At 45.4% G+C, this 144,179-nt stretch overlaps 3 long non-coding RNA genes across 4 annotated transcripts; all 3 read left to right on the top strand.

Moving 5' to 3' along the window:
• Positions 1-27,212: 27,212 nt before the first annotated feature.
• On the top strand, positions 27,213-76,269 carry LOC142591232 (uncharacterized). 2 transcript variants are annotated; one of them, XR_012830403.1, is made up of 5 exons: positions 27,213-27,350; positions 37,594-37,680; positions 46,100-46,155; positions 51,628-51,768; positions 76,241-76,269. It is a non-coding gene; the product is annotated as an uncharacterized LOC142591232 (long non-coding RNA). The 2 variants fall into 2 exon arrangements; XR_012830404.1 differs by lacking the exon at positions 76,241-76,269 and having other exon boundaries at positions 51,628-51,769.
• Positions 76,270-85,402: 9,133 nt separating this feature from the next.
• On the top strand, positions 85,403-138,853 carry LOC142591231 (uncharacterized). The gene is made up of 3 exons (XR_012830402.1): positions 85,403-85,472; positions 97,874-97,966; positions 138,485-138,853. It is a non-coding gene; the product is annotated as an uncharacterized LOC142591231 (long non-coding RNA).
• Positions 116,179-120,816, top strand: LOC142590539 (uncharacterized). Its single transcript, XR_012830172.1, has 2 exons — positions 116,179-116,208; positions 117,292-120,816. It is a non-coding gene; the product is annotated as an uncharacterized LOC142590539 (long non-coding RNA).
• Positions 138,854-144,179: the final 5,326 nt, after the last annotated feature.

The raw sequence follows: 144,179 nt of genomic DNA, 5'->3' as shown, positions 1-144,179 counted from the left end.
GGTTTTCCAGTTTCAGTGTTTGTCCCCCCCTCACCTAGTCGCGCTTCAATCGTGCAACGTTTACTGATATCCTTGGCGATAGGTTTTGGCAAGCATTTCGTTCTAAGTTTCACGACCTATTTAGATGGACCTTGCAAATTAGATGTAGATTTTCCAAGACGCAAATAAAAAGAAACGGCTATCAGAATCGGCCGTAACAGCCCATACAGCGTCCCTGGTCCGCGCTGTCCTTAGCATTTCTTCTTCAAAGTTAAAATACCAATAGTAAAAAATTATTTATGTACCACTCACGACATACTATTTGATAAGGGAAACATATATTTAGGTTTGATAGACATGTTAGTTTTTATAGTGCATAGAAAGCGCCTCTACCATCAATGTGTGCGATATGTAAGCACGAATTTAAATTGCATCTGTGTATTGATATGGTAAATAACTTGTAGTTCCCCTACTTGTGGCGCGGCATAGTGGTAAGGTATTTTAATCTGCAAGTTGGAGAATCGAATTGCAGTGGCAGTATTCCGTGTGTTTTCTTTTTTATTGTACTAAAACCGTCGCTATCGCTCTCTATTATCAAAGAAATACATATCGTAGGCAGGCACCTTGTTTTTTACTATTTCAAAGATGATTTTCGCACTAGTAGCCACCGTCCCCCGATATGCCGCGACAGTCTAGCGCTTCATCACCCAGTGTGACACTGGACCTGTCATCCGGTATGACACTCATCAGTGCGTACTGGGTTTTGTAATCAGGGCCAAACGTTTTGTATTGCTAAGTTCCAGCTTTATCTTTTGTTTCTTTTATCTAAGGGTGCCTATAGTGGTCGAAAGTTTCCAACCCGATATTGCATTTCCTAAGAAATCCATCGACTTAACCGTTTGAAACCCGGCCTATTAGATATGAGTTACAGTGGCCTGGCACTGATATCGAATGGGCGTTTTTCAGCTTCTATACAGTATCAATGTCGCCTAATACGCCGCTGCGCTGCGCTTGATACCCAATGCGGAGAAGTTTTCTCCAATTAAAAAGTAGGTTTTTCGGAAATCTATTCATAAGGAACCGTGGTGCAGCATCCTGTTATTATTACTTTTCTTTCTATTTCTATTCTCCAGAAATGTGGTATATTTGGTACACAGCACACCTTAGATATACAATTATTAAAGTGCTGCAAGACATGACGAATATTATATATCTAGAAGCTGGACTAAATAAAAAAAAGCTCTTTTCGTGCAAATTTTCGCGACAGATAGATTTGACAGTGTAACTGCATTCATAATGTGACAAAAAATTAGTAGGAGGTCTTACGTTTACGTTTACATCGACACGGCAAAAGGGTGTGCTGCGATAGTCCGGTGAAAGGTCAGTGATGGTGATGCAGTTGTTTTGTTTTCGCGTAACCGAAAAATGTGCGTAAGTCGGGGAACGAAAGAAAGGAGGTTCACAAGATCGGCGGGGGTACGATAAAATCCTTAAAGTGGTTGGAACTACCTTTACGAGCAGCATGACAACGATGAAACAAAACACCACCACGGTACTTATGTGCCATGATTTCTTTGGAGCTCGCTCACGTTTGTATAAAACTGGTCGATCCTTTCCAGTGCCCGGTAGGTTACTTGTGCCGGGGCCCCTTGATTTATTTGCTCCAATCTTTTTTTATACAACTGACAGTGTATTCGCAGTTGAGAAATAAGCTCGGTGTTGCTGTCATTAGGAAAGTATATTGCGTGTTTACAGCCAAACAAAAAAAGCGTTGCAAATGCTAACTTGTGTAGTGTGGTGGAAATGTTTTTGGCTTTGCCTTATAAATATTTTATAAAAGTCGATAACGGTGGGGCGTTTGATTGATGTTCTTATACTTCTTTGTGTTCCATGCCACTTCTTGTTTCAATGAAATGTCCAACCTCCGACACTGTATGCAGTACTTGTCGAAAGTACCACCAATGATGCTCGCAGCACCACTTTCATAACGCGCTATTGAAATGAAACTTGTATGGAGCATATCATTTTTCCATTGTTGAAGCCCATGAAGTAATTTGACGTCTTCATCAACTGCTCTGTGTCAAATCTCCAATAGACACGTGCTCTGAAATACAGTTTCTTCAACACGCTTTAGGCTCTTGCTCTCTTGGTACAGCGGTTTAAATAGCAACATATCGGAAATGTGCACGATTATGCATCCACCTATAAAGGAATCGACTGTTGTGGACATTCACTGGTGCCAAAGCAAAGGGGAAATCATTGAGAAAATGAACAATCACCAAAAATGGTCTGAGTCAAGAGCAATCGCATGGGAAAACATGTGCGAAAGCCTGCAGTTTTCGAGTAAAAGTATAAATTTCCTCGGACTAATTGGTGCCCCTTGGACAAGAACCTTCACTTACGTGGCGCATATGGTTCGACATAAAATATGGTATCGGCCACATAAGACGTATTTTGTGCGTCTGCGTAAGATTTACATGCAAATAATGGCACAACCATGGTGAACCCTACGAGTAGGTTTCACCATGGTTGGTGAGACCATGGTTAGACCATGATACGAGTAGATGACGACTCGACCAGGAGCTTGTGATTGGTTCGGAAGCGCTGCTCTATACTAGACATCATTTTATGCCCCATCTAGTTTATGTAACTCCCCTCTTTGACCATGCGCCTTGTCTTATATCATTCACCTCGCACACGGTAAAGGTTTCGTTGCACGTGGTGAAAATCGAGCAACAGCTTTCGTCGCCTCCTTCTGCCCAGTTGCTAGAAAAAACATGGCGACGTAAACACTTATCTGTGTGCCTGGCGAAGCTTCAGAAATTCTCTTCGCCGGATTTTTTGAAGAATCCAAAGAATGAGTAGTGATTGCCATATATTTCCCGGTGTGCGGAATCCGTACTAAAGTCAACGGCAGTGACATGGAGGGCGGCGAATTCTTGTGAAGCTTGTTCTTCGGTGTTTTGGTGTACCGTAGATCAGAGTCAATTTACCTAAGGTATAGGTGCCACGAGCGCGTTCGCGCGATTACGCCGAGGGACGTCGATGTGCCAGCTGTGGCAGAAGATGACAATCAGGTTAGCAGTGCCACGAGCGCGTTCGCGCGGTTACTCCGTGGGACATCGCCGAGCCGGCAGTGGGAGAACACGACAAAGGAACACGGGGGTACTCACATGGTTTGTAATGTGTCGATAGTTCGAGGCTTATCGGCTTGCACGTGACCTGGTTATCTCGTTCAGGAGACATCGTGTGATGGTACAGGATGTATTTCTTCTTGTGAATTCCGTCAGAAGTCTTTCTGTCGGCTGCTTCCTGCAGATAAGTGAACTGTCGTGCGGCTTCTTTTTCGACCTCTGAAAGATTTTCCGATTCCACTTCGTTTCTTGGCAACTTGAACTTGTTCTCTTTACGGCTTGCGATCTGGGGGCTCGCGTCGGCGATAACCTCCTCGTTGTTCACGATAAACTGACGTTGTATCCTCTCCTCGGTCAGAAACTTGTATCCTCTCCTCAGACAGGTTGTTGTACACTCGGTGTCAGTGGTATGGCGTTCGTGCTGACATTCGCCTGCGTACCGTTACGACAGACTTGATGTACTGTCTGCTGTCCTCGCAAGGGCCTGGCGGCAGTGGATATCGTTCCATGACAGCACGGGAATGAAGACGAAATCGACCCGCCTGATGACGTGGCCTATCTTCACGCGGTAATCAAGCCTCTCGGTGAATTCGTCATTGTCGGCCAGGCGCCTTCTATATTACAGCGAAACTGTTAAGGGCTATTGTCCCCAATATCGTGTCCGGTTGTAGAAAAAAATCCCGAAGACGGGCCGACCCGCGGCGTAGGTGCAGTTCGCCATTAACGGGCCCGCACACGCAGCTTCACTGGTCATCCTTCTTCACAGAGTGGAAGGGCATTAAGTTTTTGGCGTTATTTTCAGAGAAGCAACGGTTCTTGTCATTGAGTTCGCTTAAGAGCGCTTGCAAGTCGGTAAGCGCCGGTTCCCTTTCTTCTAAGGCTTCGATTGCGGCAGCGATGACTCGTGTAGCGGCGCTTCGAATGGCGTCACGCTGACGTAGTTGTCGGTCCAGGGTCGGCTGTGCAGACGGCTGTCTCCTTCCCGGGTTTCACAACACAATAATGTAAAGTAACCTTCAGGTACAGCACTGATTTCACGGATACCCTTGCTCTTGTACATACCAAACTAATAACAAAGACAAAGGCAACACACGGTCTCTGTGGCCGCCCCAGGGGCCCCGCATACAAACATGTGGAATCTGGTTCTACAGAAAAAGTTAAGCCTCAAAGTACCTTCACAAGCAAAATTCTAGTTTCGCCTGCAGGTCAGGCACGGTTGTCTACTGTCTAGAGTGTGCCACTTGTAGCTAACAATACATAAGTGACAGTGACAAGCCACGTCGCAAGTATAAAACACAGATTCGCAGTTACAAAACACAATTTACCTAAAGCACTAGCCAGTCAATTCAATGAGCGCGGTAATATATTCGATGAAGCATGGCTCTGCAGAGAGAGAGAGAGAGAGAGCGAGAAGCTTAATGATACGAAATGCAGAGAGGTCGGCATGGGATATATTCCTCTAGCCAGCTAATCGGCGTTGGGGAACGTAAAGAGGCAAAGAAAGAGGGAAGAAAGAGGCGCATGACGGGTGACGATGACGAGAGAAAGAAGATGTAAAACATATGGCAAGCAATTCGGCATGCTCAAAGCCTACAGCCCCCGGCCCGTATATATTAAAAAGTTCAGTAACGCCTGCATGCGCTTGAAACTCAGTTGAGCGTCTGGCCAAGGGCCTGAAATAACTTCCTCCGACAATGGTGGGCTGTCGACACGCGTAAAGTAATTGTTCAACTTTTGACGCTCTTCCACGTACTTAGGGCAGTCACAAAGCGCACGACCTATATATCACGAATAAAATTCCTTTCATGGCGTGAGAATGAAAAATACGAAGAACACGCTAGCAGTGCCACGAGCGCGTTAGCGCGGCTACGCCAGCGAGGGACGCCGAGGAGCCATCTCTGGTAGAAGACTACGACCAACACGCGATCAGTACCAAAAGGGCTTTCGCTCAGTTACACCGAGGGACGTCGACGAACCAGCTGTGGTAGAAGACTACAACAAACACAGGATCAGTACCACGAGCGCTATAGCGCGGTTAAGCCGAGGTACGTCGACGACCCAACTGTGGCAGAAGACGAAAACGAACACGCGAGCAGTGTCACGAGCGCGTTCGCGCAATTATACTGAGGGACGTCGATGAGCCAGCTGTGGTAGAGGAAGGCGACGAACAGGAGAGCAGTGCCGCGAGCGCGTTCGCGCGATTACGCCGAGGGACGTCGATGTGCCAGCTGTGGCAGAAGATGACAATCAGGTTAGCAGTGCCACGAGCGCGTTCGCGCGGGTACTCCGTGGGACATCGGCGAGCCGGCAGTGGGAGAACACGACAAAGGAACACGGGAGCAGTGACACGAGTGCGATGGCGTTATTAGGTTTAGACACGCCGACGAGCGATCTTTGGTAGAAGACGACGACTAACACGTGAATAGTGCAACGACCGCTTTCGCGTGGTTATGCGGAGGGGCGGTGCCGAGCGAGGTGCGGTTGAAGAGGGTGACGAAGGCGCGAATAGCACCACGAGCACGTTCGTGCGATAATGCGGAGCGGCGTCGACGAGCCACCTTTGGTAGAAGAAGACGAGGAACGCGCGAGCTGTACCACGAGCGCGTTCGCGTGGTGACGCCCAGGGATGTCGACGAGCCAGTTGTGGTAGACGAGGAAGGCGCGGGCAGTGCAACGGGCACGTTAGCGCGATTATGCCCAGGGACGTCGATGAGCCAGCTGTGGTAAAGGAAGACGACGAGCACGCGAGCAGTGCCAAGAACGCGCTCGCGTTTGTTAAGACGAAGGACGTCTATAAGCCGGCTGTGGTAGAAGGCGACGACGCAGGCGCGAGCAGTAACGCGAGCGCGTTCGAGCGATTATTCCGACGGACGTCAACGAGACAGCTGTGGTAGAACACGACGAACAGGCGTGCAGTGCCACCAGCGGTCTCGCACCGTTACGGCGAAGGATGTCGACGAGCTAGCTGTTGTTGAAGACAACGGCGAAGGCGCGAGATGTGTCACGAGCGCATTCGCATGATTACGCGGAGGGACATCGACGAGACAGCTTTGGTAGAAGACGAGGAATGCCCGAGCAGTGCCACGAGTGCGTTCGCGAGGTTGCTCCGAGGGACGTCGACGAGACAGCTGAGATAGAAGACGACGACGAAGGCGCGAAATGCCACGAGTGTGTTCACGCAATTATGCCGAGGGACGCCGACGAGGAAGCTGTGGTAGAAGGCGATGACGAACACCCGACCAGAGACACAGACATGGTTAGGCAGGGGGACGTCGACGAGCTAGCTGTGGCAGAAAACAACGACCAAGGCGCGAGCAGTGCTACGAGCGCGTTTGCGCGGTTATGCGAAGGGATGCCGACAAGCGAGCTGTGGTTGAAGACGAAGGCGCGAAGTGCCACGAGCGCGTTCACGCGATTATCCCAAGGAACATCGCAGAGCCAGCTGTAGTCAGCTGTAGTGTAGGACGGCGAATACGTGATCAGTGCTTTGAGCGCGTTCGCATGGTTACGCCGAAAGACGTTGATGGGACAGGTATGGTTGAGGATGACGACCAAGGTGCGAGCAGTGCCACGAGCGCGTTGGAACGATTATGCCGGAGGACGTCGACGAAGCAACTGTGGTAGAAAACGTCGAATACACGAGTAGTGTCACGTGCACGGTCGCGCGATTACATAGAGCACCTGTAGTAAAAAACTACGACGGATAAGCGAGCAGTGCCACGAGATTGTTCGCGTGGTTACGCCGAGGGACGTCGACGATCAAGCTCTGGTTGAAGACTACGACGGACACGCATGCAGAGCCACGAGCACGTTAACGCGGTTACGCCGAGGCTCCTTGACGAACCGGCGGTGGTAGAAAAGGAAGACGAACACGCGAGCAGTGCCCCGAGCGCGTTAACGCTGCTACGCTGAGGTGACGTCGACGAGCCAGCAAAGGCAGAAGACGACGACCAAGGTGCGAGCATTGCCACGAGCTCGTTTGCGTGGCTACGCCAAGGGAGGTCGACGATGCAGCTCTGGTTGAAGACGCTGCTGAACACGCGAGCCGTGCCAGGAGGGCGTTAATGCGGGTACGCTGAGGGAATTCGACGAGCCAGCTGTGGCAGAAGACGACGACGAACATGCGAGCAGTACCGCGAGCGTGTTAGCGCGGTTACGCCGAGAGCCGTCGACGAGCTTGCTCTACTTGAAGATGACAACGAAGGCACAAGCAGTGCCACGAGCGCGCTCGCGCGATTATGCCGATGGACGAGCGAGCTGTCGTTGAAGAAGATAAAAGCGGGGGCAGTGTCATGAGCGCGTTCGCGCGGTGCCGCCGAGGGACGTCGACGAGCGAGCTGTTGTAGAAGATGACGACGAACACGCGAGCAGTACCACGAGCACGTGCGTGAGGTTACACCCAGGGTCGTCGACGAACCAGCTGTGGCAAAAGACGACGACAAATACGCGACCATTACCGCGAGCGCGTTTGCGCGGCTACGCCTAGGGACATCGACGAGCCGTGCCACGAAGGCCTTAACGCTGTTACGCCGAGGGATTTCGACGAGCCAGCTGTGGCAGGCGACGACGATGATGAACACTCGAGAAGTGCCACGAGAGCATTTGCGTGGTTACGCCAAGAGACATCGATGATCCAGCTCAGGTTGGAGACGACGACGATGCTGTGAGCTGTGCAACAAACGCGTTAACGTGGGTACGGTGAGGGACGTGGACGAGCCAGCTGTGGCAGAAGACAACGACGAATGCACAAGTAGTGCAACGACCACGTTCGCAAGATTATGCCGATGGACGTCGACGAACCAGCTGTGGTATAAGATGACGAACACGGGAGCAGTGCCACGAGCGCGTTCGCGCTGATACGCTGAGGGACGTCGACGAGCAGCTGCTGTAGAAGACGGCGATGAAGGCGGGAAGAGCGCCACGAATGCGTTAGTGCGTATACGCCGACGTAAGTCCACGAGCCAGCTGTGGTAGAAGACGACGACAAAGGCGGGAGCAGTGCCAAGAATGCGTCCATGCGGTTACGCTGAGGGACGTCGAGGAGCCAGCTGTGGTAGAAGACGACGGCGAAGGCGCGAACAGTGCCCCGATCCGGTTACAGTGGTTACGCTGGGGGACGTCGACGACCCAGCTGCTCTAGAAGACGACGATGAAAGCGAGAGGAGTGCCACGAATGCGTTTGTGTGGTTACGCTGAGGGATGTCGACGAGCCAGCTGTGGTAGAACACGAAGGCGAACACAAGATCAGTGCCACGAGCGCGTTCGCATGTTCACGCCGAGGGATGTCGACGAGCCTGCTGTGGTAGAAGACGAGGATGAAGGCGGGAGGAGTGCCACGAATGCGTTCGCCCGTTTATGCCGAGGTACGTCGACAAGCCAACTGTGCTAGAAGATGAAGACGAAGGCGTGAGCAGTGCCCCGATCCGGTTCGGGCGGTTGCGCTGAGGGACGTCGACGAGCGAGCTGCTGTAGAAGACGACGACAAAGGCGAGAGCAGTGCCACGAATGCGTTCGTGCGGTTACACTGAGGGACGTCAACGAGCCAGCTGTGGTAGAACACGACGACGATCACAAGATCAGTGCCACGAGCGCGTTCGCGTGTTTACGCCGAGGGATATCGACGAGCCTGCTGTGGTAGAAGACGACAATGAAGGCGGGAGGAGTGCCCCGATCGTGTTCGGGTGGTTACGCCGAGGGTCGTCGACGAGCCAGCTGCTGTATAAGACGACGATGAAGGCGCGAGCAGTGCCACGAGCACGTTCGCGCGATTATGCCGACAGACGTCCACGTGCAAGCTGTGGTAGAAGACGAACGTGCGAGCAGTGCCCCGAGCGTGTTCGCGTGGCTGCGCATACGGATGCCCGCGCTTAACCCTGGAAAGGGAACAGCGCCTAAGATATCTGGTTGAAAATGATCCTATAAGGCTGAAAAAAACCGACAGAGGTTTACGCGGATCGAGAGACTCACAAAAGAATCTCCAGCGTTGATTTTGCATTGCAGCAAGGCAACGCTGAATTTTCTTTCGAATGCCTCTGGCCTCTCGAAGGCCACAAACCAATTTAGTTAGTCTGTAGCGTCGCTCCGCTCGGCGGTGGATTGCAAGGAGGCTCTTTGCTTCCGCATCAAAATATGTGTATTTCTCCAATGGCCGAAATGAACGCATTGCATCCGGCATAGCCTTGGCGATCTGAATTTCTAGTGTGGACAAAAAGCCTTCGTGGCATGCGTATTCATTAAGGGATCTAAACATTGGCCAAACTATGGTTTGTTTAAAATTTGATTGAACAGATTTGGTTAGGCTTTTGATCTTCATGTAGGCAGGAATGTGGTCGCTTTCGTGGGTTTCTATATCCGCGAACCAATGGACGCAGCGAGGGAGGCATCGTGAGACGAAAGCTAAGTCTAAACAACCACTCACTGTACGTCCGGTAAAGTTCGCGGTCGCAGGCAAAGGAAACGAGGTTTCTTCTTTTGGAATGTACCTTTATGCTTCCCCAAATTGAATAATGTGCGTTAAAGTCCACATCAACAATCCATGGACAGGGAGTCGCCTATATGATGTCATTCAGTCTATGTCTGTCGAAACGACCCGATGGACAAAGGTAAGCGCCCACTAGAGTAAAGACAAGTTTGTGATTTTTCATGGTCACACAGACATATTGATTACTATCATATGGCCGCACTAGATGAACAACGTAAGTCAGTTCATACCGCATCTAGATGATCACCTTGATAACGTCATCACAAGTCGATGGCACATAAGGTTCATAGCCTGAGATCCCGACAGGTTTCTGTAGGTTCCGTTCACAGACGACAGTAATGGGAACTCGATTAGTGAAAACGTAATGGCGCAACTGGGCCATATGGGATTTCAGTTCACGGGCAAGCGCCATTGTACTTGCTACTCGAGGCTCGCAACTACAAGATCCAGACAGTCCAGCACTTGCAGTGCACCCCGACAGATGGCGTCTGCATGTGATTTACGTGGAAAGGTGTATGTCTCCAGGACTTAATTTTGGAAATGCGGTTGTTTGCTTTAAATCAGGGGTACAATCAGGACTCGATGGGAACCAAAGGCCAGTGGGACGCCTCGCATTGGGCGCTCACGGGAAGACTACAAATGAAGCTGGGCAGGGTGATATGGGCTGGACTAGTTTTGAAGTGAGGCAGCTCACAATAAAATTTGTTATGAAGAACGCCTGAGGAGTATGGAAGAAAGTAAATGGGCTGGGAGAGTGTTGAAGTATCTGTGCAGGAAAAACGTTGATTCACAGTGGAAGAAAAGAACTAGCAAGCTTAACAGCATGTATGCGGCCTGTAGGATTGGCTACACAACAACAAAGAACATCAAGCGGAAAGTCCGAGTGGCTGAAATAATGTAATGGGTGGCGTCAATGAAAAAGAAACCTGCCATTAGTAAATACTTAAGAAGACAAAACGAACTCAGGAAAGAAACAATTTATGATAACTCAAAGGGAAGCTCTTTACTTTTCGAAGCGAAATCTGGATGCCTTAGAACAGGCACATATAAAGCGAGATATAAGAAGGAAGAAGAAGCATGGGCCAGCTGCGGTAAGGCTAGCGAAACGATGGAGCATGTTTAATGAGAAGGTGAAAGGGTCTGCCGAGCAGTCGATTTACTCACCACTGGCCTCCTTGAAGCCCTTGGGTTTTAGCGAGAGCAGTGAAAAAGTAACATGTCCGAAATAGAGATTAGTAAGAGGCAATTGGAAGATTGGTGGAAGAAAAGTATGGAAACGGCAAAAAACGGCGACGTACAAAAGCATAGTTCGCAATAAGGGGTCAGAAGATTTAGTTGAGGGAGTTCATAGTTTTTTTCTTTTTTTCTTTTTAACCTAGGTAGGACATTAGGCAGTATAATAGCAAGAGCTTGGTTGCGCAACCCGCCACCCTATTCCAAAGGGCACGCTCATAACATCCATTCAGCCACACGCGAATGACTTTCATCAGAAACTGGATTACAGGGATTACTTGCGTGTCTTGACCTAGCACGCAATCTGCGCCGTCATTGCTGCGTTGGTAGTCCACCATCGAACTTCGTTCTGCTCGAGGACTTAATGTTGTAAGTGCAGGCCAGGTGTTTGCAGTAGACAACGTCGCCAGATACCGTGTTGTTAGTGTGGGTGAGCGCCTGGGACCAACAGCTGCAGCAAGTGGCATCTTTCTCACGATGGTCGCAGTATTTCTCGTAGACGAAGGTTGTCTGCAGCGTGCATGAGGCCACTGCACTTTGGTGGCGGCCTCTCTGTGCGTTGAGTTGTCTCTCACCATTTGTAGTAAAACTTTCAGCTCTGTCATGTATCTCAGGCAGTCTTTTGACGATTCTTAATGAGTACCAGGCCAATTGGAACACATGAAATCAGTCGCACGGCAAGCAGCAGCGCTGTGCGGTTCAGAGAATTACGGGCACATGGTCGAATTTTTGCATATGTCACTGACATGTCCGATCTTCAAGCAATTACGGCACTGAAGTGGTCTTGGAACGAGCGGTCGCACTGGATGACAAAAAAATCCAACTTTCACATGTGACGGCTAGCTTCCTCCCTTGAAAGTTATCTTCAGACAACGTGATTCTCCTAGGTGACGTATTTCAATAATAGTTACATCTGCTGCGGCGGGTTGCATCTGCTGTGGCGCTGTCCTGTGTTATCATGGAGCAAACATCTATCTTGCCCTGCCTTTTGACTGTACTTAAGCTATCTAGCGGTGCTCTGTTCTTGACATCGACCGCGAGAATGTTCTTATGAGTTCTATTTTCCCCATCCGTAATCTCATTCTGAACAAGAGCCTTCATACTGAAGTTAAAAATTTGACATGGTTCTTTTTCGGAGTAACGATTTCAATATTCTACAGACGATATATAGTCGCGTGCATTGGAGCAACAGGATACTTCAATACCATTGTCCTGGAAAATCTCATTGTGCGTGAGATCATTGGAATCTAGTTTATGAAAAACAAAACATAAATATTGACTCACGAAAGCCTTCTAAAAACCTCGTTTTGACAATAAATTCTGTTTGTTCTAAAATTATGGCCCTCGCCTTCCTGGCGTCATCAAGCACACCCGAAGCATTTGGGCTGCTTTGACGTCGAATAAATTTCACAAGGTGTGTCGCCCTGAAGCTTTTTTGTCGTTAAGTTTTTATTGAGGATGGATGCTATTGTAGTTAATGATTCTTCGTTCTCCGCTATAGACGCAGGTTCAATGACACAAAAAGTCCACGTCATTTTCATTTGACATTTCACATTTGGCCAGCACATTATGAGGATATTCGGCGCACTCAAGCACTGCCCTTTCGCTTTCCTTTGTTAATGTCACCCCAGCGCCTGCTACTCTTTCTAGCGTCAACGTCCTATGATATCAGATTCCCGGTTGCCTAAGTTCACCAAGTACTTCGCATTCATTTGTGGTTTGGAACAATGTTTCCGTCTCACCTGACCGCGTTGCCCTGAAATCTGGAATTATTTCAATGTGTGGTTGTGATGTTTGAACATTTTCCACCAGCACTCGAACGAGCTGAGGAAATAAAACCAGATACAGCAGAAATCATGTTAAGAGCTCGCCTGTTTCTTTACAATTTGTACTTTTTATCTTGCATTCTGTCAGATCCGTGGTTGTGCTCGTAGCTCTGTCATACTCAACGGACTACAATATAAGGATAGTTTCAGATTATCTGGCTCTACTCAAGCACCTTTAAGTAGTTTTCATTGTTTAGGTGAGCAGATCGACAATGGGAAGAGGGCAGGCATTGCCGCAGCACAGGATGCACACGCGTTTCCTGTTCGGCGGTGGGTGTACCCTGCGGTGGGATCGTGGGCACGTGCAGAACCCCCTTTGTGCGCAGGAAAGGCTAGGCCGCCTATTGTGACCGAACAGTGCAGCCAAGCTGTCTCGAAATAAGTGAACAGATGAGCACGTAACATGCGATGCACTTGGCGGTGCTTCAGCACGTCAGGTAGAACTCGTTAAACTACCAATGCAATGCTGTTCATCCTCCAGTCTAAGGCAAAACAAACCACACTCAATGCGGGCAGAAGACGGCGTATCCGACCTCGGAATGCGACTGCCTGTTAGTCCGACCTCTATGTTATTCAGCGCCCGACGCGCCCCGTTGAGCGCTGCAACAAGCGAGCGAGAGACCTACAAACGAAGCTTGGAAAACACCGACGTGGCGGTACGGAGACGCCACGTGATACGGATAGGGAAGGTGCGCTCGACAGATCGCAGTGGATAACCGCATGCTCAGATGTATCACGAGTGGCATGGTGCGCACGGGACACACGGAGGCGGCCGAAAAGGCCGCCATAGCCCCTGCACTGGTGGCGGTGCCGGACGGTGCGGTCGTGATCAGCGACTGGCAGACGACCATCCACGGCTGCACGTGCGGCCCAGTCTCGAGGAAAGCTGCCCAAATACTTGCAACTCGCTATGGCGGTGGAGACGTGGCGAGCCTCGAGAAACGATGGCGTCGACGTCGTCGTCCTCGCACTCCAAAATTGAAAACGCAATGGTCTTCCTCCTCTGGAATCCGGCCCACACTGGCGTCCCGTTCGCGGGGAAGGAGACAGCCCATCACAAGGCTTGAGCGCTCGTCCGTGGGAGGACGTAATATCAAAAGAACACCAACAACCGGAATGGTCATTGGGTGATTCCCTAACCACGTACGTCACCCAGCATCACAGAGCAAATACCCTGCAGCACACGACAAGTTAATAACAAAGGCCGTAACTTGGAGATCACTGCAAAGGCATAGCTACCCCAGCCCGGCGATCCTACGCCGCTGTTACCCGAGGTTATACCCGATGTAGAGCGTGCATAAGCAGCTACGCTGGGACACCTACTTTGGGAATGTTCCGCAAAAGAAACTATCGCTGCCACCGCTCACTTTGCGGCAGAAGTTAGACAGGGAGAAGCTACTAGTTCCATCATCGCTGCCGCCGCGGATGCCGTCGCTGCTGCGGATCGCCTCCGTCGGCGTCACCGCCGCGGGTAGGCGGCAGTCACCAGGGACCAGCTGTAACTGTAATTGTCAAACAAAGTTATGTGACAGGCGCACAAGTTGCATTCATGAGCTTAAATTGCTCGACGTGAAGGACGGACGCGCACGTACAATGATCGAACGCCAGAGTGCTCCCGCGAGAACACATACAACGTCACAACGTCCACCAATGATTCACTTTTACCCATAGGCCACAGATTTGTGTCGTCTATCCAACCGCTTTACATCGGTGGAGCTGAAACAACGGCGGGATCACGTCATAAAGCGGGAACGCGACTGTGCGCCGTTGCTCAAAAACATTTCTTCACCTATAAAACCTATAATATAATATATAAAACCCTTTATGATATCCATGTGCTAGAATGAGGGGCCAAACGGGGCTAGTGCACTTCTCTGCTTCGACTCCGGCCGAGGCTCTGCGTAGCATTGCTGAACGTGTCATGCGCGTTCTATCTTGGGCGTAATCTGCGGTGGTTTCGAAAGGCAGTCAAACAGATATGGGTGAGGGCATCGGGTGGACTCTGTTCCAGCGAACCATATTCATAGCGAAGCTAGAGGCAGCACGAAGGCCGATTCGCTTGCCGCTGATTCCGATCTTTACCAAGCCAGCGTTGTGACACCGTTCTTTTAGTGGCCATCCAGTAATATGTGTTCATTATTGCTTGTGCGCACGTGACACCACGCTTGTTTATTTAATTAGCAAGCGAACGTTTACAGCATTCTATTGACCTAATAAATCTTTGGGCTTACTGCGTACACCCGTTTATTATTTTCCTAGCGCAAATATTGCTTCGCCTTCGTGTGAATCTGCGAAGGCTTTGTGTGTGAGTGTGTGTGAGCGTGTGCGTGTTTGTGTGTGTGTGTTTGTTTGTTTGTTTGTTTGTTTGTGTGTGTGCGCGCGTGCGTGCGTGCGTGTTTGTTTGTTTGTTTACTTGTGTGTGTGTGTGTGTGTGTGTGTGTGTGTGTGTGTGTGTGTGTGTGTGTGTGTGTGTGTGTGTGTGTGTGTGTGTGTGTGTGTGTGTGTGTGTGTGTGTGTGTGTGTGTGTGTGTGTGTGTGTGTGTATGTGTGTGTGTGTGTGTGTGTGTGTGTGTGTGTGTGTGTGTGTGGGTTCGTGGTTCGTTTTTCATGTGGCGCCATTGCCCCGAAGGGCGTTGGCAACCCAAAACAACACAAGCTACTACACACCTTCTAGCGGCGACTCTCTTATTTTGTACAAAAAACGATGAGAAAGTCGGCAGCTAGGCTAAGGCCCCTGATGGCAGCCGCTTCTAAATGCGGGTGACATGTGACCACAGCTCTCCGCCCCAAAAGCACGCACTTCAAAAGTCATGATATCTCATGTCACATCCGCCACTCTGGTAAGAAATAGGGCAACCAACATCGAATTTGTGTCTTCTTTAGTTTCCTTGAGGATATTCCGAACTGTCGGCTTCCGACATTCTTGCAACCACTCGCTTACCCAGGTAAACGATAATCTCGATGAAACTGTGTAGAGCTGAATTTTCACCTTGTATATAGGTCCGTGCACCTAGGCTTTGTTATGCCTGAAGTTTGCAGACATCAGGGTGGCCAAGGGCTTTGCTAAATTTGGTCTAGAAAATGGACCATATCTGGATGTCAGATTTGTAACTTTTTATACCACAAATTCACTGCGCTGATCAATAGAATACGGTGACCAGCTTTGTCGTATTGCCCCACGGATTGCGCGCAGTATCCTTTTTTTTACATACAAGGCGAGGCTGTCCTCGCTATCTCGTTCAAGCGAAAATCGAAAGATCCTGCTCAAGTTCTTCAGTGAGACAGATGAGAGAAGCGCTGTGGCCACTAATAGCTTCACTGCTTCGTCGAGCACGGTCCGCGTTGAAAGAACAGTGCGGTTTTTAACTCACAGCGTTTACGCCGTCGCCATCCGCACCTACACCAATTGAAGAGGTGTTTATTTGCAATAAGCGAGAGAGGTGAAACCGGATGCTTTGGTATCGTTAACCCTCATCACGAACCAGCGCCCAACAAACACCTTCTTGGCACCTGGCAGACGGACACCTTTTGTTTGTTACAGTAAACATAAAAATTCACTTGTTAATTATTGTACGCATTACTGTCCATGATTATCTTGTAATACGCATGCAGTGATTACCTTTTCATCTACTAATTGCAGGGTGCACATCCGTACATTGTTACGACTGCGTATATTTTTTGTCCGAACTGTTTTTGGTTTTTTGGTAAAAAGTGTGTCTATAACATATAACGTTCTTTTGCTCTCTAGAGGAGCCGTGTAAATTTTTTCTTTGCCTCTTGTAGCCAGCGAGCTCAGCCGAAACATATTTTGTCAATGAAGAACGCAATAAAATCTAAATTCAATCCGCATATGTTGAAAAACCTACGCACAGAGATCGAATTGTGATATGTTGGTAACACCGAAAACTGTCACGTATTTCTGCAGGTGGACGCACCATATCGCGCTTTCAACAAGTTAGAGACAAAAACGAATATTATTTATTCGTTTCAGCAAATATTGTCTTGATTTACTAAAACAATCGAACACAAATGAAGCGCCTTAGAGGCAAACAAGCCTCGTTTTCCTAAAGCTGTGTCTTACATATGTATTATTCCAATGCGAATCTTTGCGTTGTTGAAATTTTATTGTGGAATGGGCGGCTGTCAGATTAAGCCTTCTTTAAATATTATTGTTTCTACTTGTGTGTTGTGCTACCTCAGTGAGAAAATGCAATTCTATTCTTGGCATAACTAGTGAGTGCCACCTGTTATTTTGTGAAAGGGTGTGAAACATACATACTTTAACAGTGCACGAGGTGTAGTTGCCCAGGAAGCAAAAGCTCACGACTATCGAATCGACTCAGGCACTGTGGCAGTCTCAGAGGTTGATAAAATATTGCAAGATGTCTTATTTCCAGCGTTTGCATCTAAAGCATTAAGGAAGCAATGTCAACCTATTACTAGACACAGCCATGCTGAGGTGGTCTGGAAATCAAAAAAGTTTAAAAGGAGCATCGCAGGCTCTACGGCTTCACCTTTGAAGATGGAGCAGGCAGGACTTTCACAGATCAGCTCCTATAGAATGAATTGTTTTAGAGCGTATGCATCTGCGCTGGCTCCCCGTGTCTTTCTTACTCTCTCCTACCAAGTCTTTATTTCTACGTCAAGCTAATATATGCCCCCTAGAGTTGAGCGAACAAATCCAATAACATATTCAATTCAGCTAAAATATTTTATTTGGTGTCTACCTCAGCCTTATCATTCAGTTATTCCCAAGGCGACAGCTCCAATTAAATTGCCTTTAGAGCAGACGCTATACTTCATAGGACGAGACAATATGCCAGACATGTACATCGAGTCTATATATGACGAGGTAGGAATCAAATTGTTACAGAAACAAACAAGGTCTAAAATCAAAGCTCCGGTATAATTTGCGTATCATCTCTAAAATCATGATGATGATGAAGTCTCAGATGACTTTTGCAACGCAGCAGTCTAGCAGAATCAGCATTACCTGAAGTACGCCCTGACCAAATATAATGGTGAGAAAAATTGAAATAGGAAAGAGCCGTTCTGACGGTCTGGTAGTATGTGTCACGTTTAGCTGAGTTTATTACGAAAAACTTCGGCCACTATCATGTGATGTTGTACTACTCTTGTAGTTTTGTCATGTCACTACATTTTACAACCTAATTCGAAAGAAACCCATATTGTGCTTAATGGAGACCTCCACCTTTGTTTAGGAAGACATCTTAAGAGAAAAAAGAACACTTTTCGCATAATAGGAGCCATCTCGTTTCAAATTGTGTTGCGGTGTTCCGACAGCGATCGGTACTGTTGCGCACATATTCATAAAAATAAAATATAAAGAGGTTGAAAACAGGAGTTGGAAGCTTCATGTAAATTGCAAGTTTGTTGTTCCTACATAAACGTGTCAAACAAACGAAAAACATTTAGTATGATACTGTTTTTGCACTCATTCAGAATAAATTCAATGTGCATTGAGTTACCACGAAGACCCAGTGATTCCAATTGAAAGGCATCTGTAAAATTACATTCACGAATATGTATAGCTGCATGAGTGGTATTTTTGCACGTATTTAACTACAAAGTAATTTTTCTGGCACCATGCGCCCATATTTCGGGATTCAAAAAAACTAAAAAGCCAGGGATACGCTCACAGAGGCAAAATAGAAGGGTGGCTAAGACAGCGTGCGCGAAGAACGCAGTTGAAACCTCTTAATATGTTCTAACGTTGTTTTTTCTGGGAAAACGGACAGCCGGGGTAATAATGTCCTTCGAAGAGTTTCTCCTTCACCCTCATCGTTGACATCGATTTCGAAAGTACAATCTTTGGTTTACGAGGTCGCGCCGCTATAAAAATTAGTAATAGTTTGCCAGAAAAGAAACAATTTTATTTATTTTTGTACCCATAACAAAGGCAGTTGAACTGTTTAAACATTATAATGTTAAAATTTGAAATATGCAAATTTGTTTATGTCAACACTTCTTCATCTACAATCTGTCTTTCACAAATATTTGTTATTATAGTAAACTTAATAACTTCACGAGGTTCCTTTTTCGCGTAACAATGCAAAAATTCTACAGCTGATCGTCACTTGAATTGGAGCAACAGGATGATTCAATACCATTGACCTGGAAAATTTCATTTCGCATAAGGTCCGTTGCAACTTACTCTAAGAAAAACCAAACAAGACATTTTATATTTACTCAGGAAAGCCTGCTAAGAACCTTGTTTTGACAAGAAATTTTGTGTGTTCTAACATTTTTGCCCTCGCGTTCCCAGCGTCATGAAGCTCACCAGAAGCATTTGGGCTGCTTTGACGTCGAATAAGTTCCACAAGGCTTGTCGGCCACAAGCTTTTTTGTCGTTAATTTTTTATTGAAGATGAATGTTATCGTAGTTGATGCTTCTTCGTTCGCCAGTATATGAATGGGCGGTTGAATGACACAAAAAAAAAAAACCTACGTCATTTTCATTCGGCATTTCACATCTGGCCAGCGCGCCACGCTGATGGTCGGTGCATTCCAACACTACCTTTGTGCTTTCCTCGTGTTAATGTCACGCCAGCACCTGCTACTCTTTCTACTGGCAACGTCCTGTACGTGATATCTCATTCCCGGTACTCTAAGTTCATCAAAAATTTCGCAGTCATTTATGGTCGGGAACGATGTTTCTATCTCACCTGACCGCGTTGACCTGACGTCTGGAATTATTTTGCTGTCTGATTGGGACGGTTTGAACGTTTTACGCCAGAACTGGCGTGAGTTCAACAAATGAAATCAGACGCAGCAGTAATCATGTTAAAAGCTCGCCTCTTTTCTTACACATTGTACTTTGTATCTTGTATTGTGTTAGACCCTTGGCTGTGCGCGTAGCTCTGTCATACTCAACGGACTATACTACAAGGAGAGTTTCAGATTGTCAGGCTTAGGTATATACCAACTACTCAAGCACATTCAGGTAGTTTGGATTGTGTAGGCGACAAGATCGGGAATGTGAGGAGGGCAGGCATTGCCTCGGCAGAGGATGCACACGCGTTCCCTGTTCGGCAGTGGGTGTCCCCTGCGATGGGATCATGGGCACGTGCACACCTTCCTTTGTGCGCAGGAGACGCTAGGTCTCAAATTGTGACCGAACAGTGCAGCCCAGCTGCGTCGAAATTGGCAAGCAGATGAGCACGCACTTTGCGGTCACGTGGTGGTGCTTTAGCACCTCAGATAGAACTCGTTAAACTGCAAAATGATATTGACAATAGCATTACTTCTTTGAGGGAAGAATGGCTGCGCTGGAACGCTGTAGATTGTATACTCGACTTGGTAATATGCGATGCGGCTCACGCAAAATGCAGTGGTAAATATGCGGCAGAATTCAAGCTGACGTGTGGGAACGCGATCTCGCGCGCAAGTGCTCTAGCTCCCACGATGCGATGTCACGCATGTGCCATTCATCTCGAAATATTTGTGACATGAGCCTCTAAAAGGTGTCTCCCACAAGTGACCACAAGTTCTTTAATTCATTGAATCGCGATTGTTTATACTGAGACCAAGTTGCTATGTGTTCGGAATTGCTTGCGGAATGCGAAGGCAGAATAGGCGTGCAGCCAGAGTAATAGGTGCTGATATGAATAAACGAAAGATATGTTTACACGTATGCATTATTTATTGAACTATGAGTTGAGCATGCTCAAGCAAGTGTTTTTTTAGCATTTAAGAACTCTAACTTCTACGTTCTACCTTATTTGCAGGGAACTTGTAATTGGCTCATCACATTGTTCTCAACTTCGTGATCCGTAAAATGTAAATCGCCATCAAAGTGGCTATCAATATAAGCGATGACTTGTATAGTCGTCATTAGGATACGTTTCTGGAAATCTAATAAACATTTAGTATACGTTTCGTATTTTTCTGTTGTACATCTAGGGCTAATGCGAGAATGGTAGCTTCATTTCCCGTGGCGCTACGTTTTGACGCCACATAAAAAAGCGTTGGTGTTATATGTTCGTAAAACACAGTGACCTACTTTATTTTTGTTGCGTTTTGGCAATTTACTCGTGTGGTTCTTGCAGTAAATAGTATGTCACATCTACTGCATGCCACTGCTGACAAGAGGAAGCAGGAAAATCTCGTTTTGTTTGTGAGTCAACTGTTCCTTGTCTTTAAATTATGTTGAAGTTTTCGTAGACTTTCTATGTTTATAAAATTGCGCGTAACAGCTAATCTACGTCAAAAAATAAAATTTGCTTTCATCTGACCGCGCAACCAGATTGCACTAGTAACTACCACTTGATGTTGGCACAGAATTAGCGAAAAAGAAGCTGCCCCACGCGCTCAATGAAGCCCTGACCTTAGCATCCTTTGTATCTGACACATCAAATTACAGTGATTGCAAAATCAATCCTTTCGCAAGCAGTTCATAAACGTACCTGCCATTTTATTCTGCACATAAAACTAATACTGCATTTTCGTTAGGTTTCTCAAATGAATGAGCAAATTTTATTGTATTTGTTCTCTTCGCACTGCAATCAATGCCAAACTCGATCTCGCAATTTTTTTTCCTCAGTCTATGTGATAACAATCTAGTTGATAGGATAAAAACAGATAGTTTCCACGGTTCCTCTTTCTAGTTCCTAGCAAAAGACTTTCGATAAATATGGCAGTGCGATTGTCTAATCATTGTAAAAGAAAACCCCGTGCAGAACATGTACTTCTCTACTGAAAATTCCTTACATAATATGTACTCCACGCGGGTTTACAACGTATTCTCGAGAGTGAATTTCTAATAATGGACATTATTAGTCACAGTTCAAAGGTCAAGTACAAATTGGGTAATTTGAAGTTCGAAAGCCAGCAACGTTTTTTGCGACCAGGCTGCAGCACTAAATAACAAAAATCCATTCTGGAAATTGATGTCATCACTCTTATATTGGGTTTTTTTCTCTCCTATATAGTTGTTGAACCTCTAGTATCCATTTGACGAGTCCTCCGTTCTACTGAAACAATGGGCGCTATAACGTAATGCTATTACAAGCTTTCTTTCTTACAATTCTGCCTATCTGCCCTACGCGATCGGTCAAAAACTTTTTTCAACCACCCCCAATCGCGTGTCTGTCGCGCGATATCACGAAAACCGTGATAGCTTCCCGTGTTATATGACGCGTACACACAGATTATGCATCATATGGCCGAAAAAAAAGAATAGTTATTTCTGATTCGGCACCTTTTAGCCATTTACCCTCGGCCATCGGTGAAAACATTTTGGGCTGCACCCACTTCACCTGCCTGTCATGCAGCGTCATAAAACTGCAAAAACTCACCGCGTCAAAGCGACGTGTACGCGTTAAAGACGCGATAATACGCCAAAAAAGCAGATTTTTTTTTAATAGCCACAGGCTGCCCCGTTCCAAAAGTAATACAAGATGGCTGCCACCGATCGCTCAGGCACTGGCTACTGGCACGTGCCGGAGAGCATGGGTTTATTGGCATACAATAAACATTTTTGCGTGGCGTATAACGTTTTCAAGCATTTTCGGCACGTGTACAACCTCGTTCTGCCAACTCTTCTTTGCTGAGTATCCACTTTAGGGGCATTCTTAAACTTGCGTACCATGCAGCCGCGGTTTTCGACCAGCCACTTCAAGCCAAGTAAGAGAAAGCGGACAAATCGCAGACGTCGGCACCACCCTCTTCATTCGGTTGTCGATTTTCAGTGCACTGGCTTGGCCCCATAGAATCCCTTTCCACTTGAGCGTGCTTCTCGCCTCTTGTCAGCCAATTAGATAAGAAGAGCCACTGACTGTAGGCAATGTTTTTCGTTTTTAAAGCAAACAAAAGTGACCTCCTATAAACGATGAGCAAAACGAGAACAAGGTGAAAGCAACAGCCTATAAGCCTATCTATAAACAGGAGAGCGTTTGATTGGTCTGTTCATACAACCCTGCGGGTCACCACTCGATGCTTGCGTCGATAGTTACGCAAGTTTAAGGTCATGATATTGGAATAAAAACTTATTCGAATTGTTTTACTTTTTAGGGCCCAATATTTCTGTCCCATAAATAGGCGCAGGTTCAATTAGCTGCTCCTACTGGAAAAGTTATCCTATAAATATTTATCACTGATATGCCGTGCGTTTCGTAAAACATGTTGCACAATCAAAGTACAGTTGGTCATCTGTACGGCATGCTGGGGACTCAGAAGAATCGTATTCTAGACATGTTGATGTTTGACGTTTTTGGAAGGCAGAGAAAAATATTAGACAAAAAAATATACGGAGACTAGGTTAGGAAATGTGTTTACTAAAAAGGCAAGAGGTAAGTGGTCCAATAAAAAGAAGGGGCAATGAAAACACGATATTGCTGCTAACAGGCGTGCAATCATATAATCAGTTTCACATTCGCTCAGTGGCAGAATGCCATGCTTCCCGTGATTTCCGCCTGGTGCATAATGAAGACGCAGGTGAACACACACAACTCCGAGACTTTCCACGTAGGAGGAAATATATTTCTGAAAAATCCGGAACGGAAATAAAACGCACGCAGTCACAATTCTGGCATTACAGAGATAAACTTGGCGATGGCTGGCCGTAACTGGCAGCTTTGTGATAATGTAGACAAATGTTCACGGAGACTTGAATATTCCGAAAGTATTATCTTAAAAGAAAACGGTCAATCTCACAGGTGACTTTCTTCGTAGAGGGCCTACTGTTTCGCTATTAATTAGGCGCACGTTTCACCAACTGTTTGTGCGTACACACTTCATTCTTACTTGTTTTAGGTAGGACGCAGCGTCCGCTAGCCCTTAGACGGAAAAATGAAAGCAGCAGCCACTGGTGGTGCGCTTGCTGTGCGTGGAAATGAAGATCCTCTGGCGACGACGACGACGCTGCAAGATCTATCTCAACGACGTAGCAACGACAGGTCCCCATCCTGACGAAGTCTCGAAGCCAAGAATACGCTGACAAAAAAGGACCTTACGACCTGGCATGCCAGCCACAGATGAACGCGACGCAATCGCGATCTAATGCCAAGACCTGAATGCAACACAAAGTGTACTACTGCTGATATTGAGGTTCTTATCCATTGTCAAAATGCCACGGCCCATGCGACACGGGAGCCGGTAATTCTGTCGTTAGTGGACAGTTCGCCGCCAAGCTCTGAGAAGACTGCAGAGAAGGCCCTGAGATCCAGACAGCTGGAGAACACCTGATAACGCCGCCTGGAATCTTCGCCTCTCTGCGGCAAGAACAATCATTCAGGACTGGACCTACACTATGATATTCGTTATCGTCCAACAGTGCTCGCGAGACAACGTTCTGTGCATGGGCTCCCTAAACCAACACGGGGGACCACCTCGATAACGCTATCCGAAGGCCAAGCAATACCGCCAGAGAGTTACCTGAGTCATCATGTGTTAAACATGCTCCAAGATCAAGTCATCGTTCTGCCTCGCTACAGTACCGTTGTTTCCGCCGGCACCAAACCGACGCAGATCTAGGCTTTGTAGACGGCGACCAACATCTAACTTGCGTCCCATTATCCCAAGATAACGATAGGGATAACGAGAATACCGCCTTCATCACGCCATAAGGCCTCGATTAATTCATGGTCATGCCATTTTGTCCTTACTCGGCACCCGCAACTTTCTAGCGTGTAATGGACATGGTATTGGTTCATTTGAAATGGCTGACCTGTTTAGTCTGCCTTGATGACAGCGTCGTCTTTGCCTCAAACGTCGACGATCCTTTTAAGCGCTTCGCGACAGTACTAGAGGCTGTTAAGTAATCTTGGTTTCCCCCGAAGCCGGAGAAAGAGCGCTGTGCTTACGAATAGCTACTGTTCCTTAGTCAAGTCATCAGCAAGTAAGCAGTATTTCCTGATCCCCAGAAAACAGTTGTCGCTGCAAAGCTTCCGCATTCCGTCGCCAACAGGGCAGTCAGCAGGTTTCTCGGTCTGCGTGCCTACTATAGACGCTTTATGAAGAACATCTCATGCATGCATCTCACGCTTTTCTCGCTAAGTCCGCCGTCCAATTTGAACTGGAACCAACAAATGGCGAGGCATTTGAGGAATTAAAACGACATCTGCAGTCACCACTTGTACTCGCCCACTTCGACGAAGACGCCGATACCGTAATGCACACAGGCGGAAGCAGCGTAAGCCTCGGGGCTGCCATAGTCCAGAAGAAACACGGAATTCTAAGGGTAATGTCTTACGGTAGCAGGCTGCTGCACAAAGCGGAGACCACTTATTGAACCATAGAAAAGGGGTGTCTTGCCATAATTTGGGCTACCACAAAACTTCGCCCTTAGATCAGAAGGTAGGTTGCTCAAAGTCTTAAGCGACCAACACCACTGTGTTGTCTAGCCAATTTACAGGACCCTTCAGGGTGCATTGTATGGTTGAGCCTCCGAATGCAAGAATTTGATATCACCGTGTAATACAAGCGCGGACGAAAACGCTCTGATGCTGACTGCCTGTACCACCTACCGTAGCAAGACAAGCTTGACGACTCTTTCCTAGGGACAATAGGGACTGGCGACTTCGCCGAAAGGCAGCGAGCCGGCGCAGAGCTGTCGAGTTTATGGAAGTGCAGACGGACTTTTTCCCACAAGTTTTTAACCACGGATTGCCCTTGTTTTAATTGCAAAACGAAGTCTATGTGAAGAAAAAACAGCCAGGGCGCGCCAACTACTTTCTGGCTGTGCCTACAGCACTGCGCCCAGAGGTTCTTCACGCCCTTCGTGCTCACCCAGTGGCAAGGCATTTCGAATTTTCCACCATGATCGCAAGGATACAGAAGTATTACTGTCCACGCATGAACACCGACTTCTCCCATTACGTCAAGATATGCCGACACTCTCAGCAATGGAAGATACCACCGACAAGGCCAGCGGGATAGCTACATCCGATCAAGCCTCCTTGCCGGCCATTTAAGCAGATCGGGATGGATTTGCTGGCACTCTTTCCGACGTCAACGTCTACAAACAAGTAGATCGTCATAGCCTGCGACTACCTTACGCACTATGTGGAAACGAGAGCCCTGCCCGAAGGTAGTGCGCCGAAAGTAGTAAATATTTCGTTGTGAACAATCTCATGCGACATGGTGGTCAGAAGTCCTTATAACCGATTTGCCGCGCGCAGGTGAAGTGCCGGAATTAGCGCGTCTGCACATTAAGAGCCAGCAAAGGACGGAAGGCCAACACTACAATTCCCGACGATGCTTCGTGAAATACCAGCTCGTTGACCGTGTTTGGGTTTGGACCGCGATTTACCGACGATTACTCAGTCAGAAACTTTTCCGACGCTATTTTGGACCCTACAAGATCATCCGATCTATTGACACACTTGACTATGAGGCCATGCCAGAGGGTATTTCGGTATAACAGCAGCTTTGCTCCACAGCAGTCACAGCAGTCGTCCACGCGGTGTGCCCATCTTTCTACGCCCGCTGAAGAACTTTGGTTTTACAGCGAAGCTGTTCCCCTAAGCTAGTGCCCTTGCGTAGACACAAAATCCTGAAGATACTGCAATGCCAGGCCGACCCGCGGTGGAGCTGCAGTAGGCGTTAAGCACATTACACAGCTTCTCTGGTCATTTTTCTACACAAAGTGGAAGGACACCGAGTTATTTTTTCGTTATTTCAATGTTGTTTTTCCGGGTGCCATTCTTTCTCGCTTTGGCGTTTGTTGGCAGCATCGACACGATACTTTATAGGAGGGGGGCACAGACACGTGTACTTGTTTAACTTTATTTGCTTGTCCTTTTCCCCAGCTAAATAATGCTCAACTTTATCGCTCGCTACAGGTCGTGCTGGCATTTGTCCGAAGTTTCTTGCATGTTATCGGCAGCTCCATCCGTTGTCTGCTGTTACCGAACCTGGTTTAATGTATATTTATACGAAGCTGGAATTGTGCAGTATTGTTTGGAAAACACGCAGGCATCAGCGATTACACTGAAAACTTCGTCGTGTCATCTATAAAAGATGACACGCTGGTCCAGCTAATGAGATTTCGATTATCAGCAACTGTGCTCGCCGCTATCGCTGCCTTTTGAGGGTGCCTGCTATTGTGGGTAAGGTTCGCCGAATAAAGAGTTAGTTTTGCGATTCGCAGCTTTTCCTACTGTGTTCTCTCCGTCACTACAACATGACAATATCACTGTGATAATACAGATAGTGTGTAATATTCTAGCTTGTTTTTCCTTGCGATGTAAGCAACTTCTTTCCTGTACGAAATAGTAATGCATATTAGGTTGGAGGCTTTGGCGAGTTGGTCTCTGCCCTTCAATTCCTACCTTCGTGCGCTACGGAAACTCCGCCGTTACAGTAATGCCTGCTGTGGCATTCGAACTACGTGCGTACATAGATAAATGGTAATACCTTAAGGCTTTCCTTGTCGACTGTTTGATACTCCATTAGCTAAAGTGCATAGTTTCATGGGACCTTTTACTTGCAGCTGTGTGGCCAGACGCTTATGCTACGTTTTTTTTTTATTTCGTGAACATTCATCGTTCTAGTATATAAATACTTTGGAATAAAATTGTCTTGCTGCACTATGCTGTTTTCTGTGCATGCGTAAAGCAGTTGCATTTTTAGCAGGCATTGCCCACTCGGATCATCTAGAAGCGCCTACTTCCCCCACCTGAGTGTAGAGTGTCATTTCAGATTAACTTCAAAATTGAAGTCTCATTACACAATTTCGTAAGTTCTGCTTTTTGTAAATTAATATGCGCGCGTTGTGGACAGTTGCTGTGTTAAAGTCTTCAAGTTTTTTAGGCTATATGATTCGTTTGAAAGGATGCCCACGCCCCATGGCATTATTCGACTGTCAACTGTGAATGTAACCCAAGTCATGAGCCAAATCATGCAGTGGCCACTACGACATTTCCGCGATTTCATTTCCTCTGCGCATTTTCAGTGGTGCTAGGTAGAATACCTGACAACTGGGAATCCTGTGAGCTCTTTTGGAAACTACGTGGCGTTATCGCTGCCACGATTTATTTAGAACTACATTGCCGATTTTCCCTATGTTGTTTGCCATCAACCACCTTTTTGTCAACGGAACTTGTATTGTAAACATGTGCAGTGTTTGAGGCTCATCGTCATCATTCTTATGTTACGCCTCTTGTATAGTGCCGAAGATGTTTTTTACGAGAAAGGCAACAAACAATCACATTGAATTACTACAGCAAGCTGGACGAGATGATGATGATGTGTGGTGTTTTATGGTGCAAGGGCCAGGTTTGACCAAGAGCGCCATGACAGGTGGTAATGTTTACAATGTATTGTGGATGACACGCACAATGAACTCATCATGGTAGATGTGATATGGCTGTAAAAGGGCCTAAAAACTTATGCTGTAAGTGGAGTGGAATATATAGGTGCTAAAATAATGACGGTGACTAGGATGTGATGTGGGCTATGGCAATGGGCTTTCGTTAAAAGATGATGCAATAAAATCATAACACTGACACCAGAGTTTCAAGAGAGCCCTTGAATGCAAGGCTGTTAGTCGTGTGCTTAAAAGTTGCCTAGCCAGATGATTTTCAGGGTGTCCGTTTCGGCTAAAAATTCTAAGACTGTTTGTAGATTAAAAAGCGGTTCATCGCTAAGAAAAAATGCAGGGTGAAGGGCTAAATTCTCGCGATATGCAGCAGGGAAATACTTTTTCCTCTCTGTTTCTATTGCGGGGCACTGAATAAGAGCATGGAGGACAGTGAGATTATTGCCGCACTTAACACAAGTTGGAGGATCGCCCCCAGTCAAGAGATGAGAGTGGGTGCCGTATGTGTGGCCTATCCTTAATCGGCAAAGACGTACTTCCTTGTACCTTGCTATTTTCCCATTTATCCAGTTCCCCAGTTTTGGTTTTATTATGTGAAGCTTATTCATTGCTTGTTTATCCCATTCGCCTTGCCAATGATTCCGCAATTTACTGCGTAGAAAAGGCTTTAGGTCTGTGGCAGGGATGGGGATATTTGAATTTGCATCGCTAAATGTTATTGACCCAGTGCTTTCGTCAGCAGCTTCGTTGCCTTTTATACCTTTGTGACCAGGTACCCAGCATATCACAATCACTTGATTGCACATATATAGGGAGCACAACAGACTGTACAGCTCACTAAAAACTGAGTTTTTATATTTTCTTGGTTTAAGTAGGGCTCTGACTACACTTAATGAATCTGTAACTACAATAGCCCTAGCAAGTTTTGTGAGCCTTATGTTTTGAATAGCCGAGAGTATAACGTAGGTTTCAGCTGTAAATATACTTGTCTGTGGATTTAGTGCTCCTGATACTGAAAATGAAGGTCCCAGAGCTGCGTAGGAAACACCTTTAGAGGACTTGGAAGCGTCTGTATAATATTCTATACAGGAGTGCTTTTCCTGAAGTTCACGAAAATGGAATTGTATATGTGCTTCTGGTGCCCTCTTAGATATTTCTACGAAAGAGACGTCGCATTCAATGGTCTGCCATTCCCATGGTGGGAGCGGGCGAGTGGGTGCCATTAGGACATTCTCTGGGACTAAGACACCTGTTTCTTCTGCCAGTGTTGTCAAACGAAGGCTCAACGGAGGTCTAATAGCTGGGCGGTTATGAAATAATCTGGCTGTAGACACTTCATGAATAGATGAGTGACATGGATGCTGAACGTCTGAGTTAACCTTGAGGGCATAGGAAAAGGTTAAATATATCCTTTGGAGATGTAATGACCATTCATTACACTCCACATACAGGCTTTCTACGGGACTTGTCCTAAAAGCGCCTGTAGCCAGGCGTATACCCATGTGGTGAATGGGATCTAGCATCTTTAAAGCACTAGGCGCAGCAGAGCTATATACTATTGCTCCATAGTCGAGGCGGGACCATGTAAGGCTTTTGTAGAGGTTCAAAAGGCACCTCCTGTCACTTCCCCAAGATGTGCTGGACAAGAGCTTTAGTAAGTTCATTGTCTTCAGACATCTCGCTCTCATATACTTAAGGTGAGGGACAAATGTTAGTTTAGAGTCTAAGATGATTCCTAAAAAATTATGTTCGTGGCTGACAGATAGCGGTTGTCCATTAAGATGGACAACAGGGTCAGGTAATATACCTGTCTTTTTAGAGAATAGAACGCATGTGCTTTTCTGGGGGTTTAACTTGAATCCATTCTCGTCACCCCACTTAGATATTTTGTTTAGGTCAAGCTGTATATGTCGCTCACAGATAGAAATATTGCATGATTTAAATCCTATCTGTACGTCATCCACATACACTGAATAAAACATTGTTCGTGGTATGACGCTATAGAGGGAATTCATTTTTACGATGAAGAGCGTGCAGCTCAGTACACCACTTTGTGGCACACCTGTTTCCTGCGTAAATTGACGAGATAGTACTTTACCAACCCTCACACGGAACGTACGATTAGAGAGGTAGCTTTGGATCAGGTTCAAGAGATTGCCTCTGACGCCCATACAAGCCAGATCACGAAGAATTCCAAAACGCCAGGTTGTGTCGTATGCCTTTTCCATATCTAAAAATACGGCTAATAAAAACTGCTTGTGTACGAAGGCATCACGGATATTGGCCTCCATGCGGACAAGGTGATCTGTCGTACATCTACCCTCCCTAAAACCACAATGCAAGGGGTCTAGTATTTTGTTGCTCTCAAGATAATGAATTAGGCGTCTGTTTACCATTTTCTCAAAGAGTTTTCATAGGCAGCTTGTCAGGGCTGTAGGCCTGTAGCTGCAGACCGAAGTTGGATCCTTGCCCTCTTTGAGAATAGGAATGACGACTGCTTGATTCCAGGCAGAGGGAATGTAACTGCAGAGAATATGGAATTAAAGTGATAGTAGTGTTTTGTGTGTTTCGGTGTGTAGGTGTTCTATCATCTCATGAACTATTCGATCGCCTCCAGGAGCTGATTTATTGCAACAGTTCAATGCAGCCTGAAATTCCACCATGTTAAATGGGCGGTTGTAAGGTTCATTTTTGTTTCCTTTCCGGTTCAGAGGCTGTCGTTCCGCTTGTCGCTGACATCTTAGAAATGTATCTGAGTAATGGTATGAGCTCGAGATGTACTGGAAATGTGCCCCTAGCGAATCAGCTTGGTCCTCAATAGTGTCTCCTTGTGTGTTGACTAAAGGTAGAGGGTGAGTTTCATGGCCTTTTATTTTGTTGACCCTATTCCAGGCTTTCCGTTCGTGTGTATATGAATTAATGCTACTGATGTATTTTTGCCGACTTTCCCGTTTGGCCCGGCGGCGTGTTCTTCTACCTAGTGATTTTATTTTCTTGAAATTGATGAGATTCTCGGCAGTTGGAGATTCGCGAAGGTGACTCCAAGCCTTATTTTGATTTTTACGAGCTTCTTTCCACTCCGCATTCTACCAGAGAACACGTCGCCTATTGGGCGAACCATTTGATTCAGGGATACACAGTGACGCCACATCAACTATAAATGCGGCCAGATATGCCAGGGCGTCATCAATAGAAAGTGCAGAGATGGCTTCTTAGGTCATCCGGGTTTGTTCTTTATGCTGTTTCCAGTCGGCTGACTCGACTATCCAGTGGGGGACGCATGGGAAGCATTGATCATGTTTTGTTGATTTTATGATAATTGGAAAATGGTCGCTCCCATATGGGTTTTTAAGCACGTTCCACTTTAGATACGGAACGAGTGTACCAGATGCAATGCTGAAATCGATCGATGAAAATGTTTTGTTTGCCACGCTATAGAATGTAGGCTCTTTATTATTTAGCAAACATGCACCTGTAGTGAAGAGGAGGCTTTCTATTAGGCGTCCCCTGGCATCACAACGACAACCTGCCCAAAGGGTGTTGTGTGCATTGAAATCTCCGACGACAATATAAGGTTCGACTAGTTCACTAATAAAGCTTTGGAATTCTGTTTTTGAAAGATGGCAGTTCGGAGGGATGTATACTGAGGAAATTGTTGCTAGTTTATTAAACAGTATAGCACGAACTGCAACTGCCTCTAGGGGTGTTTTAAGTTGTAATTACCGGCAAGCAACACCCTTATCTACAATTATTGCCACACCGCCAGACGAGGCAAGAGCGTCGTTGCGGTCTTTTCGGTATATGGCATACCGCCGGAGAAAGTTCGTGTGTGAAGGATTAAGATGTGTTTCTTGGACACACAGCATCTTTGGATTATACTTATTTAAGAGTTCCTTAATGTCGTCTAGGTTGTGGAGTAAACCCCTGACGTTCCATTGTATTATCTGCGTATCCATAATGTATGTGTTTTGCACTGTGTGTCTAAGAAATATAGATTATATAAGCTCACGAGACTTTTCAGGCCCCTTGATACGAGCTCTCTCTTTCTTCCCGGCGCGCTCGAGGGAGCTGCGCCATTCCTTGGGCGTCTGAGACGCCGGATTTGTGCTTGTATCCATCACCTCGTCTGAGGTGGTGGATACTGCCCGCGGAGCAGGCACTTTCGCGAGAGCGGTGGGCCGATCTGTACGAGCAGTGGCCCTGGGTACAACAGGCCCGGAGACCTGCTGGCCCTCGTTTGCGGGTGACGAAACAGCGCTCGTTGTCCCAGTCAGGGGGGCGGATGGCGTGACCGCCGTCACTCTCCGAGTGACTTGGGCGGCCGCCGAACGATGTGGCGCTGCCCCCCGGCGCGCCACATCGGTGTAGGAAGGACTTTTCTGATTGTTGGAAACGAAACGCTTGCGTGCCTCTGGGAAAGTCAGATTTAGTTTCACTTTGAGTTCTATTATTTGTTTTTCCTTTTTCCACGAAGGGCAGGATCTTGAGTAAGCAGGGTGGTCTCCTTCACAGTTGGCACAGTGAGTTGCTGAACTGCAAACGTCCGAAGAGTGTTCGATGGAGCTACACTTGGCACAAGTCGCACGCCCTCTGCAGGTTTGGGACCCGTGCCCAAAACGCTGACACTTAAAACATCGACGCGGGTTTGGAATGTATGGTCTGACACGTAGCTTGCAGTAACCGGTCTCGATTGAGCGAGGAAGAATGCTGGTTCCAAAAGTTATGATAATGTGCCTAGTTGGTATTTCGTTGTCATCTCGTCTTATTTTGTTCTTTTGCACCTTGACAACGTTCTGTTCCTGCCATCCTACTAGTAATTCACTTTCACTAAGTTCGAGGAGGTCATCTTCTGAGATGACCCCGCGCACTGTATTCATCGTCCTGTGTGGGCCTACTGAGACGGGGATGTCCCCGAACGCTACAAGTTTCGAAATTCTGTCGTACTGTGGCTTGTCGCGAACTTCGAGAAGAAGATCACCGCTTCTCATCTTTGTTACCTTATAACCTGGACCTATTGCTTCTGTGAGGGATTTGGCTACAAGAAAAGGTGGTATCATTCGGACCGTCTTAGTTTCCTTTTGACTGTGAACAACGTGGTATTTCGGAAATGACTGTTTTGGTTGCAATATGAAGCTGAAAGGTTCATCGGTGCGCCGCCTCTTCAGGGAGCGATCAGGTAGGGGGAGGGAAAGCGTTTGCCATACAAAGTTTGGAAATTCGGCGGCGATGGTGGCCACCCACCACCGAGCCCAACAAGGGGACGCTACAAGGTCGGGAAAGTACCTGCAGACGCCAGCCACGCACCGCCGCTATAACCTAATATAAAATACCCAAGTTTGGATAATTACACCAGGTTAACCCTTGCCGCCCAGAATACGGAAGTGAGAAAAGTGATAAGGAGACAGGAAAGAAGAAACAGCGAGAGAGAAAGCAAAAGATTGAAGAGGAGGACAGGAAAAGGCGACTGCCGATTTCCTCCAGGTGGGTCAGTCTGGAGGTGCCGTCTATGTGAAGCCGAGGCCGAAGAGGTGTGTTGCCTCCGCCGGGGGGCCTTAAAGGTCCAAACACCCAGCATCGGCTCAACCCCCAGGATCCCCCTTTCCCCAGACACGGCTAAGCCGCGCACGGCTACACGCGGGAGGGTCCAACACTCAAGTGCTCGGGTACGTGGTGTCGCAACGCACCAAACGCCTGCTGACGCAGACGCCACTGCGGGGAGCTGCACGAGAACAATTAGATGCAAACGCGCCAGAATAAGGTCATCATGTCTAGATCAACTCTTATGCGATGCACGTCACGCAGTTCTTCACTACAGTATTAAGGGCTGTGGCTTCTAGAATACATTCGCTGACGCCACTGCTCCCCACGTGTGCACAGTGCAAAGCATTGCACAAATTACCGAGCTCTGTCGTACAAAAAATACATATTAAAGCAAACAAAAAAAGTTTCACGAAAGCTGAATAGTTAACACGCCTAACACCCAACTACACATTGCTTCAATGACGTATGTTCAAATGCCACTGGAGGCTCTAGTAGAGGAGTTTTCTTTACGCCCTTTTGATGGCGAAGCTTGGGATGACAAGTGGTGCCCAGAGTACGAAGAAATTATTGTGTGTGCAAGCGACGCGAACGGTTATTATCATCGCAACAGACTGGGTGGACGGGAGTGATGGAAACTCACTTTCTAGCAATTGACTGAATAACACATGGAAAGGAAAGGAAGTGTTGTAGGAATGAACAGATTAAGAAAGTAAATTTTCTGTAAGACTGAGTTTTCTTCTGCATTAAAAAGCATAAAGCACTGACAAAATCATTGCCGCCGGTTACTTCCTTTACAGCAGAAGCCTGGATTTTTTTTTCTTCGTATCAAGAAAACGTACAGCATAGCTTCTCAGCCAGCGTCGATACACTTAATTGCACTGCTGAAGCGCGAGAAGACGGAGAGGCACGTTATGATTTCAGGATGACTTTCACTAAACGAACTCGCGAACAAATTTTGGCGTAAGAAAATTTTTACGAAAGAAAGCGAGTTCACCTAGCATGAGTTCAGAAAGCATGCGATGCCCGTCCCAGCAAGCACGAGCACCGCAATCTCAACAAAGCGTGCATCTAATAGTAGCACAGGTGGGAACTTCAGTACTTGCGCCATAAGTAAGGGTAAGTCGATTCACAAAACACGAACAGCCGTCGCAGCTGCCGACGTAAGAAAAAAATTCACGCGGAAATTTCTTTGGGAGTTGTGCAAGTATAGGCAAGGATTATGCCACTTGCTCATCTCCGTGCCGCCCAGTGTAATTCTCAATGTTATGAAACTTTATCCGAGCAATATAAGCCCTTATCAAGTATTATCGATTGTTATTAACCGTATCAGACTCAATCAGAGCGTTTTCAACCCTTTACAATATGCATCAAGCTTATCACAATGAATCCTATCCTTATCTACACTTATTTGTCCTTATCAATCTCTTCGAGCATGATACAACCCTTATCAACTCTTATCGGTTGTTATCAACCCTACTGCACTTGATCCGACCCTTATCGGCACTTATTAACGTTATCATATTTCATCCGGCCATTGTAAGCCCTTACCGCTCTTTAGCACCTTATCCACCTGCGTCGAACCATTATCACCAATGATGAGACCCACATAACCACACGTTGGTCCCATACGTATCAACTCACTGACTGCTTATATGTCTGTACTTTGCGCCGTGAAGCGAATGATGCCTCGATGGGGGCAAAATGCGAAAACACCCGTGTACTTAGATTTAGGTGCACGTTAAAGAACCCCAGGTGGTCGAAATTTCCGGAGTCCCCCACTACGGCGTGCCTCATAATCAGAAAGTGGTTTTGGCACGTAAGACCCCATAATTTTAAGCGAATGATGCCTCATATATCGGTGGAATTTTGGTCGGTGGAGAAACGCCCCAACTGAACGCGCCTCCGGAGGCCATCGCATCGAGCACCGGGGCTGTGGCGTGTTTGACAAGAAATTTTCCCAAAGTCGGAATTTTTCTGATGTCTACAATGCTTCTAGTCGGCTTTAGATGTGGTCCTAGAGATGGATTTCAACAAAGCGTTCACAAACATTCAACGAAGCAATCACATAAACTGTTCTCTTTTGATATTTGTTCTGCACCGTCAGTGTAACACATTCATATAGTTCATTAATATCCCCTTTCTGCAATAGTGGTTGTTTAGCTCCCTTGGTGTGACACTCGGCTTCTGATCGTGCGGTCGTAGGTTCGAAATTCGCCCCGGCTAACGCTCTTTATTTCGAAATATTATTATGAAAGAATTATATGTCCTTTTATAAATTGTTTTAAGCGCAATAAATAAGATACGGACGACAGAACAAATGACACGGACAGGCGCACACTTGCAATTGATTTTTATTTTTCCCAATGATTCACCTAAATACCGTCTGGCATGCCAACAGGAACATACGCAAGTGAGATAAAATGAGATAGAAACCAAACCTAATCATGTCCTATCAGCTAGGAAACTAAACCCATTTTCGTGAAGACACAACGACGGAACGCTGATACACAGGTCACCAAACTTTCTGATATACATCGTGTCTGCTAGTTCCCGTGCCACCGAACCCTTACCTTTTCGTAATATGCATGAGTTTTCCAGCAAAGGTTCACTCGTGCACAGATTGCAATGCTACGGCAAATGCAACCCTGTCCCAATCTTGATTAACAGAGCATGTTTTCGCAGGCGATCATTTATACAACGCCCAGTTTGGCCGTTGTATATCTTGCTGCAGTCTAAAGGGATCATATGGGCGACACCAGCGGAACATATTTTTCCAAGAAACGCTTTAAATGGTTCCTTACACACTTGGCCCTTTCTTACAGAAGACAGGCGCCCACAAAAGCTAGAAAGCTTCCGAGGGGCGAAAACACAGCCGGCGCATCGGACTTAGACGCAACATTCTTTAATAATTAAGCAACTGTGTGTATATATGGAATGACAACAGGAGGTATTTTCCGCCTCTTTTCGCATTCTTTTGAAGCGTTGTAAGGCTCAGGCCAAAATTTCATCGGCTTCGCTCAACGAAACTGACGAAGAAGCAGTGAAGACCACCGAGTGAAGCCTAGAGGCCTGCAATTTAAAGCTTTCCTCCATAGACATGGGGGCGAGACCTAGTTAGAGCAAACAGTCAGCTAATAATGGCAATAGCTCGTTTTACTGTTTCCAAATGGGCGGAATGAAACGGCAAAAATTCTTTCGGTGCACGTAGGCACCGAAAGCACCATCCAACAAACATGGTTTTCCTGAAAGGTGAAATGAAGGTCTGAAAATTGCGGCGTTTCAAAAGTAAGAAGCTCATGGGTAAACTTTATCCCTTGTCCAAGCATTTTAAAAGTGTCTAATACGCCCTTAGCACACTTTGTGTAGGCACACTCTTGCTGTTTGTTCAAAACAATCAAAAAGGCATCTACAAACCTAAAGATCTGCAAAAGGTTGTCCTTTAACAAAGCGGTTTCCAAGTAGTGGTCAACGTTGGCAAGAAAAAGGTTGGATAACACAGGCGCCACACAAGACCCTATACACATACCATCCCTCTGCTCCTTGTCTATACGAACACGTGCCGCCGTGGTTAAGTGGTTTCGAATTACCTCTGTTTTGCTGCCTGAATCTCTTCACGCTGTTTCTTTTCCCGTCGCAACTTCTAATGAGCACAAGTTTCAGTTTTATAATTGATGCATATTATGGCATAGTGAGTTTACTCAAACGCGACAACTCCTGCTAGAATTGACATAGGTATTGATGCGTTATAACAATCTAAACACCATACGAGAGACTTAAGTTAGCTCCGATTGCGCCTTGCGTGGGGTGACATAGCATGGTCTGTGCATGCGACACATGCATGATCGAGTGATCGCTTTTTTTGCTATGCATAGCGATATTATTGTAAGGCGCGCTGATACTTCGGCTGCAACGCTTTAAGCAATTAGAGTGAAACAAGTTTTCATTAGATGCTATATACGCAGGCTTCTACTCTGATTATTTTCAGGACGCTTAAGGTCAACAGGAGCATATTTATACACATGAGCAGTATAAGATGGTGCACAATTGTTGTGAGTAACACGTTCTCATGCTAACATTTTTTTTCATGTACTAAGAGGACTGTTTTTGTTGTCTTTACAGAGTAAAATATGCATCTCAAGCCACCAAATACCAATTATTATTCTGCGATGCTAATTTTGATATTCCTATTCAATTGTGAGTGTCAGTGTAAGTATCAAGCAGGTAGACTGTGGTTTCGCCCTCCAGGATAATATTCCTGTGCTTCAAAATATTACCATGGCGTTGAATCCTACTGTCCATCACAATAATCCCTAAGATGAGCGCCAGTAGAGCCTCATGGGTGCCCTGGTGTTTGGAGGAGATACTGGAGAGTTTTTGCTTGCCCTGTATTCGGGTAAACGCAGGCGGACGGGACGTTGCGACGGAGGTGTAAACGGGAGCGACCTCCATGGTGCAGCCGCCTGGTGGCGCGGAGCGCAAAGAGACAAAAACAGCTATTATTGCAGTAACCAGGTGTATTTTTCTTTGCTGCGGGTGTACATTTTTGGCAGCAACACGATTACGCCAGTGGAAAATTTACACCAGCAGCGAAGTACAATACGTTTAGGTAATGCAATATTAGCTTTTTGTCTCTATGAGCTCTGCGCCACCAAGTGGCTGCACCGTGCAGGCAGCTCACGACTACCCGAATACAGGACAAGCTGAACCTTTCTGCTAAAGCAAATAGGGCGAGACGCACTGCCCATAGGGCCAAACCATGTCGTGTGGAGCTAAATGTATTTATTGGTAACGAGCGCCATCGCAAGTGGCTAGCGCTGCCGTCTGCATGATATTGTTTGAGGGATAACGTAGGCGCGGCTGCATCGCTGACCGCGTCGGTGGCACCGGGAAGGCAGAAGCGAAACAGAATTTGTTTTTTAGGCACCCGGCATTAGCTTTAGCCGCGCGGTGGTTCGTAGCGCAGCTCTTTTTATAAAGATACGTCGAACTACTCCGAGAAATATTGGTTCGTTGCGAAGAGCTATCGCATGTTCTTATGCACAAAAAAGGTTTTGGGCTGCATAACGCATGTGTTTTCGGATCCCTCTTTGAAGCTACTCGTAAGCGATGATTGGTTTGGTTGTTTTAAATCATCATATGCTGTCAAGTAAAGCACACAGCGAGATGGAAATGAAAAGAAAGGGGCTGTACGGAATCGCTGGGCGCAGGCAACGAAATGGCTTAGCCTCCAAAGTACTTATAATGCAGTTCGCGCGATATACATTACGATGCATGAAGTTCCTAGCAGTTCTCAATACAAATTGTGTCAGCAGAGATTTACATGGATGAAAGACAAGGCCTTGTTCAAAGCATTTCTGTATCACGTGGTTTGAGGTGTAAAGTGCACTACCTTCGAAATCGGCTCACATTTGTACACCGCACTATCTCAGTGATCGGTCCATATTGTTTCCTTGAGTAAAACCGCACTTCCGGTATATGGTGCTGGAATGAGGACATCTGGTTTTCATTTCGACCTATTTTGAGGTAATTACACATTATTACTGCTCACTTTGCATACCAGGCACGTAGCCAGGATTTTCTTCCGGGGGGAGGGGGCAACTTAAGGTAAATTTTCAATGCAAATGAGGGAGGGAGCCCTTACTAGTATAAATGGGAATACCGCCCTCCATTAGCCATAAAAACACGTAAACCCACGAAACAGAAATGAAATAAGGTGTATTTTACACGTATGCCTGTACGGTACACCTCTCCTTTACTTGGCAAACAAAGAACCACGTCAAATGGACTCGCATAGAAAAGATGCGCAGAAAGAACACTGCCAAGAACAAGTAAAGAAGCAAAAGTGTAAAATAAAGCTTACTTTAGTAGAATAGAACTTAAAAAAAAACAGTAGTTGGCAACAAAGGCACACGGACCGCGCGGAGTTAGGTTACTCCGCCAGCCAATCACAGAAGGAAACAAAGTCGTCGATATACGACCTTTTAAAAATGGCGTCGTACTTCATATAAAATTATTAAATTAGATTATGAGGTTTTACGTGCCAAAACCACTTTCTGATTATGAGGCACGCCGTATTTGAGGACTCCGGAAATTTTGACCACCTGGGGCTTTTTAACGTGCACCCAAATCTAAGTACACGGGTGTTTTCGTACTTGGATACCTCCGGAGCGTCTGCTCTTCTTGAAGAGTCTTTTCATCGGCAGAATCAATGAGGTGTGCAACACACATGGAAAAAATGTATGGAGTCTTCAAAAGCATGCGGTTCAGTTCTGTTCATTGCTGCACCAGTTTAACTCGGTAAACTTCACTGCCAACTGAAGTGAAACTTCATAACAAATACTTGTAGCGAAGCAATCATGTTATTCCAGTTCAATAAAGAATTAGGCATTCGCCATTCCAGTATACCATACGACGAAAAAGGTATAAAATTACGCGCTAATAATTTTATTTTTGTAGTTACCGCCTTATTTGGGCAACAGAAAAAGTTTGAAGTACGAATTATTTGCAGCCTCGCAGAGGAACAGTGGCTGGCGGTTATGAGGGCATGGGCGGGGCTTCATTACAGACTTAAGTTGTATCCGACTAGAGTAGCGTTTTTTGAATTAGCTCTGTAAGAATTATACAGAAGCATATATTTGCGGAAGAATCACAGTTCTTTTGGATTCCTCGTTTACTGCTCTAACCATTGCCACAAGCGACTCCTATTGTTATTTCGGAAGTTATGTAACGATGCGTGGCTGCCAGTCACGTGCAACCGCGTATGGCGCAGGAAGCTGAGATTCTAGGCGTACTGCGCCCATCGCGGTAGTTAGAAACACCCCTATTAACACAGTAGGGAAGTGGCTACGTTAGGTGGCTCTGAGAATAACTGTAGAAGCGCCATTCAGAACACACGGCATTGTCCTCTACTTCTGGCGGCGTTTTCTGTGTTTCCTTTTTAAATAAAGAGATGTTGATCAATAAATATTTTCATAAACGATGGCTAAATTTGTTCATTTTCGCTTTTCCTTCCTGTTTGGCTGTTGTCTCGGCCCTCTCCCTTAGTAGATTGCTTACTTTCACACTTCTTGAGACTCTTGTTACCAGTAGCCAATTTTGCACGAGAAGTGCTATACAGTTAGCGAAAAACCAGACGAGTTAACGGGTGACACTCATGTTGCCTATGAGTTTAAGAGTTATTGCAGGGTTCGATGATGGACGCTGTCTCGCAGTACTTTATTTTCGAGCTTATCTAACCCATATGACGGGTATATGGTTCCAAGGATCTGTCAGCGTCGCGGCGAGCAGTCAATCGAGGAAATAATGAAACAAAAAGAAACGTTAAACGCAATTGGCATTTTCTCTGGCCGCAACTCGTTCCACGTGCATACAGACCAGCTGACCACCAACTGAATCCCTTTCCTGGCCCCTGGATCAGTCTCGACGAAGAAGGTTGAACTAACGAAGCAACAACGATGCGCGTGACCGTTATATAGACGGTGACAACTGAATGCATCTCGAGTTAATGGCGCGGTCACCGAATTTATGAGGAAACTGGCCTTCACATCCCAGGAGATGCCAATAACTACCGCCATCCAAAAGGAGTTAAAAAGGCAAGAAAATGTTGACCGCCAAATAACTGTCAAGTCTCAACATTGATTTCGCGGCGCTTTAGGAATGTGTGTGAGAAGTGGTGTCGTGGGCGGAGAGGGGGAGGGGCATGCTCCTTAATCGCGGGGGGGGGGGGGCTCTCCGGGCTCCCCCTTGGGTACGTGCCTTATACAGAACCACCGTAACCTGGGGTGCTATAACGTAAAACTATTCCGATGTATTTTCATTCCAAAATCCTTACGTCAAATGTACGTAATGGCCTGCACAAGCATCGGGTGGTCACTAGCAGCGTTGTTTGAACAGCGCACTCAAACTCACTTCTCGCTTACAAGAGGTCCCTTTTCTTTTCTTTCAGGCGAATAGCATTGCCGAACTTGACATGTTCTTACCTGATTGACTAACAAGAGGGGAGAAACACGCAGAAGGGGATAGGGTTTCCATGGGGCCGATCTAGCCTAGTGAAAGTGGATAACCACATGAGGAGGATGGTGCCACCATATGGGGTTGTCCCGCTTCCCCTCCTACCTTTCGGTGATTTGTCGAAAATGGCTGCGCCGTGCAACTGAAAGGATTAAAATAGCGGCTTAAACGGGTCCTCAGCGAAGAGTTGGCAGAGCGATGTCGACGTGTCGAAAGGGCTCGACAATGTTAAACTTGTATTACACGCAATTAAATCAATTCTCCGCCGTAGCTCCGAGCACCCAGTGCCAAAGCGATTGGTGGTCAGCCATCTTCTACTCCTTTCCGAACGGGGCAGCCTTCAGTGATTCCGCAAAAAAAAACCTCTGTTTTGTTCTGTACAATAATGCATCTTTAAGCACACAGGTAACTTGTATGTAGTGAGTTTTCGTTGTTTTGTGACGTCGCCTGACCGGCAGGATAAGTGGGCGCCGTCTGAACCTTTGGGACTGATATCCCAGGGCTACTGGCAAAAAAATGCGCAGAATGCGAAATAATTGTTTTTTTTTGTTCGGTCTAATCATATATGAGTGTAAAAGTCTTAGCAGATGGACAATTCTCGCGGTTTTTGCGAAGTCGCATGACAGACATGCGAAGGGGGGTTGGCCTGAAGTATATTGAACGAATTGTGAGGACTTGTTTGCAGAAATGGAACAGAAATATTAGCAATAGTTTTACGCCCACGCTCCCTGTGCGCTAAGGCGTCCCTAGTACGTCTTACTTGTTTCAAGTTTCATCTTGACGCTTTTGTGGTTCTTCCATGTTCGCTAGAGGGCTTGAAGTTGCCTAGTTTAACGACACGATAGTGGCCAGATACGCTGGTCCCGAAACGCAAATCGATCTGAAGTCTCCAAAGAAGACTTTGCCTTACAAAAAAGAACATAAGTGCCGTTTGCTCATGTCAGTCTTACTTTTTAGTGTACAGTATGCGGGAACGCAGGCTGCCACACCTGTCTGCTCCAATCCCTTGCTTTTCCCGAAGACCTCGCAACACTGCAAGCCCTGATAGCTGGGTCACAGCTACAGCTTACAAGCATAGATCCTGTGTTGCAAAACAGGTATTGTTAACCATAGCAACGCCGTAAATTTAAAAATAAGAACAGACATCTAATTGATTGCGACTAACTAGAAGAGAATAATTGCTTGCGTGTTCCGCCATAATATTCTCTCTCGAGCGCTCAGCCTTGGTATTGCAAGCCTGTATAAGATCTAGATATCGTAGTACGCCTCCGACTTTTGGGATAGCGCTGACCGGGCCCTGTGGCGATCATCAGGAAGCGTGGTTGAAAGGACACGAAAAATTAGGCCCTCATTGGCCTGGCTAGTAACAGTGTTAGCAACAGAATTTATATCTAGCAACGGTATTTTGCATAAAGATGCGCTTATGCGTCTGTTCAAACACTCATCACCAATTGCTCGTCTCATTTTTGTTCGTCTATCAATGTATTAGGGACGATTTTTACAGTAAATTTCCATTAACCTGAACTCGCATTTCATATCTGGCATTTTCATAAACGTAAAGTTTGATTGCCGGAACATTTTCTGGTCTTCAATCACACATCAACTCGATAATATGTCAACAGTGTACAATTGTGTAATTACGTTTCTTGTCACCCTAAGAGTTTTCCTTAAACTAACCCAGAAGTTATTGCTAAGTCTCTGCTCTAAGCTTGTGTTGGTCACGTCATAAATAATGTAAATAATTATATACCTTTATCCATAAAAACAAGTGGTACAAAGCGCCAAGGCAATAGGAAAAAGTTCCTACAAAAGCAACTTGACTGGTCCTAATAACCTGAAGCGCGTTACATCCAAATAAATGCGCAAGCAAGCCGAAGAGCGGTCAGCCAAGCACAGTTATGAAGCCTTGCGTATTGACAACGAATGTTTTTCAAGACTGTAGCTTATCTGAGCATATCTGAGCTTTTCTGAGCCAGAAGGATGCCGATTTCTTGAGTTTTAATTTTATGTAAGGAAACACAAGCAATTGACCGCCCTTCCACTACTGTGAATAGGGGTGCAAGGGGAGCTCGGGTTTCACGGTTGTTCGTTATCTTAACACCTCGGCTTCCCGCTACTTCAAGTTGAGGGCGGCAAGTCGACGACGAGCCCTTTCTCGAGTGAGTTCCATGTGCGGTTCATCAAACGCCACATGTTCTTCGGCTGAACGCACGACGTGCGGCCTGCTCCCGCTGCCTGCCGTTCCTTGAACGCAGCCTGCCTTTCGGCAGAACGAACCAAAACCGGCCTCCCCATCTGACCGCCAGGCCTCAACTTGCGGGAAACGGTGGGCGCGAAGCGAGCGAACACGCGGTTTCACCCTTTCTCTCCTCCGGAAGGATCCGATGCATGTGATTGGCTCGCGCCTTGCTCTACGTCCACTTCTTTATGCGCATAAAACTACGCATTAAAGGGCGCGTATGATGAACCGACAGTGGCTGAATCGGTTAGCGCGGTGGTCTCGCAACCCGACAAGCAATTTTTGTTTTTTAAAGGCTTGAGCTTTTTTGTCCGACAATAAAGCTTCGCTTGAAAAATACTAGTACGGCTCATCTTGCGATGACTGTCGGTGTCAATGTTTTTAACATTCAAGCAAGTTAGCGAAACAGTGTATGGCGATTTCAATGAATGTATCACTGTTTAGTTTGCTGAACGCTCGTAGCCTCTGCGCACAAGGGCGATGAGTCATTGTTTTTTTTTTTTTTGCTTGCTTAGAAGGCTATGAGCCATTGCTTACGATGATAACGGCTGCGCACGGGCAGGCATAAGAAATGCCGACCACAAAGACGCTAACAGCTCAGCTGTAACATGTTTTTATATACTGTCGACCGAGAGTTAGTTCTGCCCTTGACTATGCAAAGGTGATAAAGGCTTTACAGCAAAGGTCTTAGGCTCTAGGTCGCCGGGATTTTCCGAGCCCGCGTGCGCGACCTTTGCTCGCAGAAACGTGTGGGCCGGCCCCGGAGACAGTGCAAAGAAACAGGAAGTGTATAGTGTGCAGCTTCTCCAAGAGGCATCACATGACGTTATCAGCTGACATCGCCACTAGGAAATGACGTCCAATCCCGATGTCACGTTTGACATGACGACGTCATCACATTAGATCACCAGGCAATATCGTGAGAGGACGGGGCCGTTATTACGTAACGTAACGTTTCACGTGATCTCATAACGAGACGTTTGAGATGATGGCGTAATGACGTTTCGTCATCATGTTAAACATGACATCGCCACTTGGTCACATGGGGTTTGGTACCATCCGATGTTAACGCCCGATTTTTCGCTTCATTGGCCGTATAATGATTTGGTATATAAAAAGAACACCCCCTCAGCAGTTGCCGTGACAGTTTTCCCCAGCTTAGTTAAACATCCAATTTTACAGAGGCGGGATGGTGAGTAACCTTTTGGTACTTGGACGATTTTTTAAAAATATTTTGACATCTAAACTTTCTGCAACCAACACTAATACTGTGGAAGAAATTTTAGCGCTATTTGGACAACATAACGAAGGACTTTCTTTACGCATGAAATTCCGTTACATGACAAACTGCAGTTTCTAGACTTAAGTGTAATCTTTTGTGGACTACACATTTGCTGTGCTTACTTCCCGTGCTCACTCAAAGAACTTTTACCGTTCGACTAGGCGCACACTAAGCTTGTTAAAAGCGCGATATCTTTCATGGACTGCACATTTGTTGTGCCTACTGCCCGCGCTTACGAAAAGACATTTTACCGTTCGACTAGGCGCATGCTAAGCTTGGTAAAAGCGCAATATCTTTCATGGTTTACACATTTGTTGCGACTACTGCCCGCGCTCACGCCAAGAGCTTTTACCGTACGACTAGGCGCACACTAAGCTTGTTAAAAGCACAATACCTTTCATGGACTGCACATTTGTTGTGCCTACTGCCCGCACACGCAGAGCGTGTGCGGGTCATGCATCTCAGATCAGCAGAAGCTGACCCTTTGGGGTAAAATGCATGCAAGGCCGTATGTGACCTGCGCGGTTGGTGTGGTGTACGAAATGCCTCTTATTTGCGGCAGGATATATATCGGCCAGACTGGCCATTGCGTCAATGGTAGGGCAAGAGAACATGAGCTGTCTGTCAAGAATAAGATTAGTGCACATTTGCCTATGCAACACGAGTCCTGCATGTGTGGGGTAGATCTGTCCAAGATCCGCATTCATTGCGGTGGCAACGATTATTTGGCACGGGAATTAATGGAGGCCTTTTTCATCAATATAAACGAGACATTTGTGTCACCAATACATCTGTAGGTTTACGCAGCCCAAAATGCCAGTTTTTGCAAGGTATGCTTGGATAACAATTCCATTCATTTCTGAGTAGTGTGGGCAAACCTACGTGCGCACATAGCCGCCTTCTCCTTTAAATGGGATCGCGCCTGCTTCCAATAAACTGGTTAGAAATGACGCTCTTCTCCTGGAGCTTCTTTTAAACCCTTGGTTGCGCCTTAGGTTTGCGTAATAATTACAGACGTATAATGTTGTGTTTTATCTTCTCTGTTAAACACTGCATTCAATATTTTTGGCCTGTTCTATTTTCTTTCTGAAAAGATAACTACGAAAAGAACCCTGAAGGCGAAAATGACATGATTGACACTGTACGAAAGGTAAGCTATATTAAGTTTACAATTACACGTTGAACTCGAGAAATATCGTTCGACTGAGAAAAATGTACAGATCAGTTATTAATTCGTATATAGTGTCATTTATCGCAACATGAGCACGCTCTCACAGCGCACGCGGCTATCTTCATCTTAATGGAGTGCATTCCGACAGTGTTTACCATTTATGAATAGCCACCGTACATGTTAGGTTATGAACGGAACATAACAAAGAAAAAAGAAATTAAAGTTTAATGCAAACCTCTCATACTTCAAACAAAACAATAAGACACGGGGTAGTGATATCCGCAATGGTAAAAGTTGTAGAAGGAGAAAAATTACGAGAAATAAATGTGATAATATGTTGAAGAGGTTTCTACAGTTTGTGGTTTTACAGTTAGTGCGTTTCTGAATGCCTCTTTCATGGCAGCTTCATTTAAGAAATTCAGGAAAGAAATATTTGTCGTGTATAAGATGACAATAAATAGGGAAGATGTTTCATAGCAGTACCGAGAGATGGCTTGGTGAAGGCGCCTTTGAGTGACGCTCTGTGGTGAAGCCTCAACGAAAGGGATTACTGCAAATCTACATAAATTTAAGCGAACCTGCCTGCAAGAAATCTGCCTGCAAAAATGAACAGAATTTTTAGAAGCGAGACTAGCAAGCTAGAGATACAGTACATAAGAAAAACACGCACCCGTTGTGTTTCATTAGTGGTTATGGCGTTGCGCTGCTAAGTTGATGAGCGCGCTATCAGATCCCGGAAGTGCTGATGGCTTTTCTATAGGCCTGAAATGCAAAAATGTCTATTTACCATGCATTCAGTGGACCTTAGAGATCCCCAGGCGGTCAACATTATTCAAGGGGCCAGCATAAGAGCGTGCCTTATAAAGATATTGTGGATTTAGCTGGTAACATCCTAACATTTATTATGGCATTTTAGAAACGAACGCTACTCGGCCTAGCAGGAACGTCCAGAATTAGGGTATTAGGGTGAACCTAAATCGGAATCATTGTGGCCTGCCAGTTTATTTCTATTTTGCAAGTATGCATTGCCCAAGTTTAAGCACTAGTGCTTTTTCGATGAAAGATTGACGAAAATAATTTCTTAGCTTAAGATACGTTGCAGGCCATTCAGAGCCCGAGCAGGAGGCGTAAAAGTACAAAAAGTTAAGATAACCACATTCTACAAGCAGAAATATCATATTCAAATTCCAGTGGTGTGACATTATTTCTTAAGCGAGTCTAAACAGTTAATATCACTTACCAATGGCATGGTAAAGGGTTCCTTTCACATATAGTGCAAGGAAAAGTATTGAAAACGTTAGTTCCTGCTGGATAAAGGCATTATGATTTAAGCTTATGATGTGCGGTTAGCCGTGAAGCAAGTGGACGAACATATGGGCCACGTTGCAATGAGAGTTTATTATTTTTAGGATAAAAAGATACTTAACCCTCGGACCTCTGCGCCGAAGTTGCAATATCTGCATTCTACTTGTTTGCATGAGAGCTGTGCTTGAATCAGTTTTACATTAGTTAAAGGGGAACCTAACATCCCACAGCTTAAGCATTTCAAATGCGTTATTATTGTGTTGAGTATTAGGATCCCAGGCGGAGTATACGTATTCCATTTTAGGTTCAATCAGTTATGCGTACGCATGGGTTCTGCTGCGAGAGTCCCTTGTTTTAGTTTACGTCAAAGAATACAAAACGTATGAAATGAGACCGCACACTGGCTGGAAACCGGAATTGTAGCTTAGTTTTGCGCTATTTTAACACCATATTATTCATTTTCATTATCTTCTACAAGAGGGTGAATAGTAAGAGTATTAAACCACATCTACTTATCTTCTTGGTAACGTTCACTTATATTGCTTGCTTTTCTGAATAAGCCTCAGGTCGCATTTTTCGGCCTCAAAAATAAAGGTTGTGTGATATACATACAAATGGTCTTGACCCTATTGGCAAACAATCTTCTGATACAAAGTGCAGTCATCTGAAACAGTCTAATTTGTGCAGGTCCTTCAATAACTTTAACGATATCATCAATCCCAAGCCAAAGTTACAGCGCTGTTTTTGTGGGAACTCAATCCAAATTTAAAGAAGGGAGGCGAAATTACTTTAGGCTAGTTAATAAATAACTTATGGCGTAAAATAGTTGAAAAGCTTCCGACAGTCTAATGATAATTACGTCCGTTTGTAGAGGTGCTTTGAAAACACTTACAAAACTGTGATTTCCGTTGATAGTTGTGTGGCCATAGAGAAGCCTTCTGTGACACCATGCAGAAATAGGCAACAATTGTTGTCTATCAACAGCTTGGTTTTGTAGTTAGCCACAATACGTTCGAGTAGCTCACAGCAGGATGAATTTGCGACATCGGGCGAGAATTTGCCAGCAGCGCATGATATCCTCTATTTGGTATAGGTACAACACGGGACTCCCGGGCGCCCGACGGTCAGCATATCTGCGGACGATACGAATAATTCAGTGGGAGGTAATGACATTAGTGCAATGGCCATGACAATGTCCCCAAAAGTAACTGAAGTAAATTCATGGTTGGAGTGTGTACACAGAAACATGCAAAGAAGGAAGCGCCCCACTAAAATATGCTCATAGAGGCCCCGTTGACATCAGCACCGCACTTGGCAAGAATAAGCAAGTTTCACTATAGGCTTGTAGCACTGTAGATTATTGCCACGTCGAAACGTGGCGTTGAACAAAAGTGGCCGGGTAGTAAAAGTCGTATCTTGAGTTACCTTCACGGAGCTGCTTAACTCGCCGTGCTTGCTTTTAAAGCGAGGCTTTCTTTACCTCTTCTGCGTGTGACTGGGCTTCTTACTACGCCATGAGAACGCGTTCGCCACCGCGCATTCCTAAAGTCTCTCAACGATTAAACGTAGTGCCATCTCGGACGCCCTCCCTCGCTTCGCAGTAGTTAGTCCTCGCTCACCCTAGCCCCTCGATGGTGGCGCCACCTTGTCCAATGTAGCGTAGCAGACGACGCCACGTGTTAATGCGAGCGGGATGACAAGTTTTTAGTTCGGCGATTTTCTTTTATCTCCTATTAATCACTGTCGCACTGAAATTACATTCCGAAGCCTTATTTTAACACCGAGTACAACAAAGAGCAGTGCAAACAAAATTTTAGGGGAAAGACCATGTAAAAATTGCATGCGTTGCAGTCACAACAAGGATAGCGTGGAAGCATACGTTTGCTTGTCTGTACCGGTTTTCGGTGAGTGCGGTTTATGAACCGTCGCAAGTAGCTGTGAAGCACGGTTGTCTGAAAGTGTTCATCAGAAATAGAAGCTACAAATTTGTTTAGAGTGGAACCGGTTGTAAGCGCTCAGTTATACAGCTACGCCTTTAAGGGGAACGCAAACGGTGACTGAAGTCCCGTCAGCCACTCGGACCCGGTGGTGCTGTGCCTTGAACCTTACAATGAACATTACAATTTATTATGTTGGCACTGACAGTGCGCTCTGGCTGCTAACGTTCGAGCATGCTGGGTGTAGCGTCCCACTTGAGCTTATTTTTTTCCTGAAATGGCGCATAATCAAAGGCTCAAACTGGTCATCAAAAATGATTCTAAACATATAAATAAAGTCCTACATGAATTCAGCAGCCTATCCCGCGAAAATGATTCGTCGCGGACAAACAGTACTAAAAAAACTCAGTGAGAATATCAAAAATTTTGATCGAATGAGCACCGTTTCCTGCAAAATTCCCTACGCTGAGGTACTTTTTTTTTTTGCTGAAGTGTGCTTGCGTGCAAGTCTGGTTTGTTTAGTGAGTATTCTAAGAGTGTAATTAATTGACGCTGTAGTTTTTTCCACGGCTAAACACCCATACGTAAAAAAACGCAAGTTTTAGTCATTGAATATCACTCCATTTTTCTTATATCAAAAAGCATGGAAAAACTCCACTGGAGTTTAACTTTGCATACGCGTATCACCAAATTAGAGTTGGCCCAGCCTCAAATTTAGGTTGGTCGACCCCAATTTTATTAGCCCGAACCCCGAATTTCAAGTTGGCCCAACCCTACTCATAGCTTCCCTATGCATTTTCTGAGGAGGTGCATGTATCATATGGGCATTCCCTCTCAAAATTTGCATTTCTTTTTCGATTGCAATTGGGCTATATCGCTTATAAAGCTACAAATCCGCTATATTTACTGTATCTATTATTACGATTGAATGTCTTAACTTCACAAATTACGCATTTTTGTGCAGATACAAGGCATTATTACAGTTTTCGCGTGACGGACAAATTTTCCGGCGCTATTCTCGAAAGAATGCTTCGCATTAAAGTTAAAGAAAGTGCGCACTACTGCTCAAGGAAGAAAAACTGCGTCGAAATGTTCCACGAAGAAGGAGCACACGACATCCGCCGTAACATCTCACGGTGCGGAAGCTTGGGACTAAATACTACGGAGACGCTCTGAGATTTCGATATATCCTACTTACCTGGCAAAGGCGCGCGATCACCCGCGGGTCGAGGTTGCGCGACCTATCCGGTGCATCCGCACCTTTCTCCGCTCCATATCATGCTTGCCGGATGGCAGCGTAAAAAGCTTCTTTGCTTCATTGAAGTGATTACGGCAACCATGGGCGTAGCAACTCATGATGAAAAGTAGAAACAGTGCAAGGAAGCGCTGACGACGCAAGTTGCCGTCACCACATAAACCACATGCTACGTACACAACGGCGCGTACTTCTTTATGGCATCGAAGCTGGCGCCGGAGAAACTGATGAAATGAAGCTTTCTTCTCCGATCTCCAGTGCTGGTGGTGGTGGTAACAACTTTATTGACAATCCGGCAAATTCTTGGCCTGTGCCTAGGCCGCCCCCGAGGAGGCCCGGAGATCCTGTCTCCTCGCCGCCTCAGGGGCTTGCTGGATGACCCATAGTTGATTTTCGAGGTTTGAGCTGCACGAGGAAAAAAATTCTAGAAAGTACTAGATAGTTACTTGGAAAGGGAAGCTTGGGTAAACTGCACTTTCTTATCGCGCACCACATGCGTAATTGACATTGCGCACGTTTACTTCGTCACGTACATTGCTTACAACAAAGTATTTAGTGCAGGTCATTCTCAGAAATTCACACGGCAGCCTTGCTCTGACTAGCACATATACAGCAGTGCCGTAGATTTCATAACAAAGACTCGGCTTTTGAACGACCCAAAGCCAGTAAGCGCGACATTTAGGGCGCTGTTATCAGGCGTCTTCACAGGGCTGCCTGGACGGCGCAAGGACCTTATGAAGGAGTTTTTACAATTGCACTTCTAAAAGTTATCAACTGCTTTTGTTTTATTCCGTTGCTCAGCAAAATACAAGAAATATTCGGCACATCAAGTGGTCTTGGTTCTTGTATATAGACGCTTATTTATTTTATTCACATTAGATGTGCGTTTTGTCCCTCTCCCTCTCTCCATAACGATATATATATATATAAAATTCAAAATCACGTCTATTACAGTTGATAAATGGAACTCGCCCAATAGTAGCTCTTTTACGGGCCAATTGGCCACCAGGAATAAATACCACGAGGTGCTGGAAATCAAATAAAGCTGGTCTTTCGGCCCTCGGAGTTCGCCACATCATGAGGTATCGAGAGCAGGTGAGAAACGTTTTGCATATGAATAATGCACCCTTGTGCTTTTAATAAGAAGCAATCTGTGGCGATATAAGCAACTTTGCGCTTGCTCTTGCGTGTGTTATCTCGTCTGGGCCATTTTAATTCGAAATTGTGTCAACCTGCTGATATTTAAGCAATGGAAAGCAGGCTTTCTGAGCGTTATAACAAGATGCTCTACCGATTAGCCCACAAACGCTCATTTTTCTTTCTTGTCCTCCTTTAAAATACACAACCCATCCCTCCTGTGATATAACAAGGTTACGATTCTTTCAGTATTGCTTATTGTTTCGCGCTTGGCATACATTCAGATACAGTAAAGAACAATACGAGAGCATGAGAGCAACCACCCAGCATATTTTTTAAATGGTACCAAGTCTTGTAGCCTGGTTTCGAATCTGACATAATATGTATGGAAAAATTTGCCTCTTCAACAGTTAGCGTTGTTGAACAACATTATGTAGCACATGTATTGTAAACCACACTGCTTAAAAATTTATTTCCGTTCGTTTGTACTATTGATCAAGGGTGTATTTATATGTATACTGCTGCATTGGTTCCGATGCATTCTTGAAATACGGCCCTGCCAGGCGTACATCGATGCTCGCATCTCTAATAGCCAGGTTAAAATTTTCTATAAGGTCCGCAACAAAGTACATTTCAAAATAAAAAGGCCCGCTTTCCTTTGTATCTACAAGCAAAACATGTGTACGTCGTCGGCTATGAGTAAGTTTGTTTACTGGTGTGTTAAAGCACAACTTGAATTAAAACAGCATCCCATTCTTTAGCAAAATGCCCTCAATGCCTGGAAAATGTGTACACGTTAAACAGCGCACACCCCACGTTTCGAACGCGAATGTCGCTAGCAGCCATGCCTTGAAAAATAAAGTTTCCGAGCGCAAGCTACAACAGAAAGTGCCCTGCATTCTTACTGGAACAAGCAATCAAACAAACCTTCTAAAGATAGCATTTTCTCGTGTTACAGAAAACATACTTTGATACAATACATCCGGTAGGAATTACAGCCCCGTCAGAGTGGAATAATAAATGTTATTTCGGCATACTGAAATTCGATATGTCAAACACGTTAGATACCATGTGCAGTTACAAGAGAGAAGATTTGTCCTTTGCAGATGATGGCTCTGTGGATGCGCAAATAGAGATAAAACAATATAAGCTTAGTTAATGCGCAAACTGTTCGTAAATATTGTTTTTAATTACTAGTATTTTAGCATGATGGGTATGCATCCGTGAATCATATGATACGCTCTAGTGCTAGTGCTCAGTGCAATTATATGACACTAAGTATGGCCGACAGCAATCTGTTCAACCTTAATTCAACGAAATCTGTAATATCAATATTTTTTTTCGAAAAGAATAAACACAATGAGATAAGAACGTTAGTTTCGTAATGAATCGTCTACTTTAATAATTTTATTTGTTCGCGGCCATTTCGGTCAATCGTTATAAAAAGCCCATTCGAACAGGCTCATCTAACTCATCAGTTTGCAGAAGTCATTTTCACCAATGACATTATGTATCCACTTCTAGCAGCCAGCTAACGACATTAATTGCATGTGTCCAGAGATGAAATACTATAAAATATTCTTGTATGATGTGCATATTAATGACAATTTCCCTTGAACACCTGCAGCAAATAACGTCTAGAGACGTATTTAAGCGAGAGAAGGCCATGTGGAAGATGCATGCCAAACTAGCTTTAGGAAATCTTCGTATTCTCCTATTTAAATGCGGTAACAAAGAAGTGTGGCAGTGGTGTGTCTACGCAAAACGGTCAGGCAGTGCATAAAAAGAGGTCTTGCACAGCTGTGATAATAATCAATCAGTAAACCACATGACTCAGAAACCTGTATGCAAAGAAACATCTCTGACATTGCATACAAGCAAAAGACATTAAAAGCAACTGCAAAAGCAACTGACCACGGCGGCATTCAGACATGCGACGCAGCAGAGGGTGCTAAGAATCCCTGGCTCCGGACAGGCCGTCATTGGAATATGAACCTGGCAACGTTTAACGCTAGAACGTTATCTAGTGAGGCGAGTTTAGCAGTGCTATTGGAGGAATTAGAGGGCAGTAAATGGGATATAATACGGCTCAGTGAAGTTAGGAGGCCAAAAGAAGCATATAGAGTGCTAAATATCGGGCACGTCCTGTGCTACCGGGGCTTAGCGGAGAGACAAGAACTAGGAGTCGGATTCCTGATTAGTAAGAATATAGCTGGTAACATACAGGAATTCTATAGCATTAACGAGAGGGTGGCAGGTCTTGCAGTGAAACTTAATAAGAGGTACAAAATGAAGGTTGTACAGGTCTACGCCCCTACAACCAGTCATGATGACCAGGAAGTCGAAAGCTTCTATGAAGACGTGCAATCAGCGATAGGTAGAGTGAAAACAAAATGCACTATACTGATGGGCGACTTCAATGCCAAGGTAAGCAAGAAGCAGGCTGGAGACAAGGCAGTTGGGGAATATGGCATAGGCACTAGGAATAACAGGGGAGAGTTATTAGCAGAGTTTGCGGAACAGAATGATATGCGGATGATGAATACCTTCTTCCGCAAGCGGGATAGACGAAAGTGTACGTGGAGGAGCCCTAACGGCGATTCTAGAAATGAAATAGACCTCATACTCTGCGCTAACCCTCGCGTCATACAAGATATGGATGTGCTCAGCAAGGTGCGCTGCAGTGACCTTAGGATGGTAAGAACTCGAATTAGACTAGACTTGAGGAGGGAACGGAAGAAACTGGTACATAAGAAGCCAATCAATGAGTTAGCAGTAAGAGGGAAAATAGAGGAATTCCACATCAGGCTACAGAACAGGCATTCGGCTTTAACTCAGGAAGAGGACCTTAGTGTTGAAGCAATGAAAGACAATCCTGTGGGAATCATTAAGGAGTATGCAATAGAAGTCGGTGGTAGCTCCGTTAGACAGGATACCAGTAAGCTATCGCAGGAGACGAAAGATCTGATTAAGAAACGTCAATGTATGAAAGCCTCTAACCCTACAGCTAGAATAGAACTGGCAGAACTTTCTAAGTTAATCAACAAGCGTAAGACAGCTGATATAAGGGAGTATAGCATGGATAGAATTGAACATGCTCTCAGGAACGGAGGCAGCTTTGAAGCAGTGAAGAAGAAACTAGGAATTGGCAAGAATCAGATGTATGCGTTAAGAGACAAAGCCGGCAATATCATTACTAATATGGATGATATAGTTCAAGTGGCTGAGGAGTTCTATAGAGATTTATACAGTACCAGTGGCACCCACGATGATATTGGAAGAGAGAATAGTCTAGAGGAATTCGAAATCCCACAGGTAACGCCGGAAGCAGTAAAGAAAGCCTTGGGAGCTATGCAAAGGGGGAAGGCAGCTGGAGAGGATTAGGTAACAGCAGATTTGTTGAAGGATAGCGGTCGGATTGTTCTAGAGAAACTGGCCACCCTGTATACGAAATGCCTCATGACCTCGAGCATACCAGAAACTTGGAAGAACGCTAACATAATCCTAATCCATAAGAAAGGGGACGCCAAAGACTTGAAAAATTATAGACCGATCAGCTTACTGTCAGTTGCCTACAAAGTATTTACTAAGGTAATGGCAAATACATTCAGGAACACCTTAGACTTCTGTCAACCAAAGGACCAGGCAGGATTCCGTAAAGGCTACTCAACAATAGACCATATTACACTATCAATCAGGTGATAGAGAAATGGGCGGAATATAACCAACCCTTATATAGAGCTTTCATTGATTACGAGAAGGCGTTTGACTCTGTCGAAACCTCAGCAGTCATGCAGGCATTACGGAATCAGGGTGTAGAGGAGCCGTATGTAAAAACACTGTACGATATCTATAGCGGCTCTACAGCCCCCGTATTCCTCCATAAAGAAAGCAACAAAATCCCAATAAAGAAAGTCGTCAGGCAGGGAGATACGATCTCTCCGATGCTATTCACAGCGTGTTTAAAGGAAGTATTCGGAGATCTGAATTGGGAAGAATTGGGGATAAAAGGTAATGGAGAATACCTTAGTACCTTGCGATTCGCTCATGATATTCCTTTGCTTAGTAACTCAGCGGACCAATTGCAATGCATGCTCACTGATCTGGAATGGCAAAGCAGAAGATTTGGTCTAAAAATTGTTCTGCAGAAAACTAAAGTAATGTTTAACAGTCTCGGTAGAGAACAACAGTTTACGATAGGTATCGAGGCACTGGAAGCGGTAAGGGAGTACATCTACTTAGGGCAGGTAGTGATCGCGGATTCGGATCACGAGACTGAAAGATTCAGAAGAATAAGAATGGGCGGGAGTTTGTTTGGCAGGCATTCTCAGATCATGAACAGCAGGTTGCCATTATTCCTCAAGAGAAAAGTGCATAATAGCTGTGTCTTAGCAATACTCAGCTACGGGGCATTAACCTGGAGACTTACGAAAAGGATTCTACTTCAATTGAGGACGACGCGGCGATCTATGGAAAGAAGAATGATGGGTGTAACGTTAAGGGACAAGAAAAGAGCAGATTGGGTGAGGGAACAAACGCGAGTTAATGACATCTCAGTTGAAATGAAGAATAAGAAATGGGCATGGGCAGGACATGTAATGAGGAGTGAAGATAACCGATGGTCATTAAGGGTTACGGACTGGATTCCACTGGAAGGGAAGCGTAGCAGGGGGCGGCAGTAAGTTAGGGGGACGAATGCGATTAAGAAGTTTGCAGGGACGACATGGCCACAATTAGTACATGACCGGGGTTGTTGGAGAAGTATGGGAGACGCCTTTGCCTTGCAGTGGGCGTAACCAGGCTGATGATGATGATGATGAAAAGACATCTAGCGCGACTAATATTTTCCCAATCGTATTCCCATAAAACAAACACAAAGACTCTCTCTCTCTGTCTCTCTCTCTCTATATATATATATATACATAGAGAGAGAGAGAGAGAGCCAGCTAAAGCGACAAAGGTTGTGTTGTAAAAAATGCGCTATGATCATGTCTTTATTAACAAGCTTCGCTATCACTGGGATCACGCGTCTAACTCCATCGTGCAATCTTCCAGTAATTCTTTTCGCTCCTCACCTGTGCCTTGAGTTAACAACAGTGCCGACGCCAGTAGCCATGCTGTATCACCATCATCGCATCTTTGACCAGCTCCCACTTCGCTTGATTGTCTTCGTTTACTCAATGCACGAAGTATCACCAATAAATTTCCTGCCTTCTTATCTCTTATTGAATCGTACTGTCCTCACGTTGTTGCTATCACGGAAACGTGACTACACAATGGGATTTTTTACTCGGAATTCACTCCACCGGACTATATCGCAATTCGTACGGACCAACAAAACAGCAGTGGGGGCGGCATCGCCCTTTTCCTTCGGTCTGATCTTAGGTTTCCCGTTCTTCCAGCTCCTCTAGATACGGAGTCGGCCTGCTGTAAACTTTACTTGGAAAAAATGCATTTTGTAATCGGCGCTTTCTACCGCCCCCCCGGAACAACGGTGAACTCGCTTCAAGCAATCGAAACGTTCATGCACATGCACAACCTAGGTCCTTCCAACTTTATTTGTCTGGGTGATTTCAATGCACCGGGCATTCATTGGCCCTCTCTATTAACATGCGGTCATTATGGCTTTTTCGATAAAGAACATTAAAATTTTAGCCTGAGTTTGGGGCTTACTCAGATGGTTTGCTAACCTAGCAGGCAGAATGCTCTTTTGGATTTGGTCTTTCTTAGCTCGAACTTCACCGCGAATGATTACACTTGTGAAGTGGTAGAAGGCATTTCTGATCATAAGGCTGTTCTCGTTTCCCTTCCGTGCATTGTTCCTAAACCATCCATCGTTCTTACTACATTTCGCGACTCCAATCATGCTGACGACACTTCTATTATAGATACATTGGCTGATGCCTTCGACACCTTTGAAACACTCAGTATATCAAGTGACGCGAATGTTCCCGTGACATATTTTGAAAATATTGTCATGTCATGTATCGAACACTTCATTCCCATTAAAACAAAAAAGAAAAATACTAAAATCCCTTGGATGAACAGAGATATACTACATCTTTCACGTCGTGTTCGCAGGCTTAGACGCTTGAAGGACTCCCATAACCCCGTACACACTGCTATGTTTACTAAGACGAAGGAGGATCTTTGTACAAAAACCAAATCAGCCAAAGATTTTTTATAGCGTGCAGCTACCACTTCTGTTGAAAAGTAAGCCGCATAAGTTCTGGGGATCCATTTTTCCTCGTGACAGCTCTTGTACATTTTTATGCGTGAACAACGAAATGACTAGTGATTCCTTACTAATCTCCAACGCCTTCAGCGCATACTTTAAGTCCGTTTTTACTTGCGATAATCATATCTTTCCCCCTTTTCCAAACATTCATCTGACTTGCCCCATTGATGATATCTTAGTTACCACAGAAGGTGTCTTAATCCTCATACTAAATCTTGTTACAAACAAAAGGGAAGGGCCTGATAGAATCCCGAATTCGTTTCTCGTTCGGTATGCCTTATGGACTTCACGATACCTTATTCTTATCTTCAATAAATCACTTACTTCCGGCATAGTGACTTCATCATGGAAGATGGCTCAGGTGCTTCCGTTACATGTCACGTAGTAAGCAGCATCTTTCTAACTACCGGTCAATATCTTTAACACCATGTTCATGCAAAATACTAGAGCATATAATATACAAACACATTATGGAATTCCTTGAATCAAGTAACATTCTCTCTACCGAACAGCATGGATTCAGTCGCGGTTTTAGCACCATAACACAACTTGTCGACTTCACGCATGACATAGATTCTAACCTGGATAAGCGATTTCGAATTTGCGCTATATTCATAGATTTTTCCAAAGCTTTCTATACCGTACTTCACTCAAGACTACCGTTCAAACTAAATGCCATTCTTAATAACCCTCAATTAGTGAACTGGATAGAGAGTTTTTTTGTCTCACCGCACTCAATTCGTAAGCTTTAACTCGATCAATTGCTCGGTAGTGGATGTGTCATCAGGCGTCCCTCAAGGGTCGCTCCTCGGTCCTCTACTTTTCTTACTATATAATAAGGATTTGCCACGCGAGATATCATCTATAATCCGAATGCGTGCAGACGACTGCGTATTGTAGGACATTATTTCATCTGCCTGTGAGCATGTTCCACTTAGTGAATCATTCGTCAGATTTTCTAAACGGTGTGAAACATGGCAAATGAATATTAACTTCCGTAAGACTGTCGTTATGTCCTCTAATAAAGCTAACCCATTCCTTTCCAGCTGCGAATTTAATGATAATTTAATTCAACGCGTTTCTGAATATAAATATCTTGGTCTCACGTTCACCACTCACCACTCACATGTCCTCGTCAAAGCACATTGATTCCATTAGGACTAAAGCTCTACAAAAACTCGGTTATTTACGTCATACTCTGTCTAATTCTCCACGCGAAACTAAATTACTGTTATATAAAACTATTGTTCACCTTATACTTGAGTATGGTAGTATTGTTTGGAATCCCTACAAGCAGTACGAAATAGACAAGAATTGAGGCCATCCAAAGGAAAGCCATTAGATTTGTCTACCGCGGTATGACCACCAGTTCTCACCATCGTCAGTCATGTCCTCACTCAACCTGATATCTCTCGCCGAACAGCGACACGTAAATTCTTTAAGATTTTTTCACGGCATTATTCACTCCTCTTGTCGCCTCTCCAGTAATGAATATATCACCTTTGCAAAAAACTCTTCTAGAAGGAGACATCACGCGCTTAACATTACACCATTTTTAACACGCACTGATACTTTGAAGTATAGCTTTTTCCCTAAAACAATTGAAACATGGAATTCGCTACCAGAAACCAACCGTTCTCTCCCATTAAATGAATTCTTGTCTGTGCTCCCTCAGCATTGCGCCTAAACTTTATTTCTTTGTTGCCTATTGTATTTCTTTCTTGTATTATAGTCTATTATCCACTACTGCTATAGCCCCACCAGGGGCTGCAGTATGTATGTATATATATATATATATATATATATATATATATATATATATATATATATATATATATATATATATATATATATATATATATATATATATATATATATATATATAACGACATACATTGCTACGGAGTGGGCGACATTGTGAAGGTGAAACGGTAGGTCTGATAAATAAAAGTGTACATTTTTGGCGATGTTCTTGTCTGGTTGCCGACAAATCTTTGGTGCCACCAGGCAAACACCATTTAAAGGCTCTCACAGATAGGCTTCGTTATGGCGTCGAAAACAGCGTAAAATTGCCTATGCCCCGGAGGAAGTCTACAAGTGGGCTACGGAATTTGGTGTCGTCATTTACGCTCTCAAATGCTCTGTCATTTACTCCGGATACTGTTCAGTTGTTCCCCTCTTGGAGCCAAACTTACTTGTCTTACAGCAAGAGGTGTGTGTTTGACTACAGCGTTTGCCAAGAAGAACGACAGATGGCGATACCACCCCATCTCATTGGCTAGCGGCGTAGTTCGCGGAGCGCGTGAACGAGAATAAGGCAGTTGGTCACCAGAGTTCGTGTCGGCTGGTTGCCTGCTCTCATCCTTCCGCTGCACACGGGAATTGAACGTTACAGAAAAGTTTGTCCTGGCCAGATAGCGTTGAATTTAAAGTTTTGACATGGTTTCAGTCGAAAGCGTTAATTGTGTGTCAGGAGTACAGATATTTCATTTATACATGAAATACTTCTTCTCCTTGTTTCAAACCTGTCTTTTAATGCGTCATCATTTTTAGTGTACGTCACGAGGGGATTGCCTGCCTATGCATGTACGTATTTATGCAACTGTCGATGTTTGTATAGTTTCTCCTTCGCCGTCGGCTCGAGCTCATAGTAGTACTCTGAGGGACTACCTCGTAGTTCACGTCGCTGAGAAGCCTGACGATCTTGTACGGGCCAAGGTATCTGAGCAATAATTTTTCCGACAGTCCCTGATGGCGGATGAATGTCCACACCCGAGCGTAGTGGCCGGGTTTGTACATGACGTTCTTTCGGCCACTGCTGTAATGGCGGTGGTCAGTATGCTGCTGGAAGCGGATGCGGTTTCGAGCAAGCTCTCGAGCTTCCTCAGCCTTCTGGACAATGTCGTCAGCATTGTTGCTTCTTGTTTCATTGTCTACGGGGAGCATGACGTCTAAAGGTATTGTTAAGCAGTGCCCATAAACCAGTTCCAGTGGTGTTAATCCGGTGGCTTACTGAACAGCTGTATTGTATGCGAATGTCACGTATGGTAGAATTTGGACCCATAACTTGTGTTTTAATTCAACGTACATCGAGATCATATCGGCGATAGTTCTATTGAGGCGACCCGTAAGTCCATTAGTTTGTGGGTGATAGGCCGTAGTTTACCGACGATTGGTGTGGGTCACTCTAATGACCTCCTAGATTAAGTCAGCAGTATATCCAGTCCCTCGATCCGGTATCAAGAGAGAACGGTCTCCGTGACGAAATACGATGCCATGGACAAAGAACATGACGACTTCTGTAGAGGTTCCGCGGACTACAGCTTTTGTTTCTGCGTACCGCCTTAAGTAGTCCTTTGCGACGGCTATCCATTTCTTGCCCGCGGGTGACGTAGGGAATGGACCGAGAAGATCCATTCCAACCTGTTGAAACGGTGTTGGAGGAAGTTCCAAGGTTTGCAGAAGACCACTAGGTTTCAAAGGTGGAAAGTAGAGCCACTAGCAATCACGGCAGCTTCTCACGTTGTACTGAACGGACGAGAGCAGCAGTGGCCAGTAGTAATTCTGGCATGTGAGCGCTAATATCCTGGCGAAGCCTAAGTGTCCGGCACACCGGTGTCATGACACGCTTCGAACACTTCTTCGCGCAGTGCAACTGGGACGAAAAGAAGGAACGTTTCTTGGCTGTGTTCAAAATCCTTTTTGTAGAGAACGTTGTTGCGGAGGCAGTATGAAGTCAGGCCTCATGACATCGGTTGTGGGACAACAATGACGGCTCCCTGTAGTACAGGATGGGGGTAAGCAAAGTACTGTCTGCACGTTGGAAGTCAGCCATCTCGACAGCGTCTACTACACCAAGAAGCGGCAAATCCTGCTCTAAGTCGCTTCGCTCGAAAGGCATAGGTACACATGAAAGTCAGTCGGCGTCGCGGTGCTTCTGACCGGATCGATAAACCACTGTGACACCATACTCCTGAAGGCGGAGACTCCAACGAGCGAGGCGGCCTGGAGGATCCCCAAGACTCGCACGCCACCCCACTGAGTGGTTTGCTCACCTACTACTTGAAAAAGTCGGCCGTACAGGTAGGGTCGGAACTTGCCGATGAGTCAAACGACGGCGAGACACTTCTTTTCAGTCGCCGAATAGTTGACCTCCACCTTTGTCAGACTGCGGCTCGCGTAGGCCACTACTCGTTCGGCGCCGTCTTGCCACTGGACCAGTATGGCACCAAGCCTCACGTTGCTGGCGTCTGTGTGAATTTCTGTGTCAGCCTTGTAATCGTAACGCGCGAGTACGGCGGCTCTTTGCAGTCGCTTCAGCGATTCTCTAAAGGCTGCTTGTCGCTCGTCCGTCCAATAGAGCGGCACTTCTTGGTATGTCAATCTCGTTAATCGTTTGGCGATCCTTCAAAATACTTCGACAAAGCAATGGTAGTAAGCTCACAGACCTAAGAAGCGATGAACTTCCTTCTTGTCAGTTTGACGCGGGAACTCTGCGACGGCAACTAGCTTCTCGGGGTCGGAATACCGCCGCGGCTCACTACGTGTCCGAGAAAGTTGAGCTTCTGAGAGCGAATACATTTCTCAGACTTGATTGACAGTTCTGTTTTGCTGATTGCGATGAGTGTGTGTTTGCATCGTTCTAGATGGTCATCAAACCTTTTTGAAAACACCACATCGTTGTCTAAGTAGACTAAGCATGTCTGCCGTTTCAATCCAGAGAGAACAGTGTCCATCAACCGCTGAAATGTGACAGGTGCCGAACTCAGGCCGAATGAGATTACTTCAATTTCATATAATCAATCTGGCGTAACTAATCCTGTTTTTTCGCGGTCGCGATCTTCTGCATCGATCTGCCAGTACCCTGACTTAAAATCGAAAGAGGTGAAAGATCGTGCATGGCGCAGACGGTCCAGAACGTCATCTAACCGTGGCAAGGAATAAACGTCGTGTTTGGTAATATCGTTGAACCGTCGATAGTCTACACAGAAGCGTAGTGTTTTTTTTTCCTTCTTTTAACTAACACGACGTGGGACGCCCATGGACTTACAAACAGCTGAATCACGCCATCATTGATCATGTCTTCAACCTGGTGCTTCATCCCCTCCCTTTGCGTAAGCGAGATCCTAACTCGTCCCGTAGGAATGCGATGTTTCGTAATGGAGGTGCGCCGTACTATAGCTCGGTAGGGAAGCAGGTAGAGATGTCATTGACAAATATGAGTAGTTGGTGTTTCCGTCCTTCCGATGGGCCCGAGTTAACCTGAATGCGATCAATCAGGTTGACCACTTCCGATATATTAGGCGAAGCAGTTCCGAGGGAGGCGACAGCCATGCGTTGCGGTAAGGGCTGATATTCGTTGCTGAATTTGGTCGGCATAACTAATTAGTGTCCATTCCAAAGCTGGACAAGGCCCCGTGCAATGCAGGGGTTCCGTTCAGGCATTAACGAAATGTTTGCCTCCGCGTTGCCCTAATAGTCGTCGAATGCGTCGCACGCTACCAGAGTCGGTAGACTGTTTCTTGGCGGTACCGTTATGCTGTCATCAACGATGCGCAAGGCATTTTTGGTGTGGTTCTCGTTGCCAGCGTCGCTTGCTATGGCTTTTTCCAGTAGAGAGTGTCACAATTGATTTTTCCATGTTAGTTATGGCTTGATTCTCCTGTAGAAAGTCGTTGCCGAGTAGCAAGCCCCTCGTAAAACTGGGTAGACTAATGAAGACCCGGACAACATAAATCCGCGAATATTTACTTGAGCAGTGCATCTTCCCGAAAGAATTTGTAGATGGCCTCCAGCATTATGGGTCTGCGACCCAGTTCGCTGTGTCAAAATGTTCAACTTCGACGCAAGCTCTCTGCTCATAGCCGAACTGTCCGCAACAGTGTCAAGTAAAGCGGTGATTTTGTCGTCTCTGGTAACCAGTATGTCCGACGTTACAACTTGTCGTTGATCACCGCAATGTTCCTGAACGTTGGTTTGTTGTTGTCGTTGTCGACGTGAGGAAGGATATTTGATGCGCTCGGTTCAGCGGCCTCACTACCGGCGGTCACCTGACTCAGTTTCCCGGGTTTCAGAACGACGCCTGCCAGCGTCTCGAGGAAACACGGAACTGGGAGATCGGTATCGCGCGGGCGATGAAGAATGGTGCTCGTGCCTTCGCTGCCCGAATGAATTATCACGACGCACGATGAAGTTCTCTATCTCCATAGGGCGCTCACCAACTCCTGGGCGTGGAACACCTGGAGGGAACCCACGGAGAGCCACGAGCCGACAGGGACACATCCTGTAGACGTGGCCAGCCTCTCCACAATCAAAGCATAGGGGCCTCAGATCAGGATCCCGCCATGCGTCTCTTTTTCTGGGGCCTCGACTGCTCGATGTAGGGTGGATTGCGATACCTGAATGCTGCTTCTGTTTGTTCGGAGGGGCGCATGACGTTTGAAGGGCCGTACACCGACGGCCGTCGTACCGCGTCCGCGTAAGTAATTCGGACTGACTCCCGCCATTGTGGTACTTCGTAGTATTCATAAGCGTGGATGACTTGCCTAACCTCGTCGCGCACTATCTCTGCCACAGACATTCGTGCTGTCGGTGCGTCGATTACCTGCAGTTTCTGGAGCTCGTCTCGTACCACACCCCAGATCTTCTCGCGCAGGTCCTCAAGGTGCTTTCTCCAAGTCACAGCAGGGGGGCTGTTCGAAATTTCCATCACGTTGCGGTCGTATTCTTCGTATTCACAGCGCAAAACGTAGATTGGACACGAGATGAGAAGACGGCACCAAAAGCGCTGACTTTCAACAACGTTTATTTGGAAGAAACACGACTTCTTATACCTTTGCCCACACTTGTCACAGACATGTGATGGCACATTAAGTGAAACACGCACTTCGTTGCACTCAAGATAATTATTGTACGTGCAAAAGTTCAACTTCTTTTTTGTTAGTAACAAGGACGGTGTGCTAACTCATTGGTAACGAGGTCTGGCAATCTCGGCTGCCTCAACTAGATTAGAGATGAAGTGCATATATATGTGGAATGTCGAGTCTGCTGAAGGCCGAATCACAACAAAAAAACGTAACAACTGTTTATTCGATAAGCGATGGCAGCGGATGAGCATACCAACGCTACGCTCGTCTCGGTAGCGGAAGAAAAAAAGCAACTCTTCCCGGCCTGTTTTTGCAGCCACCGTCGATGACGCGTACCTCGGGTGACGTAGCGGTGGCGCTATGTTTTATCGATAAAGCAGTGCAGCCTGTAGCCGTATTTCGCTGGGCCGGATGATAACACGGCGAAGGCTGCGCGGAATTATGCGCAGAGTGTGTCGCCAGATAATATATATATATATATATATATATATAGATTCACAGTGAAGTAGACGCGCGTATGAAGCTGTTTATTGACGTTTCATTTCATTTTATTACCTTAAAGACCCACGAGGGGTATTACATATTACATAAGGGGTGGGTACATATATTTTAGTGAGCGAGTGTTAACACAACGAAACATGACTGGTAACATTATTGGCAAAGTTGGATGAGCACGTGATGGCTGCGATTTCGTTGGGTAGGTCGTTCCAGTCTGCTGCAGTACGGGAGAAAAATGATGCGGCAAAAGTGGTAGTTCGGGCTCGAGGTCGGGAAACTTGAAGCGGATGACAAGTGCGATGAGATATATGTGCTGGAGGGATGATGTAGGGTGCGCGACCTAGTGAACTATGGAAAAATTTATGAAACAAGCAAAGGCTGGCAATGCGGCGACGAAGTGATAAGGGCAATAAGTCGGATTCAGCATTCAAAGCTGACACACCGGCCGGGCTCCGGCCTTCATCATTCTGATGAAGGCCGAACCCCGGCCGAAACGTCAATAAACCGCTTCATACGCGCGTCTACTTCACTGTGAATATTTACCCGGACCCAGAACTGCATTTACCTGGTAATATATATATATATATATATATATATATATTGTCGCGAAGCACTTTGAACAGTAAGCGTTCGCGACTAGAACGTTGGAGCAGCGAGAGGTAGTGTAGCCGACCGAGCACCGAAAACAAGGTTGTTCCTTCTCGTCGTCGTTGTCTCTCTCCTAGCCACAGCCCCACTGCTCCATATTTTACAGTACAGTTATCTCCCCCGCGGAAAAGGAAGCCGTCCCGGTGACCTACGGGTAGGACAGCACAGGCGGATCATAGTAGGGCTTGAGACGCTGGGCATGCACAATTTCGCGGCCACGACGGCGATGATCCAAAGGTAGCTCGAGGGGTTCCACAATATAGTTGACTGGAGACGTTTGTTTGATCACGCGGTATGGGCCTTGGTACTTCGACGCGAGTTTCGGTGACAGTCCAGTGGTAGAGGCTGGAACCCAAAGCCACACTAGCGAGCCAGGAGCATAGGATACAGGAGCATTGGAACTTTCTCGATGGTGCTTCTGGCGTTGCTGGTCTTCTGACGTAAATATACGGGAAAGCTTGCGACACTCTTCTGCGTGTGCAGCGGCTTCGGATAGGGTAGTCGTTTCCGTGGAGTCAGGGCTGTACGGAAGGATAGTATCCATTGTGGAAAAAGGTTCGCGTCCGTACAGGAGAAAGAAGGGCGAAAATCCCGTGGTAGTCTGCGTGGCGGTGTTGTAAGCGTAGGTCAGAAAAGGTAGAACATGGTCCCATTTGGTTTGGTCGGATGCAACGTACATGGCCAGCATGTCACCAAGAGTGCGATTAAAGCGCTCGGTCATGCCATTAGTCTGCGGATGATAGGCAGTAGTGGTGCGATGAATGATGCGGGATTCTTTGAGGAGAGCCTCGATGACGTCGGACAGGAAGACGCGGCCTCTGTCACTGAGTAATTCCCTGGGAGCTCCGTGGCGAAGGATGATGTGGCGCAGGAGAAACCAGGCGACGTCACGTGCAGAAGCGCTGGACAAAGGGGAAGTTTCCGCATAGTGCGTAAGATGGTCGATGGCCACGATTACCCAGCGATTGCCATCGGATGTGGTTGGCAGAGGTCCATAAATGTCGATGCCGACTCGATCAAAAGCACGTGCTGGGCAAGGCAAAGGCTGCAATGGGGTGGTTGAACGACGAGGGGGATCTTTACGGCGTTGGCAAACCAAACAGGAGCGGACATAATGATGGATGAATCGATACATCCCCCGCCAGTAGTAACGAAGGCGTAGACGCGCGTATGTCCTCAGTACCCCTGCATGCGCGCATTGGGGATCGTCGTGGAACGCTGCGCAAATATCCGAACGCAGGTGTCGCGGGATGACAAGCAACCATTTGCGGCCGTCCGGGAGGTAGTTGCGACGGTACAGGAGCCCGTCGCGAATGGAGAAGTGATGCGCTTGGCGACGTAATGCGCGATTGTTAGTGGGTGTCGATGGGCTGGACAAAAAACGCTGCATGGACACAATCCATGGGTCTTTCTTCTGCTCCAGAAGAATGTCCGTGGCAGCAGGGGAAGACTCGGACAATGAGGTGTTCGGGAAGCTAGCCTCGTCTGTTAGTGGCGAACGAGACAAGGCATCCGCATCCGAATGTTTTCGGCCAGAACGATACAGTACGCGAATGTCATACTCCTGCAGTCGAAGGGCCCATCGAGCAAGACGACCGGACGGTTCTTTTAAGGATGACAGCCAGCACAGCGAATGGTGATCAGTTATGACATCAAACGGGCGGCCATAAAGATACGGACGGAATTTGGTTGTGGCCCAAATTATAGCCAGGCACTCCTTTTCTGTGACAGAATAGTTCAATTCAGGTTTAGTGAGTGCACGACTGGCGAAGGCAACGACGTACTCATCGAAGCCAGCCTTTCTCTGAGCGAGAACGGCCCCAAGGCCAACGCCACTGGCATCCGTGTGTATTTCAGTTGGAGCACTGGGGTCGAAATGGCGCAGGATTGGTGGTGACGTCAAGAGACGACGCAGCTTTGTGAAGGCGGCGTCGCAATCCGGTGACCAGGTTGAAAGGTTGTGGCCACCATGCAGAAGCTGCGTTAAAGGTGCTATTATAGTGGCAAAATTGCGGATGAAACGGCGAAAGTATGACGCTAATCCAATGAAGCTGCGCAGTTCTTTCAAATTCGTTGGTCGGGGAAACTGGGCAACAGCTTGTAGTTTCGCCGGATCAGGAAGTACACCTTCTTTCGACACGACATGGCCGAGGATGACCAGCTGCCGGGCAGCGAAGTGACACTTCTTCAAGTTAAGCTGGAGGCCAGCATCGGCGATGCACTTTAGGACGCGTTCAAGTCGAAGTAAGTGGGAAGGGAAGTCCGGTGAAAAGATAACGATGTCGTCTAGATAACACAGGCATATCTGCCATTTGAGGCCGCCCAAGATGTTGTCCATCATTCTTTCAAATGTGGCAGGCGCATTACACAGGCCAAATGGCATCACGGTGAATTCGAATAAACCGTCAGGTGTGATGAAGGCCGTTTTCGGACGGTCGGACTCAGCCACTGGCACTTGCCAGTACCCGGATCGTAAGTCTAAGGATGAGTAGAATTCAGCGCCTTGGAGGCAGTCTAGCGCGTCGTCAATACGGGGTAGCGGATAAACGTCCTTGCGTGTGATCTTATTAAGTCGCCGGTAGTCCACGCAAAAGCGAATTGTGCCATCTTTCTTTTTTACCAGCACTACAGGAGAAGCCCAGGGACTGCGCGAAGGTTGTATGACACCGCGTTGGAGCATGTCTGCAACTTGCTCAGCGATCACGCTACGCTCCGTGGCGGATACACGATACGGCCTGTGGCGTAAAGGCGCATGGTAGCCGGTGTCGATGTGATGGACAACAGTGGAAGTACGGCCTAAGCGAGATTGTTGTAGGTCGAATGACGTGCGAAAGCGGTCTAGAAGATGGACGATCTGGGCGTGCTGCGCTGGAGTGAGGTTGGGATCAATACTCTGGTAAAATGTTGGGTGACATGGCGGCGTGGGAGGAGAAACTTGAAGGGCCAGAGCGTCAACCGGAGGAGAAGCCGGGTCGTCAGGCACATCGTAAAGGAAGCTTGGTTCGATTTCGTCGGCATAACCAAGACACTCATTGTGGAGCAGCCTAGCAGGGCAAGGAAACAGGTTGGATACATAAAGTGCGCTCGAACCTTGTCGAATGGCAAGAAGGGCAAAAGGAAGCAAGAAAGGATGGCGGCGAGCAACAAGCTTAGACGGCGTGAAAAGATCTGTGGAGTCGGAAAGCCCAACGCAGGAAACGGGTACAAGTGCGGCAGAGTATGGAGGAATCTCGGTGTCGGCGGTGACGAACACACGACGGGAAGTGTCATCAGTATCTTCAAAAAACGTTGGTGCCGAATGGCGACAGCGCGAGTTCAGCACGGCCACAATCTATAACGGCATGACGAGAGGACAGAACGTCCCAGCCTAAAATCATGGCATGGGAGCAGCGAGGCAGAACAACGAACTCAATATGGTATAAAGCGCCGCTTATAACAACACGCACTGTACACTTCCCTAAGGGTTCTATCGGCGCAGCGCTTGCTGTACGTAATGAAATGGCTGAATAAGTCGTGGCGACTTTTCTAAGGGTAAGACGAAGCTGGTCCGAAATCACTGATATTGCTGCTCCCGTGTCTACAAGCGCATGAACGGCAATGTCTTCTGCATAAACTTCAAGGACGTTGGCAGGAAATAAATGAGGTCTTGAGGAGTTCGCTGAGATCGCAGTTCTTGCCTCCGGAACTGCGGTCCTTAGTTTTCCTCTCGGATAGCTTCAGGACGACGGATAAGCGGCGACAGAGAACGCCGACGGGGAGACGGAGACCGACGGGTATTGAAGGGTCGGGAAAGAGGAGACGAGGCTTCAAAGGGCTGAGCGGCAGGAGCAGAACGGGACGGAGAGTCGAAACCGTTACTTTGTGCTCTCGGAGAATCCGAAGGATACCATCCACGCCGGCGGCAAAGCCGTGCTACATGCCCAGGTAGGCCACACGAATAACAGATAGGCCGATTGTCATGGGTGCGCCATGGATTGAGAACAGCGGGCGTAGACTGTTGGAAATATTGGCGAGGTGGGCGCACGGGCTGCTGTGGCGGCCAGTAGCTGCTTGGGGGGGCAGGAGAATATGTTGCAGCTGCTTGCGGAGGTGAGGGAAAGGCGCTGGTAAGTCTGGATTGATTACCTGCAGAAGGAGGCCTTGGATTAGCGACAACGGCAGCGTACGTAAGTGGCACAGGCGTAGGAGGCGGTGGATGAGCAAGTGGTACTGCGTTAGCGACTTGTTCTTGTATCAGGTGACGGAGATCTGGAGACAAGCGCGGCTCTGAGGCTGGAGTGACTGGCAGAAGAGAGAGTTGGCGCGCCACTTCTTCTCGTACAAATTGCTTGATTCTGTCGAAAATTTCTGAACTGCAAGGAGTAGAAGTGACACCATCACTCAGAGCTGAAAGCGCAACGTCCGGAGCGAGAGCTCGGCGCGTGGAAAGCCGCTGTTTGCGCAGCTCCTCATAGCTCTGGCAAAGCGTTATGATGTCGTTGACCGTCTGAGGATTCCTTGCCAAGAGCATCTGGAAGGCGTCGTCTTCTATGCCTTTCATGATGTTCTTGACCTTGTTATCTTCGGTCATATCTGGGTCTATACGCCGGCAGATGTCAACTACATCTTCAATGTAGCTCGTAAAAGTTTCGCCCTTTTGTTGGGCACGACAGCGAAGCTGTTGTTCAGCCCGAAGTTTGCGCACAGCAGGGCGACCGAATACTTCTTGAAGTGCCGTTCGGAATGCTGACCAGGTGGAAAAGTCAGCCTCATGGTTGCGGAACCAAAGATGGGCGACCCTGGAAAGGTAGAATGGGACGTAGCCAAGCTTGTCAGCTTCAGACCATTTGTTGTGGGCACTCACTCGGTTGTATGACGACAGCCAGTCCTCTACGTCATGATCGTCAGTTCCATTGAATATGGGAGGATCCCGTTGGCGTGGCGCACCAGGACAGACGACTGGAGGTGGTGCCATAGGTGGCGCGGTAGGGCTAGTCTCCTCAGGCATGGGAGATGTGACAGGGATCGTGCGGCTTCGGAGTTCCAGGATGACAATAAGTCCAGCACCTCCACCAAATGTCGCGAAGCACTTTGAACAGTAAGCGTTCGCGACTAGAACGTTGGAGCAGCGAGAGGTAGTGTAGCCGACCGAGCACCGAAAACAAGGTTGTTCCTTCTCGTCGTCGTTGTCTCTCTCCTAGCCACAGCCCCACTGCTCCCTATTTTACAGTACAATATATATATATATATATATATATATATATATATATATATATATATATGTATATATATGTGTGTAGTGTTTGACACCCTTACGTGTATAGTCGGTTTACGCCACAACAGTATGGGGGGCATCGAAGAGAGCGGTACGAGGAAGACGACGTACCGCTAGCTAGCTGAATCTCGACAGGCGCTCAGCTGATCAAGGCCATAACGTCTAACTCTAACTGGCTTGACAATAAACTCCTTTGGTGGGCGTAACAGAGTGGTGGGGGTGCAGGGTATGACACAGCGTACCACGGAGTTGCAACACCTAGAACTTCGCCGGAGCCGTCGTCTTGCCGGTCTCTTGCCAACGACCTTCCGTATAGCTCAGGACGGAGGTGGACAAACGCCAGCTCTAGTTCTACCTGCTCAAAGGTCACCGCCAGTTGGACATTTGCAGTACTGCATGGAACCACGCTCGTTCGCGGGAAAACTGGACGAGGACGTCGACCAGTGGCTGACACGCCACGCAAGGGTGAGCCCCTACGGCAGTTGAGATCCTGTCACTCGGCTTGAATATGTCATACTGTTCCTGAGTGAGATAGCGCTGATGTGCTATGAAAACCACGAAGACTCCCTAACAACGTGGGAAGGCTTCGTTGAGGAAATTAAGAAGTGTTTTGGTGACTCCTACGCCAAACAGAAACGCGCCGAGAGAAAACTAGCTCGGAGAGCTCAAACTCTTGGAGAGACACGGACTACATAGAAGAAATCCTGAAGCTGCGCAAAAAAGTCAATTAGCAGATGTCTGTGTAAGACCGAGCCGGAAATGCGTGTTCAACTAGCCTGATGACATCGAGCGGCATCACTTTGTCAAGTTATTTCTTTTGCTCGGCTATTCGCACTATCGGAACTGCAACACGCCGGAGCGCACGGACTGCGTACAGTGTAGCGTTAGGTTTCTCCATCACATTGCAGACAGTCTTTATTTTTCCTAATCCCTTAAACACAGGATTCAACTCATGGCTCAACTGTGGAGCATTGACCTGCTGGGCCAAAGGTAAGATGCGCTCTCAGGTCACAAAGACGGCGACAGGTGACGGGAATAGGATGACCTGGACGATAGCCCACAACATTGCGGCGAACTGGACTCGTGAATGCTCCGTGACTGTAAACGATGGCGCCATGTGGTCGTACCGTTGGTGGCGCACAGGTTAGGCTCAGCTTCCGGCTTGAAATGGCAAAACCTGCCGTCTGAATGAGGGCTGTTCGAGAATGGCATCGAAGACCAGCGGTTGCGACAATAACGGGCGACTTGATCAGCGCGGCGCCAACTGACACTAATATATCGGTGATCCCGTGTTCGCCACTCTCTCTTGTTACGAGAACCTCAAGGGATCTGTTGACTTTGGCTATGCACGAGCGAAGTACGTTCAGTTGACCTGGAGCTGGTCATGGTGCAAACTGACTAAAAGCCGACATTAGCAAGTTCTTGGGGCAAGTGATAGAAAAATGTGCGGAACATAACCAACCTTTATAAATAGCTTTCGTTGATTACGAGAAAGCGTTTGATTCAGTCGAAACCTCAGCAGTCAAGGAGGCATTGCGGAATGAGGGTGTAGACGAGCCGTATGTAAAAATACTGAAAGATACCTATAGCGGCTCCACAGCCACCGTAGTCCTCCATAAAGAAAGCAACAAAATCCCAATAAAGAAAGGCGTCAGGCAGGGAGACACGATCTCTCCAATGCTATTCACAGCATGTTTACAGGAGGTATTGAGAGACCTTGATTGGGAAGAATTGGGGATAAGAGTTCATGGAGAATACCTTAGTAACTTGCGATTCGCTGATGATATTGCCTTGCTTAGTAACTCAGGGGACAAGCTGCAATGCATGCTCACTGACCTGGAGAGAAAAGCCGAAGGGTGGGTCCAAAAATTAATTTGCAGAAAACTAAAGTAATGTTTAACAGTCTCGGAAGAGAACAGCAGTTTACGATAGGTAGTGAGGCACTGGAAGTGGTAAGGGAATACATCTACTTAGGACTGGTAGTGACTGCTGATCCGGATCATGAGACTAAAATAATCAGAATTGGAATGGGCTGGGGGGGGGGGGGGGGGGCGTTCGGCAGGCATTCTCAGATCATGAACTGCTGGTTGCCATTATCCCTTAAGAGAAAAGTTTTATAACAGCTGTGTCTTGCCAGTACTCACATACGGGGCAGATACCTGGAGGCTTACGAAAAGTGTTCTACTTAAATTCAGGACGACACAGCGAGCTATGGAAAGAAGAATGATAGGTGTAACGTTAAGGGATAAGAAAAGAGCTGATTGGGGTGAGGGAAGAAACGCGAGGTAATGATATCTTAGTTGAAATCAAGAAAAAGAAATGGGGGGATGGGCAATACGCGTAATGAGGAGGGAAGATAACCGATGGTCATTAAGAGTTACGGAATGGATTGCAAGGGAAGGGAAGCGTAGCAGAGGGCGGCAGAAAGTTAGGTGGGCGGATGAGATTAAGAAGTTTGCAGGGACAACATGGCCACAATTAGTACATGACCGGGGTAGTTGGAGAAGTATGAGAGAGTCCTTTGCCTTGCAGTGGGCGTAACCAGGTTGATTATGATGATGATGATGATGATGATGGGGCGCAATGGCCTGAACAAAGGAAACCATAGTGGCGCAGGTATCGGTGATAGAGGGGTATAGAGCCGCTGGGCTTTCAGCTCTCAGCATAGAATGTTCGTGAGCTGCTCTGAAGGTTGCTGCTGCTGCGAAAGAGAGTCCTGTTAATCTTCATAAGACGGTGTTCCAACCACATTGGGAAGCAGTGCAAATTACTGGCAGGAACAACGGCTTTTCACCTGATGGAAACCCTTGCACTCTATGATAACATCATGAACCTAACTTAGTTATTGCAAATCAGTAGATTGAAGGCGTCATCGGCGATACATTTTCATAAATACTTCGTTTAGCGCAAAACAACGGACACAAGAAAAGGCGACAGGACAAGGCGCCTTGTCCTGTCGCCTTTTCTTGCGTCCGTTGTTTTGCGCTAAACGAAGTATTTATGGATCCGCACCAACTAGCCCGCCAACACATTGTGCTGATACATTTTAAGTTATGCTCAACTTTGTGAAACTGGCATTTCAGCGTCAGCATTAAGGTATAGTGCCACTACGTCTTGTATATAGGCGGCGTAACCTTCGATGAACGTTTCAACTCGTGATGCCAACCCTTTCTTGGCGACAACCTTCCAACGCAATGGTTTTCCGATCAAATCTCGCAGCTTATGCTTCCATGTCCTCCAGTCACGGAGTTCTTCGTGGTTTGGAAACCACACTCCCACTGTTTCCACCCAGTAAAAAATTATATTAGCGAACATCACTGCAGGAACCCATTTCTTGTGACTGCTAACCCGTTCATACATCTCCAGTTAGCCGTCAACTTCGGCGCCATCAGTGCTGCAGAAGGTTGCTGGATCACGCCGATGCGTGCGAGCGACAGTCGACGCTGTCGAAGCAGGCGTTGCCGAAACAGGCACCGTCTCCTGCGGCATCAGCGAAGAACGAAGTGGCGGAATCTGCGAATTCCGTTCTGGGCCGGTATGCCGCAAATACACCCAATGTGCAAACGTATATAGAGCTATTTACACAGGAAGAGCTTGTGGTAGACACGCAAGTTGATACAGATGCCATAGCTGCAGCAGTCTACGACTTTCTCGTGGTCTCTCTCTTACGCACACGGTGCTGTCCAAATGGAGAGTGAAGAATCAATATTAAGCAACTCGGCGCTCTTGTGTGCCTACTGAATGCGTTGATTGAACTTGCCATTTCAAAATGACGCTTCTACAAGGTGTGGAATGCCCTCTAAACTTGCCAGTGACGATGCTGTAATCCTTCGCTCTAGGTGCACACTTTCTAAATATGCCAAAACATTTTCGGTCTCCTTGCCCATTGCGGAGACTAATGTGTTTTCTTGTGTTGTCTAGTCGCATAGGTGAAGGCCACACGTCGGTTTGTAGCGCTCCCGTCATGTGATACACCGTTTTCAATAACAGAGATTTCACTAGTTCAGCTTCTCTGGCAAGTCAACAGCGAAGTGGTTGAAAAAATTACCCCTGGGAAAATCAATGGGCCACCACTGCCGAATGTGAAGTGGCGTCATCTTCCTGGATGATATCTTGGGTTGATCTTGCCTGGTCTCGTACCGACTGGCTGTTTCTACTTGTGTCCCCATGACCATTGCCACCATGTCGCGTAACCTAAGGAAGAAACAGATTGCGGGGAAACAGGACGGGTAATTATTCAGGCCCGGTAGCCACCTAGTCATCACAATGCTAGGAGTTAAGCCAATCATTAAAAAGTTCATGTCCTCTTGCCAGCTCTCGTTCACAATACTAGCTGGTGTGGTGTCATCGATGATAGTTGACACGCCTCTGCTCACGTGTCCATATACGAAACGCGAAACCTTTTCCGTTTCTCTTATTTTAGGCGAGACCTCAGCCGCGACGCTGGGGCGTGTCAAGTGAAATTGGTGTGGCAGCCGCGGCGACATCAAGCCAGGTTCACGTGGCCGGCACCACCAAGGCTATACTTGAGATAAGCCGATACGTGGTTGGTCGAATGTCCACGCGCCGCCGTTGAATAAGGCCTCGCATTAGGAAAGATAGGACAACTTGGGCCAAGAAAAAAGCAACACATTGATGGAAAGTGCTCAAAGTGTCCTAGCTTACAGTTTGTCACACGTGAACCGATAGTTCTGCACAAGTATAAAAATAAAACGCCGGTACTAACATCTCCATTTCACATTTGTTACTGTATTTTTTTTCTGTTCGGCAGTAAATTTATTTCTACGGTGTGTTGCATGGAATTATTGTCTGTTTCATTGATTTCATGATTACTGATAATAAATCAGTCACTTGGATGCACATATTTTCTATCAAATGTGCGCCTTCTGACAAAATATTTAATGAATGATTTTTTTTTACTTACAGGCAAACGAGGAGCTCAAATGGAAGAAAGGTAGGTTTATACATTCGACCTATATTTCGAGGTTATTATAATCTGTGATAAAGACATAAGAAAAGCCCTGTATTTCGGCGGAAAATGTGGACAGAATTGTACAAAATGGCGTTTCATGTTGAATGGGCGCGAACGCCTTAAAATTTTTAAAAAAGCCCGACAAGAAGACTGAAAACGGAACTGACAGGCCAACGCCCTATATCGCAACTAAACAATCTAGAGAAGACGGTTGACATTTAAAAGGTATCTCGGCTACTTAGTTACAAACTATAAAAATCCATTTTGGAGTTACGAGAACAATAAGGATCTCAGCTTTGTTCACGGCCCTCTCGACCAATTCAGCCTATTTTCTTTCTGTCAGCATAGGTAAGCAATTGCAAAAAAATAATGAACCGATTGTGAAAGGACTAAGCGCAACATCTTCAATCAACAAGGAATAAAACTATTGAGAAATATTCATTTTTTGTGATGGTAGGTGCGGTGGTTCTACATTTACCGGGCAGCAAGAAAAACGAGCCACAACCTAAAACTTTCACAGTATGCTTTGCGCGCAACGGCTTTATTGTCCTTTAACATGCTACTTACGAATTTGGAATGCTGCACACACACTTTAGGAGCGGAGATGAATGGCATACATCTGTCTTGGCTTCCCCTTTAGTCGAGGTATGCTGCTCGGGGAAACAAATAGTCAAATCGAGGTATGGTGTTTGCGATAAATTCTTGGAGCTCTGTTTGAGATACAAAGTAGAGGCTGAAGCGGTTTTGGCGGCAGATGGCGTTTATCGGTGCTGTTGCCATCAACAATAATTTTGCTTTCGGATTACTCGTGCCTTCAGTATAGATGCAGTATCGATTATTCACTGGTAGCATATTTGAGGGTACTGATCTCGCACTGCCCACATGCCTAGACACGCGGTGCTTTCGGTAATGTAGCACGATTTCTTAGCAGCCCCCAAAATATTTAAAAATGCAGCCATTGTTCTATCAGAAAGAAATTATGAGGACATTTGGCGGTGCTCACTGAAATTAGGAAACTTATCATTTTGCATTTAAACGGCGTATACACCTTAACTTCGGCAAGTTAGAAACCCAAACTTTTTAGCGATCAAAAGGATTTCAGGGGCATGAAAATGTTGTATAAGCAGTTTTTTATTTAAAATTATTTGTAACAGCCGGTTTTCGGCCGTGCTGATATAGAAAACTACACAAATGCAATACTTATTGAGGGTAATGGAGTTTAATTTATATATTATGAAATTAGCTGTCACGTTTGTCACAACATCCGGCAGCTTTCTCAAGACAGTGGGAAGAAATTAATTGCTTGTCGAGCGGTATCACAATGCGGTCAAATCGATGAAATAAATTTTTTTCAGCAAATACTGCCCGTTCTTTTGCAATAACTTATAGACATTTAAATGGGATCAGATCAATTTTATGACTTCCTTGTATACGTTGCACTGCCCGAACACATTGTTGATACACACATCAAGAAGATATGTAAGCAATAAGGAATACCGCTTCATACCCATACATCAATGCAGCATACTCAAATGGCGTGATGAAGTCTCTCCATACCACCCGTGTTGGCATTCCAACTGGTCATTATAAAACGCCTCGACTACTGGCCATGTCACTTGAATTTCTTTCTGTCCTGTGTCTCTTTACTAGATGTTTGTGTTCGAAGCCGTAAGCGTTATATGCGAATGCAACTCTGTTCGTGGGTTTGCAGTGATGGAAGATTAAGTCTAAATCACAGTCAGCTTCGAAAAAGAAAGCACACAGTGATCATTTGAAAATAACTTCAACAATGTTTCATTAACACTGTATCGTTTATGAAATGGCCCATTCAATATAAGGCGCCTGACAGCTCTGCATCGTATTTTGTCTGTCTACGTATTGACTATTTTGCAGTACGTAGTAGTCGCTTTTACGTACAAAAGAGGCGACCACTTCATCTACGCAAAACATTTCTAATGGAACAATGAGATTCAGGGTTGCTTCGGATTAGGTACTTGAAGGACGGGCTCTGTTCACGCTGGCATAAGTTTCTGCGAATATTTTGACATTTTGTTGCTGGTTTATTGAGAACGTCATTATTAAGACTGCATGTTAAAGAGCTTTCCCTACAGTAAAACACGTTGTGGGGCTAGTTGGTGCATAGCTTTCAATAGAATAAGCGCCAAAATTGACGGCACACAAGAAGAAATACAGACAGGACAAGGCGCTACTTGCAACAGTTGCAAGTAGCGCCTTGTCCTGTCTGTACTTCTTTTTGTGTGCCGTCAATTTTGGCGCTTATTCTATTGAAAGCTTTCCCTACTTCTTCAGCCACAAAGGTGCTTTTCCGCGAATAGTTGAGGCCATTGGCGGATTGATTGCTGTTTTTATCGTCAGTTACTGCCGCAGCGTAACTTTGAGGAAGAATAATGCAGACAGCTGAGTGCAGCTCCACATGAGTGTTAACTTGCCAGATTTTTTCCAGCGTTGGTTGAGCTTTGTTTGCGTAAGCCCGAACAAGCAATTTCTTCCATACCAACAGAAAGGTACGAATCAGCTTATATGACAGACATGAATTAGTGATTACAATAGTTTCTTTTTAATACGAAGGCGCACCCTTTGGTATTGGCTCTTAAAACCGCACCCAATCTCTAGTGTCCTTCGTGTTTGATGCTGCTGTTTCGAACGTCGTCAGTGACGAAGTTTTAAATACAGTGCATGAATTTCTTATCGTATGTATAATATCCTTCCATGAAGTGCTGGCAATCAGGATCTCAAAAACAAACTTCGGATTAAGTACTTGAAGGACAGGCTCAGTTCACACTGGCATAGTTTTCTGCAAATGTTTTGACATGTTGTTGGGGGTTTATTGAGAACGTTATAATTAACACTACATTTTAAACAGCTTTCTCTACTGCTTCAGCCACAAAGGTGCTTTTCAGCGAATCGTTAAGGCCATTGGCGATTCAGATTAGGGGCTTGCAGGACAAGCTCAGTTTATGCTGGCATAATTTTCTGGATATATTTTGACATTTTGTTGGTGGTTTATTGAGAACGTTATCACTAACACTGCACTTTAAAGAGATTTCCCTGCTGCTTCAGCCACACAGGTGCTTTTCCGCGAATAGTTAAGGCCATTGGCGGATTCGTCACTGTTTTTCTTGTCAGTTACTATATTGTTACGTATTTGAATAAATGATGGTAGAATTTCATGCCATCAGATTTGGACATTCCAGAAGTGCTCAAGTTGATGATATTGGAGCTTTCTTCAAGTGGAGACATCTAGATGCACAACTAGCGAAAAGTGCACTGACAGGGGCGGCTGATCTGTGCAGGTTGGGAACCTCAACTGAAGGGCTACTCCAAACATTAGTGCAGTACATCTGTGCCACTTGGCATACATGGGTTAATATATTTCATCAGAATGTTGAAAGCCTGAGAACTGTGGTGAAAGACGATGACGGCACCTACACATCACAATGTTTGGCAGAGGAAGAGGAAAAAGAAGCGGAAGACAATTTGTTGCTATGCCTCTAAGGGTATGCGCCACTTTTAGGGGTAAGCAAACAAACAAACAAACACACGCAAAGTGGCAGCTGCGGGCACACAAGCCCATAAAACAAGCTCAGCCAAGTTCGAGGATCAGTCCCGAGAGGGCAACCTGGGTTGTACTGCTGGACAGCCTCGTGACGGGTTGCGTGCTATCGAGCTAAGGTCCTACCCGTGTCCTATGCCTGAACGCTTCCTGTGCTCTTTGAGCTCCTGTCCTGCCATTTGTCCTGTGGCACCGCATAAGCGGATTGTCGTCAAATTGCTTCCGCGGCTGCCCGGTTGAGCCCCCAGTCGCCTCCGTCGCAGAAGTCCTGCTTCGGTCGACGCTGGATGCTACGAAATGTGAACGAACTGACGTGATCTGTATGCCACGACAGGCAGACCTCGCGTTTTAGTGGAAGAGTGACTAGAACTATGCAGCATGCTGCGTAGCAGGACTTTGCACGTTAGAGGACAATCTGTGTTCTGAATCTTCTTCGTATCTCTATAAGAGCACTTGAAATAATAGATTCACATGTTCTATCCGCCCGAATATTGCTTTCGTTTCTTTCCTCACCGCACCGCATGTCAAGCAACGTCACGGCCTGCGTTATGACTCTACATTATCTAGCACTTGCCATAGGACTAAACTCTCATAACAGCTTCGGATTGTTATCACATTGTTAATGTGCTGTGGTTGAGGAGGATGCCGGAAAACTGGTAGATACTGGTAAATATTTCGGACTCACAGGCAAAGTGTTCTAACAGAAAGAAGCTAATTTGGGTGTAAGTCCACGAGTCAAAATATACGCTGGGTTTTGACTTGAGCGACAGTGATTCCAATGCGACGAATCGGCTGTTGCTTCGAATTGAACGAATTCGTTAGAAACAAACTGTTTCTACAAGTCTTTCGAGCTTCAACCACCGCAAGGCACAACGGTTGAGGCTGCCCACATGCTCTCCTTAGTTTTCCAGCCCCTGGAATTTACGGCCTTGCACAAGAAATTGATCATTTGAGCAGGCGAATTTGAAGCGACGAGTATCAAGCACAGTAGAAAGCTGTGTTTGATCGGCACAACTCTGCAGTTTGAAATAAATAGGTGAATATTATTGCCGGCACCTTCTTCCTGGACGGTGAGGTACGCGGCTATGTAGCGACTACTTGCTCTGACATCAGCAAACATGGGAGGCTGGTAGCTCGTATCCTGCTATATTGTCCTCTTCAGTTCACACATGAGAAGTGGCAAATCTTCAAGGCGTTTAAATTCATCGCACCAAGCCTCAAATTAATGAGTACTGGTGCAGGAATGACTTTCTTCCTTGTAGTTTCGCGTTCTAAAAGCCGCTGGAGGAGGAATTTTTGCGTCAGAAGGAGTGAGCATGGTCCTTCCAAAAGAAAAAAAAACCTTCGTGTTGTTTGAAGCAAAAATCACTTGGTGGTTTCTTTTTGTTCAAAATTCTTTACACGGACTCATTGTTAAGGTAATGTTTCTCAGTATCAGTGTCCTAGAACAGAAAAAGCAGCCCATTGGAACTTCTCTGAAAGTTTTGTCCAAGCAACATAGAATGCGGCACTGGAGTTTGTCATGTTTTGGCTACTTCTGAAGCTTTATTCCTGCTTTGTTGGAGATATCGCTTTCTTCGAATATGTGAAAAGATTCTGTTGAGCGCAGATGTCAGTAACAACATTGTCAACGTGTAATTCTCTGGTAGCTCTTTCGCAGTAGGTTGCAGAGGAGGGGGAACACGCTGCAAGTGATATTGTAAAGTCACAGTAAGAAAAAAAGGGCTGACTGTCGTGCCAGAACGAACATAAGTAATTCTAAATCCTTCGGTTGTAGGTAGATGTTTACCTCCACTGTCTGTGCAATCAAATAAAATATAAACGCAAGGCGCGTGGGTCGCCCTGTTGAATGCCCATCTCCAGTTGTGTCATCTAAACGCCTGCAGTATGTGCCACCTTGTGCAGTGCACTAACATTTCAATTAGGGTGCCGCGGCGCAGCTCGCGCAGGTGTGAAGCATGGGAGGGGGGATGTTACCATGTATGATAAAGTGGGGTGAAGAGTGGGTGCGGTGACATTTCCTGTGTGTCTCTAACGCATTACGAAGTCGCCCACAGACCTGCCAGATGGGGCAGCTTGGTCTACGATCAATGCGATTTATTATCGCTTCATAGGAGAAATTGAGGGTTTTTCATTGCCGCATTCTGGACGCGTCTGCACCTGTAAATACATATAATAGAATCGCCGGGAGCATGCAGGATTCGCAGGCCTCTCTAAGTCAAGCGCGGCATTACTTGCAGTGCTCATATTGACAAAGTTTAGGGAAATAGCGTTCTGGCCATCGCGGTGGAACGCTTGGTGTGTCAATGCAGCCTTGCAAATGAGCTTGCTTATCGCCTTCTATCCTCTTATGACAAGGAATCCTATTCGAAGGGGACCCAGAAATTTCGATAAGACTGCATAAGTTCTTTAAATGAGCAGGCAGGTCAAATGAAAGAGATTTAGTGGAAGATTTCGGAGCGCATCTTCACTGTAGGATCGTATTGCAAATGTGTACGTGCCATGTGTTGGCTGGCAAATGACGTCAGTCTGCTTGCGTCAGTCTGACGACGTCTGCTTTGCTGCATGCATTGAAATTCGCACGTTTTTATAAGACCTTGCCATTATATATAATGGGCTGGCTACTACCGTTAATGTGTGCTGCCATTTATGAGCAGCCTCGGCATAGTGCGCGGTGTGTGGTGGCCTTGGCATTACAAGAGATAGGAAGCACATATATATATGCACGGGATGAACTCCTATGGGATTGGGCTTGTGGGAAAAGGTGGAAGGTCTGAACTATCGCACACAAGGCAAGGCAGAATGAACCTGGTCAAGAGTAGACGTGGTGACTAGGCAATCTCGCGCTTGGTGATGCGCTTAGGATGTGTTGTTCAAGCATATTATGCAGTAATGCAGACTCTATATTAGTTGTTTGTGCCTATTGGAAGCAACTGTTTGTGCCCCTTAGCACTTGCGGCTTATTACGCATAGGCATTGCGTATGAAAAAGAATACATAACGCAAGAGTAAACTGTGTCCACTGCATCCTTTTTTGCTTCCTTGCGTCTTATTTCTCTGAAACGTAGTGCAATAATTCATCAGCGATTTCGATCAGAACGAAATGAACTATCCTTTACACTAAAATATCACGGAGGAAGCAGGACCTTTAGATATCCCTATTATTCGGCGAGCTCAAGATCGGGAGAATAAACGTCAAGCCCGCGCTACAGCTCACGCGTAAACATTCACGTTACACGGCAGTAAATGTCGTGCGTGTCTGAATGCGTTAGCAAGCTTAGTATTTCAAGTACTTTCCTGGGGCTATCTATCTATCCAACATCTATCTATCTATCTATCTATCTATCTATCTATCTATCTATCTATCTATCTATCTATCTATCTATCTATCTATCTATCTATCTATCTATCTATCTATCTATCTATGTTTGTACCTAACCCCTTTTCCTCCTATCTACGTCACTGCGTAATCCGTGCTCGAATGGTTAGCGCATCGAGTTGGCGTGGTGGTTTAAAAGGGTTCGAAACCAAACATCAGAACAAATTGCGTCACTGATCATGTGCCGATGTGCAAATACACGCCGCTCTTCAAGGAAGCTCTTTCATAACGACATGGGTCACAGTAGATGCGAGTCTGGGTAGGCGCCGCTGTTCTCAGAAAGCATTTGATGTCGACTTTTAGCGCTGGGTATGTACCGTTCGCTCAGTGATGGTCTTCAATTAACTTCTTTAGTGCCAGTTTTGGTCACTAAGTATGTTCCAGTAGTCGTGTGCCACTGGTAAATCAACGTCCTTGAAGCCAACTTGGCAGCTAGGTATATCGCAATGGAAATGTGCCCTCCTATAATGATGACAAAAATATCTTAAATTTGTCCTATGCTGATAAAGGTTCCTCGATGACAGCAACCCGAAGCATTTGAGGACTGCACGACAATTGGACTGGGTATGTGCCGCTTTTCAATTACCGTAGCGCAATCCTGGGTCCCTGAGTACGTACCGCTTAGTGTGCGCCAACAATTTTCAGCGTTCGCAACCACAGGCACGCCACCCTTCTATACTCCGTTCTATACATAGCTATCAACGCTGTGAAAGCTACGCAAGAAGTTCCGTCAAGAAAGTTATCGCTCCGCAAGTACCGTCAGTGCTTTCCTGAGCGTTCCATCCCTGCTTCGCTGCGCGCCAACAGCGTTAGTTCGCGCGAGCATGCACGTGGAGCTCCTCGCATCCGCTTCCAAACAAAAAACACGAAAAGAAGAACAAAATACTAATGGTCTCAAACGACGCATTAGTAGCCATATACCACAGTGTCTTTGTTTCTAAGAATTAAAACTTGTTTCATTCAATACTGAGCTTATATCAAAATCAGTTGCGCACAACTGCGGTCAGTAACACCGAGCTACATCCCGTTGCGAACGAAGCCACTGCAAGAAGCCTCTCTAGCCTCCACAGCCTTGACTGCTATGTATAAAACTGAGTATAGTCCCGGAGAACACGCGCAGACCACTGGGAAGCGCTACTAGATAGTGCAGCCTGTCCAGAAAGAAGCGCGAAAGAGAAGCCCAGTTGTGTCTTGAAGCGTACTAGAAGAGAAACTTCTATGAGTTCGTGGCGATTCATGTTTTGGAAATTAACAGCGCAAAACAGACAAGGACGAAGGAAAAAAAGAACGCGACACTGGTGCTGACTGCCAACTTCAGTTTATTTTGAGGAAAGTCACATTTATATACGCCGGCGAACACAGGCCAACATGTAAACAACAAAGCGTCTGCGCATGCGCATTAGGAGCCATCTTGGTGACTTTGGGTCACCAGGATGGCTCCATGATGAAAAATTCGTCTTTCGAGGAACGTGTATTTGTTGCCTTTGTATCAAATGCTACGATTGGGTGGACGTCTCATTTTCACTTTATTAATTGCGTCTTAATTATGTGCGCCTGAATTAACAATAAAGGGTGTGTTTTAGACTCCCACTAGTGATTGTGGGTTCGACCACGAATGGCGGCATCACCAATTTTGGTGCCATTGAATTTTGGTACCGCGAAAGGTCGAGGGTTCGACTACCACCAAAGGGCATAGGTTGAAGTAGCTCTATTAATTATATCCTTATTACCGGTGTCTTAATTAACATACAAATAATTAATATCAAAGGTCATCGGTTCGAGACCCAGCAAAGGTCGCGAGTTCAACCATCGAATTTCGCTCCTACCAAAAGATGAGGGTGGAAGTCCCACCAATGGTCCTGGGTTCGACTCGCAGTGATAGCCGCGGGGGGTGCCAACACTTTTGGTACGATTGAATTTTGGTGCTATAACGGCGGAGCCTAAATTTTTCAGTTACGCTGGACAACAGATTTATCAATCTATGAGCGACTTAAAGCGTTCGCCTTACTATGCGTGCCTTCAGTATCGAGATACCTGGCTGTAAACTTTTTCTGATGTGTATTACGAATAATGATTTTCTTGATATCCATGGTCAGAGTGATGAAACATGTATTTTTCTCTGGCACTTTGAAACACTTCAAAACCTGTACAGCTCTTTATTTGCAGGAACTTTAGCGTCGAGTATTTTGTGGGGCCACGGAACCAAAAAGCAACGGTCTTTATTAGTGTTCAAGGTGAGAATTCGTCACAGCTCACTACAACACATTGAATGGATCATTACACAGTGTGGCTGTTTCCTTACTCTCAGCCATTTGTATGCAAGAAAGCTCAAAGAGAGTTTATTTGTGCGTTGCTATTAGCCAGATATAGCCTTGTAGCGCGAGTGTCAGCCACGCCGCTGCACTCGACACCTGGTTCTTCTTTCTGTTGTTCACTAAGGAAGACGGGAGAAAATCGCTGTAGTTGCGGAGCGAGTTTGCATATTCTGTGTATGTACCTTTTTTTACGTATCCTTGCCCCATCTGCCGATGTATTTGCTTTGGACATGTTCTCACTGCACCTTCTGTGCGGAATGTACAAATGTTGTTCGTCTGAGTGGCACTGTGCCGTCGTTGGTTGAACCAACAACCAGCGGCCGGAGAAGCTGCTGAAGCTGCTCAACCGCTCGGAATTAAGGGAAACGCAATCAAAAAGCTTGTGTTGCAGTCTAGCGCATTCAGATGTACATACAAGGTTCCTGCCAAAAGCCCACAAAGGTGAACCCATGCCGAAAACGCAGTTTTGGATATGGAAGAAAGGTAATTAGTAAGCAGAAATTGTTCTGTGGCGCCCATGTTGACTTCATAACTTGGACAGCAATTTTTCCCTTAAGACAAGCAAATAAGACTGCACTGAACTTGAATGTGTTCGTGTCCTGCGTTTTTTAGGCATATAATGAGCCGCATTCGATTACTCGTGACAGCGAAAATAGAACGCATCATATGAGTACCGTGCACGGAGACTGGGCTGTGCAGTCATGAATGCCTCACCTTATTTATTTTTAACTCAATATGTGGGTGCTCAAACTGCTAATTCTCTTCGATACTCATACTCAGCCACACGCGAAGCATGTTCAGCCTTTGCTAATCAACCTGTCGCCCCCTTCAGCGATGTCGCATATGGATACTGCAAATTACTGCGTGTAAGCCTTTACTTACTGCGAGGCAGTAAATAATAAGGTACCTGTAACTGGCAGCACGGGCGATTAAAAACCTAATGCTCCTAGCTCGTGAACGCTGTACTTTGTCCCACTAATTGGTTACATTGCTGAGTGTGTCCATTGTCATTGTGATTTGCTGCTCATGCTTGCCTCGTGTGAAAGTGGTACGTAAATTCGTGGAAGCTAGAGCTCTCCCTGCGACTTCTGTGCAGCTTACCAAACACTGAAAACAACTTTATTGTACTAATATCGATCGTGGTATGCTAAAATCCCATGGCGACTCAAATGACAAAGCATGGTAAAAATGCAGTTAGATTGATAGCGTTAGCACACGGCACAAACATCACCCTTGTCTTATTTTTTTAATGACTAAGTACAGCGTAATGAACTCTGTCTGCTGTCTTTCATAGATTGTCTCAATCCCTAAAGAAGATGTCAGGTAAATCGCGCATAAACGAAACTTAGTCAACTCCACGACCGTGCAACTGCAGTGAAGCAGAGGACGCCGTACCTCCATTGAACAGGCGATGCTGCAGGGCGCTGCTATCTACGTGTCATCTTTTTTGCGATATTAAATTTTATCGGCATTAAAGAAGGCATACTTATCCGCAATTCAGAGACTATAACGTGACTGCAATGCATTCAGAACGAGCCACTGCAGGTGACTGATAACCGCAAACTCGCTGTGACCCGCTGCAGCGAGCGCCATTCCCTAAGTTCCCTCACCAGCATCCATCACCATCATCATAACAAAAACATCCCGGCCGCCTAAAGGCGCTGGAAATTTTCGTCTATATCATGTTGTAGAAAGCATACCTCAATTGAAGGTAATAATGAGTCTGAATACAGGGCGAGTGATTCAGAGAATGATATTTCACTAAAACACACCTCCAGCTTCACGTCCCGTGGTATGTTTACAGGGTTCGCTTTATTATGGCAGCTTCCACACTGGCTACACTAGGGTTGGCATGAAAGCCTGCCTGAACCGTTATAACTCATTAAAGGGCACACTCAAGTACCCTTTGACTAGTCACTGGCGCTCATATGATTTTCTTCCACATACAGTCTGGTTAACCTCCCTGCCTTTCCGTCTTCCCTTCTCTCTCTCTCTCTCTTCTTCCACATACCGTAATTATATTGTCATAGCGGAACTAGCGCAGCCCAGAAATAGCTGAAGCTTTTTTTATGCTTCAACACGCGTAGGCGTGCTTAAGCAAGCGCTGCGATTCTCTAGCAGATAAAGAATTTTGCGTCTGTAACCTCACGTCTCTGTTGTATGGTTGATATTATTGTAATGCACGTAAGAGGGAAGGAAGAAGCGCGAGATTCAGTCAAATAGAATAGAAGATGAAAAAAAGAACAGATCGGTTAATCATCATTTAAAAACGCAATATTAAATTGCAGCGCAGTCACTGCATCGACACCTTTCGGCGTCATTCAGTATCGCCGGACATATGGTCGGCTAGTGGCGAAGAACTGCCAGTAGTGTAAAAAAATGCCGTCGAGTTACCTGAAAAGGTCACCGCGCCAAGTTTTTGAGCATTCCTATCCGATTGGGCAAATTCAGTGGCTCAGGAACTTGATTCCAATAGCTCAGTCAATGTGAATATGCGTGTGGCTGGCTTCGAATGCTGTATTCACAGTTCTAGTAGTTCAACTGTGAATAAAAGCTGAAGCCAAGAAGCCTATCCGCTCGCACAACACTTTTTTCGGTATGAAAACTACAAAAGAAGCGGCAAGACAGCAAGAGCTCCTGACTCTGTTATGAGCACTCAGCTCCACCAACCAGAAAATGCGAACAACTTGTCGAGCCTAACCTTTTTTTATGGTTCGTCATCAAGCCCATCAACCTGGCTTCACCTTCTTTTAATATGTATGCTTCCAGATAGCACAATTGAACCGCGAATTCACCCTATTTTTATTACGTGCCGCTTCCTTTCAGACAATTCAAACTGGCGGTTTGTCTTGCGCTCGCCCAATGACAGATATATGCCCTGCTTTGAGCGGCGAACTAGTATTGCGCTAAGCTTCACTGTGCCTCCTCAGGAATGTTGCGAAAATCTCATTTCGCGTCAGCATTGTGAAGACTCTCTCATTCACTACTTATTCGGGGAACGTTTGCTCTTGCAAATTGTGAACCCTAACCTGCACGAATCATCGATCCATGCAGCTGCTAAGCCTTGGGACGAGAGGAAATTATCTGCGACGAACCCTACTAAGATGGCACGTCACTCTCAAGAAGCACATGCAGTAACTAAAATTCGCTACCGGTGCAGTATAAAGGCCTAGTTACCAAAAAGCACCATCAGCAGCCGAAGCTATACCATTTGCTTCCCAGATACTAGGTGTCATACTTCCACACACTCCAGACAACTATGCCCAATTGGATTCACCGAAGGCGTGTACTCAATAACCCAAGCAGCTAGGAGAGTAGGTAAGCTAGGATTTTCAGTCTTTCTGGAGGTCAACTGTGCGCACAGATGATCGTCAACGGATTTTTATTGAAATATTGACACTGAAGCATCACTTAGACGGAAGCTGGTGAAGATGAAAGTGCTCAAGCACTATGCATGCTCGCGCGCATGTGCGTGGAAGCACAGCTACAGTAGAAATACTACTCGTTCATCAAACTGCGTTGACTGGCACACCCCTACATTAACAAATCGAAAATAAACATATCATAGTGTGGTGAACTCATAGTAGACATTCAGGATGAGAATGTATGTACCGACTTTTCTTACAGGTTTCGGGTAGTCCTCTCGAGGCTCGTGGTATCGTTGTTGAATTTTTTATTTTCTACGAAAGATTTTTTGCCGTAATTTAGTATCCATTTGATATCATCAAGCCTTTGCTTTATGATACTCAGACCTTCCAGAACTGATTGAACAGTTCTGCAGTGAAGGACCCCTGATTTCGTTCGACGTGTCGGAAAAAAATCAGTAGACAGCGATAATTTCTTTTTGTGTAATAGAGCTTACAATACACAGGCATTGTGACCACGCTATCTTAGTAAAGCAGAGCTTACTTATTATTTACAAATTAGTGCTGATTGAAACTTGACCAGAAAAAATTGGCGTGTTGATTTTGGTGCTTCCTGTAGAGCAGCCGCCCTGCCTAACTAAAAATATCCGCGGGCAGTGTGCCACTTTTGGTCATTTGAGACGAAGCTGATGGCATTGGCAGCCAGGCTGCTTAAGCTTAGTAAGTGAATACCATTCCATACGCGTAGTCGCCAAAATGTTTATGCGTTGAGGTGACGAAACCAGTTCTATCTTGAAATTAGCTGGTTTGAACGTGAACTGCAGCACTGAACATGAAAATGTGAATGTTACTAGTGCTGGTAGAAAGAATCTCATGATGGCTGTCGATGGTAAAACGATCAGAAATGAAGCGATGCAGTGACACACTGTGTTGCCACCGCCGCAATGTATCCTGTCTGAGGCGTGTATAGCAGCCGGGCTCCTCCTCAGCGCATTCTTCGGTAGACGCTGCCGCAACACATTCCTCGAATGGCGCGCATTTAATAAGTTTATCTGAACATATATGACACGTATTGTATTCGCTCAGCACCGGATAAATTTAAAAGGCTTGATTGTCATTAAAAAGATGCAAGTACACGTGGATTTAAATGGACGTCACAGGGCTGCATTGAAGAGTGGTACATACTCAGTACCATTTCATCATTGACTCAAGTTGGCGGAAGGGCTTTTAAACACAGTCATATCCAGCTTTCCTCGAAGTCAGAGTTTAGTTTTCGTGACCGCCACTACGTGGTGTAATGATCATCAAAGCAAAACTATCGTTACCTTTCTGCGGCATTCTTCAAGCTTCTACATTCTTTTCATCAGCCTCCTGAATTCATTATCGATTCCAGCCCATTTTGACGACAACCCTACCACGTAAGCACGCAAAGATGCAATAGCAATGTGATTGAAGATGTTGAAAGTCAACTATAGCATCCAACTATAGCCGTTTTGTTTTCGTCTATCAACGAAACTATTTCAATGATCAGTGACATTCTTAAGCGCATAACTTAGTAGTCTTAAAATGTGTCTGGATTTTTTGGAAAGCAGTCCTTTATCATACTGCACCATCGCGCTATTGCTGGATTTCATCATCGAGAGACTCAACTCGCCAGCTGGGCGGCTTGCCTTTGAGCTTTCATTCGTAACCCTACTTAGAAGCAAATACACCAATTGTCTATCCAGTTATACTACAAACTTGCAGGTCTGAGGCGCCCGTAACTGCATTGAGCGTCGGCACGCCTCGGTGTCGTGCCTCGTAACCGATTGAACGAGCACATCGAAAGATGAAAGCGAACGCGGAGCGCAACCGGAGATGAAAGAAGAGCGTGTGATGAGGAAACTGGAGCAGGAGGCTACAGGGAAAGCATGACGTGGAAAGTAGGGGAGCAGCGGAGGAAAGGCGCCCTGCGCATGCGCCGATTTCCCGGTGACCACGGCATTCTCAGCCACGTGGGTGATCTCATGTGCGCTTCCGAAGGGGGCCCAGGGTACCGTGAGCTTGGGAAGGTTGCGCTCGTCTTGGGAGTCAGCTGCTGAGGTCCGTCAGCGGTGCCAGTGTTTGTGACAGCAATCGCTGGTATTGCAAGGGGCGATGGCGAGCGGCTACGAGTAAGGCTCGATTGAGTTGAGTTTATTGAGTTTATTGAACGTTACAGGAGGGGTTGCAAATGAAGATAGGTACACATAAACAGGTTCCTTAGTGTGAACCCTCCAATGGAACCTCTTGTTAAGATATGCATAAAAATAATAAACCTCAACAGTAGCAATTGAGAAATTCAGGCATACAACGCAAAAAACAGAATAATTTGTGAAGTACAGGCAAACAATACATACAATTACAGGGAGTTGGCAAGAACAGCGAGACACTCCCTTGGGTATTTTCGCCACTGACACTGATGGCACGATTTCCCCGCGACGAAGGGCCACTCTTGTTGTTCATGGAACAAAAGCGTGAGAAGAAAAACATATTTCCGTGCAAGGCGGGCTGTGCGATGACGACAACTACGATACGGCGGCAGAGTAGAGCGCTTAGTTTGTATGGAAACAAACAGTTGCATGAGCGGGACTCTGTCGGCAGCGGCTGCCGTGAATCGCGCCTAAGCGTCCGCCACGCGGTCCCTGCCTCTCGCGATCTGCCGATTAGCGAGGCAGTCGCACCAAATTTCACTACGTTTGCGGAACGCCGCACGATACGTATTGTCTGCGCCAGCTACGCTACTCACAGCGTTATCTTCCTAATATAAACCGTGTACATATATAATCATAATTGAAAATATTGACACACGAGATGAAAACAAGTACAGTGCTGTGCTCGAAATTCACATTAGGCAGCGGAGTCATAGTGGGTGAATTTTTTCAGTCAGTTTATTCCTTGTGTCCTCCAAAACGGCTTTGTGAAGTTGCTTCATATTAAGTACGCTGTACTATGAGGTGAGCGCCTTATCGAATTCTTTTCGTTTATTATTCTAATATTCTTACTATCATTGCCGTATGTCAGGTAAACAGGGTATTCGGGCACCCTCAAGTCAAATGTTTTCCCCTTTGCCTGAGTACGCCGACATCGTGGCGCAAATAAGCTTACCTTGACCTTTTCCGTTCTAAATCACAGGGGAACAAAACAATGACGTCGTATGGAGTGAAGAGTGGCGCGATTGCCTCGCTAACAGGAGGTCGCGAGAGGCAGCGCGTGTGTGATGCGTGGGAGCGATTCACAACAGCAGCCGCAGACAGACCTCCACTCGTGCAGCACTTTGTTTTCATATATGGTATCGATGACATCATCTGTGAACACACAACGTGCGCTACCCTTGCACCACCTCGTAGCCATCGTCATCGCAAAACCCGTATTGCGCAGCAGTAGCCTTTTGTTCTCACGCTTTTGCTATACACTCCTTATCCACATTCCGACTCTTGGTTCTGCTGCACCCTGTTCCTCCGCCTTCCTCCTCGCGCTCCCGTCGATATCGCCGTCTTTCATGCAGGCTCCGCGTTCTCCCTTTCTTCCTTCGCTGTGCTTGTTGGCTCGGTTACGACGGCGCCGAGGGACGACGCCGACGCTCGTTGGAGGAACGAATGCTTAAAGGCTACGCCCTAAGAGAGACATCAGTCGACAAGGCTCCGAATATCTCTGACTGAGCAAGGATCAGTCTACGACGACACGACTTTTGTCGACGTCAGACTGGACACCGATAGAACTAACAAGGTGACAGAGAACGGTGATGCGACGTAGAGCGAAAAGATCCTTGGAGGAACCAAGTTGAAGGGCTGCGCGGCGAAACAGGTCGAGAACCGATGACAGGCGGGTCAGGTGGTTCTCAAAAGTAGGCGAAAAGGCAATCACGTCATCTAGATAGCACACAAAAGTGCACCACTTAGAGCCCTTAAGGAGAGAATCCGACATCTGCTCCAATGCTGCCGGGACGTTGCACAATCCAAACTGCATAACCGTGAACTGCTAAAGTACACCAGGTGTGAGGAACGCAGTCTTCTCGTAGTCCATTGCATCAATGGTAATCTGCCAGTAACAAGAGGGCAAATCGATGGAAGAAAAGTACGTCGCGCTGTGGAGGCAGTCTGAGAAGCCATCGATTCGAGGCAGGGGGTATACTTCCACGCCTGTAATGTTGTTCTAATATTCGTAGTGAACGCAAAAGCGCCAGCTGCCAACGTTCTTTTTCCCTAGCACCATAGGGAACGCCTAGGGACTTGAATAAGGTTCCATACAACCTTTTGTGAGCATTTTATCGACTTCGCGTTCGGTCAGACGAAGTTGGCTAGAAAAAACGCGAAAGGGACGGTGGCGAATAGGCTCGCTTCACCAGTGTCGATGCGATACTGGGCAACAACTATTTGGCTCAGAGAACGATCGTCGCAGTCTAAAATGTTGTATGACTCCATCAGGCGGTGAAGGTCGGTAGCTTGAGCAGGAGAAAAGTCAGCGGGGATCATTTCGGCAAAGGCATCGCGCGGCGAACTGGTTGTGTTGCAGATGAAGCATGAGTAGGACGGACTGGCGGGTTCCAACTGGCAAATTTCGCAGTCTTAGACAGCAACTATGGCGGCGAGCGACCTGGCGGAATAAGTTGAGGAGAGGCATTAAAGTACAAAATGGGGATGCAGCCGCGATTGCTGGTTGCATTAAGAGCGTGTTAGGCACAACTACATTTTTGGCGAGCAGATCGTCTGTCACCAGGTAAGGCACGTAATTTACATCAGCCACAGCGGGGCTGGAGATCATGGAGATATACAACGCGGCTTGGGGAGCTTGCATACATAGCCAACAAAGCAGCGGCAGGTCGGATGTTCGGTTAGAGCCTCGGCTAGTTGACGCAATTCGAGCGGTAAGAGGCCCATTTCACAGTATATTCGGGCACAATATATTGTTAGAAAGTTGATACCATGTGCAACATCATTGAGACATTCCTCAACAACGGCCAATAAAAAGAAGTTGGGTGGTCGGCCATTATGATGCGTTCGAAGGACTGCAGGAACTCCACCATCGGCCACTCTTACAGCGCGAGACAGCAAGTGTGACCACATTTAAGCGATGGCGAAGGCCCGACCTCACGTCAGAAATATGAGCCCCGGTGTCGAGAAGCACAGATATGGCCCCGCCATCAACGTCAACACCCAGTATACATCGTCGAGTCGCCAGAGTAACGAAAGAGTTTTGGTGCGGAGTTGTGGATGAAGTGTTACCTTCGGGCGCTACGTCGCCTAGGTTTCCGGACTGAGGGAGCGCGGGCTGTTCGGTGACGGACGGCGGCGAGGTGGCAGGGAACAGGAAGACACGCAGCAGAAAGGTTGTGAACGTGACGGTTGACCTCCAGGTGATGGCAAGCGGCTTGGCGATGTCGTGGTAGCGTCTGGACTATAGGGGTGCTTCTCAGATAACGGCTCAATTTGTCTGCACTCAAAGGGGTGAGCATGGGCGACGGATGGACTACGTCGCGGGAATGACCAGCGGTTGATACAGTATATAACGAGCAGTGTGACCGACACAGTGGCAGTGAAAGCAGAAGGGCTAGTCATCATCAGGCCTAAAATCAGGGGGATTTCGAGATTGTGGAACTAACCATTGATACCGATGGAACTATGCCGGAGCCACAGAAGCGGACGTAGAACTGACCACGGTGCAATCGGCGTGAACCCCAAGATTAGCGAGTTCGTTTCGCACAACCGCCTGGACGAATGAAACGCGTGCCGTGTTCGAGTCGCTGCCGGTGCAGTTGGTAAGGAGGCTAGCTTGAGTGATGGTATTGGTTTCGTGGTGGACGATCCTCGTCAATTCCGCCAAGGGCGGTGAAAGGTGAGATGGCGGGCGCTCTTCACACGAAGACGTAGCGGTGGTGTCAGTAAGCCAGGTGAATGCTCATTCAGTAAGACGACTCTTGGCCTGCTCAAAGCGCCGGCACACCTCGATCATGGCATCGACAATAACAGAATTTCTGCACATGAGCAGATTTAATGCCACGTCCGCTATGCCCTTCAGAACGTGACTAACTTTGTCAGTCGCTGGAATGTCACTGTCCGCTCTACGGCACAACGCCAGCAAATCCTGTATGTACAAGTAGGACTCCGTAGACATTTGGGATCGGGTTGACAGGTGTTTCTTCGGAGTGAGTTTTCAACTAGAGGCCCTACCGAACAGGTCATGGAGCTTTTACTTAATTATCTACCAGCATCCAAGTTCAGCCTCGTAACACTCAAACCACAAATTCGTCGTTCTACCGAGATAAAAAACCACTCTGGCCAGCACGTTTATCAGGTCTCCATGATTGTGATCACCCAATGGTTCGCATTGCATCAGCCAATGCGCAAAGTCGATGTCATTGGTCCCCTTGAATGTACCAGGCTGTCGAGGGTGGGAGAATACAGTTGTGGTTCGTGGAGCTGAAGCTGCTTCCGGATGGACTGTCGTGGTAGTCGTGCCGCAGCACCAACCGCTTTGGAGCTCCGTCGCCTTGCAGCATTACCTAGCAGCTCGACCAACGTGTTACGGGGCGTCAAATAGATAAAAAGTAGGTAACAATTTAAACTAAATATTTACAGAGGTAGTGAAGAAGGCTGAATACGCGAAATGTCTGGGTGATCGTCACCTTCTTCGTTAGTCCAAGTAGGCTGCTCGCAAATACATATACATATATATATATATATATATATATATATATATATATATATATATATATATATATATATATATATATATATATGTATATATATATATATATATATATATATATATATATATATATATATATATATATATATATATATATATATATATATATATGTATATATATATATATATATATATATATATATATATATATATATATATATATATATGTATATATATATGGCTGATAAGTCATGGCATCGTGTTGATGCTGTATATAAGAGCGAAAGGTAGAATTGAGGATAATGAAACAGAACATTCTCCCTTTCATAGAGACGATTGCTCACTCACCTTAAGAGGAAGCTTTAGCTCTGGTGCTCCTATCTAAATACATGTAAAAAGAGAATTCGTTTTTCTCGGCAACCACTGCACCAATTTTGACGAGGTTTGTTGCATTTAAAAGAAACACTTAAAGTCTAGTGAATGTTGGTTTCGAATTTTCGAGTTAGGTCATCTATCTTTTATTAAAAACTAGCGAAAATCCGATATTTTCAAAAAACCAAACTGTCAAGTTTACAACTCCGTAACTCCTAAAAGAAAAACGATAATGCAATTCTGTGAAATGCATGTAATAGTACATCCAAAGCGGACAAAATTGATGTATTACACATGAATATCAAAAAATTTAGTAACATGGAAATACAGCTTTTGCAGAACCCTTGTAAACAACGTAACAAATTCACGTAAGATGTAAAATGACATATCGAATTTGTCCGCTTTCAATGATCTAATGGATGCCGTTCACGGAACCGCGATATCTGGTTTTGATACAGAGCTATCAATATTTAAAAATTGTGCTTCTATTTTTTTCAAATGGTCAAATATTTGAAAATCGTTTTAAGAAAATTCCAGCCCTAAATAGAAATTCCGCTTCCGACAGTCACTAGAGTTAAACTTTCTCTTTCGAATGCAACAAATTTCATTAAAATCGCTCCAGGGGTTACCTCATAAAAACGTTTTTGCGTTTTACATGTATTTGAATAGGCCGCGTCGGAGTTGGGCCCGAGCTAAAGCTTCCTCTTAAGTGGAGCATGTAATCCCCTCCTGCCACCCCCCCCCCCCCCCCGCCCCGTCGTTCAGGCTCCTTTCACGATAACACATATGGCTAGCACACACACGGCGCTACCTCGCACTCCTCCACCGACATTGAATAGCACATTTTTCTTTTCAATTATACACTGTCGCCGCTAACACACCCTCGGTCGTTGCGTCGCCGACCCGCATTACCGCATCTCCCCTTTCGAAGAACCCTACCTATAGATATTGTGCCGAGGAAAGCATATGTCGCCTTGAAAAAGGCTATTCCACTTGTCAAGACGTTGGCTCCCGCTTTTACTTTGTTCTCGTTTTGCTCGCTGATTTTCGTTCCGTGGCTTTCGGCACTCGAGCCTTGAATCCGCACCGCGCCTTATTTTAGATGCTATGAGCGTATATCCTTGCCAGTTACGTTTGTGTCCCTAGGCATTTCTGAAATGCGAGCGATGCTGTCAGTATTGCTAGTAGAAAAGTGGTCAAGAAAGATTACATTGTGGTCCTAATTATAGAGAAGATACCTTTTTGTTGGTTCGTTGTCACCGTCAATTACTTGCAGTACTTTCTAATGTTGTAAGGATCAGAGGAGCCTTCACAGAATAAATCGAATATAAAGAGAACTACGAGAGGCAGTTCCTCTGACTCATTCACTAACTAAACTGTTATCCGATGTTTACTTATATTAATAATAGTTTCCAAGTCTTTTTAATCAAATTGACAATGGCTTGTTCGGCATTACCTCCAAAAGTAAACTGCATAAAGAAAATAGAAAAGGGTGTGTGACTGTAGGGGCCAATACATAATGTAACACAAAGGTCCTTACAAGTGCTGTATTGCCTTGACATCAAATGCATTTTTTTACACTCTTTTTGGTTGTTTATTATTTTTGATTTACTTTAGAAACGCATAATGGATCTCTCTGTAGAAAATTCGGCTTTCGTAAGATGCTGTTCTTTACACGTGGAATTTCACTTGTATTTTGAATTTCGTGTAGAACACTGTTGAATCAGGAAAAATATTAAGCAGCATGTGATGTTGGTACAGTAACTTTCTGGTACAATTTCGTTATAGACATTTAGATGCTTTATCTACTGCCTGGTTGGTCGACAAGCGCAATGTGCTTAGACCAATCAATTGTATGGTATCTTTACCAAATGTATTCTTGAAATAAAAATTAAAACTTGAATTACTTTTGCCTAGGGAACGTTGAAGACCTGAAGGAAGCAGTGAACGGATATTACAGAATTTCTTACGCTAACGGCACCTGCTTTGTGATGTTAAAAGAAATGGATGGTAAGATACTATGCTTGTAAAAATGTAAAGGACCTTGCCGAGCTTTCAAATATTTTTTTTTATATTCATTGTCTTTTTAATCTATTTTGAGTTCATTTCTGTGCCATGAATTGTGCGATTTCGTTAAGCTTTTCCAGAGTGTTTGTTCATTCGCTATGTTAGTGCATTAGAATATGGCCTTGAAAAATTGGTACATCAAATCACTATTTGCAAGAGAAATAAGCGTTGATGTTTATTTGTGAAACATAAATGTCTACTGCGAACTGCAATCACCTGACTCTGATTGCTCGGAATGCTTAGTCTTGCCAACGTGATTTTATGAAAGACAAGACCATCTATCTAGGGCTGAAAAACATTGCGATAACGCTATGCCTACTTGAATGACTCCCGAAACTCATCAAAAATGCTAATTTTCTCTTCGGCAATTTGAATCACCGTGCAGTAGCAGACGTGCTCTGTCCGTAGGTTCATTTCTAAAACTCATGTAGCTCACGCAGAAGCACCATGTTGATGAACTTTCCGCGATGTGACACTTACTGGTGACGTTTATCTGCACCTCAGCGTTCCTCAGCCCCCGTGTAAGCATTCTCTCTTCACCCAAAAAAGCGGCCATTGCTTAATGTGTATAACGATAGGCTTGCAAATTACAAGATTATTTGGATACCAAAGAATATCATAATGAAACCGCTAAAGTGAGCCTTTCATGTCCATCAAGTTACAATCCTGTACTCCTGAAATCGTAATCGACAATGGGCTTTTTAGTCAACATAATTGCTAGCTGTATTCTTTATCAACAAAAAAAGCGGTTGATTATTTTTGGCATCATATAGTTTCCCTATATGATGCCAAAAATATGTTGAGAAAACAGAGAGCAACAATTAAACTTACCATTGAGGCTTATAATAAAAACACACGTTGACCGTACAAGCAATTCGGAAAAAACAAGCAACAATCCTCTATAAAGAGACGTGTGACGACGCACTTTGGCCAACAAGTTCGTGGGATACCAGAGCAAAATGAAGCCTACATCATTGTACAAGCTCCATCGCGGCAACACGAGTTGCAAACACTGACACCCCGAAGAACGAGCTGGACCTACAAATTATCCCGTTAAGACCGCACATGATTATTGAAACTGATGTATTTTTGGTGAGCGCTGCAGATGAAACAACTCTAAATGTCTTGTTTGCGAGGCTTAAAGCACTCCAAGTATAGCTGAACGAGGTGTAGGGAACCACCGAGCCGTCAGTTCCAGACGAACACGTAGGACAAGCTTACTCAAACAACTGCAGAAAACAGCGACTAGGTCAGCGCATACATTAAAAAACTGCGTCTGGAAACCGCACACGACTAGCGCACAAAACAAGTAAGATTGACAACAATGCTGGCGCAAGCCGACTGCCAGTCGATTAGTCCGATAGCAAGGTTAAACCAAGGTAATGAACGCATTGTAGCGAAGCTGCCACAGAAACCCATAGGTCCTGCAGTGGCAGCAGGATGGACGGATGGGAAGTTAGGGGCGTACCCTTTGAAACGGGGTGATGGAAGTTGCCACCTTGCTCGGCTTTTTATTTTTGTTTTACTGTGTTGTAAGGTATTAAAATTCGCCATTTTCTTTAAATACTTCTTCCTGCACTTTTAACCTTATTTCACCTATCTGCTTTTGAGCCACCAATCTTCCAATCGCTGTATGGTAATTTCAACCGCATATTTATTTACATGACTCTTGTTACCTCTAAACCATATTGCCGCAGGAAGCGTGACTGTGCCCGCATCGACATCGGGATGTATACCATCAGATTTTAGTATGAGGTGTTCTATTGTTTCTACAGATTTACCACACACAGTACATGTATCTTTTTATAGCTGCGCGCTCTATGACATCCTGACCTAGCTTCAAAGAGTAGGGCACTGCCTCTTGAGTTATCATAATACGCTCCCTTCCTGATCTGCTGTTTCCAGTATTGATATAGTTTAACACTATGCTACTTTTCCATTGAATTTATCCAATTTTTCCCTTCCGCATTTGTAACCTGTCGTTTAATGCACTGTATTTCTCCGTCCTCGTGTCTGGCATACTTACTGGATAGCTTCCTAGTTCTTTTCCGCCATTGTGAGTCAATGCTCCTTCTGTATAGGTATTTAAATACTTTAGCTGCCCACCTGTTATCGTCCAATTTGCTCATGCCTTTTGCGTATGGGATATTACTCTGAGCTTCCCTGCTTCGAACGATGCCTAGCCCATATCCCCTTGTACTGCTTCGTTTGTGGTTTTCCCGGGGGCACATAGTGCTAATCTTCCAACATCTCACTGATTGATGAGCACAGGACCGCATTCCCGAAAGTAAGCCCCAGCAACATTATTCCTTTCCAAATACCTCTCAGTACTTCATACCTGTTGTACCCCAGCAATGCCCTATGTTTCATTATCCCGGTATCTCTTAGCCTTTTTGGTATGAGAGACTGTTCGCGCTTTTTCGTGTGCATCTGCCCTTTGTTTATCTATACCCCGAGATATTTGTATTCGGCCCCTCGGGGTATTTCATGGCCTTGAATTGTAAGCTCCTGATCAGTTGTATCGTTGAAAAACATCTCACCGGACTTAGCTGCGCTAATACTGAAACCTTGACTGGCTGCTTCATCTCCACGATTATTAACCAGAGTTTGCAAATCTTCCTGGCTATCTGCTAACAGTACAATATCGACCGCATACCTTAAACCCGGTAGTCGTTGCTCAACAACCTTTCCACCTAATCTGTACGACAGATTATACCCTCGATTGCTTCCTTGTAGCCTTCTTTCCATACTTACCATATAAAGCAAGAACACCAGCGGTGATAGAGGACACCCTTGCCTTAATCTTTTGTGTATCTCGACAGTTGTCGTAATCTTAATTCCTTCCCACGTTGTTTGAACGTTATTTTCTCGATATATTTCTTGTATGAAATCAATTACCTCATGGCCGATGCCTTCATCTTTTAATATATTCCACAGGAGTTCCCTGCTCACGTCGTCGTATGCACCGCTTATGCCCAGAAAGGCTAAAAACACAAGTCTATTTTCCGCCTTAGCTATTTCTATGCATTGGGTAAGCACAATCAGGCTATCATCTAAGCGCCTACCACTTCTAAACCCGTTCTGAAGTTCTCCAAGTGTTGTATTACTTTCTACCCATGACTGCATTTTTAATTTCACAACCTGTATCGCCAGCCTAAATATAACTGATGTTATTGTAATTGGTCGGAAGGATCTGATGTTCGTCTTATCGCCTTTCCCTTTATCAATCAAATTCATTTTACTCTGTTTCCAGCTGCGCGGAATTTGCTCATTTGTTATGACTGCCTCCAATGCTTATATCAGCGTTTCCTTGCTTCTTGGGCCAGGTTCATTAATTAATTTGATTAGAATTTCGTCTATCCCTGCAGACGTGCATTTTGAAACATTTGCTTCCGCCTTTTTTCAGTTAAGATTGGTCAGTTCTAAGCTGTTTTCTATTGTGCTATCCTGTGTGGCTCCCTCATTTGGGGCGATTACCCTATAGAATTTCCTAAATGACTCAGCTATAACTCAAGGAATGTAGTTCACAACGTCATCTCATTCTCTAAACAATTTCCCTTTGCATCGTGAATCTGTTCCTGCTTTCTGTGATTCACTTTACCTAGCCAGCTTATATGGTTCCAGAATATTCTTGACCCCACTTTAGTTGCATCGCGAACTTCAGCCAGCCAGCGATCAGAGGCGTGCTTTATTTAGCTTGGACGAAGACCTGCACTTGTTTCTTTTGTACATAAGATTCCCATTCTTGGCCTATTTCCTCTTCAGATAACTGCGCCCTCTTTGCTTCTCTGTGTTCCCGTGATGCCAACCGTCGTTGTTCAATGGCCTCCCTAATTTCCTTATTCCACCAACTTTGTGGCTTCCTCTTTCCTCTCCAGCGGTTTACTCCTTTTAGTTCTTTTATTTTTCTACCAATGAATAGTTCTGATTATAATCCCGCTTTTAAATGGGATGTTTCTCTATTGCTTCCTCTATTCCGGCCGCTATTTGCGCTATTTGTTCGTCATTTAATTTTGCGTACTCCTTTTGACTTCCCCGCATTTCTCTTTTGAGCAGGGCTCCCAGCTGTAGACTAATAGGCTTATGATCACTTTCGAGGCTGTACTTCCCCTCTTCATCCATTTCCATTATTGCGAGCTTGCTATACATCCCCTGGGACATTAAGCCGTAGTCAATGGTCGTCTGCAAGTTACGGGACTCCCGCGTGATTTGACCCTCACACTTAGTTTCTCCATTTACTATAACTAGGTTGTGTCGCTCATAGAAGTCTAGCATCAACTTCCCGTTACAATCTGTGCATTCATCCCAATCATCGATGTGGCCAATTATGTCACCCAGCAGAATAATATCGGCACCTTCTCCAAACTGCTTAAGATCGTCATTGAAACACTTCCCTAGATCCTTGTTCCCTTGCCTGTATTTGCCCCCTACCCCTAAATAAACTAAGCCTAGCCATGGCTTTTTACGGGCAATTGTGCCTGATACCCAGATACGTTCTTTGCAAGTTGACTTTATTATTTGCCAATTTGTTCCTTGATGTATCAGCATACCTACTCCTCCTCCCTTCCTCTCTTTTGTTCTGTTGCTCCTTTCCGAGAGGTAGCCCTCAATCAACGGAGAGTCTTCTAGATTCCTGAGATGTGTTTCGCATAGCGCGTATACACCTACTTATTCGTCCTTTAACTTCTTTTCTATTTCTAACCACTTCCCTTTCTTTCTACCGCCTTGCATGTTTATGTACCTAATCCTGGTGCTAAATTTCTTTTTTTCAGTTTTCTTGCTGGACCTCTTAATCACAATTTTATTGGCGTCAACCTCTATTGTTGCACTTTCTACATTGTTTCTACCTACCCCTACACCCTCAACCGCAGTGGACCCCATAAAAAAGCTACTGCCCGGCCTGCCAGGCGCCAGCCGACGTCGGCTTCTAGCCTTCCATAAAAGTGGATGCCATCTCGTGCAAAGCTTCCGCCAAATCCTACTCTATGCACTTCTCTGTTCATGTCTGCCACTTCAAAGCCTTTCACCTGGCTTAGTTTTCTTATCTCCCAATTAACAGCCACAACGTCCTTGGTAATTTCACCGTTCCGTCCTTGCAGCTCCGGCACTGTGCATACCACGATCTGGACTTGCTGTGCTATCACCCTTAAATCGCCAGTTTCCTCCGCTAGTCTTTCCACTACTTTTGCGGCTTCACCATTCAGGACATCATTTAGCCCCGCCGCTACCAGTACCAAATTGCGCTCTGAAATATTCTTACACAGTTCGCTTTTTGTGTCTCTCAGTACTGCGTCGACTGTCCTGTCTGAGAACGCCCCGACTGCTACCCGCTTATCACCCTTTACACGCTCCATTATAGTTCTTTTGCACCTACCCATATTTGAGTCACCACCGATAAGCACTAGTGCATTCCCTTGTTCCCTCCTAACTTCCAGATTATGCTGCCTCTTATCATTGAATGTGACCTCATTCCTTGGGGTTAGCTTCGTCCCCTCCTCTCCATCGCCTCCTGACTTCCTAATTGCTACGTGTGCGTAGCTATTCCTGTCTGAAATTGCCTGACCTCCTTTCCTATCGCTGTCCATGCCAGTGCACGCCCTATCCCCGTGGCTGGCGCTGGAGAGTCCGCCAATGTGACTTTGCATGGTGGTGTCAGCCATTTTTTTTCTTCCAACAATTGACTAAGCTGCTCTTGGAGTTTGCGCTTCTCTGCCCTCTCTACCTATAGCTCATTTTCTAGAGCATCTATACGTAACGCTAGGCTGGTGTTCGCTTCGTCAGCCCTGTCCAGGCGTGCACCTACTACGCAGAATTTGCACATAATATCCGCGCCTTCGGCCTCCTCTACAGACTTGAACCTTTTTCCTTCCAATTCACCGATGCCTCACACGCCTTGCCTTTAACCTTCAGTTGCTTGACGATCTTAGCAGCACCTCTATTATCTCTACCACAAAATCTAGAAAAAAACCACTTGCAACCACGTGCTCAAATAAAAATTCTGCCTACCGCAAGAAGCCGATCCCCTAGGAAAGAAAGACTAATTATCAGTATAAACTAATTACCTCACAAATGAGCGCTGCAAATCTGTAGCTTACGGCCGGAAAAGACCGGCCGTTAGGTCACTGACCTGCTCTTTCGCTTGCACTTCACCTGGCTAGCGCAGTTTGTCGAGTGCGTATCATGGACACGCATGCTTATATCGCCTTCCGTTTCCCTACCACGGTTGCGCTTTAAAACCAACAGCGCGCGCATGCGATCCCATAGATGAGATGAATACTTATATATAGAAAAGTATCAGTCATAGCTCTCGTAGTATAGCCTTCTGAGCCGTTTCCCTTTTCTTTTTCTTCTCTTTTTTTTTCTTTGAAAGAAGTCCTATTAGGGTTATTATAATTACACGAAGGTATTTCGCCCTCGCCAGCAGCAGTACTTGAGATAGCTATTCCGGCGGCTAGCTTCCCACGCCATGCGTGCCGCCCCCGCACCTGTTTAAGCTTTTTCCTAGACGCTAGAGCTATACAATATCCGCGCAACCTTGAGCGATCGGAAAGCGCGTTTTCCACCCTGGGCCGGCGGAGAGGGGAGATTTCGTTCCGGCCGCGAAGCTCTCTACATCTCAGTAAGGTGCCTCGCGGTGGTCTCGTGCTGAAGATGCCCTCTCGGTGAGCGCATATTTCACCCCTCATCTTTTAAGAGATTCAATACATACAAGCATTTGTCTCGCAAACCAGATTTATTTCAAGGGGATTTCCCACGTCTCAATAATTTCTCTCGTCGTATACGAGTGCTGATTGCCGTGTTATAGTTTGTTAACGAAGCTTCCCCTCAAGTCTAAATATTTTAAGGCAGTTTTCCTAGTCTATAAAGCCGCTCGAGTTCACGCTGCTCCTCTGGCGGCCATTTTTCAAAGAAATTATGCCTTCCAACCACTCAGAATGCCTGTGACAACTTCACGTTTGATCAATTCTGGATATTGTAAATAGTAAACAGCTACTTTTGCTTACGTGATCGGCCATGACATTGAAATTGCTGATACAACGGAAAGTATTGCACCGGATATAGAACTGTGTATGTTGAGCGAGATAAGAGCTGCACTATAGGCATCGCAGGCAGTTTTAATTGGAGGCAAACTTGGCAAGTGCGCCTCGAATGATAAATTGTTTTGTCTAAACCGAAACAGCGCGAATTGGTAGGCTGCATGAAAGAGAGACATTCTTATTGAATGACAGGAAGTTATTCGGCATATATCTGGCGATCACTCAGGAAATGGTTGTTGTGGAACGACGAGTCGGTTATGATGTACTTCGCTATAAAAACGCGCGAGATAGTGTCGAGCAGCCTATATTGGCTTTTGTGTGTGTATATATATATCAATTCTAAATATTGTAAGGCAGTTTGTCGTGTGCGTATCATGGACACGCATGCTTATATCGCCTTCCGTTTCCCTACCACGGTTGCGCTTTAAAACCAACAGCGCGCGCATGCGATCCCATAGATGAGATGAATACATATATATAGAAAAGTATCAGTCATAGCTCTCGTAGTATAGCCTTCTGAGCCGTTTCACTTTTCTTTTTCTTCTCTTTTTTTCTTTGAAAGAAGTCCTATTAGGGTTATTATAATTACACGAAGGTATTTCGCCCTCGCCAGCAGCAGTACTTGAGATAGCTATTCCGGCGGCTAGCTTCCCACGCCATGCGTGACGCCCCCGCACCTGTTTAAGCTTTTTCCTAGACGCTAGAGCTATACAATATCCGCGCAACCTTGAGCGATCGGAAAGCGCGTTTTCCACCCTGGGCCGGCGGAGAGGGGAGATTTCGTTCCGGCCGCGAAGTTCTCTACATCTCAGTAAGGTGCCTCGCGGTGGTCTCGTGCTGAAGATGCCCTCTCGGTGAGCGCATATTTCCCCCCTCATCTTTTAAGAGATTCAATACATACAAGCATTTGTCTCGCAAACCAGATTTATTTCAAGGGAATTTCCCACGTTACAATAATTTCTCTCGTCGTATACGAGTGCTGATTGCCGTGTTATAGTTTGTTAACGAAGCTTCCCCTCAAGTCTAAATATTTTAAGGCAGTTTTCCTAGTCTATAAAGCCGCTCGAGTTCACGCTGCTCCTCTGGCGGCCATTTTTCAAAGAAATTATGCCTTCCAACCACTCAGAATGCCGGTGACAACTTCACGTTTGATCAATTCTGGATATTGTAAATAGTAAACAGCTACTTTTGCTTACATGATCGGCCATGACATTGAAATTGCTGATACAATGGAAAGCATTGCACCGGATATAGAACTGTGTATGTTGAGCGAGATAAGAGCTGCACTATAGGCATCGCAGGCAGTTTTAATTGGAGGCAAACTTGGCAAGTGCGCCTCGAATGATAAATTGTTTTGTCTAAACCGAAACAGCGCGAATTGGTAGGCTGCATGAAAGAGAGACATTCTTATTGAATGACAGCAAGTTATTCGGCATATATCTGGCGATCACTCAGGAAATGGTTGTTGTGGAACGACGAGTCGGTTCTGATGTACTTCGCTATAAAAACGCGCGAGATAGTGTCGAGCAGCCTATATTGGCTTTTGTGTGTGTATATATATATCAATTCTAAATATTGTAAGGCAGTTTGTCGTGTGCGTATCATGGACACGCATGCTTATATCGCCTTCCGTTTCCCTACCACGGTTGCGCTTTAAAACTAACAGCGCGCGCATGCGATCCCATAGATGAGATGAATACATATATATAGAAAAGTATCAGTCATAGCTCTCGTAGTATAGCCTTCTGAGCCGTTTCCCTTTTCTTTTTCTTCTCTTTTTTTCTTTGAAAGAAGTCCTATTAGGGTTATTATAGTTACACGAAGGTATTTCGCCCTCGCCAGCAGCAGTACTTGAGATAGCTATTCCGGCGGCTAGCTTCCCACGCTATGCGTGCCGCCCCCGCACCTGTTTAAGCTTTTTTCTAGACGCTAGAGCTATACAATATCCGCGCAACCTTGAGCGATCGGAAAGCGCGTTTTCCACCCTGGGCCGGCGGAGAGGGGAGATTTCTTTCCGGCCGCGAAGCTCTCTACATCTCAGTAAGGTGCCTCGCGGTGGTCTCGTGCTGAAGATGCCCTCTCGGTGAGCGCATATTTCCCCCCTCATCTTTTAAAAGATTCAATACATACAAGCATTTGTCTCGCAAACCAGATTTATTTCAAGGGAATTTCCCACGTCTCAATAATTTCTCTCGTCGTATACGAGTGCTGATTGCCGTGTTATAGTTTGTTAACGAAGCTTCCCCTCAAGTCTAAATATTTTAAGGCAGTTTTCCTAGTCTATAAAGCCGCTCGAGTTCACGCTGCTCCTCTGGCGGCCATTTTTCAAAGAAATTATGCCTTCCAACCACTCAGAATGCCGGTGACAACTTCACGTTTGATCAATTCTGGATATTGTAAATAGTAAACAGCTACTTTTGCTTACATGATCGGCCATGACATTGAAATTGCTGATACAACGGAAAGCATTGCACCGGATATAGAACTGTGTATGTTGAGCGAGATAAGAGCTGCACTATAGGCATCGCAGGCAGTTTTAATTGGAGGCAAACTTGGCAAGTGCGCCTCGAATGATAAATTGTTTTGTCTAAACCGAAACAGCGCGAATTGGTAGGCTGCATGAAAGAGAGACATTCTTATTGAATGACAGGAAGTTATTCGGCAAATATCTGGCGATCACTCAGGAAATGGTTGTTGTGGAACGACGAGTCGGTTCTGATGTACTTCGCTATAAAAACGCGCGAGATAGTGTCGAGCAGCCTATATTGGCTTTTGTGTGTGTATATATATATCAATTCTAAATATTGTAAGGCAGTTTGTCGTGTGCGTATCATGGACACGCATGCTTATATCGCCTTCTGTTTCCCTACCACGGTTGCGCTTTAAAACCAACAGCGCGCGCATGCGATCCCATAGATGAGATGAATACATATATATAGAAAAGTATCAGTCATAGCTCTCGTAGTATAGCCTTCTGAGCCGTTTCCCTTTTCTTTTTCTTCTCTTTTTTTCTTTGAAAGAAGTCCTATTAGGGTTATTATCGTTACACGAAGGTATTTCGCCCTCGCCAGCAGCAGTACTTGAGATAGCTATTCCGGCGGCTAGCTTCCCACGCTATGCGTGCCGCCCCCGCACCTGTTTAAGCTTTTTCCTAGACGCTAGAGCTATACAATATCCGCGCAACCTTGAGCGATCGGAAAGCGCGTTTTCCACCCTGGGCCGGCGGAGAGGGGAGATTTCGTTCCGGCCGCGAAGCTCTCTACATCTCAGTAAGGTGCCTCGCGGTGGTCTCGTGCTGAAGATGCCCTCTCGGTGAGCGCATATTTCCCCCCTCATCTTTTAAGAGATTCAATACATACAAGCATTTGTCTCGCAAACCAGATTTATTTCAAGGGAATTTCCCACGTCTCAATAATTTCTCTCGTCGTATACGAGTGCTGATTGCCGTGTTATAGTTTGTTGACGAAGCTTCCCCTCAAGTCTAAATATTTTAAGGCAGTTTTCCTAGTCTATAAAGCCGCTCGAGTTCACGCTGCTCCTCTGGCGGCCATTTTTCAAAGAAATTATGCCTTCCAACCACTCAGAATGCCGGTGACAACTTCACGTTTGATCAATTCTGGATATTGTAAATAGTAAACAGCTACTTTTGCTTACATGATCGGCCATGACATTGAAATTGCTGATACAACGGAAAGCATTGCACCGGATATAGAACTGTGTATGTTGAGCGAGATAAGAGCTGCACTATAGGCATCGCAGGCAGTTTTAATTGGAGGCAAACTTGGCAAGTGCGCCTCGAATGATAAATTGTTTTGTCTAAACCGAAACAGCGCGAATTGGTAGGCTGCATGAAAGAGAGACATTCTTATTGAATGACAGGAAGTTATTCGGCATATATCTGGCGATCACTCAGGAAATGGTTGTTGTGGAACGACGAGTCGGTTCTGATGTACTTCGCTATAAAAACGCGCGAGATAGTGTCGAGCAGCCTATATTGGCTTTTGTGTGTGTATATATATATCAATTCTAAATATTGTAAGGCAGTTTGTCGTGTGCGTATCATGGACACGCATGCTTATATCGCCTTCCGTTTCCCTACCACGGTTGCGCTTTAAAACCAACAGCGCGCGCATGCGATCCCATAGATGAGATGAATACATATATATAGAAAAGTATCAGTCATAGCTATCGTAGTATAGCCTTCTGAGCCGTTTCCCTTTTCTTTTTCCTCTCTTTTTTTTTCTTTGAAAGAAGTCCTATGAGGGTTATTATAGTTACACGAAGGTATTTCGCCCTCGCCAGCAGCAGTACTTGAGATAGCTATTCCGGCGGCTAGCTTCCCACGCCATGCGTGCCGCCCCCGCACCTGTTTAAGCTTTTTCCTAGACGCTAGAGCTATACAATATCCGCGCAACCTTGAGCGATCGGAAAGCGCGTTTTCCACCCTGGGCCGGCGGAGAGGGGAGATTTTGTTCCGGCCGCGAAGCTCTCTACATCTCAGTAAGGTGCCTCGCGGTGGTGTCGTGCTGAAGATGCCCTCTCGGTGAGCGCATATTTCCCCCCTCATCTTTTAAGAGATTCAATACATACAAGCATTTGTCTCGCAAACCAGATTTATTTCAAGGGAATTTCCCACGTCTCAATAATTTCTCTCGTCGTGTACGAGTGCTGATTGCCGTGTTATAGTTTGTTAACGAAGCTTCCCCTCAAGTCTAAATATTTTAAGGCAGTTTTCCTAGTCTCTAAAGCCGCTCGAGTTCACGCTGCTCCTCTGGCGGCCATTTTTCCAAGAAATTATGCCTTCCGACTGTCGCGGACAACATCAGTCCCTTTCCACATAAGTATGAGGCTCGGAGCAGGAGCTTTGGCGCTTCAAAGTAACCGTTGGCTTGACGAACCAACCGACTGAGCTACCTTTCCGGGCAACATTGAAGGATCACGAGTTCAAATGACATGTTATGTTCCTTGTTTTTTCCTTTTTTTTCTTTTAATGTATTTTCCTTCCTTTTATCACTGTACGGAAACCCTCCTAAAAAAAATTATATATCCTCAATTATGTGTGGCCACACATGTGCAGGTCATAAATACCAGGTTCTCTAGCCGAGTGCCATCCATGCGGTATAACCGAGCTCAGATTGGTCCACCTTGACTGATAAAATAGGGCACCACTGTACGTTAAATGAGGCGTACAACTCCTGCGGGACCCGCCGTGGTTGCTCAGTGGTCATGGTGTTAGACTGCTGAGCACGAGGTCGCGGGATCGGACCCCGGCCACGGCGGCCGCATTTCGATGGGGGCGAAATGCGAAAACACCCGTGTACTTAGAATTAGGTGCACGTTAAAGAACCCCAGGTGGTCGAAATTTTCGGAGTCCTCCACTACGGCGTGCATAATCAGAAAGTGGCTTTGTCACGCAAAACACCATAATTCAATTTTTAATTTAACTCCTGCGGGGACGGTAGAGTATCCGTCTCCAGTGCAAGAGGACCGTGATTCAAATCCCGGTGCCGCGCAATTCTCCACCGGGAAATACAAAAAAAAAAACTGTGTGTTGAGAAAATTGCACAAACAGGCCTGGAGTGCGGCCTGATCCCGGTGACCAGAACCGGTAACGCACTCTCTCACCAGAGCAGGATTGGCCACCCTGGTGCAGTACTTGGCCACAACCTCCTATATGAATACAACAATCAAACCCCGGCCCTCAGTCCCCACACTCTAAGAAAAAAGAGAGTAAGAAGTGAGTCACGGCAACTTGACTCTCTTTTTTCCTACGAAGACCCATTTTCGCGCGGGTAGAGTCACAAAACAAGAGTCAACATTTGTGTATGGGTCGTTTGACTCTTAATAGCACGCGAAGAGTCGTCGTGGAAGATCCCGACTCCTCTGATATTCGAGATGAGTCTGGCGAGAGAAAGATTAAAATGCAGGAGAAGAAATACCAGATAACGTCTTCTGTTTGAGGCGGGCCCTCGGGTTCCTGTCCTGGTTGTAATGCGGTGTATCATTCTTTCGTCCTTGTCATGTTCTGCAATTACATCGAACTCCAAATATCGATTTTCCTTGAACATGTTTGTTAATATCTCACACGCTTAAGTGATAGCTGGCTTGTATACAAAGGAAGACCCGGATTTGTCACACTGGATTCTGACTATAAGTAAATCTAAAAAAAAGCATTGGCTACTAAAGAGAGCACTGCAACGAGATAAGTTCAGTAGGCGCACTCAACAGTGTCGATTGCAAATGTAATTGCGCTACGTAAAATTAAATTTTGAGGATTTAGGTTCCAAAATCAAGATCTTGTTATGAGGCGCACGGTAATGGAAAACTGCACATTTATTTTCAGCAGCTCGGGTTATTTAATGTGCACGGAATACACAGTATACGCGCGTTTTCGCATTCTGCCCCCATTGGAATGCGACTGCTGCGGCTTGATTGGACCCGTGACCTCGAGCTCAGCAGCGCAACACCAAAGCCACTGGGCACCGCAGTGCGTTGCGTCCCGCGACCAGAAACAACCATTAGCGTACGCAGCGCTGCTTTTGAACCCCCTAGAAATGTAAAAACAAAAATGTAGCAGTTTTCCCCCAATGCTGCGTGAACCACTGCACGAACAACTGCACGAACCAAGCTTCGTAGTTTCATCGCCTGAATAAAGTGCAGTAAACAATCGCTTACTCCGTAAATTAGCAAGCACGGGGTCACGCGCGCACGTGCAAACATGAACAGATCTCACTCAATGACCGCGACCACTCGCTGTCACAGAGTCGGCGTGATGAAGGGCGCGAACAGAGCGGACAGAACGCTTCTGCTGCCTCGTCCTTAAAAGCGTCTCCGAAACTTGAAATGGCACTATAAAAGCGCCCCCCCCTCTCCCCCCCCCTTCCCCCCGCTTTGCACCCATCGGAAATTATCGCCAAGACAGAGCGAGAGTGGCGCCAGACCGGGCTAGAGCAACGGCCAGAGGAGGAGCGTGCTAAACCAGCGCCTCCTTTCCCCGGCTTGCGCGCGTTTTAGCACGTGGCCACCTATAGATACTTGGACACCCATCCAGGCACTATACGGCTCGGCTCACCTTCGTACACTTCCTTTAATGCGCACAGCCAACGGCGCAGGATGGGATCTTATCGCACTTGACTATATACTTAAGCTCACGGCAACACCGACAGATATATTTCGGCGGTTGTGTCCATATAATTGCTATTGGAAAATTCGCAATAAACAGAAAATTTTACTAAGGAGCAACCACGCTACTTCTCCTTGTCGTGATAGAGCGGTGAACTATAGTTCTAGAAAATGTGTTGCTAAATCTCAGCTAAATGACTACGCTCGCATTTGGTGACAGCGGCACACAGTCGCAAGAACTTGTGGAGGAAATACCGGAGTTCTGGCAGCTTCAGGTGCGCTAGATCATTCAGTAACATGGGCGGCTTTGTAGTTCTACCTTATGTCAGAGCAAACTGCACTCGACAGAAATCAAGGGCAGCCGCACCGTTATAGCTAAGCAAATTAAGGACAATAACGCCGCGTCTTCACACTTCGAGCACGCTCCGACAGCGCAACGATAGATATTTCAAACGCAACCACACTCGGACGAGCAAATTTTGCTTCTGCCAAGTGAACGTAGCGGGTATTTCAAGACGCGTGTTAAATTCATGGCTATTTCATTCGTGAACAATACTTAAGTGACGTAAAATTATCAGTGAGCAAAACAGTTTTTATCTCAACGCGAGGAAACAAAACCGAAACTAGCGCAACTGTTTTGCTCAGTTGTGCAGATACAAAATGATCCAAAGCCGAAGCCGTCAATAGCATGACGCCATTTTACAGTTGCGCTGCATCACGCGCGAGTACGTTGTCGTTGAGTGGTTCTGAAATCGCTGTGTTAGGAGCGACTGCAACCAGGCGTTGCGGCAAGTTACGGTGGGAGCTTCTGTACGTGCTGTGTGATTGCGACGAGGGGGACCGCCGCCAGCAGCAGCGTGTCGCCGATGTTGTCTTTGCCGACATCGAGCAAGTGCAGCTCGCCGGACCGTCACAAGCGCCCGAAGTGCTGCGGTTTGCACTGCATCTTTCATTGTGGTATGGGAGATCGCAACGGACAGAGACGACCAGATGCATACGAACGACTACCAGCGGGCAGTGACCTGTGCCATATTTCTCTTAACGTCTCAGGTAAGCATATCAGCTTTTGTTCCGAATTTACAAACGGCGCGTACTCGGCCCTTCCGGTATGGCTCCATTTTGCTCCACGTTTCTCTTGGCAGTTCACAGACGTTTCTTAGGCATATTACTGGCAGACGGAAGCCTCAGGAGAGCGTCTGAAATTATTGCAAAGCTGTACTGCCAGGAGAAACACCCTTCTTAACGACTCTAGTGACGAGTGACCTGTCGCATCGAAAAATTCGTAGAATATCAAGTACTGCGTAACTTGAAGTGTAGATACAATACTCGCACTAGGGTGACTTTCGCTGGCGAAGACAGGTAGTCGAAAAGACAGCTTGTGTATTCTGAAGATTTGCTAGCGCTTTAGGTATATTACGGCGAATAATAAAAGCGCTACAACGCTGTATGGTAGTATCAGGCTATGTGGGAGCACAGATATTTTAAGAGCGGTAAAGCGGCTGCCTGCTCAAGCGAACAGACACAGCTCTTTAAAAGCGCTGAAACAGAACAAATTTTATGTGCATTTGGCTGTAAGTAGAAAACACATTAGCTCACAATCTAAGCCTATATATAATGTATTATTTTTACGTAATCTTTATTTTCACGGTTGTAAATATTTAAAAGCATGAACTTGCTGCAACATTTATATAGTAAATCCTACTAGGCTTACAAAACCTGGCTGTGTTATGTGGTGAAATTGTAATATTGCTACTGGATTTTTTTATATTGAGTCCGGCGTTTTATGAAAAAAGGATCCTTTTATTTGTAGTTTTATGTTACTGCGTATATTTGCCAAGCAGAAATGAGTTCATTGCAAAGTTGTACCTTCCAGTGAGCTGCATATGAACCCAAGTTTATCCTGTCTTGGCTATTGTAATGTGCATATAACAATTTTAAGTATATACAGCTGTAGTTAGCTTCGTCGCTGCAGAATATTTTGTAAAAGTAGAAGGCCATTTATTATTTTGCTGCTTCCATGCAGAAATACTTTTTTTTCTTGTACCAAGAAATGCCGACAGTATTGAATGAAATGAAGTGTGGTGTATTTTTCTACTAACTTAATAAAGGAAATTTCGTCTGCCATGTATCAGAGATTAGTTTACCTTCTTGTACTAAACAATGCGTTATGTCCTCGGCTACTGCTGTTGTCCTGTGTATTATTATAATTTTGATATGTATTTTATTTTAGGTATTCAAGAAATGGCAACAGCCAGAAGTCGCCATCTTATCCAGCACGTTATGGTTGAGACAAATTGTAGCAGGCACTTTTGCATATCTCATTAGCATATGATGCTATCTGTTGTAATTTTTGTGTCCACTTTCCTGTCTTTATGTATTTTAGTATTATTGTGCAAAGGGTAATAGTTTTACATTGAGACAGAGTAATCGCCCAATGGCTGGAGAAGACAACACACACAAGCCTCCTTTGTCCGTATCTCTATATTGCGCAGTTACTCTGTCGTTATCTACCAACAAGGGCAAATTCCTCATCAGCTACATTTACTAATGATCTGTTATTACAATTTCATTGACATAACATCGAAAGTACAGAGGTACACAGGAAGACAGAGATTTGACATGATGAAGATCCGTAGAACAAGGAGCATCGCTGGAGCCAATGTTTCGACAAAGAGGAGATTTTTCTCAAAACGTTGGCTCCAGTGAATTCTCTTGTTCTATCACTATTTACGGTTAAAAGAAAGCAGTATTGCTCTTGCTCAAGTATTATGCATTATGGAATAGAAATTAGCAGTGGGAAATATCAGGAATGTCAAAATTCTTGTATATTCCAACGCTAGAGTGAAAGCCAGAAAAACAAGATGTAGAGAACCACATTGTTATTTTTCACTGCCCAGTTTGGCCAGCTTCATTCCGAGCTTGCACTTTGTTGCATTAACGACCACTGGAATTCGTTAATTAATTAGCTTGGTGATTTACTTATGTCAAGAGATTTTGAACTTGTATTAATGCAGCTTACATAATGCATGTAAAGAAATTTACAATGACATTTTAATGTGGCAGGCTTGCAGTTGACTAGCAGATCACTTGATGGTATGAGCTCAGGTTTCAACCGAGCTTCCATGCACAAATCAGTTGCACATTTTTTTCATTGTTTGGATTTTCATAAACTTAAGGGGACACTACAGTGAAAAATGATTTCTTCTGCATCAGTAAATTACCATTCTGCAACACCAAAACACCACTCTTACAACGATAAGACGTCTGGCAAGCCACGAAAAGCGCAGGAACGAAATACGGGTGGCGACGCCTACTTAAATACCCGCACCTGGGGGCTGTGATGTCTTGGATTTTGATGGCATCTTCTAGGACCTACTAATTATATATAGTGGTACAGGTTGACTACATTGTGTTCTAAAGGAACCAAATAATAAACATGGGCAGTTTCGGGAACCTTTATTCAGCCAACACAGCCCAAATGCGAAAACATGCTTTAGAATCCCTGACGTCACGTTGACGTGCCGGCACTGGGGTTTCGGCGCGTAATTCAAATACTGATACTTGGACCTTCATTTTCTCATCTAATAATCAAACTATTTTTTTGAAATGACTGCCTGCAGGGTTCTCAAACAATGCTTCATTAGTCTAAACTGATTTATTGTTTCACTTTAGTGTCCCTTTAAGTACCGTTTCTTTTTTGTCGGGGTTCTATTTGAGTGGTAGGACCTAACTGTATGCCTTTATTTGTATTGGTAGCCATGTTACACAGACAGCTCAATTTTTATTGTAAATCGTGACGTGGTAGAACTAATAACATTTGTGCAAATTTGTTGCAGGTACACTGTGGCGGCTCCTACCCCTGCGTCCTACCACCACCCTGTCCTGACTACGTCCACTAGGGAGTTGGCAGCCTTTGGCGGCTTCTGCCACTGCATCCTGCCACCACCATGTCTGACCACATCCACTAGGGAGTTGGCAGCCTTAGTGATGATGCAAAGCAGGCTGACAGCATACAGAAATATTCAGGTAAATACCTGTAATTAAGCGGCGTCTTTTTGAGTGAAGTGGCTTGTAACCACTCAGCAATGAAAGAAGTAACTTCGAAGCAGTTTAGACTCCCTTCTGTCTGTGCAGGGATGCTCAAGTCTATGCATTTTGTCTTAGCTTCCAAGTGGCTGTGTATTAGACGAAACGCGATGCAAATTTTGAAACTACAAGAGACCAATTGTAATATTGTTTTCTTGCGTAACACAAAAACTACTTTGATAAAGCTTTACCACTTTAAAAACAATACAGTGTACTCTCAAACATGGTATTTGGCATAAATTTACTAGGGCTGCCTCAATGGTAAGTAGGCCAATAAACGTACACAAAAACTGACTTCTTTTCCAAGTTCATCCTACTGTCTCTGCTCTGCTGCATAATGTATCTTTCTGAAACCAGTTCTTGCACACAGCACAAATCCTAAACACATGGATTACATAAATTTACAGCTTTTGCTGTAGGTCACTTTTGTGAAAATAAAGTTAATAAGCCATTTGGTCCATTTTTAATCGGCCATAATAAAGTGAGCACTGGCTAATAAGCAGTTAAGTTTTTGGTGTAAGGCCTGTCTTCATTGTCGTTAAAAATTTGTCCCTCTTAATGAAGGAACCAATTTTTTTGGCTATGCCATTTTATGATGCATAGTTTGGTGCGTTACACAACATGTGACATAGTGTTTACGCCAGTAAAATATTTTCTTTGCTTTATTGCGTGAAATTGCGATTTGTTCTATATTGAAGGGCCCCCAGTTTTCAAAAAAATTCCAAGTGGTCATGTGCCAGGTTGGAACAGCTGGCATGGAATAGCCTACTGACACAAATAGGGAATGTCGTGTACACTTGACTTTATGTTAAGATACTATTATTGATCTAGAAAAGACAAAATGAAGGATTCCATCCTACAAGCAGCTCTTCACATTCATTTACACTTTTGCACATTTATATACCTTGAGTCTGGTGACTTGTGTCTGTTTTCATCATCTACTATGTGCAGATGGTAAACTTCAGATTTGCCCTATGGTGCAGAATATTTTGGTGCTTATATATTTTGATCTGTGTTTTTCAGGTTGCCTTGAAATTTTACCCAAGCCATGCCACATACTCGGGCCAGGCCTCTAGCGAACTACGTATAACCAGGCTCAACGCATCAGTGTCGAGTGAGTCCGGAGCTCAAGGAAACCTGCTGTGCAACCAGCGCGCAACACTTGGTGACCCCTCTACGTGTTCCATCTATTTCACAGCTGTACCTCAGTTTCCATCTATCCAAACAGCATCACCAGCTGTTTCTTTTCTTATCGATCACTTATCTAACCATGGATGAATGTTGGGGTGGAGTGATTTGAACAGACATTCTTTTTAATAGTTCCTTTCTCGTAGAGTTCTCACCATCAACTCCTGCTATTATAATGTATACCTGTCTTTATGCCCCGTTTCTCATAGTTCTTTTGTACTTGTGGATGTAATTGATAGGTTCTTAATTCTTGTACATAAGGCTAAACTGAAAACATACGGTATTTTTTCTTCCTTTGATAACCTACAGCACTGCAATGTGTTTAAGAAATTTAACATAACATGGGCTCTGGTGCAGGATAAATTTAAGAGCAATATAGAGTACTTATTTCAAGCACCCGTTATTTTTGAAAAACTCAAGGATATAAGAGCACAAGAAAGAAAATATTAAACTAGAGAAACATGGGTTCCCCTCATATGTCTGGTAATAATGTGACTTTTTTTCGCTGCAAATATACCAGTGGTACTCACATACAAGGTTTGAGACATACAAGCTATGATACCCTTGGCATTTCTCAGTGCTTATTTGCCACACTGACGAATGTCAAATGCAGCATAGGTTTCATGCACACATTGGTTGTGTTACACCTTTTCAGTATTGCATTTCTCAAACACACAGGTTTACAGCAGTGCTTTACATAGCAGATGTATTTCCTAATTTCAGAATTTGTTAATGCAAGATTAACGCTACAGATCATGTATAAATAATTTTACAGACTACATGTCCATGGATGCATGATTCTTCTGATGACGAAGCAGTGCCATGTGGTCGGGGGATGAATGTCTTTATTTCAGATTTAATCATTGGCTTCCAGGTCTGGGTTAGTCTCCTACACTGAGTATTCTAGGTCAGAGCCTATTTACTAGAGGCAAGTGAATTAAACTAGGAATTGTAAACACCAAAAGATCTTGTTCGGGACAATAACGTGACAATTAGCAAGGTTCTTTGTGCATTCATTTCCAAATTTGTGAGATTATATTTTGACTGGTTTCACTAACGCGAGAACAAATATTTGTTTGTTCTCACACTAGAGTTGGCTGCCCCCATTGCCACACAACCCCTTTACAGGCTAAAAATTCAGTGTATTAATAGGCTGTCTTTTGGTTTTGCGCACTCAGTGTTAAGGGATCCAAATGGTGACATACAACAGAATGCAGAAAAATGACTAAGGAATACAAGCAGGGCGTGGGGCTTTCTAGGCAGATGCGTGCATGTGCTATTTATAAAACTCCCTATGGTATGCCGGAAGGCATTTTCTAACCCTTTTGTAGAAACACTAATACGCACTTATTAAGGGGAAGTGCTTCTCGAAACAACTTTTTTTAATTATTTGTACTAGAGGTTTGAATATACTGCCATTCATAGGGAGCTGGTGTTTCTTAGTTATGTCCTACATAGTGGCAAAATATTTTTACGTGCACTTTCTTGTAAATATTTCCCAATTATTTTTTCAGGCTACAATTTTTGCTAATAATGGTATTCATTGCAGAAAGGGCTAGTACATGGCATTTAATAAAAAAGTATTGGTCTGTAGATTTTCTGTCTTCAGCATTCGTTCTGTTCCACAGCTGTTTCTTGAAATCTGAAATGATGTACCCATCTCTTTGCTAGCGATAAACAGGGAAATCTGTCAGTATGTTTTGTTTAAAATGGAGCTGATCAACGCAATAGTTGGCCTATTTGCTAATTATAAATTACAATAATAGTACAGGACCATAAAAACAGATTGATGCTGAATAACAGCTGTGCCCAGCTACATCCACACAGCTATGCCACACAATGTGCATGTGTTCAGAAGAGCCAAATGTCCCAGAGAGAAAGCAAGAGTAACTCATTGTTTGTCATCTTGTACAAGCAGATTATGCACCAGATGTAAGTTATGCTCAGTAAATACATAAATCAGTCATGTGAGGTGTCTCACCTCAGGTTGCAAGTTCGAACTTGTAATCTTGCTTGTTTTTGTTTCCTTTGTGAGCATGAGTGACTTAGTTGCCTTGGCACATATTGTCAAAACTGTTCCTTCACTGGGAATCGCAAAATTTCAATTACACATAATATTCCCAGTTAATGACATGGTAGACTTCGAGCTTAATTCTCTTATCTTTCATATGTTTATCTACCAAATAGTTGTATCATTCATTGAAACATATCCATGCAATGCACAGTGGGAACCAAAATTATAGATATCTGTTCTTGCTTTCTACCCTGCTCTACAACATAATGAAGATACAAAGCAAAACTATTAAGTTTGCAATTGTCCCCCATAACCAGAGTTTCGCTTAGAATTTGAAAAACAAAATTGACATCCTGCTATGGTGTGAGAGTTGCTTTGGGCACCAAGTGAACTGCGTAACACCTGTGCTAGAGTACGTAACAAAGCAGAAAATCTCACCAGATTGGAATGGCAGTGGTAAGTTAAGAACAGATGTTTTATTTTGCGCACCATTAATGTGGCTTATCATCTGCTCCTGTTTTGTTTTGTGGGAGCGCATACATTCGGAAGACAATTTTTTGCACCAATCTTACCTTAGCGGGACACCAGAGAGAGGTAGAAATCAAGAACAGGTATTCACACTTTGTTGCCCACAGTGTATTATCTGGATGTGTTTCACTCTACAAAAGACTACTGTGGTAGATAATCACAAAGACAAAAGAATTAAAACAGGTATGTGTCAGTCATCCTCCCATGGCCTCCAGTGTTTATAGAAACACTTCTTTCTGTATATATGCCAAGCCGTCGGGAGGCTTTACGTAACTCAGTCATGCTTTCCAAGTTAAAAATCGGAATAAGGACAATCACAAGAACATCATATGAGTGATTTGTAAATGTGGCACCTAATGTAACTTATTTACGTATGTGCTGAGGGTAGATTACAGGCAGTGCATAATCTGCTCTTACAGGATAACTTGTGATGAGTACAAAAAAGCCTTCCTCACATCTTCCACTTTTTTTCTTTTGGATCTTGGTGCGCCATGTGTATTGTTACAGCTGCGTGCATGCAGCTGGGTATAGTTCGTTTGCTATCTTGCTATCTTTGCCGTAACAAAATACAGCTACCGGTGCTACATATTCTATCAGCGTGTTTGCATTATGGCAAGTTTTGTATTAGTGGTTATTGCAATCTGTGAAATTGTCTGTGTCAGCTATTATGCTTCGTCTTGGAAAAGTATGTTTGTCAACATAAATAAACAATTAGTATAAATGTTGCTGTATTTATTTTTGTAATATTATCTGTTGTGAAGCTTTTATACATTGTTGCATGTTGTATGACAGAATAAAATTGATGCACAAATTTTTAATGTGGTATTTTTCAGATCAATTTTCAACTGACGCTAACACGCACAAGTTGTGGGGGAAAAGTGCCAACAAGAGTACCATAAGGTAAGACAGCTGTTTTTACTGTTAGATTGGATTATCAATTGCCAACCAGTTGTTTTCAGCAAGCATAGTATAATGCATAGATTATGTAATCTAAGTTGGAATATTGTTTTTATTGCACGTGATTATCTGGGTCTCCTTTGTACATAAGTGCAGCCTTTTTTATTTGTTATGTGTAGCTTACTTGCTTAAAATGTTAAATCGTAATTCTAAATAAAAACACGTCTTGAAGAACAGTGAAGTAGGTTTAACTTATAAATTTTTGACATTAGAGACTTGTGCAGTGCTGAATTGAACTTCTGCACGAGTTACATAATATTTTGGGGTCTCATTATGGTTCTGAGTTGCATTGCAGTGTCATGCATATGCACCTGCAGGCTACATATTGGATGTTTATTTAACACTGTTTTGCATGGTTGGCTATTGATTCCAGTTTAATAGTAATAAGAACTGTCTTGCTTTCATGGTGATTCTGTGCTGACTAATACATTTGAATTTTCCAGAAGACGACAAAGGGTGATGAAATGTTAACTTTTTGTTGCTAACCTGCCATGTCTTTTTTGGCAAGTTTGCTATGGGTTCTTATGTGTTGTCTTTTTACAGGAATCTTGAGAACTAGCCGTAGTGGTGTGTACTTACAGCAAAAGTTGGTGACACATTTTGAAAAGCGGCTCGACACTGCCATCCGAGAGTCAAACGACTTACATGGATTAGTTATTTTACTCTATCTGCAAGAGTCCTGCACCACACACTAAGGGTAACTTGACACACACTGCTGGAGTCATCAGACTCATCAAGAATAGTTACCCGAATCCTTCAGCAGTGGTCATGTGACCCCTTATCTTGAGTCGTCTGACTCATGCAGAGTAGTTAACGGACTCCCTCAGCACTAGTCGTGTAACCCTTTTGAGAGGGTTAGGAGACTACTACAAGAGAGTATGCATGACTATTGGGTGTGGAGTCACGTAACCACCTTGTATCGAGCACGGATAGTCTCGGGACTCTCTTCCGAAAGGGAGTTCGGGTGTCTCCCACAAAGTGTGTCGTATACGTGGCGAGTCCAGACTCTCCGAAAAGAGTAAGAGGTACTCCTTTTTTTCTTAGTGTGCAGCAGCCGCGAAGCAACTGACCACGGCGGCGGTCAGATCTGTAACGCTGCAGAGGGTGCTAAGAATACCTGGCTCCGGACAGGCCGCCATTGGAATCTGAACCTGGCAACGTTTAACGTTAGAACGCTATCTAGTGAGGCGAGTCTAGCAGTGTTATTGGAGGAATTAGAGGGTAGTAAATGGGATATAATAGGGCTCAGTGAGGTTAGGAGGACAAAAGAAGCATATACAGTGCTAAAAAGCGGGCATGTACTGTGTTACCGGGGCTTAGCGGAGAGACGAGAACTAGGAGTCGGATTCCTGATTAATAAGGAAATAGCTGGTAACATACAGGAATTCTATAGCATTAACGAGAGGGTGGCAGGTCTTGTTGTGAAACTTAATAAGAGGTACAAATTGAAGGTGGTACAAGTCTATGCCCCTACATGCAGTCATGATGACCAGGAAGTCGAAAGCTTTTATGAAGACGTGGAATCGGCGATGGGTAAAGTCAAAACAAAATACACTATACTGATGGGCGACTTCAATGCCAGGGTAGGCAAGAAGCAGGCTGGAGACAAGTCAGTGGGGGAATATGGCATAGGCTCTAGGAATAGCAGAGGAGAATTATTAGTAGAGTTTGCAGAACAGAATAATATGCGGATAATGAACACCTTTTTCCGCAAGCGGGTTAGTCGAAAGTGGACGTGGAGGAGCCCGAATGGTGAGACTAGAAATGAAATCGACTTCATACTCTGCGCGAACCCTGGCATCATACAAGATGTAGACGTACTCGGCAAGGTACGCTGCAGTGACCATAGGATGGTAAGAACTCGAATTAGCCTAGACTTGAGGAGGGAACGGAAGAAACTGGTACACAAGAAGCCAATCAATGAGTTAGCGGTAAGAGGGAAACTAGAGGAATTCCGGATCAAGCTACAGAACATGTATTCGGCTTTAACTCAGGAAGAGGACCTTAGTGTTGAAGCAATGAACGACTATCTCATGGGAACCATTAAGGAGTGCGCAATAGAAGTCGGTGGTAACTCCGTTAGACAGGAAACCAGTAAGCTATCGCAGGAGACGAAAGATCTGATCAAGAAACGCCAATGTATGAAAGCCTCTAACCCTACAGCTAGAATAGAACTGGCAGAACTTTCTAAGTTAATCAACAAGCGTAAGACAGCGGACATCAGGAACTATAATATGGATAGAATTGAACAGGCTCTCAGGAACGGAGGAAGCCTAAAAACAGTGAAGAAGAAACTAGGAATAGGCAAGAATCAGATGTGTGCGTTAAGAGACAAAGCCGGCAATATCGTTACTAATATCAGAGTCCTTCCATGTTTTTCTGGTCACGAAACTCCGCCGTCACGCTATGGGAGAGGTTCATATGCTGCCCAAAGGTGCCGCGACGCGGCGCCACTGTGCCACAGAGGGCATCGTTCGCGTACCGAAATGCGTGCGCAGTGCGAGGCGAGCTGTCTTTTCGGGTACGTTCTGTGCATGTGCTGTGCTATTTTTCGAGTGTTGGGCTGTTTGGTTGAAGTGGTGGGGTGGGACAACGATGCCGAACACGTGTTGCGTGCCTGGGTGCCATTCCGGCTACAAGGGCACGACCGAAAAGGTGTCGTTGTTCTGTTTACCTAATAACAAGGAGCAGCGCGAGAAATGGAAGCGGGCCATACCGCGGCAGGAGAGTGGCGGTTTTAATTTCGAATCGAAGTATACACGTGTGTGCGCGAAACACTTTGACGCCTCGGACATCGTCACTGCGTACAATTTCAACATCAACGGCGACGACGTGTCCCTGGAGCGTGAGAAGCCGACGGTGAACACATTTGCTTTATGCTTTGTTGCAACCTCAATTTGTGTTATACCAGGATAGAGTAGTTCACAGCAATAGCGCCCTTACCCCGACCATCTATGAAAGGTATAGCATTAGAATTCCTTTAAATGCAAGTGTTAAAACAGAATAATATGCATTGTTTTATTTTTCATTGTCCTTTAGTCTTGGCTAATGATGGGCTACAATTCTTCAATTGCACGTACTTTTAAGTCTATAAGCTGCTATGATTAAGAAGGTTATTAGCACACTGTTAGCTACATTTGTATTGTGATTTGCTGAGCAAGTTTTGTCTGCATATTTAAGTAACAGCTGAGGAAGTAGAAAGGTGGTATCTCTAACAAGCCATTTAAAAAAAAATTGCTGTATTTGTGATGTGGCTACTTGTACTCGTTTGAGAGTTCTTTAGCCGTGTGTTATGAAATGCTTATGCTTTACACTTTCTTGTTTATAGAAACAATCGACTATGCATTCTGTACTTATTGCCATTCGTTTGCTGGTGTTTGTTTCCTGCCTCCCAATGCATACCTCTCACGTTTGATCTTATTTCTTTATGCGTATTATATCAGTGTCATGCTTTTAACAAACTTCTTGCATTGTGAATGGTGGACCATTTGTGACCGGACGCCTCCGTGCTATCTGTATTTCGCTGCGCTTATTTTACATGATAAATAAATGATCGTGCTTGTATTTTGTTTTTGCACCAACACGTTTTATTTATTTTCTTAATCGAATTATAAAGTTTTTTTTTTTCATTTTTCGACCATGATAAGAATATCAGGACCGGTGATTGCAACATTTTAACATATTGTAAATAGTTGCGAATTAAGAACCAAAATGCCTAGTCTCGTCGTTTCTGCGTCGAAACCACGAGCAGTGAAGTGCTGGGCTTACTGACGCTTCTAAACGACTGCTTGCTAAGGCAATTGCCTAATTACAGCTGGTTTCAACTGTGCAGGTCCTAACACTTCAGGTTCGCCTTAATCCGTTGTTAAAAGCCGCACCGAAAGCATTTAGCAGGATGCGTTGTTGGGCAAGTTGGTTCATTGTAATAGGAAACATTGGTTGCGCTTTCTAGACAATCACATGTAAGAAGACAGGACAGGTCTGTCTGTCTGTCCTGTCTTCTTACATGTGATTGTCTAGGAAGACATTTAGTAGCGAAGTTAGTCTTGCATTAATTCTACCTAAATCTTATTCAGAAATGACATCGCTTTGCAAGAAATCTTAAGCGCATGGAGCAGCTCAGTTCCCTTTTCTTTGTCATTAAGTATTCTACGGTAGCAGCCCTTTGCAATAGCAATTTCATTCTTTTGATCTCGTTATAAGATACTGCCCACAGAGTTCTTCTATGCCACAGTTTAACAGAAACTGAACAGCTGTGCTCGGCGAACAATCTGGCGCTATGCGCAACGGAGAATTGGCGCTTACTCCTCTGGTGATAAGTGGGGACCACTGGCGTTTTGTTGCGAATGCGCGGTGTTTAATTTAAGGCAAATATTAAAAAGCGGAGCCCACCGAAGCGTTGAGGCGAACGGCGATGACGAAGAAATCCGGACCGGGACCGCCCGGCCGTGTACAGCGGACGCACTTCGACGGGGGCGAAATGCAAAACACCCGTTTATTTAAATTTAGGTGCATTTTAAAGGATCCCAGGTGGTCAAAACTAATCCCGAGTCCCCCACTACGGCGTGCCTCATAATCGTATCGTGGTTCTGGCTCTTAAAATTCCAGATCTTTCTTCTTTTTGGTCTGAGACCGCCGCAAGCTCCATGTTATGAGCGGCTTTTTTTTTCATCCCGTGCGCTCATATCATCGCAGAAGACACGCTCAGGCAGTAATTTAATTATATTCAATGTTAAAAATAGTTACGTGAAACTAAAGCGATCGTTGAGGACGTTGAGAAAGCTAGAATACCGAGGCTGCCCCACACACAACCACAGCGGTAGCGGCGTTCGCATGCCCTCTCATGCACGGTTGCGCCTCTAGCGGCGGGCGCTGGCGCTATATGAAACTGAGGCGGCAGTTTCGTGACCAGAAAAAACATGGAAGGACTCTGCTAATATGGATGAGATAGTTCAAGTGGCTGAGGAGTTCTATAGAGATTTATACAGTACCAGTGGCACCCACGACGATAGTGGAAGAGAGAATAGCCTAGAGGAATTCGAAATCCCACAGGTAACGCCAGAAGAAGTAAAGAAAGCCTTAGGAGCTATGCAAAGGGGGAAGGCAGCTGGGGAGGATCAGGTAACAGCAGATTTGTTGAAGGATGGTGGTCAGATTGTTCTAGAGAAACTGGCCACCCTGTATACGCAATGCCTCATAACCTCGAGCGTACCGGAATCTTGGAAGAACGCTAACATAATCCTAATCCATAAGAAAGGGGACGCCAAAGACTTGAAAAATTATAGACTGATCAGCTTACTGTCCGTTGCCTACAAAGTATTTACTAAGGTAATCGCAAATAGAATCAGGAACACCTTAGACTTCTGTCAATCAAAGGACCAGGCAGGATTCCGTAAAGGCTACTCAACAATAGACCATATTCACACTATCAATCAAGTGATAGAGAAATGTGCAGAATATAACCAACCGTTATATTTAGCTTTCATTGATTACGAGAAAGCGTTTGATTCAGTCGAAACCTCAGCAGTCATGGAGGCATTACGGAATCAGGGTGTAGATGAGCCATATGTAAAGATACTGGAAGATATCTATAGCGGCTCCACAGCCACCGTAGTCCTCCACAAAGAAAGCAACAAAATCCCTATAAAGAAAGGCGTGAGACAGGGAGATACGATATCTCCAATGCTATTCACAGCATGTTTACAGGAGGTATTCAGAGGCCTGGAGTGGGAAGAATTGGGGATAAAAGTTGATGGAGAATACCTTAGCAACTTGCGATTCGCTGATGATATTGCCTTGCTTAGTAACTCAGGAGACCAATTGCAATGCATGCTCACTGACCTGGAGAGGCAAAGCAGAAGGGTGGGTCTGAAAATTAATCTGCAGAAAACTAAAGTAATGTTTAACAGGCTCGGAAGAGAACAGCAGTTTACGATAGGTTGCGAAGCACTGGAAGGGGTAAGGGACTACATCTACTTAGGGCAGGTAGTGACCACGGATCCGGATCATGAGGCTGAAATAACCAGAAGAATAAGAATGGGCTGGGGTGCGTTTGGCAGGCATTCTCAAATCATGAACAGCAGGATGCCACTATCCCTCAAAAGGAAAGTGTATAACAGCTGTGTGTTACCAGTACTCACATATGGGGCAGAAACCTGGAGACTTACGAAAAGGGTTCTGCTGAAATTGAGGACGACGCAACGAGCTATGGAAAGAAGAATGATGGGTGTGACATTAAGGGATAAGAAAAGAGCAGATTGGGTGAGGCAACAAACGCGGGTAAACGACATCTTAGTTGAAATCAAGAAAAAGAAATGGGCATGGGCCGGACATGTAATGAGGAGGGAAGATAACCGATGGTCACTAAGGGTTACGGACTGGATTCCAAGGGAAGGGATGCGTAGCAGGGGGCGGCAGAACGTTAGGTGGGCGGATGACATTAAGACGTTTGCAGGGACAACATGGCCACAATTAGTACATGACCGGGGTAGTTGGAGAAGTATGGGAGAGGCCTTTGCCCTGCAGTGGGCGTAACTAGGCTGATGATGATGATGATGATGATGATATAGAGCTTCGAAAACCCGATTCGCAGTCCTCAAATAGGTAGCCAACAACCTTAAGAGGATTCGCCAGCTTCACCAGTGTGCCATATTAGAGCATAACGTGGCGAGGAAATACTGTCTCATGACGAACTCCTGTGCCTTTACGGTGACCGGATGAGGCACATTTCAGTTGTGGAAATTCCTCATGGAAGGCCGCTTCGGTAGATAGGATGCGCTGATCGAAGAACGCCTAAGTTTTTTTATTTGCCGCCTACATGCAACGAAAGCGAACTTGTCCGCCTATACGTCAGCTGCATGCCCATCTGCAACATAAAATACCTGCCCTCACTGCGCTTGGAATCGAAACAGACAGCTACTGTAGAATCGTTTGCTTCACAGTCTTGCTTACGGTACACGACAACCCTTTCGGATGCCAGAAACACTCTCCACTGACACCAAAAAGAAGGCCTCTGGAATAAGAATTTACAGCCTTTTTCTCAAAACCAATGAGCCGAGGGTGTTATGCATCTTTCACGCAACCAATGCAAACGGGCCAGGAGTGAGCTGGCGAAAAGTCACCGTGCTTTATTTCCTGTTGTATTTCATCAGTGCAGGTAGGAGATGAAACTTGCTACTAGAGGGCATTGAGGAAACGGGCCTTGAAGCTACTGCCAGCGGGCATGCTTGGCAATTGTAATGATTCGAACATGTACACCCGAAGCAGTTTGGCTCAATCAAGTCCGAGACGCCACTTTTTCTTTAGAAAATGATGGCAGAAAAACCATTTAGGTAAAGAACAAGGTGCTAAGAAAACTTAACAAAGTTGCTGAGGCGGTCTTCGAGCATCGATCTTCTGAAAGCCGTGCTTGTGTGAATGGGCGTCACTAACGGTGTATCTGCAGAAGTATGTCGGCTTAATTTTCCAGTGTTGACACTTTTGCCGCACGCGATGATCTCGTTGGATGAATAGCTCGTGATGCGTTCGGTGGTAGCTAACCGATGCTACCAGTTTCACCCCTGAACTTTAACCTCTTCCCTCTGGACCTGATACTACCTAGGCTGCTTCGCACGGATCTCGCTTTCTTTTGTGCCCCACCTGTCCCCGTGAAGTATTAGTAATTGTACTTTATATAACGACACTAGAGAACGCAGTGCCTGCTTGGTTTGTTGATTTCTCATAGCTGGGTAGCTCAAGGGAATGCCACCGAGGCGTGCGAAGTGGTCGCCCTATCAGCAAGGGGCCTGATCTGTAATTGAGCAGTTCAAGCCAGAAGTCATTTGTTCTTCCGGTAGTTTTTAAAGGGTTCGTTTCACCATCTGAACCACTTTTTTCTGCTAGTCTGTTGTGAGTAGAAACCTGGGGATCCAATTTACGTGTTTAAAATTGCATCTTTTTGAGAATAGCAGAAATTGGCGCTTCGAGAACTACAGTTCATTCTCAGCGGACATATTGATTCGTTTGCCGTATCTGGCATACATTTCGCACGATTTTGTGACAACACGAGCTCTTCTTGTTTTTTGAGCTCTACCTCAGGAAAGTTGGGTAATGCATCACACGCGCACAGAATATCTAATATGCCTAGGCTGGTACAATAGCATGCATGCGCTGGAACCACGCGGATAAAAAGACGTTTGCTGTCTGCTTTATACGCGTGCTTCTGGCACACTGCACACTTACTAACAACATTTTCAATGTCCGTGCTCATAGCTGTCCGCAACACTAATCGAACACGATAGCACGGTGGGCGAGTTAGTTAGAATTCATCGTACTTTTCGTATTAGTGCCAAAGCGGTACAGACAAAGACAAACACGGCAAAACCGCGCTGACTCACAGCCGATATTTTATTCAGGGAGTTCACGCACATAATAGGAACCAAACTAAAAGAAAACTGATATATTCGCTGGACACGTGGTACGTTTCCATGATGTAATTACGAGGACTGATATAAATAAAGAAATGTTTCTCCTGAACAATAAAAAATATGCACAAAATAGTGCATGCCTTAATAAAAAATGCTGGTTCCATGTACGGCGTAGATGTACAAACTAAGCGGCGAGCGCGGTCGCGTGCAACCGCGCGATGTGTGCAGTTGCTGCCGCCCAAGAGCGCCACCCCCTCCCTCCAGCGCTACCTCACCACCGCTTGCTCCCCGTGCGAGCGGTCGCAAACTGTGCAATTGCTGCCGGAGAACAACGACAAAGCCCCTTCACCTCCCTCCTATCTCACCAAGGTGTTTCGCGCGGCGGAAGACAGCGCATTGCCTATCTGGTCTCCTCCCTTGTGCGCGCAAAATTGAGCCGAGATCTTCGGCTCCCCTAGCGCGCTTTCACTCGCGCATACAGCATACGGCAACGGCAACGGCGCGCGGCATCGCCCTTAGACTTCATACGGAACCCCGATGAAAGATAAACAAGTACACGTGTCGATACCCCCATCTTATGAAGCATCGTCCAGACGCTGCAGACACAAAAGCGAACAACAAGAACACCTGTAGTTGAAATACAGTGAAAAAGTCGGCCATCAGACGTAAAAGGGCTTAAGACGCACTACGTGGATCACTTCAGGTGGCGGGCGGCGCCTCTGTGAATGCGGAATGCCGTACGGCACGACCTCATAGTCTAGTGCGCCAATACGTCGGATCTTCTCGGGTCCGAATAAGCGTCGCAATTGTTTCTCGCTGAGTCCTCGTCGGCATATCGGGGTCCAAACCCAAACGTAGTCACAAGGCTGGTATTCCGCGTAGCGTCGTCGAAGATTTTAGTGGCGGCTGTCGGTCCTCTGCTGGTTCTTTATGCGCAGGCGGGCGAGCTGTCGGGCTTCTCTGGCGTCCTAGAGATTCTCTTCGTCGGTGACGTGCACCACATGGCGCCGAGATTCGTCGTTGGTTCTTTCTTAAACGAGCTTGAACGCGTGGTCTGTGTTGTTTCTTCCAATGCCGCATTGTAAGTAAATATCTTGCGCAGCCGTGTTGTAAGCAAATGTGACAAATGGGAGTACGAAATCTGACGTCTTGTGTTTGACGGCGATACGTCGCTAACTTGTCGGTGAGCGTTTGTTCAGTCGTTCCGTTAGGCGCGTTGTCTGGAAGGTGGTAGGCAGTGGCCCTCCGGTGAATTTTCTTGCTGTACTACAGGATGGCTTGAGTAAGCTCAGCTGCAAAAGCCGTTCCTCTGTCAGTAATGAGGACTTCTGGCACACCATATCGCACGAGGATGTTCTCGACAAAAAATTTGGCGGCTTCCGCAGCTCTAGCTTTTGGCAGGCCTTTCGATTTGGTGCAACGGGTAGAGCAGTCGGTGGCCAGGAGGATTCGCTTGTTTCCCGATGTTGGCGTCAGAAAAGGTCCCGAAGAATCTGTACCGATAGGCTGACAAGGTCGGCAAACAGGGTCGATGGGCTCTAGTAATGCCGCTGGCCTTGTCGGTGGTGTCCTGCATCGCTGGCAGTCTCGAGATGTCATGACGTAACGGGCGACATCGGCGGTCAGGTGCTGCCAATAGTACTTCTCTCGTATTCTTGCGAGCGCACGAGAAAACTTGAGGTGCCCGCCTGTCATATTATCGTCAAAGGCATTGCGGAACCCTGACTCTAGCGCTGTGGGCACAACGAGAAGGCGGTTTCATTGAGATGGCAAAATGTTGTTATTCACCAGGACGTTGTTTCGTAAGAAAAAGGAAACAATCCGCGCCTAAATAGCCTGGGAAGAAAATCGGCTTCGGCTTGAGAACACTGAGCAAGGCTTCTGAACTCCGAGTCCACTCGCTGACCTCGTCTTGGTGATCTTATAGCGGCCGGTCTACGGAAGCGCGATTTGGAGGTTAAAGTGATGTAACATTATTGCATTCCAAGCCTCCACTGTGCTAGGCGTCCTGAAGGGTTCTTTGTGTTCGCTAGCCAACACAACGCGTCATGGTCTCTGACGGCTTTGAACGGCCTGCCATATAGGTAAGGGCGGAATATTGCTGTAGCCCAAATTATAGCGAGGCATTCCTTTTCCGTGGTAGATTAATTGCCTTCCACTTTCGACAGCAACCGGCTGACGTAAGCTATACGTCGTTCAAGTTCGGCTTTCCTCTTCACTAGGACGGCACCAAGGCAAGCCTACTGGGGTGTAGATTTCTATATCAGCCTGCTCGTCGAATTGCGCCAATACTGATGGCGACTGCATGTAACGCTTGAGTTCTTGAAATTCGACGGCCTGCTGCGTTTCCCACTTGAACTGGAAATTTCATTTAGTTAGATGTGTCAGCAGCAGTCCTCGACAAAGTGCTTGTAGTGCCAAGGAATCTATGCATTGCCTTGTTGTCGATGGGCTGCTGGAACTTTACGATGACCGCTGCCTTCTGCGGGTCAGGGCAGATTCCAGATTTTCTGATGACCTGGTCCAGGAAGAGGAGCGGGTCGAAAGCGAAGCGGAACTTTTCCTGGTTGAGATTGAGCCCTGATGACTTGATGGTCCCTAGTACTGTCGAAAGACGGCTAAGGTTATTGTCGAAATTTCCAGTGATGACGATGAAGTCATTCAAGTAAACAAGACTTGTCTGCCACTTCTATCCTGCTAACACCGTGCCCATCAAAAGAGAACGTTGCAGGCGCCGAGCACTGTCCGAAAGGCATGATCTTGAACCAATAGAGGCAGTCAGGCGTGATGAACGCCGTCATTTCGCGATCCCTATCACCTACTTCTATTTGCTAGTAGCCAGTCTTGAGATCCATCGAGGAGAAGTATTTAGCGCTGCACAGCCGATCCAATGCACCCTCTATCCGTGGAAGGGGGTGCACGTCCTTCTTCGTGATCTTGTTCAGTCGACGATAATTGACGGAGAAACGGAGGGCTCCGTCTTTTTTTTTTCAGTAATATTACAGGAGAAGCCCACGGGCTCTTCGACGGCTGTATGATGTCGTCGCACAGCATTTCGCAAGGTTATTCTCTTATAGTTTCACGTTCTCGCGTCGAAACTTGGTAAGGACTCTAACGGAGTGGTCGAGCACACTCTTCGGCTAATATGCAATGCTTTGCTGCTGGTGTTTGTCGAATCCTCCATGACGTCGAAAATCCGTCTTTGTATCGTCGTAGAAGAATTCTCAGCTGTTGCTGTTTATTCATGGGGAGACTTGGATATACGTCGAATCTGTTTCGGGAACTTTGGTCGTAGGGTAGATGCGGCAGAATCCGAGAGGACAAGCATATTGCTGTTTTCACAATTTTCTCGATGTATGCGATCATTGTGCCCTTCTTGATGTGCTTGAACTACTTGCTGAACTTTTCAGCATCACTTTCGCTTTCTCTTCGTGCAGTAAAACGCTCCCTCATGCGACGCAAATTTCTTAATCGAGCACTAGACGAGAGTCACCCTCGATGACGACTTCTACGTCTGCTGGTCTTTCCCTGCCGACGGAAATGACAATTCTATAGCGAGGCGCAAAGTGGACTTGGTCGTCAAGTACACGCAAGGCACGCTGACTCGAAGGCCTCTCGATCGGTATCGCATGGTGTGTGGACCGGGTTATCGACTTCGGTCTCACGTCGATGATAACGCCAGTTGGTTCAGGAACTCCATGCCGAGAACTACATCTCGAGAACACTGTTGGAAGGTAACGAAGGTGGCCGAGTAGGTCCGGTCATAAACGGTAATTCTTGCACTACAGATCCCTGTCGCTATCAATAGGTATCCTCCAGCTGTCCAGATATGAGGGCATTCCCATGCAGTCTTAACTTTCTTCAATTGGGCGGCAATGGGTCCACTCATCACGGAGGAGTCGCATCCTGTGTCCGCTAAGGCGGTAACTGCGCAGCCATCGAGAACCACGCAGAAGTCGGTGGTTCTTTGTCTTGCGTTGCAGTTAGGTCTTGGCCTCGGATCACGGCTGCGTCGTGTTGTCCTGCGGCTGGAAGTTGGCGTCATGAGGTCTTGTTTCGCCGGCGTATTTGCTTCTAGGCTTTGTCGGCATGGCGGCAAAGCCTATAAGCTATGCCGTCGAAATAGTCTTTTCGGCGTCTTCATTGGTGCTGGAGGATCTTCATCAGTTTGAATAACAGAAACAGCACCTCCATCGGTTGCTGCTTTTGGTTTTACAGGTATGGGTGACGGACCGTAGCTGGGCTGCGCCAGTGTATGGCCGGCGCTGTGGCGACAGGTGGCGGCCTGGTAAAGGCGAACCAGTGGTGCGGTCGTCGAGGGCTCCACTGAGTGGCGGCGAGGTACTCGGCGATATTGCGAGGGTGTGCACCTTACTGCGGGCGCGGAGCGTTGACGGCGAACCTTCCTAGTCCATTTCGCGGTATCTGCACCGGCGATAGACGTGGCTCGCTTCTCCACAGTGATAACAGAGCGGACGACGGTTGGGGCGCGCCAAACATCGGTCTTCCTTGGAGCGTTGCGCTGTGCGACGGTCGGGCGTGCTGGCAGCGTCGGCGCCCTGGCGCGGACGCGGAGGGGGACCATGGCGGCGGGCAACGGCGGCGTGTGTCATCGTTTCTGGCTGAGGTTGCGTCGTATGGGGCTGCTCCTCAGGAACTTTTATACAGATAAGGACGTGTGGCCAGTCAATCCTGTACATATAGCGGCTGCTGTCAGACACTTCAGCACTTGATATTGGAGTGTGCCACTTTCAGTGCGCACCGCATGTCCCTAATGAGAGACAATCATCTCCTTGGCATACGATGTAGGGCCCTCGACGAATGTTTCTAACCCAGTGGTTGTGCGTCTCAATGTGATAAGACTCATCGCGCTCTACTTACATTTCTCGAACTAACCTAGGTTCACGTTTGTAGCGTCAATTATATTTCTTCTATTTACCATTCTGTCGTTGTGTGACCTTCAGTGGCCGGCCCTACTGTGTGTGATCTGTGCAGTGTGTTCTACTTTACTCTTTTTGATCTGTCCTGTTCCTCTTTCTTTCCTCTTTCCTCCCTTCCTACCCATCTTCCATTTCTATGTTGCTGCCACCTCCCTTCTTAAAAGTAGGCAGCAGTTGTGCCTCTTCCGGTGGCAGTCGCCAGCCTGTTCCTCGCTTTCCCTTTCCTGTTAAATGTATATATGTTTTCAAAGCAAATAATAATAATAATAATAATAATAATAATAATAATAATAATAATAATAATAATTACGGGAGCCTGTAGAGGAGTTTATTTGAGGTAAAATCTGTGACCAGTTATTTGGCTCACCACTCATTGGCTGCACATTTCGCCAAACCTCTCTGCGGACAATGTGTGTAATTTAGTGGCAGGTGTTTCAGGCGGTATCTACAGCCTTTGTCCATTGTCCTCAAAAGAAAATAGCAGCACCTGACGGTACGAAGTCGCAAGAATGGTGCGGTTGTCTAAGTGAAGCACAATAAGCAAGGTTTGTGCCCTCTAGTAGTGGCAACGGGAGGTGAGTAGAATCACTGGTTTCCTGCGGGCAGCTTGCAGGCTAGAGCGGGAGAGGAATTGTGAAACATGATCGACACCAGTTTGAAGAGTGGATTTCACCTACCCCAGTGACCCATGGGTACACTAAATGGCGATGTCGTCCACGCAGAAAAGGAAATCACAATTCAGAGTCGTGGAAAAGGCTTCAGAAAGTGAAGCCATAGCGAAGTTGAAGAGGCTAGGAGGAAGTAAGGCACCTTCAAGGGCACCATGCATACGCATTGCAAGAACCCACAAACAAGAGATATAGGTATCAATACTTGTTCGGCTACCTGGTTCACCGTAATACGCGAAGACGCAACCAAGGGCGGTAACAAGTTTCAGAACCAGAAACAGCGTTATTTCCGCTCCTGAAACTTTTCTTCCGTCTTTGATTGCGTCTTAACTTTGCGTAATAAAGGATATAAGAGTAGAAATTCTGTATCAGGGTTTCAACTGATTTACGGACGTGTACTCTAACAAGTGCATGAACCTGACAACCTGAAGTATAAAGGACAGTTGCTAACAAAACAAGCAATACGTCCTCTTTCGATAAGGGAGAGCACAAACCAATTTGGTTGTGGGAAGAAATTGAATCGCGTCGACAAATTATGCTGGGCGCGTAAGCCTGTAGGCGGTTTAATATTCCCGACATGATAATTAAGAGAAAAGGGCCTAAGGTTTGAAAGGGTGGTGGATTTGCCATGCTTCGAAATAAGGATTGTGAACGAGGGACACAATTCAGTAGGGAGGGTATCGGCTTCTCGCTGGAAGTGACATTGGGAAACGAGAGCTTATTTATCATGATGAAGGAAATGTGAAAGTACGCTGCATGCGATTTTTTCTGCTCCTTGAGTTTGTCCCACCTTTATTCTGGGTCACTGTGCAATCTGAATCCGGAAAGGTATAGGGGCAATCGAGATTTGAACACAAGGGATGGACTACCTGGATGACTGGAGAAGATATATGCAGCTAAGTAACGTGTATTAAAGCGAAGCCCCCACATAGCTATGGCACTTTCGAAGGGTGAGAGGCCATGCAGATTGTTGGCTTACGAGAGAGTGGAGTAGGCCCAAAGGCTATTCGGTGTGCTGGTATTTGAATCAAAGACGCAATTTCAGTTCATACTGCCAAGTATAGTGTAGTTTGTGAGATAAATTTATAGCTGTTTTTTTAGGAAATATCACCAAAGAGTGCACTCTTCTCGGTAGGACAACGCGCAATCTCTGCATCACTCCGTATTTGTAGTAATGCGAAGTAAAAAAATGTAGGTATCATTACGGTCTGGCAGTAAAATGCGCTGTTTTGTGTGTTTCGCACGATATGAAAACGACATGAAGCTCACAGACATGTCATGTTTTGAGACTCGAATGCGATGTATTTAGTTTGCGGACTCCAAGTCGCTTCGAAGACACATCTCTACAATGACAATATCAATAAAAACGCTTTATACCCTAAGCTCAGCCAAGTACACATTTTTCATAATTTGGATGTTTTACAGGGGCAATGTTTTGTTGCTTAAAGCCATCGCAAAACTGTTGGGAATGCATCGCTAGAATATTTTGTCAATTTTATTTCACGAGTATATGCTTGATTTTTTGTAAATGAATGGCAAAATTATTTGACGTGCTTTTTGGTTCTTCTAAATTGCGCCGTCTCTCGGGTAAGTACCTTAGTGCTTTTCAGTCGTTCGAATACAGCGCGTCAATGCCACGTACAAAACAGATCATGTCTTCCTCGACATTCTACATGATACCAGTGTCGATGTTATGAAAGGTATGTAACCACTGGCGATAATGTATTTATACCAAAGAAACCTTCAGCTCTGCTAGTCGCATTGCAATCCACATACAATAAAAATATCGTTGCAATGCTGATAGAAAGGGATTGTTTCTATGCACTTTTAAATATTCGAGTAAACACCACTGAAAAGGGAATACTTTGAATAAGGCTATTTGTGGTATCAGAAGGAAATATACCAAATATTCCTGCGCGAAATGCCATTTTTGTATAGTCGTATAGATTTCTCACACGACAGCCATCAAACTACACTACACACCTTTACCAGAGCTTTGTAGAACTTGGTGTTGGGCTAGTTAGTTGATACGATGACGGAATCACTGATGCAGAAGCGAAAACCTGCAACACAAAGTGTTCAAGCTGCTTGGGAACCTTCAAAGAACAAACCACAAGTTGTGCCATATATCCATATGCTCTCTTACAGTCTGAAGAAGGGCGCTGCCAAGCATGGAGTGCCGATGTTTTTTCGGCGCCCGAGAAACTTGGGAAACTGTGCCCGTGCATATGCAATGGCGGGAAGCACGGATGCCTGAAAAAACATGGGACGACCTTCGCAAAAGTGCCCCTTGGGAGTAGGATACTCTGTTCCACTGTCCTGCGCAAAAGATTACGTCGAGCAAATAGAGAAATGTTTGAATGGCCGGTAAAGGGAGCACACACAAAATATTAAGAAAGAGTAGGACAATTACGCGCCTCTTGTTGCACACGTTGTATTATGCGAGTGTGAAGCACGACTTTCTGATACGCAGGTTGTCGGAAGCAGCGCAAGGCTAACAGTGTGCATATCATTAGAACCGTTTTTTTTTCATTGAAAAGAATAAGGCTCATTGGGTCAGTGAACCCTCCAGAGTCTTGTTTCCGAAATAATTTTGATTTCTTGGTACAAAGCTATAAACTGTGCCACTTGTATTTTGTCTTATGTGTTTGGCTTTGATGCTCGTTGCTGCAAATGCGTGCCTCTGTGTAAATATGGGTTAAGTTCGCAGAATAAACAACTTCTAGTGAGCGTTGCTTGTGGGGGATGGTCTTGAGTGTATGCGTGTGTGGATGCGTGCATAAATGCGTGAGTACTCAGTTGCGCTCACGTACTTCAATATATGTTTACCAACATATGCCCTTGATGCCAGCGCTGGTGTAAAGCAGCAAGTATGGTGTCCTAGATGTAAGTGCCATATTAGGATGAATGAAATAATTTGCTTATATGATGTTTAATATGCATGCTTCATGTCATGCGCTATGTTTATACATTTCACTGCACCTCGAAAGACGTGTGGAGTCCCCTTTCTTTTCTCAGTCTTTGTCCTTAAACGCGCTATTGCAGTCCGTGAAGGTAACATTTCAAATGTTTATATCCTCAAAGGTTTTGCCCAGGATAGCATATTAAAAAAACTAAGAAATTTAGTTCTCTTCAATTAAAAAAAGCCGCCGTCCTTGAGACGTTCAATGGAACCTAAAGGGCACGGCATCGATATATAGAGCACTGAAAGCCGATATCAGCTGCGTATGCAGTGGATAACATTTGTGACCTCAGCGTACACTGAGAGCATGCACCCTAGCGGTACGCGGTACATGTCCCAATTTCACCCCATGTATTAATTTATGTCATACGGAAGTTTAGTGTCGGCAAACTCCATACACAAAATGGTGTATGTTACTAAAATTTGACACTTCAACAGGAATGAAAAACATGTGGTGCTAATCGGCGATATTGTTATTCATAACACCTGAACCAATCGCCAACGATATTCAAGAATGTGGTCTTACTATGTGCACTGCACACTTTCTTTTTCAGGTCCCCTGAGCTGTTCCGCGTGGGTAACAAGGCCCACTCTCACGCATAACCATACTGAATGTCGGAATGTATTCATGTCGTTATGCAGTAATATCTCCGTGGCTGAATACAATCAAACAATATGTAGACGCCGTCGGCAGGTGAAAATCGAATGATGACATGGCAATTATTCCCCGTCACTATGTGTTTATAGCAAAATCGCATTCTCTGACACTGAAATATATCTTTTTTTGCGACTCAGAACAGAACTTTCAACATTCATGGGTTTCAAGTGAATCGCATGAAGGTGAAACACTATAAGAGTATTCCTTTCTTATTTTTTCAAATAAATAATTTTACCGGGTTAAAAAAAGCTATTGAGGAAATTTCTGCACAGGCTGAAAATGTTTATAAAAAAGTTAAACAAGGCAATAAAAATTCATATATTATCAGCAGGCCGGGAGAAAAAAACGTTTCATTTCCACTAATAAATCGAAAGTGCAAGCAAAGAATTGAGCAATTTTATTCAAGGTAAGTCTGAAGATGCTCCTGAGATATCTCGGTTAGAGGGAAAGCTTCCTCAAGTTTCGACGCTTCTGCTGCTGCGGCTGATGATGATGATCTGCCGACATCCCCTTTCAAACGGTATTCTAGCTTGCTTGAGTTATGCAGGCATGCTACAAATATTTTTCATTATAGCATCTTTGTATACATCGCCTACTCCTTTTTCTCTTCCTGAGATCTTCTGTATTTACCTTGAACCGCTACATATCCACGTAATGGATGCGATAGTATCAAATTTTCTTCACGTCTTTCCCACAATTACGCTAAACATTCTTTGTTTTAACAGCTGACCGATTGATGTTGCATCCTTTTTATTTCCACGCATTTCTGGTATGCGTGCGATACACACGACCTTCGCATTTTATAAGGACGTGCTCAGTAGTTTCTTGGTTTTTGATGCTGCAGACAACACCTTTGTTCGTTTGGATGTATGGATGGATGGATGGGTGGATGTTATGAGCGTCCCCTTTGGAATGGGTTGGTGGGTTGCGCCACCAAGCTCTTGCTATTACACTGCCTAATGTCCTTCCTAGGTTAAACAATAAAAAAAACACTATGAACTCCCACAACCAAATTTTCTTATCCCCTATTGCGAACTGTGCGTTTGTACGTCTCCATTTTTTGTAGTTTGCCTACTTTTATTCGACCAATCCTCCAATTGCCTCTTACTAATCCCTATTGCGGACATGTTTACTTTTCCACTGCTCTCGCTGAACCCAAGGACTTCAAGAAGGCCAGTGGTGCCTAATGAACCACTGGGTAGACGTCTTCACATTCTAATAAAACATGCTTTATAGGTTCCCTACCTTTACCGCAGCAATCACATGCTTCTTCCTTCTTAGATCTCGCTTTATAGATGCGTGTTCTAAGGCATACCGACCTCGCTTCGAAAAGTAATGAGCTTCCCTTTGAGTTATCTTAAAGTGTTTCTTTCCTGATACAGTAACTCGGCACGCAGCGCCATCTAGTAGCACTGCCGAGAAGTCCGCGATAGGCGTCCGAGACGAGAACCGTGGTGCGCCGGATCTTTGCTGCAGACGCACGCCTCATCTTGTCACGAACATATACTGCGGTACATCTCTCTCCTTAGGCAACCAGCTCACGCCTCAAATAACAAGGCACTGTCGTGTACATTAGCGTGCAAATATTTCCTTGTAACTTGTTCTTTCCAATTCTTTTAAATCTCCATGGTCTCTTTAAAACAGAAGTGTTTTTGCCGGGCTCCACCAAGAATTGTCGTAAGTACGAACAACACGGAAATGATGTCACAAACAAGCGGTCTGGTTTTCCAGCACCCCGGGAGATGACGACTGTTTTCCATTCTCTCAGCTTTGTGCTCTGGTGGTCTGCGGCAACGACGCAGTTTCGCCACATTGATTCCGTTCCGAGCCGGATTACCCTATGTACTTTGTTGCCACCTACTGCTTCGCTTACAATAGGGCCAAATAACAATCCTACTGCTTTAAGTGCAGAAGAAAAGCAGCGACGTCGTCGGGTCAATGTCATGAAACTGACCCCCTTGGATCTGAGAGACATGCCAGCGGGAAGCATAACACATTCGCTCGTGGCGGTTGCGCACCAGGAAATATGCCTTTGGAATCGTGAAGATGAGCGCTTAACCAGTTAAGTCACTGCCAATGACACTTCCCGCTCCTCTTATGCTCCTCTTATGTAGTCGAAGTCCCTCGGAAAGAGGATCTGAGCGCCAAACGAAACCTCCAAAAGCCACCAACTTGCAAATAGTGTGTCTTCTGCGAAAGTGGACAGCGACTCCGCTTCGTGAGCTCGCGATCCGCTGCCGCAAAAATGTGGCGTACTAATTGTGGCCAACGACTATCATGTTGACATATTGAAGCCATGTGGCCCCTGGTTTATCGAATACGTGGACAATATAATAAACCTGCATGTCGTGAACCAGCGCCAGATATGCACGACGAGCTCAATTACATGTATCAATGTCATCTCTGTGCGGCACTTATCGCCCTCTATGTATAGATGTTTCACCAATTACTTCAGGTACCGCAAGGGGCTTTCTGAAGGTGGTCATTGTTAGTCGTCGAGAAGTGGAAAATGTGGCAATAGGCGTCAACGTGGATGCACACATGGCAAAACTTGGCACGCCAGCCAAATAGCAAAAGACATTTGTAAATTTATGTTCTTTGATTTCTTAACGTCCTACAGAGCTGCAACTACTTCTATGAAGGCAAGTTTCCCTTTCGTGATGCAACCGATTTCTACGAAAGAGGAATCAGCCATTTTTTTTGTTTCTAGTTTTTTTACTCTAAATTACTGTCTCTCTCTTCCATGTTGATGACTCCTGGTTGTCTATTTACACTTTAAGTTACCATGTACTTGGATGCCAACTTTCGTGACCTGTTCCTCCATACTGTGCCCAAACTTTTCGGGTAGATATACTAGTGCACCTTATTCGCCGGCGTATTTTAATTTATTTAGCTGCGTCTTTCTTCATAATTAATTTTGTTCTGACCTTCTCTTACTTCGAAACAAGCACAACACTGCACTGCCTCATTTGGCGTTTTACCATGGGCACCTAAAGCCAACCAGCCCACTGATCTTTTGTTAATTCCAGTCCCGAGAGGATAGCCAATTTCACCACATAATAGCATTTCCAAACGCCAGCGCAGGCACCATTACGCCCTTTCCAGATTCCAAGCACCATGTCATGTCTATGGTAGCCACAAGGGGCTCTATGTTCATTATTTCTGCATTCGGTTTCCCCTTTATTTTGAGATTACCTTGGCGAGTGCTTGTGTATGTATTTCCGTTGTTTATGTATACGCCCAGGTATTCATATTGCACGACTGTGGGTGTGACTTGCTGCTGAACTGATACCACATAGTTACTCGTCTCCTCATTCGAGATAAGAATTTCTGATTTCTCTGTGTTAAAGATATGACCTATATTCGTCGCTACGCTGCCACACGTATTGGCAAGCCTTTAAATATGTCTTGCATAGTCCTCTAGCAGCACTATGTCATCCTCCTAGATTATTCCACACACCTCCTATTGCACCTTCTGCCCGTTACGAATGTAAAGTACATGAAAGCCTCATTGGTCTTTCACCAGCCGTCTTTCTATTCCTCTAACATAAAACGTTAGCCACAAAGCCACAAAGAAGAAAGAATATCCTTGCTTCAGTCTTTCGTGAATTTCCTCCAAAACATTGTACTTCCAGCCTTTCCAAACAATTTGTACTTTGTTGTGTCCATATATCTTCGTCGGCAGCTAGACAAAATCGTCAACAATGCCTTCGGGCTTGAGAGTACGCCATAATGACGCCAAGCCAATGGTAATGAAATCAAAGTGAACTGTTAAATTAGAAGCAATGAACGTTACAGGGCTGTAGAGGAGCCTAAAAGACGGTCACTGCAAAATGCGTAATAGCTACATGTAATTAAACTATGACTCTGGTTATGAAGCATGGCAAGGACGCAAAAAAAACATTGTAAAAGAATTACATCGTGATAAAATTGGTCATCTCGGTAAAAAATTTCAAGAAGCACTACTGCCCTAACACAGTCCTTGAAGCGCAAGGACCTGAAGGTGTGTGCTGTCCAGAACTACTATCATAGCAGCATACTCTAGAAAGAGGATGTGCTACGATACTATTGGGCTATTAACATGCAGAACCACATCCTTCAAGAAACCTAGTACAGCTGTGGTGGTAAAAAGGGGTTCCTTACCAAGAAACATAGCAGGATGGAGAGCGATACAATACCGGTATGCTAGAGGAAAATGTTTCCTTCTTTCTCTTTCGGCTTCCCGACACTCCACGAGGACGTGGAGGACGGTGAACCTTTCACCACATCTACCACAGGTAGGAGGTTCGTTGCCAGTAAGCAGGAAAATGTGAGTCCTATTGTGAGTCTACAGAATAGGACATCGGTCCGTCTTGTTTTTGTAACGGCGGGCCAGAAATCTATCCTTGGCTTAATCAAGTAGAGCTTGTTATTTGTTTCATTGTCCCATATGCGTTGCCAGTAACTTCGCACTTTCGTTCGCAAAAAAGTCTTGAGGTGTGTGGCTGGAATAGCAGATGTGGTATTACCAGCTGTAGGTGTAACTGATGTGGCCATTTGGTCCGCCAGCACATTACCTTCAATGCATCTATGACCAGGGACCCAGCATATTGTGACATGTCTACGAGAGGAAGAAATATTGCACAAGAGTCAGTAAAGCTCAATGAAAACGTTATTTCGGTGTTTTCTTAAGGACATTAGTGCTTTTACAACGCTTAACGAGTCCGTGATATTATCGCTTTCTCTAGCTTTAATTTCATTATGTGTTTCACCGCAGACAGTACTGCGTACGCTTCTGCATAAAGATGCTTGTATGGGGGTTCAGTATACCTGCTTCAGAGAAAGAGGGTCCTACAGCTGCGTAAGACACACCGACATGCGATTCCGACGCATCGGTGTAGAATTCCGGACAACAGTACTTCAATTAGAGTTCATGGAAGTGCATTCGTACTTCGAGTTCTGGTGCGTATTTTGTAACTCTTACAAAAGACATATCACATTCTATCACTTGCCAGTACCAAGGCGGTAGCTGCTTCGCTGGAGGCATCAAGCGGTATTCGATGAGTGGAACATCCATTTCCACGCTAAGCTCCCTCAAACGGAGTGAGGAAGGCTGTCTCACAGAGGGTCGATTACGGAAGAGTGCAATACATGTCGAATCGTTAATAGTTTCACAACACGGATGTTCAGGATTAGTGTGCACTTTAGCAAAATATGTGAAGCTGGTGTAAGATCTCTTGAGATTGAGTGGCCACTCATTCGATTCTACATATAAGCTTTGAATGGGGGCTAGCTCTGAATGCGCGTGTGGCCAGACGGATACCCAGATGGTGGACGGAATCCAGCATCTTTAGTGCACTGGGGGCGGCAGAGTTGTATACTATGGCGCCTTAGTCTAACCTTGATTGAATGAGGCTCTCTTAAATGTTCATTATACACTTCCTGTCGCTACCTCATGTTGTGTGTGATAGTATTTTGAATAAGTTCATTGTTTTTATACATTTAGCTTTGAGATATTTTATGTGTGGGATAAAAGTAAGCTTAGAGTCAAATATTACACCTAGAAATTTGTGTTCTTTGTTGACAGGCATTTCTTGTCCACGCAGTTCCAT

Source organism: Dermacentor variabilis, chromosome 8 (assembly GCF_050947875.1).
Source record: "Dermacentor variabilis isolate Ectoservices chromosome 8, ASM5094787v1, whole genome shotgun sequence".
NCBI classification, from domain to species: Eukaryota; Metazoa; Arthropoda; class Arachnida; order Ixodida; family Ixodidae; genus Dermacentor; species Dermacentor variabilis.
Note: the sequence above shows the minus strand (reverse complement) of the source record. Positions and strands in the feature narration are given on the sequence as shown.